The following is a 144,179-nucleotide window of genomic DNA, read 5'->3' as shown; positions in this document are numbered from 1 at the left end:
TCTTTGCAGACACTTTGTAGTAGATAGTTGGTTGTCCTTGTTACCTCAGGGCTGCTCCAAGACCTGTCTCACTGTCATCATGCTGTAAGGTTCCTTCATCATTGATGTCATAGTACTTCAGCACTGGCTTTGTCATCAGTAGTGGTTGTTTGATTTTAGTGAAAGTTGTTCCTTGGCCTTTTATAGATGTATAAAGAGAAAGAGGGTAGCTCGGTAAAGAGTAGCCCACTCAAGGACAAAGGAGGTAAGTTATGCGTGGAGTCAGAGGAAGTGGTTGAGATCCTTAATGAGTACTTTGCATCGGTATTCACCAAGGAGAGGGACATGACGGATGTTGAGGTTAGGGATGGATGTGTGAATACTCTAGGACATGTCAGCATTATGAAGGAGGAAGTGTTGAATTTCTTAAGATGCATTAAGGTCCCCTGGGTCAGATAGGATCTATCCCAGGTTACTGTGTGAGACAAGAGAGAAAATAGCTGGGGCCTTAACAGATACCTTTGCATCATCTTTTGGCCACAGGCGAGGTTCCTTTGTTTAAGAGGGGAAGCAGGGATAATTCAGGTAATTAAAGGTCGGTGAGCCTGATGTCAGGGAAGCTGTTGGAGAAGATACTGAGAGATAGGATTTATTCACATTTGGAAGCAAATGGACTTGTTTGTGATAGGCAACATGGATTTGTATGGGGAAGGTCATGCCTTACCAACTTGATTGAGTTTTTTGAGAAAGTGACAAAATTAATTGATGAGGGAAAGGCTGTGGATGTCGTCAACATGGTCTTTAGTAAGGCATTTGACAAGGTCCATCATGGCAGACTGGTACAAAAGGTAAAGTCTCATGGGATTCAGGATGTGGAAAAGAGTTTGTCAGAATGGAGATCTGTACCTAGTGGTGTTCCACAGGGTTCAGTGCTAGGACCACTCTTGTTTGTAATATAGATAAATGATCTGGAGGAAAATGCAGATGGTCTGATTAGCAAGTTTGTAGATGACAGTATGATAGGTGGAGTTTCAGATATTGAAGGGGACTGTCAGCGAATATAGCAGAATATAGATAGATTGGAGAGTTGGGCAGAGAAATGGCAGATGGCGTTCAATCCAGACAAATGCGAGGTGATGCATTTTGGAAGATCAAATTCAGGTATGAATTATACAGTAAATAGCAGAAGCCTTAGGAGCATTGACATACAGAGGGATCTGGGCATTCATAGTTTGCCGAAAGTGGCAGTGCAGGTGGATAAGATGGTCAAGAAGGCATACAGCATGCTTGCCTTCATCAGCTGGGGCATTGAGTACAAGAGTTGGCAGGTCATGTTACAGTTGTATAAAACTTTAGTTGGGCCATTTTGGAATATTGCATGCATTTCTGCTCACCACACTACCAGAAGGACGTGGATACTTTGGAGAGAGTGCAGAGAAGGTATACCAGGGTTTTGCCTGGTCTGGAGCATGTTAACAATGAGGAGAGGTTGAATAAACTCGAATTGTTTTCGGAAACATGGAGGCTGAGGGGAGACCTAATTGAGGTCTACAAAATCACGGGATGTATAGACAGGGTGATAGTCAGAAGTTTTTTCCCAGGGTGGAAAATTCAATTATAAGGGGGCACAGCTTCTAAGTGAGAGGGGGAATGTTTAGGGGAGATGTGCAGGGAACATTTTTCACCAGAGGGTAGAGGGTGCCTGGAACGCATTGCTTGTGGAGGTGGTGGAGGCACGATAGCAAGATGTATCCTGATAGACACATGGACGGGTAGGGAATGAAGGGATACAGATCGTTTGGGCAATAAGGCCCACATCAGACTTCCAGCAGCAGGAAAACTGCCCTGCATTTAGTGAGTGGCGCGAGGGCGCATCCTGGGAAATTTGCCTGCTGGTGGCGTGATGTCGATTAGGCTAATTAACAAGCCACTTGAGAGCAATTGTCCATGAGCTGATTGGAGTTAATAGTGGCTCAGGGATTTAACTGGCCTTGCACAGCGTACTCGATTTCCCCCAACCTCAAGAATTGTACCATTTCACTTAAGTTGAAACATCTAAAGTAAATCTGCCCTCAACCTCTCGTGATGAGTTTTATTCTTTGGGTTGAATTTGATGCGAGGGGCAAGAAACACTGTGGCAGCTCTCTGGTCCCAGCAACGCCATCATGAGCCGAGAGGTGGTGGCCATCGCTGGATACAACGGCAAGTGGGACAGAGGAATAGCGGTGCTATCATTGGGACCAGGTTCGGGATAAGGCAGGGAAAAATCACGACGGGGTTGAGGAGAAAATACATTGACCTTGGGTGGGGGGGGGGGGGGCAGTTCCATTGGGCACAATGGGCCCGTTAAAGAGATACCTCCCCCTTGCTGATCATGGGCCTGAGCAGTGAAAGCTGTCAGAGCTGTTGGGTTTCATATTTGGTGCTCATGTGCCCACCATGGGTATATACCCACTGGCAGCAGGAAGAGGCCCGTAAGTGACCCCAGTCGTCTACAGGTGGATGGGCCTCCAGCCGCCTCCCCCCGTCGCACATGACAGGTAGGCGCTGGGAACGGTGCCCAACTAATTAGCTGTCAGACAGACAGTCAAGGCAGGGTGACCCTTGGATTTTGATCCCATTGTCAGTACACCTGCCGTGCAGATAAAATTCCAAATCAATGTGTGGAACTCCAGATTTCATGGGGTGTGATAAACAGGACATGTTTTTGGTGAGAATTTATGATATTATAAATTGTACACAAAGCTTTAGAAAGAGCAGAAAATACCACTTTTCATCCTGTGTATTTTTACGTCAAATACTTTCAAGGATGCTCTCTGAATTTATGCATCAACTCGTTCCTTGCACACTTCCTGAGAGAAAATCAAACGTGACAGTAATAGAAGGGTGGGGATTGACTGAACTGCATCCTGATGTTCCTTCTTTAAGTGTGGGAAGACACAGCCTTGATTCTTTGCTCTGATTCTATGATGATATTGCTAAAAGCACTAACTTGGCTTCTGGGGAGTGTGGCTGTAAACCCACATCCTAACACTCCGTGTAACAGAGCTTTTGAACTTCAAACAAAACAAGCAAACTATATAGTTTTGTCTCCTGTTCCACACTTCTTATATTATTCTCCCCCAACAAATCTTCTTTTCCTTTAATTGCTCATTAAACCCCTCCTATGTTTTCTACTGCAGCCGCTCTTTGTTCCATTCACTTGCTTGGTAACAATTCTTACACCCTCAATAAGTTTTACTGCAATGTTTTTCAGGGTAATCTAGCTCAGCTCAAGCTCAGTTACACATTACAAAAAACACTAAGTTTATACGACTTGAACTGAAGCCAAGTACTTGTGCCAAAACAAACAAAATGGAGCGGGATTTTCCATCCCGCCGCGCGGCGCGTGCCCCGCCGGCAGGGAGTTCCTCCGTCCCGCCAGCCGGCCAATACGATTACCCATCGTGGGCACCCCCACGCCTTTCGGGAATTGCACGGGCGTGAGTGCGCTGCCAGCGAAATGGAAGATTCTGCTGATGAAGAATCCAGCCCATGGTTTCTGCTTAGATACATCTCGCTGCATTTGAGAACCGCGGTTTAGTGGCCACAGAGGAGTCCAGAAAGAGGCAAAGAAAAACTTATTTTATTACAAAGTGTACTATATACACGGTACACTCCAGGTCCCAGCCAGGACTACTCATGCTCAGCTCCCATTTGGGCCGGCTTTTATGCTAGAGTCCTGCAGAATCCAATGGAAGAGACGCAGGAATGCATGGTAGGATAGGAATAAATAAAGGTTTATTAAGGTGTACTCAAAATCACAATGCTACAACTGCTCTCCCCAAAGGGTCAGGGTTTTTATACTGAGAGGTTCCTCCTTGATAAGGGCACACCCACCCCCTCTTACAGGGGGAGTTTGTACTCTGAGGTGAAAGGAGGAATTGTATAGATCACAGTCCTTGGCCCCCAAGGGGGTTGTAACACATCTCCCCTTCCCCCAAGTCCGGAGAAACGTTCATGGCCGAGGTTCTCTTCTTCTCCTGACAGACCCAGAGTCCTCAAATGTTCCTTATATGACAAGTTCTTCATTCTGTAATGAAAAGGGTTTCCTTTACTCCACAACAGGCTGGTATTGGGTGTCACAGATAACTGTGGGTGTCTCTCTCCTGCAGGTGTTAAAACCCCGACCCGGAAGTGTCGCACTGGGACAACTTCGCAAGAGAGAGGGGGGGAAGTCTGGTTTATACCTAACCAGTGAGGTTGTCCTTATGCCACACCAGTTAACTTGACTGCCACCTATGCCTGTGTGAGTCTCTCTCCTGTGATGGTGAAATGTCACCCGGAAGCGCCCCACTAGCGCAACTTCACAAGAGAGAGAGCAAGAGGGACCACTGTTTATTCCTGACCAGTAGCCTCTCTTGAGTGAGCGTGTTCGAAGCGCTCAGATTCCCTTTTCCGGTCCTTGACTACGGGATTATGTCCTGGCAATTATTGTGACTTGACCAGAGCGGACAGTGAAAGGAAGGTGAGAACCACAAGAATAGTAGTTTTAAAATAATTGATTTATTCAAGAGAAATTAAGTCTTCTGCAACTCAGATTAACCCACACACACAAACACCGATTATGAAATACTATGTGTAAAACAAGAGACTAAACGGCACATCGAAAATTCTTACAGTTTGCACAGATTTACTTTAGCGACGCAAACACAGATACATTCACTCACCCACCCCAAACCTCGACAAGCTATACTAATTGGGAGTTTTCTGTGAACTAGAGGAATATACTCACCGCTTCAGGAACAGGATAGTTAAAAAAACGTTGACACAGATTTCTTTAGATTTTCTTCCAAACCGGCTGGTCCTTGCGGCTGTTGTTCCTTCAGTTCTCGTGGTCTCTTTTCAGCCAGGTGAAGCGTGTGTCAGGCAAGACAGTAGAGTTTCTTTCCAGAGAGTAGAGTTCTTGCAGGGCACAAGAGTTCCACAGACTTGCCTTTTCTAAGGGCAAAAACCCTGAATGGGTCAAACACTGACCCTCCCACAGGTGAGTTCCAGGACAAAGGAAGCCTTTCTGATTCTTGACAGAATGGAAGTGATCATGTTCCCCAATCACAAGGTGTCATAATGTAATTTGATTTTAATCAGTGCCCTTACAAAAAGCTTGCAATATCTCTGGTTTCTGCTGGTCTCTTGACAATGGTCACTTTAGACAACTTTAATCGTTATCTCATTAAGGTATTGTGCTTCCGTCTGGCCAGGACAAAAGTGATTTGCATTTCAACTGCCCCTGGTCTTTTGACAATGGTGGTTGGAGACAACTTTAATTGTTATCCCATTAAGGTATTTTGAGTCTTTCTGGCCAGGGCCGCAAGTGATTTGCATTTCAACTGCCCCGGGTCTCTGAATGAGATTGGGCTGTTTCATAACTCATGGCCTGTTTGTCTTGATTCCAACATGTCCAGTTTATTTTGGTCCTTTGATGAGTTTGCTACAACTTACAATTCCAGGGATCATTCTTGTGAACCTCCTCTGGACCCTTTCCAAGGCCAGCTCATCCTTCCATAGATACGGGGCCCACAACTGTTCACAATACTCCAAATGGGGTCTGACCAGAGCGTTATACAGCCTCAGAAGTACATCGCTCATCTTGTGTTCTAGCCCTCTTGACATGAATGCTAACATTGCATTTGCCTTCTTAACTGCCGACTGAACCTGCACATTAACCTTAAGAGAACCGTGAACAAGGACTCCCAAGTCCCTTTGTGCTTCTGCTTTCCGAAGCATTTCTCCATTTAGAAAATTGTCTATGCCTAGATTCCTCCTTCCAAAGAGCATAACCTCACACTTTTCCACATTGTATTTCATTTGCCACTTCATTGCCCACTCTCCTAGCTTGTCCAAGTCCTACTGCAGCCCCCTTACTTCCCCAATACTACCTGTCCCTCTACAGATCTTTGTATCATCTGCAAACTTAGCAACAGTGCCTTCAGTACCTTCTTCCAGATCATTAATGTATATTGTAAAACGTTGTGGTCCCAGCACAGACCCCTGAAGAACACCACTAGCCACCGGCTGCCATCCTGAAAAAGACCCCTTTATCCCCACTCTCTGCCTTCTGCCAGTCAGCCAATCCTCTATCCATGCCAGGATCTTACCCTGAACACCATGAGCTCTTAACTTATTTAACAGTCTCCTCTGCGGCACCTTGTCAAATGAAGGGGAGGGCCACTGTTACATCTACGCCCGAGGTGGGTGACGTCAGCCTTGTGGAGAGGTGCAGGTGGCTCAATGCGTCAGCATATGGGATCCGCATGCCTGGGCGGTGCTCCAGTATATACATGTACGCCATGGAGTAAAGTCCACCATGACCCTGGCGGACGTGATCGGGGGAATCACTCCATCCTCTTTGAAAAGCCCGAATTGAGGCTTGTGGTCCATATGGACTGTGAATGCATGGCCGTAGGCGTTCTGTGGGAACCTCCTCATGACAGCTAGACCCTCTTTTTCGATATGGACATAGTTTTGCTCGGTGTCGGCGAGTGTGCGAGTGCGAAAGCTATCGGCCGATCCGACTCGTCAGGCATCCACTGTGCAAGAATGGCCTCCACACCATAAGTGGAAGCATTGCACGTTAGGAGAAGTGTTTTTTTTTAATTTAGAGTACCCAATTTTTTTTTTCCAATTTAGGGGCAACTTAGCGTGGCCAATCCACCTAACCTGCACATCTTTGCGTTGTGGGAGTGAAACCCACGCAGACATGGGGAGAACATGCAAACTCCACATGGACAGTGATCCAGGGCCGGGATTCGAACCCGGGTCCTCAGCGCCGCAGTCCCAATGCTAACCACTGAGCCACATGCCGCCCCCAAAGTGGATTTTCTGGGTCGAGGTGTGTCAGCAGCTTCTGAGTGACAACCGCAGCTCGACCTCTTGGAACGCCTTCTGGTGCGGGGGGCCCATTTCCACTGGTGTCCTTTCTTCAACATTTCGTGGAGCGGGCTAAGCAGTGTGGCTAAGTTGGGGATGAATTTATGAGCCGTAAGAAGGAGCTGAGCTCAGTCAGACCTTGAGGGATGGGAGTCTGCCGGATGGCCTGCCCTTTGTCTTCCACCGACCGGATAGACGCCATACCTGTCTACTCGATACCCTAAATAGGGAACCTCGGGGGCGTTAAAAATGCACTTCTCTCTGCGGAGGCAGACACCGGCCTGTTCAAAATGCCGGAGGACTTCAGCCAGGTTCTCCAAATGTTCTTGGTCAGAGGCCCCGGTGATGAGTACGTAAACCAGGTATACAGCCACTCTGGGTAGGCCCCGGTTTCCATCATGCGTTGGAAAATCGCACAGGTCAATGAAACCCCGAACAGCAGCCGGTTGTATTTGTAGAGCCCTCTGTGCGTGTTGTCTGTGACGAACCTCCGAAAGCCTGGATATAGGACCAGGTGCAGATATGCATGGCTCATATTGGATTTTGTGAACGTTGTTCCCCCGCTGAGTTTGGCGTACAAGTCCTCGATGCGAGGGGCTGGGTAACGGTCAAGGCGAGAAACCAGGTTCACTGTCATCTTGTGGTCCCTGCACACCATACGGGCCAATCGGGTTTTAACACCGGGACCACTGGCACTGCCCAATAGGTGAAATAGACGAATGATGACAAGTGCTGCAAGCGATCTAGCTCAGCAATGACCTCAGGCCGTAGCGCGTATGGCACTGGGTAGGCGTGGAAATAACTGGGTTGGGTCTTTTCGCCCACACTAATTTTGGCCACTGCGCCTTTTAGAGACAACCCCAGTAACTATAGACCAGTGAGCCTTACTTCTGTTGTGGGCAAAATCTTGGAAAGGTTTATAAGAGATAGGGTGCATAATCATCTGGAAAGGAATAATTTGATTAGACATAGTCAACACGGTTTTGTGAAGGGTAGGTCGTGCCTCACAAACCTTATTGAGTTCTTTGAGAAGGTGACCAAACAGGTGGATGAGGATAAAGCAGTTGATGTGGTGTATATGGATTTCAGTAAAGCGTTTGATAAGGTCCCCCACGGTAGGGTACTGCAGAAAATATGGAAGCATGGGATTCAGGGAGATTTAGCAGTTTGGATCAGAAATTGGCTAGCTGGAAGAAGACAAAGGGTGGTGGTTGATGGGAAGTGTTCAGACTGGAGTCCAGTTACTAGTGGTGTACCACAAGGATCTGTTTTGGGGCCACTGCTGTTTGTCATTTTTATAAATGACCGACAGGAGGGCGTAGAAGGATGGGTGAGTAAATTTGCAGATGACACTAAAGTCGGTGGAGTTGTGGACAGTGCATATGATGATGTCGTCCACCTACACACGAACCCCTTCGATGCCCTCCATCATCTGCTCCATGATGATGAAATATCTCCGATGCCAAGACGATGCCGAACGGCATACGGTTATAGCAGTACCTGCCAAACGGTGTGTTGAAGATGCAGAGCGTTCTGCTGGACTCATCCAGCTGGATTTGCCAGAATCCATGTGATGCATCTAACTTTGTGAAAAACCTTGCATGTGCCATCTCACTGGTGAGTCCCTCCCGCTTCGGAATGGGGTAGTGTTCACGCTTCTATTCTGGTTGAGATCCTTGGGATCAATGCAGATGCGCAGGTCTCCAGAGAGGTTTTTAACCACCACCATCGAGCTGACCCAGTCAGTTGGTTCGGTTACCCTGGAAATGATCCCCTGCTGCTGCAGCTCCTTGAGCTGTTCCTTCAGGCGCTCCTTCAGCGGAGCCGGGACCCGGCGTGGTGCATGGATCACTGGCTTGGCATTAGGTCACAGTAGGATCTTGAACCGATATGGCAAAGTGTCCATCCCGTCAAACACATCTGGATACTGAGAGAGGATGTCGTCAATGCCAGCTTGAAGATCCATGTTGGAGGATGTCATTGAATAAACCCACTGCACCAGGTTTAGCTTTTTGCAGGCATGCGCGCCCAGTAGGGATGCCCTGTCCGGCTTGACAATTTCAAACCTTAGCCGTGCATGGGTACTCCGGTTGGGGATAAGTAGATGACAGGACCCCAGTGCCATGGATGGCATTACCGTTATAGTCTAGGAGCTGGCAGGCTGCTGGGATTCTTGATGCGTTTGAAATCTGCCTATGAGAGGATATTGGCCGAATCACCTGTGTCCAGCTTGAACTGGATGGAGCAGCGGCTGACCTGCATCACCGCACGCCATTCGTCCTCCGAATCCATAGCGAGGATGGACTGAATGCGAGATGAGTTAGGTGTGGCATGTTCACGTGTGGTAATGATGCCCTCTTGGTAGGCAGACTTCAGGCACTCGTCCTCTGGATCCGTTGTACTGCCAGGATCAGAATCCTATACTCGTCATTGCACATTCTGGACGCGCCGTCGTTGGAATTGGGAGCGCTGGCCTCTGACTGGTGGTGCAGACCTGCACAAGATTGCATAGTGTCCAGGCATCCCGCTGTTTAAACATCGTCTGCCTCTTGCCGGGCAGTGTCCCTTTAAGTGGGCGTTGCCACAGTTTGGGCACGTCATGACGTTGGCGTCGTGACGCGGTGTACGTCATCGCAAATGCACAGTGCGGTCAGCAGACGTCTGCACCTGCGCAGTATGGGTGTCAGCCGCTTCGTTATCCTGTTCGCATCGCGTATGCATGGGGCTCCGGGAAAAGCGCGCGAGATGGCCGCTGTCTTCAGTGCTGAGGCGCTGCATCCGGGTGATGGCCTGCATACTCACTGCCTCGTGGGAGGCAAGTTTCTCATTTTCAGCCGATTTGTATTGGGAATACCGATTTTTTGCGTGCTCAAGCACTGTACATGTTTCAATCACGGCTGGCAGGGTCATATGCTTGATTTTTAAGAGCTGGTCTCTCAGAGGATCAGAGTGAACTCCAAACACGATTTGGTCTCTGATCATGGAGTCAGCAATATCACCAAAGTTGCAGGTCAGCGCTCGCAGGCGGAGGTTAGTTAAGAAGGCACTGAAAGATTCATCTTTACCTTGAAGACGTTTGAATATGTAGCGCCCGAAGATTTCATTGGTGTCCACTTCACTGTGACTATCGAACTTGTCCAGGATGGTCTGAAACTTTGTCTTGTCCTGGCCTTCGGTGAAGTTAAACGAGTTGAAGAGTTTGATGGCTTGATCACCCGCTGTTGAGAGGAGAAGCGCGATCTTTCTTGCATCAGATGCACCCTCGAGGTCTGAGGCTTCGATGTACAGCAGAAACTTTTGATTGAATATCTGCCAGTTGGCACTGAGATTGCCGGAGGTCCTGAGCTGGTGAGGAGCCTGAATCTTCTCCTTGGTGCTGACATTTGCTGGTAGACACGGAACGGACTGAGGTAAGCCACCTTAAATTAGTAGTCTCCTGGTATCATGTCGTGTTAGGCACACTGGTCTAACACTGGCTGCAACTGGATGCAGCTTAGATCAGAAAGATACTCCAGACCTTGAAGTTAGTTCAATCAGGTTTATTGAACTAATAGCACAGTTAGCACAGTTCTCTGTGAGTTTGACTCTCTGCTAACTTAAGTGTGGTTACTCTGTCTGACTGAACCAGACTAGCTCTTAGCCACGTGGTGAAGGTGTGAGATTGTAACAATACCCTTGACTGACACTCTAGATGTTCATCAGTGGAAAGAAGCAGAGTGTGAGTGCCTCGTGTCTTTTATAGTCAGATCCCACCCCTGAGTGTCCTGCCTGCTTATTGGTCATGTCCTGGTCTCTGTGTCCATTAGCTGCTTGTCTGTATATCATTATGTGTGTGTCTGCATATCATGACAGGGGTATGGAGAGAAAGCGGGAGTGGAATACTGAATTTGCATGATCAGCCATGATCATATTGAATGAGGGCAGCACGGTGGCGCAGTGGTAAGCATTGCTGCCTCACGGCGCCGAGGTCCCATGTTCGATCCCGGCCCTGGGTCACTGTCCGTGTGGAATTTGCACATTCTCCCCGTGTTTGCGTGGGTTTCACCCCCACACCCAAAGGTGTGCAGGGTAGGTGGATTAGCCACGCTAAATTGCCCCTTAATTGGAAAAAATTAATTATGTACTCTAAATTTTTTTTTTTTAATGATCCTATTGAATGATGGTGCAGGCTTGAAGGGCTGAATGGCCTACTCCTGCACCGATTATCTATGTTTATAACTCACACAGGCATAGTAGGTCAATGGCCTCTTTCTGTGCTGCTTCTGATCTGTGTTGGCTAATGTCATAAATAGCTTCCTCTTAGGGGCCTTGCACACTAAAAACATTAATTAAAAGGTTACATTACTCATGCTTAAATCACAGATGCATCACCGTTAGTAAATAATTGATGGCAATTAAAAATATTGTTGCAACCAAATGCTAATAAAATAGTAGCTTTCTGTCCACAATAAAAATGAGCTCTTTTCCAATGTAAGTATCATTAGATGATTCATGGCCTCTAAATAATGCGCGATTTGAATCGTACTTGGCCTCAAGGAAATGTTTATCTCAGTTTTTGTTTTGCTATCACGAAGTTGAGGTTTGGCATTGCTAGATTTATGATTTCTTGACATCAGATTAGATAGCTATAACAAATAATCTTATACAGTGTAATACAGGCAGCCAGATTCTCCGCTCCTGAGGCTAGCGTTGACGCCGGTGCAGGATTCATGGACGTCTACCACAGCAAAACTAGGACCAATTCAACGACCGATATGGGGCTAGCGTTAGTGCCACGTGGAACACATTTGATTCCAATGAGAAACGGTGCCCGATTCGCTGGATCCGGGATTGACACTCACGAGGCTGGCAAGCTGCAGCCATATGTACACACTTCACTTCCTACACACATTCATCCCTGCCAACAAGATGGCAGCAAGGCACCGAGATTCTCCGACACTGAAGACTCAGCTGACCGCTGTGGAGAAGAGGTGGGCCACCCTGTACCCCAGGGTGGGAAGGAGGCTGCCAGCCGCCAACGTTTGCCAGGCCTGGGCACAGGTGGCAGAGGTCGTCAGCGCCGTGGGCAACACTATGCGGAATAAACTCACGACCTCCTCAGGACGGCCAGGGTGAGTAGGCAGCACTGTGCCCCTAGCACCAACCCCCATCCCACACACATGTAACACCCCCCCACACACAGAGGGCAGCTGAACCCCCCACCCTGCACCACATGCCAGCACGGTGCCCTGGCGCGCAATCACCGAGAGTGGGAGAAGACTGGAGGGGGACCGCCAAACCTGCGGAACCTCACCACAGCAGAACAGAGGGCACTGAACATGGTCAGAGGGCCTGAGGAAAGGGCACTCACTGGGGCGGAGGTCAACATCAGGCAAGAAAGTGAGACCTCGCTGAGATGCAGTTCCCCATGGCATGTGGGTCACCCACCCCCCACACCGCCCCCACACCCCCTCTCCACCACTACCCCTACGCCACCACCCCACACACCTTCACCACTCCACTCCCCCCCCCCCCCCCCCCCCCCCCCGGCCCACAATGTAATCATGCATCTTGTCTTGTGCCATGCAGGTGCTGCTGGTGATGGGGCGAGCCCTTCTCGTGTTCCCCACCCCGGACTCCAACCACAGCCAGAACCCCAGGTGTCGACCAGCGACAAGGGTGAGACCAACATGGACGGGAGCCATTGGCCCGTATCCCGAGAGACCCAGGAGCTGGAGTCTGGGGAAGACACTGACTTCCCATCGCAGCTGTCTCCAACACCCTCCACCATCCCAGAGACACTCATCTCGGTTGGGCACTTTAGTGATGGGGCTCCTGGGGCACTGTCTGGTTCGCACCACACAGCTGCCGGGTGGACAGTCAGAGGGCGACCTGACCCCAGGGAAGAGCTGCCGTTCAGATAGGTGTTGGGCTTCTGGAACGGACAGCCCCATTGATTGTGGAGATGCAGTCGCAGAGCCAGGGACTTCATGAGGGGTTGTCATCGAACATCCATCACCTGCAGGTGCAATTAGAGGAGTCCAACCGTGTGCAGCACCAGGAGGTGGTGTCGACCCAGACCACATGGGTGGCGTCCATGGTGGAGGCCTTGGAGACTAAGGTTGAGCCATGGGTCAAGATGTCCAAGGCCTGGGACACTCTGTGCAGGCAGTGGCCAAGTCCCAGGAGAGGGCTGTCCTATCACAGGCAGCTATGTCCCAAAACCACCTGGCCATTGCAGCGGCGCCCTGTCACAGCAGGCCATGGCTGAGAGCGCCACGGCGGCATTGCCCGGGTGCTGGCCAGCATGACCCAGAGGGAGGTGGTCTAGTCCCAGAGGGAGATGGCGCAGTCACTGGCTGAAGTGGCACAGACCCATAAGGTGGTGGCACGGTCACTGGGTGATGTGACACAGTCCCAGATGGAGGTAATCCCCTCTATGTGCTCCATGGTCGCGAGCGTGCAGACCTTGGTCGAGACGGTGGGTGGTCAGTGGGGTACGCAGCAAGATGGCTACCTTGCAGGCTACGACAATGGCGGTCTGTCCTTGTGCACCGCCACAATCCTGCAGGGGGGGTCATACCGACCCACGGCCCATTTTGCCATCATCCCCCCTCCCCGGCCCTGGCCAAATTTCTTTATTTTTTGCAACGGATGCAAAGAGATCTTAACTCATCAGCTGAAGTCATTATCAGAAATGTAATATTGAATAACAAAACAAGTGAGGTCGTGAGGACCAAGCAGGCTCATTGTCACATTAAAGGTAAGCGAAAGTGGTGGGTCGCGAAGTTCGGCTGACATGGGTCGCGAAGGTCGGTTGGCAGCACGGTAGCACAGTGGTTAGCATGGTTGTTTCACAGCTCCAGGGACCCAGGTTCGATTCCTGGCTTAGGTCACTGTCTGTGTGGCGTCTGCACGTTATCCCCGTGTCTGCTTGGGTTTCCTCCGGGTGCTCCGTTTTCCTCCCACAGTCCAAAGATGTGCAGGTTAGGTGGATTGGCCATGATAAATTGCCCTTAGTGTCCAAAAGGTTAGGTGGGGTTACTGGGTTACGGGGAGAGGGTGGAGGTGTGGGATTCAGTAGGGTGCTCTTTCCAAGAGCTGGTGCAGACTCGATGGGCCGAATAGCCACCTTCTGAAAAATGAAGTGAAGTGTGAAGGGAAGAATTGTCTGTAATTTTAGTGTGATTGTGCCCATGATGCCCGAAGAAGAAAAGGGAGGTCTGTTACCTTTCCTGTACCTATCAGATCATTTAATTTATTCTGCTAATAGAAATTCTTGCTGGGAGTCAAAAACATGTGAGGCTTTCAATCACAGGCTCTAGCAGTCTCTTGTGGTCCTTTGCTGTATCTCACCAAGGAAGTTGAGCTCATTAAAATATAGGTCTATTATTTTCTACCTCGCCCCAGTGCTGTTCTCCCTTTCTCATTTGCTGTGTAGAGCACTTTTGAAGTGTGGTCCCTGTTGTAATGTAAGAAATGCAACCGGCAATTATGCACAACAAGGACCCATAAATAGTAATGAACAAATATTTTCTTTAGATTTTAGTTGGGGAATAAGTAACATTTTCTTTTATGCCACCTTGAATGCTGACCCATGCCGGATAGGTTTCAGTAATTCATCATGGGGGCATAGCAATGTAGGTATCATGGCAAAACACAATATGCTCCTCACCTGAGCCCACCCAATGTGTATTTTACAGCAGGGGTGGACAGGAACTAAGAACTCGGCACAATGTTAAAGCTAATTACAGTGTATAGCCCAGATCACTAAACTCAGCACAGATCAGCAATAAAACCAGGAATATTCCTACATTTTACAGCATGTTCACACCATTGCAGTCACTTCAACTTCGAGCCTGTCAGCCAGGGCTGTAACACTGCACCTTGTGAAGGAGCCTTATCTCTGACTGTAACCTCTGGAATGCTGCATTTAACTGCATACTGCGCATACTTCAGAAGTTGCTGTCAAATTTCTTGATAGCCTAGCCATTAGTTTAAGTGCAAATCCCAGGTCACTGAGCTACTTATATGAAAGGGCATCCTAAAATGAGCTGTCTCGACAATAATGACCCTGGATGGAAGACGCACAGGCATCAGTAAAACTGAACTTTTGTTCAGACAAATACTGAACTTGGTTCAATTTAGAACCCTAATGTCTGCAGCAGCTTTGTAAGCTTAAAACTGTGTAAACACTGAATGCGTAGTTGACCAATGGTTACCTCAGTGCGAATAAATATAGTCACGCAAGAGGTTATTCAAGTTTGTAACCAAGATGTTGTAAACAGGAGGTTACTATGGTTTACGAAGAATGAAAAGGCACTCTGACCTACATTATAGCAAATTAAAAAGTCACAGAATGCAATCATATCTATCCACTTAGCTAACACATATTAAGGCAAAAGATTTATATATTATCAATGTAACACAGTCTACTCTGCTATCACTTCTTGTCACCCTTTTCCTCTATGTTATTTTCTAGTTACTACTCCCTTCTACATGTTTCCCACTTTCTGCATTCTCTCACACTCTCTCTCTCATTGTGTCAATCTTCTTTTTTATAAACTCTTCATTCTACTATTTTTACGTCCTCCTCTCATTTTTCTATGTTCAATCATTTCTACTTTTCCTTAGTTCCCCTGGCAATCTGGAGCAAGATTCTACGTTCTGATTCGAAAGAGAAATTTAGAAATCACCGACAGCAGTAGCAGTAGATTAATTCTGTTTAAATTACATTAATTTTTAGCAGACACACAAGCGCACAGTTGCACCTGGGAGTTGATAGAATCATAGAATTTACAGTGCAGAAGGAGGCCATTCGGCCCATCGAGTCTGCACCGGCTCTTGGAAAGAGCACCCTACCCAAGGTCCACACGTCCACCCTATCCCCATAACCCAGTAACCCCACCCAACACTAAGGGCAATTTTGGACACTATGGGCAATTTAGCATGACCAATCCACCTAACCCGCACATCTTTGGACTGTGGGAGGAAACCGGAGCACCCGGAGGAAACCCACGCACACACGGGGAGGATGTGCAGACTCCGCACAGACAGTGACCCAAGCCGGAATCGAAACTGGGACCCTGGAGCTGTGAAGCATTTGTGCTATCCACAATGCTACCGTGCTGCCCAGGATGTGACACAGGCATGTGAGAGAGAACTAGATGATGCAAGATCTGAACAACATTCAGGCTTGGGCTGATAAGAGACACGCAAGTGTCAGGCAATGACCATCAGAGGGAATCTAACCATCTCCCTTTGCTATTCAATGACATCACCGTCACTGAATCCGCAATTATCAACCTCTTGGGGTTACCATTGACCAGAAACTGAAAGCCATATAAATACTGGGGCCAACAGAGTAGGTCAAAGGTTAAGAATTCTGTAGCTCGTAGCTAACCTCCTGACTCCCCAAAGCCTGCCACCATCAGCAAGGCACAAGTCAGGAATGTGATGGAATACTCTCCCCTTGCCTAGATGAGTGCAGCTCCATCAGCGCTGGAAGATTGACATCATACAGAACAAAACAGCTCACTTGTTTGGCACCAACTTAAACATTCCCTCCACCACTGATAGACAGCAGCAGCAGTGTGTACCATCTGCAAGATGCAGTGTGCACAAACTAACCAAGGTTCCTTCAACAGCTCCTTCCAGAACCTCTATGACATATTAGGACAAGGGCAACAGATACATGGGAACACCACTACCTGCACGCTCACCTCCAAACCACTCACCATCTTGACTTGGAACTATATCGTCGCTCCTTCACTGTCACTGGGTCAAAGTCCTGGAACCTTCTTTCGATCAGCACTGGGGATATACCTACACCATATGGGACTGCAGCAGTTCAACAAGGCAACCCACCACCACCTTCTCAAGGGCAATTAAGGGTGGCATGTTGTAAATTACGCCAGCGTGGCATCATGCCGGCACATAAGAACATAAGAACTAAGAACAGAGGTAGGCCATCTGGCGCCTCGATCCTCCTCTGCCATTCAATAAGATCATGGCTGATCTTTTTGTGGACTCAGCTCCACTTACCCGCCGGCTCACCGTGACCTTTTATTCCTTTACTGTTCAAAAATGTATCTACCTTTGCCTTAAAAACATTTAACGAGATAGCCTCAACTGCTTCACTGGGCAGGATTCCACAGATTCACGACCCTATGGGTGAAGAGGTTCCTCATCAACTCAGTCCTAAATCTGATCCCCCTTACTTTGAGGCTGTGCCCCCTACTTCTTGTTTCACCCGGCAGTGGAAACAACCTCTCTGCTTCTATCCTATCTATTCGAAATGATTCCCTTCATAATTTTATGTTTCTATAAGATCCCCCCGCATTTTTCTAAATTCCAATGAGTACAGTCCCAGTCTATTTCGTCTGTCCTCATCAGCTAATTCTCCCAACTCCGGAATCAACCTAGTGAATCTCCTCTGCACACCTCGTGAATCTCCACTGCACGCCCAGTGAATATTAATTTTTTTGTAATCGTGCATGGGATGTGGGCGTCGCTGGCTGGGTCAGCATTTATTACCCATCCTTGGGGGCATTTCAGAGTCAACCACATTGATGAGGGTCCAGAGTAGCATGTAGACCAGACCAGGCAGGTATGACAGATTTCCTTCCCTAAAGGACTTCAGTGGACCAGTGGTCCAGTGGCAATACCACTACGCCATTGCCTCCCATAATTCCATGAAGTGGGAAGGTCTGGAGAGAGTGCTCGCTAATGACATTGTACTAAAATGAGGTTGCCGGACCCCTGCCATGCAATTCACAATACTCCACCAGGGAGGGTGGTGAAAATTCAAGAATCCAAACACGATGTAGAGATTCACGTTCTTCAATTCTCTCCGGATTTTGAGCCCATACGTGTTTCTCATGGGCGGACAGTGCACGCTCAAAATCGCCCCATCATCTCGTGTAGTAACCATTAATGTGACACCTTATTGAATACCTTTTTAAAATCCAAATACAGCACATCTACTGATTCCCCTTTGTCCACCTTACTTGTTATAAAGAGCTCCAATTAATTTGGCAAAATGGGACGCGATTTACCAGCCACTTCCTGCCAGAATCAGAAGGAGACGTGGCCGGTACATCACATGGCCGCTCCCGGGATTCCCGACGGTCTTTACCTTGGACGTCGCAATCAGTATGCCAATGGGTGGGACCCAGTCTCTGGCAGTGCCCCTGCCAGCTTGCTGTGCCACTTGGGCAACTTGGCAGTGCCAGGCTGGCACCCAGATGTCAGTGCCAGTGCCCAGGTGACACCAGCAGTGCCAGGGTACACCCTGCCCAAAGGGCATGCACCTTGGGTTGTCCGTTCCCCTCGGACACCATTTGTGGAGACTGTCGTGTTATGTATTCTGGGATAACACAGGCTGCACTGGATGCAGCTTTATCCAAAAGATACTCCAGACCTTGAAATTAGTGCAATCTGATTTATTGAACCAGTAGCACAGTTAGAACAGTTCTCTATGAGTTCGACTCTCTGCTAGTTCGACCAGCCACCATCCGGTATCGTGATCCTGACAGTGTCTGCCGGGGATAACACAAGCAAACTACCGGGCAGCGCGGTAGCATTGTGGATAGCACAATTGCTTCACAGCTCCAGGGTCCCAGGTTCGATTCCGGCTTGGGTCACTGTCTGTGCGGAGTCTGCACATCCTCCCCGTGTGTGCGTGGGTTTCCTCCGGGTGCTCCGGTTTCCTCCCACAGTCCAAAGATGTGCAGGTTAGGTGGATTGGCCATGATAAATTGCCCTTAGTGTTCAAAATTGCCCTTAGTGTTGGGTGGGGTTACTGGGTTATGGGGATAGGGTGGAGGTGTTAACCTTGGGTAGCGTGCTCTTTCCAAGAGCCGGTGCAGACTTGATGCGCCGAATGGCCTCCTTCTGCACTGTAAATTCTATGATAAAATTCTATGATAAATCGGTGGCATGAGTATCATAGCCCTGCTCTTGCTGGTTTCGGAGCCGCTGCACCTCCTGCAGCACCGGGAGGTGATCCAGGTTGGGCAAATGTATGACTGGAAGTGTCGTCCACAGGTCCCTGTTCATCAGGAGTTGAGCCGGCGACATGCCAGTGGACAGTGGGGTCACCCTGTACGCAAGCAGCGTGAGGTAGATGTCAGAAGCAGAATCCGCGGCCTTGCAGATGAGCGGTTTCACAATGTGCACCCCTTTTTCAACCTTCCCATTGGACTGCGGATAGTGTGGGCTGGAAGTGACATGTTTGAAATGGTATGACTTGGCAATAGACCACTCGTGGCTGTTGAAGCACGGGCCATTGTCACTCATGACAGTGAGTGGGAGGATACCATGCCTGGAGAACGTCTCCTTACAGGCCTTGATGACGGTCCGAGATGTGAGGTCTGAGAGCTTCACGACTTCAGGGTAATTGGAGAAATAATCAATAATCAACACGTAGTCACGACCATTCACACGAAAGAGGTCGATGCCAACCTTGGACCACGGGGAGGTCTCGATTTCATGCTGCTGGAGCGTCTCCTTGCTCTGTGCTGGCTGGAAGCGTTGACAGGTCGCACCGTTGAGGACCATGCCTGGCTCTGCGTCTGCACTTCTCGACGCCCAGGTGTTCCTCATGGATTTGGCGGAGCACCAAGCTCGAGACTGAGTGGAATGGCAATCCGGTCCAGCTTGAGGAGGATCCCATCAATCACCGTGAGGTCGTCCTTTACATTGTAAAATTGAAGGCACTGCACTTTCTGCCAGCCATTGGCGAGGTGGTGCATGACACGCTGCAAGAGGGGGTCTTTGGCTGTCTCCTCGATGATACAACCACCTTCTCATCAGACGCCGGGAGGGTGCTAGCACACAGCTGCACCTGTGATTCAACCGGCTGGATGATTTCCAGCGGTTCACTAGGCAATGTGATGGAGCGGGACAATGCATCAGTGATGATGAGCTCTTTGCCTGGCGCGTACACTAAGTCAAAGTCGTACCTTCCGAGTTTGAGGAGGATGCGCTGCAACCGAGGCGTCATGTCGTTCAGGTCCTTGTGGACCAGAGGCCTATGATCCGCCTCAACAGTGAATGTCGGCAGGCCGTAGACATAGTCGTGAAACTAGAGAATGCCAGTGAGAAGACCCAGGCATTCCTTCTCTATTTGCGCATACCTTCTTTCGGTGGGCGTCATGGCCCTCGATGCGAAGGCTACCGGTGCCCAGGATGCAGTGTCATCGCATTGCAGCAGGACCGCACCGATGCCATCCTGGCTCACATCTGTCGAGGTCTTCGTCTCCCTGTCTGGGTCGAAAAATGCCAAGACGGGTGCAGTGGTGAGCTTGGCTTTCAGCTCCAACCACTCTGCCTGATGTGCTGCCTTCCACTCAAAGGCAGTGGACTTTTTCACCAGGTTTTGTAGGGCCGTGGTGTGTGAGGCCAGGTTTGGGATGAACTTGCCCAGAAAATTGACCATGCCCAGGAAGCGCAACACCGCCTTCTTGTCTTCAGGGACCTTCATGGCTTTGATGTCCTTGCCCTTGTCTGTGTCGGGGCACACGCCCTGCTGAGAGATCTGGTCACCTAGGAACTTTAGTGTCGACATGCCAAAGCAACATTTGGACCTATTCAGCTTCAGGCCATTGACATGGACATGGTGGAATACCTGCTGGAGACGGGAAATGATGATGTCGTCCACGTACACACGAACCCCTTCAATGCCCTCCATCACCTGCTCCATGGTGCAATGGAAGATCTCCTATGCCGAGACAATGCCAAACGGCATGCGATTATAGCAGTATCTGTCAAACTGTGTGTTGAAGGTGCAGAGCCTTCTGCTGGACTCATCCAGCTGGATTTGCCAAAATCCATGTGACGCATCTAACTTGGTGAAAAAACGTGCATGTCCCATCTCACTGGTGAGTTCCTCCTGCTTCGGGATGGGGTTGTGTTCATGCATTATATTCTTATTGAGATCCTAGGGGTCAGTGCAGATGCGCAGGTCTCCCGAAGGCTTTCTAACACTTACCATCGAGCTGACCCAGTCAATCGGTTCGGTTACCTTGGAAATGATGCCCTGTTGCTGAAGATCCTTGAGCTGTGCCTTCAGGCGCTCCCTCAGCAGAGCCGGGACCTGGCGTGGTGCGTGGATCACTGGCTTGGCATCAGGTCATAGCAGAATCTTGTATCAATATGGCAGCGTGCCCATCCCGTCGAACACATCCAGATACTGAGCGAAGTTGTCGTCAATACCGGCCTGAAGATCCACATTGGAGGATGTCATTGTGTAAACGCGCTGCACGAGGTTCAGCTGCTTGCAGGCATGCGCGCCAAGTAGGGATGCCCTGTCTGGCTTGACAATTTCAAAACGTAACCGTGCATGGGTGCTCCGGTTGGAGACGAGTAGATGGCAGGATCCCAGTGCCGTGATGGCATTTCCGTTGTAGTCCAGGAGCCTGCAGGCTGCTGGAAGGACCTTGGGGGGCTTCTTGATACATTTGAAATCTGCCTGTGAGAGGAGGTTGGCAGAAGCACCTGTGTCCAGCTTAAACTGGATGGAGCAGTGGTTGACCTGCATCACCGCACGCCATTCGTCCGCAGAATCCACAGCGAGGATGGATTGACTTTGTGATGAGTTGGACGTGGCATATTCACATTTGGTAATGATGCCCACACAGTAGACGGAGTCCAGGCATTCTTCCTCTGGATCCGTTGTGCTGCCAGGATCAGAATCCTGTAATCGTTGTTGCACATTCTGAACGTGTCATCGTCGGAATTGGGAGCGCTGGCCCCTGACTGGTGGTGCAGACCTGCACAAGGCTGCATAGTGTCCAGGCTTCCCGCAGTTTAAACATTGCCTGCCTCTTGCAGGGCAGTGTTTCTTTAAGTGGGCGTTGCCGCAGTTCAAGCACGTCATGACATCGGCGTCCTGACGCTCCGCGCGTCTTCGCACATGCGCAGTGCGTGTGTCGGCCACTTCGTTATCCCATTCGCATCGCGCATGCGTGGGGCCCTGGGAAAAGCACGCAAAATGGCCGCTTTCATCAATGCTGAGGCGCTGCATCCGGGAGATGGCCTGCACACTCTCTGCCTCGTGGGGGGCAAGTTTCTCATTATCAGCCGATTTCTACTGGGCATAGCGATTTTTGGCGTGCTCATGCACTGTGCATGTTTCAATCGCAACTGGCAGGGTCATATGCTTGATTTTCAGCAGCTGCTCTCTCAGAGGATCAGAGTGAACTCCAAAAATGATTTAGTCTCTGATCATGGAGTCAGCAAGATCGCCAAAGTTGCAGGACAGCGCTAGCAGGCTGAGGTTAGTTCAGAAGGAGTTGAAAGATTCATCTTTACCTTGTAGACGCTGTTTGAATATGTAGCGCTCGAAGTGAACATTGGTGTTCACTTCACAGTGATTGTCAAACGTGTCCAGGATGGTCTGAAACTTTGTCTTGTCCTGGCCTTCAGTGAAGTGAAAAGAGTTGAAGAGTTTGATGGCTTGATCGCCATCTTCCTTGCATCAGACGCACCCACGAGGTCTGAAGCTTCAATTACAGCAGAAACTTTTGCTTGTATATCTGCCAGTTGGCACAGAGATTGCCGGAGGTCCTGAGCTGGTGAGGAGCCTAAATCTTCTCCATGGTGCCGGGATACATTCGCTGGTCGTCACGGAACAGACTGAGGTAAACCACCTAGATTAAGCAGTCTCCTGGTAGCATGTTGTGTTATGTATTCTGGGATAACACAGGCTGCAACTGCATGCAGCTTTAACCAAAAGATACTCCAGACCTTGAAGTTAGTTCAATCTGATTTATTGAACCAGTAGCACAGTTCGCACAGTTCTCTATGATTTCGACTCTCTGCTAACCTAAGTGTGGTTACTCTGTCTGACTGAAGCAGACTTAGCCACGTGCTGGAGGTGTGATACTGTAAATACACCCTGACCCACTCTGTAGATGTTCATCAGTGGAAAGAGGCGGAGTGTGAGCGCCACATGCCTTTTATAGTGAGATACCACCCCTGAGTGTCCTGCGTGCTCATTGGTCATGTCCTGTTCTCTGTGTTCATTAGCTGCCTGTCTATGCCTGCCTGTATATCATTATATGCATGTCTGCATATCATGACAGAGACCAGTACTGAATGGAGCTCGCCCAAGGTCTCTGAGGTGAAGGGGATAGATCCCAATGCCTATGGTACCTCATCGAAACTGCACATTAAAGCAAGACAGCTAGTCTCATCTTAATGTGCAGTTTCCCGAGGTACCCGATATGCAGATTTTCCTAAGAGTCATCCCGCCTACAATGGGAGGGATTTACATCGCAACATCTCGTGAGATCCCATTAGGTTTCACAAGGCATTGCGAGTCAGGTGGATCCCGGGAGCAGCGTCTCCCGGCTTCTATCGGTCACTGCGTCGTGGCGAGCTGATGTTCGAGCACACTGTGGCCATTCGATCATGCCCGAAGTGCGGGCTAGCCCAATGAGAAACTCCCAGGTCCCAAAAAAGTGACTAAGTGTGGTTAGATAGCGGTGGGGAACCCACCGGCAGAGCGGGTGAGAAACAACCAGCAAAAACTTCCTGGAATGACACTTGTAAACCTTTCCTTTAGATCACGCCCAATATTTACTTTAGCTACTTATGGAAACTTATTGTTTCTGGTTTCTAACATTTTCCCAATCTTCACAGAATTGCATGCCTTTTCTTTCAATTTCATACATTTCCTCATTAAGTGGGTTGCTTCATCCTTCTCATAGAGTATTTCTTTCTTCGTAGAATATAGCTTTGTTGAGCATTTCAAAATATCTTCTTAAATGTCTGTCACAGTTTTTTTATCATCTTACCTTTTAACCCATTTTCCCTTTCCGCTTTAGCCAACTCTGCTTATATACCCTTGTAACTTTCTTTATTTAAGTTTAAGACACTAGTTTCAGACCCAGGTGTCTTATCCTCAAACTGAATGTGGAATTCTATCATCGAGAGATGATCCTTTACTATGAATCATTAATCAATCCTATCTCATTACCAGGTCTAAAGTAGCCTAATCCTGGTGTATTTCAGAATGTAATGTCCTAAGAAGGGGGCATAATTTTAAGGTGATTGGAGGAAGGTATAGGGGAGATGTCAGAGGTAGGTTCTTTACACAGAGAGTGGTGGGTGTGTGGAATGCACTGCCAGCAGAGGTGGTGGAGTCAGAATCATTAGGGACATTTAAGCGACTCTTAGACAGGCACATGAAATGAAATGAAAATCGCATACAGCAGTAAATTGAAGGGGTGTAGGTTAGGTTGATTTTAGATTAGGATAAATGGTCAGCACAACATTGTGGGCTGAAGGGCCTGTGCTGTACTGTTCTATGTTCTATGTTCTATGAAACTGAACTGAACTATGAACTCAATTGGTCAAAGCTATGTGAAGATTAAAAACACCCACAATTGTTGCAATTCCTTTCTTACAAACCCCCTTTATATATTTTTTAATTCCTTCACTGGGCCAGCAATTATTGCCCTTAAACTGAGTGCTAAGCTTAAGAGGGTATTTGTCAACCACTGGAGTCACGTGTAGGTCAGACCAGGTAAGGACAGCAGATTTCCTTCCCTAAAGGACAGCAGCAAACCAGATGGATTTTTACGACAATCAATTCATGGTCATCATTAGACTTTTAATTCCGGATTTTTGATTGAATTCAAATTTCACCATCTGCCGTGGTGGGATTTCAACCTGGGACCCCAAAGCATTACCCTGCGCCTCTGCATTACTCGTCCAGTGACAATATCACCACCTCCCCATGTATCCGCTAGATGTATACTCTGGCCTGCAATGTAGCTACTGTTAGGGAGCTTTTAAATTACATCCACCAGTTACTTCTTTCCCTTTCTATTTCTTGTCTCCACTCAAATTGATTTTGGTCTTCCGATGTACAAGATACGATTGCACAGGAGAAAATAACTACAAAAATGGAGAATAAGGAGAATTCCAAAAATAGAAAGCTTGAAATAAAATTAGGGCATTAAAATAATGCCTATTTATTCTTGTGGGGATGTGATTGATCTCGATATTTGAAGGGACCAAAGTGTAACACTGCAGAATATGACCTCGAAAGTACAGATCTACACAGAACATTCAGTAGTAATTAAGGCTGCTCGTCAAACAATTTTGACAAATGTTCTTGAAAGATTATTTTAAATAGCTAACGTTCAGTTTAGGAAAGTTGTATTTATTCCCAAATAATATACTTAAGTGTACAGCAACTTAGAATGTTGCATTTCCTTCAGTAATTTGCTTATATTTTGCACAAAGTTTGTACAATGGAGTGGAAGCAACAACAGTGGTAGTAGGACACCTACTGGTAGAAGGAGGAACAACCTAAAACTATTCTCTCTACTGCTATGCAAAAATGTATATACATCCACCATCATTTTAAAAATATTGGGCTAAATTCTCCACCTCGCGACACCGCAAACGCGAACTGCGATTGGGCGGAGAATCGGACATTCCCCTGGTTCCACCCTCCCCAAATATTATTGCCCCTTAAACCCACCTTCCTGGTCTCTTGAAGCCAGTCCACCACCCCATAAACATCTTCGCTGAGACCCCTCTTACCCCAGACTGATATAGGTTTCTTGACATGGCAGGACTGCCTGTAGTCCAGAAGTGGCCTATTGATAATACTACAAGGCTGCGGGCCGATCCAATTTGTGGACATTACTCTTGAAAGCTGGATAAGGTATGCAGAACTGTCAAGTTATCAAGTTATTTAAATCTCCTGCCCTTTAAAAAATGAAAAATAAAACTTTGTCTGTGAGGGTAAAAATAACCTATTCCTGCAGTTTCAATTGGTGTTTGTTGACATAACCCTACTTGCTATCATTATAGCATTATTATTGCTTGATTCTTTCACAGATTATCGTTATCACAGTTGAGGGAGCTGTAAATTCAAAGATTGATGGACATCTAAAGGGGGTTGTTAAAGGATTAGTTGTCTTTCATGTGGGCTTATGAATACTTGTGTGTGTGTATAAGGGATGAAATACTTGAGATTTAAATGTATTGGCTTTCATGAGCAGGACATTTTTAATAAGGTGAACTCTGGAATAAATGTCTGGAACATTATTTTATTTCAACTCAGTATGACTCTCGAGGTCTGCCTATGGTGGTTACTAAGTGGTGGATGAGGGGGAATGAGTTGGAAATAAATTGGAATTGGGGCCATAAGGGACCATGAAGATAGATGGGAGGCCATAGGTTAGCATGGTGGGTGGCACAGTGGTTAGTACTGCTGCCTCACAGCGGCAGGGACCCGGGTACAATTCCAGCCTTGGGTGACTGTCTGCGTAAAGTTCACACATTCTCCCCGTGTCTGCATGAGTTTCCATCAGGTGCTCTGGTTTCTTCACACAGTCCAAAGATGTCCAGGTTAGGTGGATTGGCCAGGCTCAAATTGCTCCTTCGTGTCTAAAGTTGTGCAGGTTAGGCGGGGTTATGGAAAACGACAGTGAAGTGAGCCTAGTTAGGGTGCTCTTTTGGAGGGTTGGTGCAGATTCGATGGGCCAAATAGCCTCCCTCTGCACTGTAGGTATTCCATGTTCTACTGTAGGCCTGAGGGGCATGGTTTGAAATGAAATGAAATGAAAATCGCTTATTGTCACAAGTAGGCTTCAAATGAAGTTACTGTGAAAAGCCCCTAGTCGCCACATTCCGGCGCCTGTTTGGGGAGGCTGGTATGGGAATTGAACCGTGCTGCTGGCCTGCCTTGGTCTGCTTTCAAAGCCAGCGATTTAGCCCAGTGTGCTAAACCAGCCCCTCTGGGAAACTGCGATGGGGGATTGCCATGATTTGACACGGATGGGGTATGGAGAGTGGGTGGGGGTTGCGGGGGTACGAAGGATGATGTTTAGATGGCCTAATATTTAACAAAACAACAGTCAAAAAGCTCCAGAGGACCGAGGTAGATCATTCAACCAGTATCGCTCAGCATTCGGCAGCCTCTGTGGTTGCCATCAACCTGTGTCAGGGAGCAACAGACCCAATTCTATCTATGGGCATAACTCCAACCCACATCCCAAGCAAAAATTGCATAATTCAGGGCACATTTTAACAAAGTGGGTGCACTAAAGGCAATGGGGCAATGGTATTGTCGCTGGACTAGAATTCTAGAGACCCAGGGTAATGCTCTGAGGACACATGTTCGAATCCCACCATGGCAGATGATGAAAGTTGACTTCAATAAAAATCTGGAATTAAAAGGCCTAATGCTGACCATGAAACCATTGTCGATTGTTGTAAAAACCTATCTGGTTCACTAATGTCCTTTAGGGAAGGAAATCTGCCATCCTTACCTGGCCTGGTCTACATGTGACTCCAGATCCACAGCAATGTGGTTGACTCTTAACTGACCTCTGAAATGGGCAGGCATGTAAAATAGGCTGGTGTCCTTTCCACCCACTCCAAACTCACCCCAAGAATACTGGGGTGGGTGGGCACTGAAATTAGCAGGTGCCCAATATAGATAGATAAGTAATCAAGGATCAATTAATCAAGCATAGGGGAAAGTGATCGAAGGATTAATTTTTGACAAAGTGTTTTCCCCCATTCAACTTTGCACTGTAATGTTCATTGGTTCTACAAAGTGTACAATGGGCATGGAAATGCCAGAGCTTGGCATAGAGAGCATGAAGGGAAATAGGGATGGGTGAAAGGGCCGTGTTTAGCATGGGAGCAGGACGGGGTGAGTGGAAGGGCTGGGCCTGGCATAGGTGGAATGAAGGGACATGGGAGTGGGTGGAAGGACAGAATTTGGCATAGGCTGAGTGGAAGGTCAGAGACTGACTGAGAGGGAATGAGGTGCTTGAGAGGTTGGGTAGGGAGCATGATGGGCCTGGGGTGGCATGGATGGGACATGGAGGGTGTTTGGACAGTGAAGAGGATGTGAGGGGTGAAGGCTGAGGGTTCTTTGTGCATTTTCTTCTCACTGGGACAAGATACCATGGCATCAAGTTGTGCTTTTAAACAGCCCACCTCGGCATCCGGTAGCTCCTGTGATTGCCTCCACACTTATTCCTGAATTGGATGGCCCAACTCCAACTTGCAACCAACACCCAGAAATGAAGATCCCACCTCGGTGGACACTTTCTCCCAAGGTGGATGGGCTGAGTTGGGAATTTTCCCACCTCCCCCTACCTGCTTCAAGGATGAAAATCCAGGCCTGTGTGTAAGGTTGCGAAGTTGTTGGAAATGTTTGTGGCAGGTTTTCTTTTTATTCATTCAAAAGATGTGGGACGCGATTCTCCGGAAAAATTTACAAGCGGGAATTGCCGCGAATTTCTTTGTGTCGGCCCGGCAAGGCCGGCAACACCATGCAACTTTAAATGGTCCACTTAACGAGGCTTCATGGGCTTCCCGCCCCGAATGCCGGCTTGCCAGGTGATTCGCCGAGGCCGCGCTCACCAGCCCCCTGCTAACAACGGCGAGCAGCACTTAGGCTGCACTTGCTCAGCCAACCCCAGGCATCTCGCAACAATGGCATCAAGGAGACGGGCCCCAAGATTCGGGATTGCTGACCTGGGGAGTCTTCTGGACGCGGTGGAGGCCAGGAGGGATGTCCTGTTCCCCTGAGGGTCCCAGAGGGTGAGCCACAAGGCAGCCAGTGCTGCCTGGGATGAGGTGGCGGGAGTAGTCAGCTCAGGCAGTGTGACCAGGAGGACTGACCTCCAGTGTCGGAAGAAGGTTAACGACTGACACCGGACAGCCAGAGTGAGTAGACACCAAGGTCCCACCAGGGGACCCCCAACCTTCCCTCCATCCCCCTCTCCCTTCAGCATTCCCTCCACCCACCCTTTCAACCCTCCTTCCAGCCCAACCCTCCCTTCACCCCCCCCCCCCGCCCCCCACCACTGTGAACCACACGTGTGGCTAATGATGCCCTCTCTGTGCCCCCTCAGGAAAAACTCTCCCATAATTGGTGGGAGAGGGCCCAGACTGGCGGTGGGGTGTCGGACTTGAAAATCTCACCTCCTTCGAGTAGCGGACTCTGGTGATGACTGGTGTGGCCAAGGACAGGGCGATCACCAACGCGGAGGCTGGCGGACGCTGCAGAGGTGAGGGACCACTAGGCTCCACCCGGAGGACCTGTCAATATAAGTAATGATTCCCTTACTGACTGACCCATCCCTCCCACTGACCACAGGCCCATTCTCCTGAGGGTCCAGCAGCTGACGGCGATGGCCCATCCCAGGGGGACCCCTCCTTGACGCCGAGGAGAACACCTCGGAGGAGAGCTCCGAGGATGCCACCATAATAGTCGCGGCACAGTTGTCATCCACACCCTCCACCAGCACAGATACGCACACCTCGGTGGGAAATGTTAGTGGACAGGCTTCTGGGGCATAATCTGGTGAGCACCACACTGCTGCTGATGTACATCTGGTGGAGGCAGGAACCCCCACATGAGACAGCAGTGAGAAGTCTGCTGGATCCCAGGACCCAGCTGAGGCCCAGCCTGATGCTGAGCTTCTGGAACAGTTATCTGGAGCTGATGGAGATGATAGGGGGAGGCCCGGACCTTCAGAGGGAGATGTCAGTGTCTTTCCAGCAAGTCCATAGCCAATTGGAGAAGTCCCTGAGGCTACGGGTGCAGGAGATGGCGCTGGTAATAAGTGGCACCGAGGCCAACATTCTGGTATGACATCCACAGTGAAGAGCCTAGTGCAGGGTGTCGGCCATGAGTGAAGGTGTCCTAGGCGTCGCGCAGTGGTGACGGCCATGGCTGAGGATCTCAGCAGTATGTCTGCCTCACTGGGGAATGTCATCCAGTACCAGGCCAACCTTGATGGGGTTCTGCAGGACATGTCCCGCTCTCAGATGGGAATGGCCGAGGCGCTGCGGAGCTTGCCACAGTCACAGGTGGCCATGGCTGCGTCACTGCAGAGCATGGCCTGGTCACTGAATAACGTGTCCCAGTCACTGAGGAGCATCGCCGAGGGCATTGGCACGATGGTGCGGAACCACCAGGGCTAGCAGAGCCAGATGATGCAGGTGCAACCGGGGCCCAAACCAGCTGCCCCTCCATCCCCAGGGCCCTTTTGGCACCGACCGGGAGGAAGGGGCGCTGAGTGTCAACCCGGACTTGTCCCATCGGGGGACGATGATGGCCACCAGCACTCCTGAGTTCCATCCCCCAGATGAGGCCATGTCTCTGGGTCAGCACGCGGGACAGGGTGGCACAGCTGTGCATGTGCCGTCGACAAGAGAGCCAGGGCCCTCCAGCCCCAGAGCCCCCAGTGGATGCCCGCCAGGGGCATCAAAGGCCATGGGATGAGATAAGCAGCTGTCTGCCTCCACCTCAGATGTGCATCCTGGTGAAACACCTAGACGTAGTCGTAGAGCTAGTAGGGCCAGACATGTTGAGCATCACGGAGGGCTCTAGGATATGAGGCAGGAGTTAGGTAAGGGGTTGGTAGGGGGTGGGGTTGGGGGCCGGGGGGGGTTGGGTGGGTGGCACTCTCAGAAATGGGGTACTGTACAGCACATTAAACAACTTTTTGCACCACAAACATTATGATGCCTCTGTCACTTTCTTCCTCAATGCGAGCTGACCCCCAGACCCTTTGCCAGTCTCTCCAGGCATCCAGGTGTTCGGATGTTGGCTGCTGCATGTGTGGTGCTGACTCCCACACAGTGTCTCGGCACCAAGGTGTGATTGGGATGCTAGGCATTGCCTCCCACATGCTACATGGCCCCCCTACCCACGGGAACCCACTTGGCACGTGTCAAGTGCTCACTTAACCACGATTGCCAATTCCCTTTTAGTGATTGCCTTCAGCCACTCAGCCAGAGGCCTCACAGTCAGTGGGGGTTATGGATGATCGGTGGGGCAGATAGGCAGGGACAGGGGTTGCCCCCGGAATAGGGTTTGGATCTAAGGGTTGGTGCGATGCAGCCGCGAGCGATTGCCCTCCCAGCGCCCCCCAGTGCCCCCCCCCCCCACCACCACCACCCTCCCATGGCGGTCCACCCTTGCGGAGGATCCCCCACTCCCCACGGAGCACTCAGGAGGCAAGCCCAGCGACCTTGGACTCTTTGCCTGTGAGCAAAAATGGCTACTCACCTCTTTGGCTCCCCGCAGAAGCCCATCTGTCAGGTTCATGTTTTTCAAAAGGAGTATTAATCGGCGCCAGCGTGAGCACTTGCTGGGGGGGCCGCTGAATGAGAGCAAGCCGTTGGATGACAGGTGGCTCTTGTTAATTGTATAGAAATAGGGCTTAAATGGTGATAATTGGTTTCTCGCCACGCTACGGCGAGATTCTGAATTCGGCTACGGGAGAGGCCAGTTGCACCGCAAACTGTTTGGTGCCTGCCCCGGTTCTCGTTTTTGGCCTCGCCCGCTATTCACCGGCCTTGTTTCGCTTGAGTGCGAGTGTAACAAGGCCGGAAGGTCGTGCCTGTGGTCTTCGCTGACTAGGCCAGCATTCATTGCCCATCCCTAATTGCCCTTGAGAAGGTGGTGGCGAGCTGCCACTGCTGCAGTGCATGAGGCGTAGGCACACCCACAGGAATTTGACCCAACGACAGTGAAGGAACGGCGATATATTTCCAAGTCAGAATGGTGAGTGGCTTGGAGGGGAACCTCCAGGTGGTGGTGCTCCCATGTACTGGCTAGATTAGTATACAGCATCACCAAACTTATTCACAATTCCACTGGGAACAATAATCTTTTTGAAGACTGGAGCAATTTATCTGAAATGGTTGAAGTAAATGTTTGATCCCCAGATATACCTCAGCTATGTGTAACATTGTGCACAGAACATTACAATAATAAAAGGTATATCTTGAAGCAAATCCACACTGTAACTGAAATAACCAAAGTAGCTGAGGGAGCAGATCAAACGACACATAGAATAATATAAAATTGGCATTAGCAGCAGATTGGTGGGACTTGTGGATTGCATGTGGGGTCACAGGCTATAATTCTGACATGCCTTGTTGTAAAATCTACCTCTATAATGTTGAATGATACGGCAAAAAAGAGCAATGAATCTTTGGGGGCCAATAAAATGGTTTGTTTTGAATGATGAATGATGAATATTTGCTGGATGGAACTTTTTAAATGTTTTTGACATTTTTTGGATTCCAGTAATTTTCAATGATAATACATTTTTGTGTGCAACAATACATAGCAAAACACATACCGAATGTTGGATTTTACACTCAGCAGGTAGTAGGAGCATATTAGTCATGCCTTGGGTAAATTCAAGGAATTTTGCTGATGTGTGTATTTTTTTCTCTCTACGCAGGACTGTAATAAACTTCATTAATCAATCAATTTCTGCTCATGAGCCTGTCAGCTAATGATCTTAACTAGATAGTAATTAGTGTCACGACCTTAGAAATAAAAGTTGTGGTGCAAAATTGCTGTGAAAAATGCGACAGCAAATACAAGCTTCAGGGAGACAAAGATGGAGTTGCTGATTGATGAGTTGTGAAGTGTTGTCGAGCAAATTTCAGCTGCATGAAATATGACCTGCAGCTCAGGATTATCAATCAGCCTGGACTGAAATAGCTTTTAATGCTGTTTCAAAAGTTGAAAGTGTTGGAACAGCTAAACAATGTTAAATAGTCTACCGGTGGGCTGCATGAAATTACCATGATTTCTTTTACCTTTGAGGCCTTCAGTTTTGAATCTCGTCCAAATTGTTATTATGAAGGGGTAAAAGACTCTGAAGTGACATGCCGTGAATGTCTACAAATCGGGATTGTAGGGGGGGGGGGGATGTTGAGTCTGGAGAAGGGTGTGTAGATAGCCTGGATCACATTGAGATCTAAAAAGACGAGGTGTTGGGCGCCTTGAAAAATATTAAGGTAGATAAGTCCCCAGGGCCGGATGGGATCTACCCCAGAATACTGAAGGAGGCTAGAGAGGAAATTGCTGAGGCCTTGACAGAAATCTTTGGATCCTCACTGTCTTCAGGTGATGTCCCAGAGGACTGGAGAATAGTCAATGTTATTCCTTTGTTTAAGAAGGGTAGCAAGGATAATCCAAGGAACTACAGGCCAGTGAGCCTTACGTCAGTGATAGGGAAATTACTGGAGAGAATTCTTCGAGAAGAATCTACTCCCATTTGGAAGCAAATGGACGTATTAGTGCGAGGCAACATGGTTTTGTGAAGAGGAGGACGTGTCTCACTAACTTGATAGAGTTTTTTGAAGAGGTCACAAAGATGATTGATGCAGGTAGGGCAGTGGATGTTGTCTATCTGGACTTCAGTAAGGCCTTTGACAAAGTCCCTCATGGTAGACTGGTACAAAAGGTGAAGTCACACGGGATCAGGGGTGAGCTGGCAAGGTGGATACAGAACTGGCTAGGTCGTAGAAGGCAGAGAGTAGCAATGGAAGGGTGCTTTTCTAATTGGAGGGCTGTGACTAGTGGTGTTCCGCAGTGATCCGTGCTGGGACCTTTGCTGGTCGTAGAATATATAAATGATTTGAAGGAAAATGTAACTGGTCTGATTAATAAGTTTGCAGACGACACAAAGTTTGGTGGAATTGCGGATAGCGACGAGGACTGTCAGAGGATACAGGAGGATTTAGATCGTTTGGAGGCTTGGGCAGAGAGATGGCAGATGGAGTTTAATCCGGACAAATGTGAGGTAATGCTTTGGAAGGTCTAATGCAGGTAGGGAATATACAGTGAATGGTAGAACCCTCAAGAGTATTGAAAGTCAGAGAGATCTAGGTGTACAGATCCCCAGGTCACTGAAAGGGGCAACACAGGTGGAGAAGGTAGTCAAGAAGGCATACGGCATGCTTGCCTTCATTGGCCAGGGCATTGAGTATAAGAATTGGCAAGTCATGTTGCAAATGTATAGAACCTTAGTTAGGCCACACTTGGAGTATAGTGTTCAATTCTGGTCGCAACACTACCAGAAGGATGTGGAGGCTTTACAGAGGGTGCAGAAGAGATTTATCAGGATGTTGCCTGGTATGGAGGGCATTAGCTATGAGGAGCGGTTGAATAAACTCTGTTTGTTCTCACTGGAACGACGGAGGTTGAGGGGCGACCTGATAGAGGTCTACAAAATTATGAGGGGCATAGACAGAGTGGATAGTCAGAGGCTTTTCCCCAGGGTAGAGGGGTCAATTACTAGGGGGCATAGGTTTAAGGTGAGAGGGGCAAGGTTTAGAGGAGATGTACGAGGCAAATCTTTTACACCGAGGGTAGTGGGTGCCTGGAACTCGCTACCGGAGGAGGTGGTGGAAGCAGGGACGATAGTGACATTTAAGGGGCATCTTGACAAATACATGAATAGGATGGGAATAGAGGGATACGGACCCAGGAAGTGTAGAAGATTTTAGTTTAGATGGGCAGCATGGTCGGCACGGGCTTGGAGGGCCGAAGGGCCTGTTCCTGTGCTGTACTTTTCTTTGTTCTTTGTTCTAAGTCGAAGGTTGGAACAAGTAATACTGGCGGACTAGTAGGAAATACCAGTAATACTGGTGATTTGGCTGGCATTGATCCGAACTGGCTATTCTTCCAGTTGATCTGCCATTCTTTACATTGCACTCCTATTTATTGCTTATATGCATTTATTTATCACATTCATTGCTGGTGCAGACTCGAGGGTCAACCAATGTCAATAACCTCCCCCTTCCTATATGTTTTCTTTGAATAGAAATGCTCAAGGTTACTAAGTGTGATTCTGCAGATTGTCAGACAAAACATCCAGAATAAAGTATGCATGAAAACTGTGCAAGTTCTATTGTGAAAAATGGCAGACATACAAAATTAAAATTCTTCATTGATGACAAGAGGAAAAATTACCTCAGAATTAATATTTCAGTAAAACGTCAATAATTTCTGGGAAAAGTGAGACACCACAAGGTAGCTGCACACGCTATCGTATTGCTGATTGATTTCAAGATGAATTTTCTCTGGGTTCAGATCCATTATTTTCTTTGCACTTTCACTGATCAGCTTGATTTGCTCCTTTGAGACCTAACGCTCGCTCAACCCCTTTTGCTTCAAATGATGAGTGAAACATGCTGCAGCTGGGGAAGGAAAAGGGAAAACATAAATATTGACTCATTGAAGCCATTATGGTTTGTCCACTGGCCTGTCACACTCACCCACTGTCGTTCATTGAGCTCCAGACTGTCCTGCAACCGACTGGACTGCGTGCAAGGTCTGTAATACAGAATAAATTACAGTGCTTATCAGACTGCATGAATGCTCTGCGATATCCATCTCTTTTAAGGATGCTTTATGTGCGACGTGGCACAGGTTTCATCCATAACATTCAGAAAATCATACGTACCCATCTATTGGAGTGTAAAGCATCTCCGCACGCGCGCTTGCCCCAACTGTGCCAATAAATGTAGGTGCACCTTCAATCAGTGAAGGCCTGGTTGGGGTTTTGCTCCAAGATGCACGGCCATGGGCTGCAGCATCCTCACATGCGATTGCTGGGGTCCTCGGACTGCAACAGACAGCAAGAGAAAGAGTTAAGCTTACATGACTCCTCGGCACTACTATAACTGTTGCATAGGGGTTGCAGTTTCTAAATGTATATTATTCTGTTTTCTGGTGCTGGAAAATTAGTCCTGGAGCCGGCAGTTGAGTCTCGATAGCTCCTCCAATCTTTCCTGGGGGCCTGGAGTGATCCTAGAAAACGGCTTCAGCTTCTGCTGCGAGGCTGCTATCTCTATCTCCCTCTTCTGTTGGCCGAGAGCTGCCTTCTCTGCCTCCAGCCTCTGAACGGTCAGTAGCGCTTCCCGGCTATGGGCAGGTTCTGAGCAATCCTCCAGCTGAATTGCTACTCCGGAAGTACTAGCTTTATTACTCTTGGTCGCTAGATGTTGGGACATTATGCTTCCCAGCTTCTTCTGGTATATGTTCAGGTAATCTTACCCTCCTATCAGGAAAAAGATATGGGGCAGGATTCTCCGATGCCAAAATCGTGATCGGCGAACGGGCGGAGGAAGGGCTCAGACGTCGAAATCGGGGCCGGCAGAGGTTTGACGCTGGCCAACCATGCTCTGCCCCCTCTGAAATGGCACCATCGTGACACATGGCGCACACAGTCATATTGCCGTTTGCGCCTCATTGGCCGGCCCACTCACGATGCTCCACCCCCAATGGACGAGTTCCCGACGGCACAGGACACGTGTGCAACCCTGCATGGTGGCTGCGGACTATGTCCAGTGGCAAGACACTCGGCCGAGATCTGTGCCGCTGGTCGGGGTGGGGGGCTTCTGCGAGGGCCGGGGAGACTGGTGGGGGGTGGCCAGTGGGTGGCCATCGCGGATGGCGGGTTGGGTCCACACATGGCCAGCGCCATGTTGTACGGCGTGACCGCTGCAGGTCGTCAGCTGTGTGCAAGTGCGGCCCGGGACCTGCCTATTCTCTGCCCATTTTCGCCGCGAGAGGCAGGGATTTCGGTAGGCGCTGGTGCTAGCCCCTCACCAGTATCGGAATCGATGAGGGGTTTGCGCCAATTTTTTCCACGTAAACCTCCCACGGATTCTCCGTTCGAGCCGGCACTTAGCCATTGAAACAGAGAATCCAACCCATGAGATTTTAATAAGGTTGTTAGCATTATTGATGTGAGCAGGCATATAAGTTCCATGCATTCTTTGCATTTAAGTGCGTAATTGTTCATACATAGTCTGTGAGAGTGCAATATTAGCTAACACGGTGCTAAACAATGAGTAAAGAGCTGTGCATGTACCCTGGTCACAGTAACATCTTCCAATACCCACTTTACTTGTGAGGGGTACGTCATCACCACTGGTCTCACTGTTTACAGTTGTACAGCTTTGACTCAGGCTGGGTCTTGAGATCAAACCGTTGAATGTCCTCTTTAACTGACATAATCTTGCTGAGTTGCGTATCATCCAGGGATCAGACGTAAGTGAACTTTGCTGCACCGACCGTTCTTGTTCTTAGAGATATGGGTTGGATTGATTTGAAAAGTCAATGCTCAAAACAAGTTCTTTTCTCCAGAGTTACAAAATGCATGTCATCATTATCGTCACTCTATATCTTCCCTCAGTGAACCAATCTAACCCCCCAACTTTATTTGATTTGATTTATTGCCACATGTACCGAAGTACAGTGAAAAGTATTTTTCAGTGGTCGAGAGAATGTACACAGTACGTACATAGTAGACAAAAAGAATAATCAACAGAGAACACTGACAAATAGTACATCGACAGTGATTGGTTACAATGCGGAACAAGGGGCCAAACAAAGCAAATACATGAGCAACAGCAGCATAGGGCGTCGTGAATAGTGTCCTTACAGGGAAGGAGGGGAAGTCGTTGAGGAGTCTTGTAGCCGTTCCTATGCCTGGATGTGCGGGCTTGGCAGGCTCTCTGCCCCCTCTCACTCCAGCCATTAAACTCCCCCCCCCCTCTCCTTCCAACCTCTAAACCCTCCACCCCTCCCTCCCGCCTCCAAACACTCTCCCTCCAAACCTCCCCCCTCCCTCCAGCCTCCAAACCCTCCGTCTCTCCCTTCCTCCTCTAAACTCTCTCCCTCCCTCCCTCCTCCATACTCTCCCCCAAGCCCTCTCCCTCTTCTAAGGGGGTTGGTGTTGGGAGTGAGAGGGTGTTGGGATGTGAGATGGGGGTGGGTGAGGGTCTGGGTGGTTGAAGTTGAGTGGTGGATGAGTTTGGGTGGTGGGGTGTGGTGGAGAGAGAGGAAGGGGGAGATGAAGGGGGAAGAGAAGAAGGGGGAGGTGTGGTAAACCACTGAACATACATTACATGTATTACGGTAAACTGCCAGTGTACTCCAGTCATTACAGTAAATCCCGGCCTGCTGGCTCCACCCAGCAGGCTCTGTATAAAAGTTAATACTCTCCTGCACTGCCCCCATTCTTGGGTCCAGCTGCCGGAGGCTTTACATCTAGCACAATAAAGCCACAATAGTTCACCATTCGTCTCGTGGTCATTGATGGTACATCAGGAGGAAAATAGTTGCCTTCTCTGCCTCCATAACAAAAATCTTTAACTTAAACAAAGCCAATTACAAAGGCAGAAGGAAGAATTGGCTCAGGATTGGATAAATAGACTGAAAGGCCTAATGGTAAATGAAAAGTGGGAAATATTTAAAGAAACAATTTAAAGTGCTTAAAAAATATATATTCCATTAAGAAACAAAATCCCAGTAATACAGATTCACCCATGGCTTACTAGCGATGCTCAGGATAGTGTTAGTGTGGTGGCCTGAAGCAATACAGAGGAGGAGACCTGATAGAGGTATATAAAATTATGAGGGGCATAGACAGAGTGGATAGTCAGAGGCTTTTCCCCAGGGTCGAGGGGTCAATTACTAGGGGGCATAGGTTTAAGGTGAGAGGGGCAAGGTTTAGAGTAGATGTACGAGTCATGTTTTTTACGCAGAGGGTAGTGGGTGCCTGGAACTCGCTACCGGAGGAGGTAGTGGAAGCAGGGACGATAGGGACATTTAAGGGGCATCTTGACAAATATATGAATAGGATGGGAATAGAAGGATACGGACCCAGGAAGTGTAGAAGATTGTAGTTTAGTGGGGCAGCATGGTTGGCACGGGCTTGGAGGGCCGAAGGGCCTGTTCCTGTGCTGTACATTTCTTTGTTTGTTCTTTGAGGTTCTTTATGTAACCATATGGAGTTTATTGATAACAAGGCAAAATGGTCCAGAGGCCTGCTGGCCCTGGCTGCCCTGGAGCAGCAGCTCCAGGCTGCTCCAGTCCTTACATACTTACTCCAGATGACTTACTGCCTGAGAGCGGACTCCACCCTCTTGGTTGACCACCCGCTCTTGGTCCTCATCGGTTCCCCCAAGCCAGGTGACACCCCCCTCCCCCCACTCTGCCGTACTGTCTTAAAGAGACAAACACCACAATCCACTACTGTTAGATTAAAAGACAAGGCTTGTAATGTGGCAAGTAGCGAGCTTGAGGATTGAGAAGGTTTTAGAAACCATAAAAGGAGAACCAGAAAGTTGATAAAATGGAGAGAAAATATCGGAGTAAACCAGCAGGAATATGAAAACTGATTTTAAGAGTCCTCAAGTTGTGCAACATGCAGCAAACCACCATAAATCTTGAAAGGTGATCTGGGACTGCAGCAGGGCTCCTCCAGAGTGGTCCATCCAGCAGAGGTGTTACTCAAGCAGCCCAATGGTCTACTCTATCATATTACATGTGCCAGCACGGGTTTTGCACTATGCATGTTGCTCACGTGTGCCTGGGTTGTGCATTGGAGCCTTCAACCACATTGTCAGTGGTTAGCCCTTGCCACACTCGGGTAGTTATGGTGGCTTAAATACAGGTGACACAGTTGACTCCTGCAGACTGAAGGTGTAATGACACCAGGCATTGACCCACGTGATACATTGTGCCTGCTCGGACACCAACTGGATATTACAAAAGTGGAATCCCTCTCAGTTGTGCTACACCTCAAGAGTTGACGGGTGGTTCAAGATGTAGGCATTTTAAAATTACGAGTTACGAATATTTGGTCTAAAGCAAAGGGATCCTCAGATGTCCTTGATCTAACAAGGTACAAATGACTATTATTTATAAATTAAGCAGAATTTATTAAGTAAAATGAACTTAACAAGAAGCAGTGAAGACAGCTCGGAAATATGATGGGCGAGATTCTCTCGCCCCCGCAGCGTGTTTCTCGGCAGCATGAGGTGGCCCGCTGTTGGTCGGCAGCAGGATCTTCTGGTCTCGCCACTATCAATGAGATTTCCCATTGAATCCACCCCACCCTGCCAGGAATCCTACAGAATGGTTCCTCCATCGATGGGAGCGGAGGATCCCGCTGGCGAGAACAGACAGATGATCTCGCCTTTTATCCTTCAAGGGAGTAGGGTTTGTTGAATGTTGGCAGCACAATCAAAATCCGTTTTCTTCTGTCTCAGATGTAATGATTAACTATATCTCAGAAGAAGTACACCATTGAAGCGATGGTAAAGCTGTGCCAACAAGTACACTAATTTCACAACTTTTATCCCTGCTTTTCATGATTCCTCTTTGCTTATTTGGAAATATCCCAAATTACCCTTTTTCACTGGCTATAGCTGAGTTTCACCCCACCTTTGCAGCCCTTGCTTCATGGTTTGTACACTGAGACACAGCTCACAGCTCTATCTCTTACTTCATAGAATTTTTTACAGGCAGAAGGAGGCCATTCGGCCCATCGAGTCTGCACCAGCTCTTGGAAAGAGCACCCTACCCAAGCCCACACCCCCACCCTATCCCCATAACCCAGTAACCCCACCCAACACTAAGGGCAATTTTGGACACTAAGGGCAATTTAGCATGGCCAATCCACCTAACCTGCACGTCTTTGGACTGTGGGAGGAAACTGGAGCACCCGGAGGAAACTCACGCACACACAGGGAGAACATGCAGACTCCGCACAGACAGTGACCCAAGCCGGGATTCGAACCTGGGACCCTGGAGCTGAGAAGCAATTGTGCTAACCACTATGCTACCGTACTTCCTTTAACCCAGACGTTTATGGGGTATATTTTCTGAATTGTTGCAGGCAGGATGGAAACTGAGACGGACCATTAAAAGATCAGTTGACTTCAGGTGGGAATTTCCAGTCTCGGAGCAGGCGGGACCTGAAAATCCCAACCTATATGTCATTATGGAGAAATGCTGCATCTTTTAGGTACAGATTACTTAAGTATAAACAATGCTTCATGTCAATGGTGCACCTAGAACATAGAACATAGAAAATACAGCACAGAACAGGCCCTTCGGCCCACGATGTTGTGCCGAACCTTTGTCCTAGATTAATCATAGATTATCAATGAATTTACAGTGCAGAAGGAGGCCATTCGGCCCTTGAGTCTGCACCGGCTCTTGGAAAGAGCACCCTACCCAAACTCAACACCTCCACCCAACACCAAGGGCAATTTGGACATTAAGGGCAATTTATCATTGGCCAATTCACCTAACCCGCACATCTTTGGACTGTGGGAGGAAACCGGAGCACCCGGAGGAAACCCACGCAGACACGGGGAGGACGTGCAGACTCCGCACAGACAGTGACCCAAGCCGGAATCGAACCTGGGACCCTATCGCAAATATTCACATGAACATACTCCAAGCCAATCCTGCAAATATTAAAACCATGAAACCAAGGTTAAAAATACCTCCTAACATAACATCAAAAGTAAAGGTTTCCCTTGAGTACAGATCAATTAAAGCAGTACATGGTTTGTTTAAACATATGGGCGTTCGCCACAAGTGTGAACAGCAATGCCGGCGAGATCTTGTTTCCCGATTCTGCCCGCCCCTTACCAGTGGTTTTGGGAACCCACAAAGGGCCAGGAACCTCATTTAAATACATTTGAATAAATTTTAATATTTTTAATGAGCCTCCCCAGCACATGTTTCCCCCTCAATGAATATTCAAACCTTGACGATGTTACAGCACATCGGCGACATTTAGAACAGCTTCAGGAGAATGCGAATCAGTCAAGGGGATCCCACCGGTGCACCAAGATAAATATAGTCTCTGGGGGGAGGCGGGGGGAAGAGGGACATCCTCTAGCACTGCCCCCTAGCAGCAGTTGGCACTGCCAACCTCGCAGTGGCAGCCTGTGCCAGGGGGCAGTATCGGGGCAGGCCCCATTGGGGGTTGGTTCCTGTTCTATGTGATGGTGGGTAGGGGGGTGAAAGGGCCGATGCCATTGAAGGGGGAATTGACATTGAAGGGGAAAAGTGTCCGCGATACTGCCGCAGTGGTGAGGAGAATTAGGGGCTGGGGTAGAGCCCCCGATAGCTTTGTGTCTGGGTGCAGAAGGCTCCCAATAACTCCATGGTGGGGAGGGGGTCAACCCGATGTCTTTGTGGGGGGATCCTGAGTGTCTTTGGGGGTGTGGGGGTTTTATAACCCTTTAACGGTGATGCCCCAATCTCCGTGGAGGCGGCCTTACTGGCTCTATCAGGATCCCCTCCGCCAGACCGATGGTGTAAAACATGCTCTCAGATTTTGTTTTTGTCAGAGTGGCTGAAGGTCTGGAGTGAAAACTCAGCAGTGCATCTGGAGAGGTACAGGCCGGTTTTCAATCAGAGCCTGACACTGCCAAATTATGAGAAAATTCCACCCAAGTGTCATCATAAGTTCAAATAATTGAACTCAACACTTTTAACTATTCCTTCAAAACAGTCTACTCCTTGAGTCGACCTTAGGTATGGTTCCTTACAAGTAAGTTCCTTCCTGTTCCCCAATTACCCTGATTGTTAATTGTCTAACAGAAATTGTAAATGAACTATTTATAAAGTGGTTAACTTAAAAATTCATGAATATTAGTTGACTCTAGATAAAACCTTCGAAATACAGGCTGGATTCTCCGTTCTGGAGACTAAATTCTCAGGCAGGAGTAGAATTGGTCCTGGTCTGCACTGACGCTAGGGGTGGCAGCCAGGAGTGATTCCCTCTCCCTCACCATTATGAGTGGCGGTGGCCGAATACCGAACTCCGGTGGCAAGCCCCCCTGCCCCCCCACAACACAAATCCTGCCCCTCTCCCCCCGCCGACAAGTAGGGCATACTCCCTACCCCATCACCACAATAATTATGGGTCATTCTCCCCCACAACATGCACACATGAGCGTCACCATACCTCCACACCAAACCCCCCCATCAGACTCCCGCGTCAGAGACCCCCCCGATATCAGAGACCCCCCCGATATCAGAGACCCCCCACATCAGTGACCCGTCCTCCCATCATCAGAGATACCCAGATCCCCCCAATGAGAGACCTCATCCCATCATCAGCGGTCACCAGATCAGCGGTCCCCAGATCAGAGACCTCCTCCCATCATCAGCGATCCCCATATCAGCGAGCTCCCCGTACCAGAGCTCCCCATCATCAGAGCTCCCCCATCATCAGAGCTCCCCCATCATCAGGGGTCCCCCATCATCAGGGGTCCCCCATCATCAGGGGTCCCCCATCATCAGGGGTCCCCCATCATCAGGGGTCCCCCATCATCAGGGGTCCCCCATCATCCGGGGTCCCCCATCATCCGGGGTCCCCCGTATCAGAGATCCCCCATATCAGTGACCCACAAATCGGGGACCCCCAGATCAGGGACCCCCCCAAACAGAGATCATCTCCCCCCCCCCCAGTCACCCCTGCCTGGAAATTAGAGCAGTCCAGGCAGAAAGTGAAAAAGCACTGCTTTTTCACTTATCAGCCCTACACCTGCTGCTTCTGACAGAGGTGTTGAAAGCAGCAGCTGTTACTTCATAGAAGAGGAAGCTAACACAATGTTTAGAAACGTCAAGGAAATAAGTGCTTTCACTTTCTTTTTCTCAGCTGAAAGCACTTAACTTTTTTTGATGTGGTGAGGACCTGACAATCATAGCTAGATGTTTATTAACATTGTGGTTAGCTTAAAATCAGGGTACTTGAGATGCATTCAAGCATGAATAGAAATGAAAATAAACAATCCAGACACCTAGCTCTCTGAAAGCTCTTACCCTGTCAATTTCTCTTTGACAGTGAATAAAAGCCTTGCAGATCAAAGAATCTGGGGGGGGTGGGGGGTGGTGGTGTTAAAGCTTAGTGCTGTGTTTTGGCTTTCTAGGAAGTAACAGGGGTCTGTGCTGGGACCACAACTTTTCACAATATACATTAATGATCTGGAAGAAGGAACTGTGGGCACTGTTGATAAGTTTACAGATGATACAAAGATCTGTAGAAGGACAGGTAGTATTGAGGAAGCAAGGGAACTGCAGAAGGATTTGGACAGGCTAGGAGAGAGGGCAATGAAGTGGGAAATGAAATACAATGTGGAAAAGTGTGAGGTTATGCACTTTGGAAGGAGAAATTTAGGCACAGACTATTTTCAAAATGGGGAAATGCTTAGGAAATCAGAAGCACAAAGGGACTTGGGAGTCCTTGTTCATGATTCTCTTGAAGTTAACGTGCAGATTCAGTCGGCAGTTAAGAAGGCAAATGCAATGTTAGCATTCATGTCGAGAGGGCTAGAATACAGGAGCAGGGATGTACTTCTGAGGCTGTATCAGGCTCTGGTCAGACCCCATTTGGAGTATTGTGAGCAGTTTTGGGCCCCGTATCTAAGGAAGGATGTGCTGGCCTTGGAAAGGGTCTACAGGAATTTCAGAAGAATGATCCCTGGAATGAACAGCTTGTCGTATGAGGAACGGTTGAAGACGCTGGGTCTGTACTTGTTGGAGTTTAGAAGGATGAGGGGGGGTTCATATTGAAACTTACAGGATACTGCGTGGCCTGTATAGAGTGGACATGGAGACGATGTTTCCACTTGTAGGAAAAACTAGAACCAGAGGACACCATCTCAGACCAAAGGGACGATCCTTTAAAACAGAGATGAGGTGGAATTTCTTCAGCCAGAGAGTGGTGGATCTGTGGAACACTTTGCCTCAGAATACTGTGGAGGCCAAATCACTGAGTGTCTTTAAGACAGAGATAAATAGATTCTTGATTAATAAGGGGATCAGGGGTTATGGGGATAAGGCAGGAGAATGGGGATGAGAAAAATATCAGCCATGATTGAATGGCGGAGCAGACTCGATGGGCCGAGTGGCCTAATTCTGATCCTATGTCTTATAGTCTAACAGCTGCTGCTTTAAACACTTGTCTGAGGGGGCGGTCTCTGATATGGGAGTCTCTGAGATGGAGGTCTGCGATGGTGGGTCTGTGAAGGACTTCTCTGATGTGGGTGTCTCTGATATGCGGGTCTTTTATCACCCAAGACCAGAATTGAACCCGGGTCCGTGGCGTTGTGAGGCAGCGTGTGCCACCTCCCTCTAAATTCTCGGCAGCATAAGCACAATCTCTCCTCAAGATGACAAACCCCTCGTCCAGGGAGCCAGTGAATTTTTGTTACATTCCTTCTGAAAGGCAACTTTGTCCTTCTTCAGGTAAGAACAAAACTGTGCACAATGCTGGGCCTGTGAACCTGCCGCTTTGACAGGGTCATCAGACTCGAAACGTTAGCTCTTTTCTCTCCCTACAGATGCTGCCAGACCTGCTGAGATTTTCCAGCATTTAATAATAATAAGTCTCACAACACCAGGTTAAAGTCCAACCGGTTTGTTTCAAATCACTAGCTTTCGGAGCACTGCTCCTTCCTCAGGTGAATCCTGAGTGAATCAGGTGAATCCTCCACTCATTCACCTGAGGAAGGAGCCGTGCTCCGAAAGCTAGTGATTTGAAACAAACGTGTTGGACTTTAACCTGGTGATGTAAGACTTCATACTGTGCTCACCCCAGTCCAACGCCAGCATCTCCACATCAATAATAATCGCTTATTGTTACAAGTAGGCTTCAATGAAGTTACTGTGAAAAGCCCCTAGTCGCCACATTCTGTCGCCTGTTCGGGGAGACGTACGGGAATTGAACCCGCGCTGCTGGCATGGTTCTGTATTACAAGCCAACTGTTTAGCCCTCTGCTAAACCAGCCCCTAAATGCCCCAACATTGGAATTTTATTTCTAGGATCTTTTCCTTTCTATTTGTCTGCAAAAACACTTCACGAGTTCCTTAGAACACAAGTTCCCCCAGCGTACAAAGCCACATCACGCCCTGCAGAGAGGGCACAACGGGTCACGAGTGCATGTCCGACTTGCGTTGGCGGGACTGACGTTGAGGCAGCGCCTAGCGCCTGACGTCATCCCGTCGAGGGACGACAGTGCCTAGCGCCTGACGTCATCCCGTCGAGGGACGGCGGCGCCGAGCGCTTAACGTCACCCCGTCGAGAGACGGCGGCGACGTTCACGGCGACTAGACGCCAAGATGGCTGCGCTTGCTAAGTACAGCAGCTCTGCAGCAATTGTTTTTCAGTTTGACGGAACGCGAAATAAATTTTGCCGCGAGAAGGATGTAGTGGGTGCTGGGCAGTAATGTGATTTATTTGCTTTTTTAGGTCTGTCATGTGAGGCCAGGGTCAAATCTTGAGTTTGAGGCGCGGAGACTGGGAGCTGGGCCTGTTGTCGTTGATTTTCATGGTAAGCCAGAGGGAAGGGAGAGCGCCCGGGCTCCGGCTGCAAGCCCCCCCCCCCCCCCCCCCCCCATATAACGTGCATTGTACAGCAAACAGGAAGCAAAAACCGGGACTGGAGGTGCAGCTTGTCTGCCCGCCAGGGGACGGGGAAATGTTCCGGGTGTTGAGCTCCCCGGTTAGAATTGAGAGATTTTAACTGAGTTCACATCTACCGGAAATGTTAACCTGCCTTTCCCCCCCCCCCCCCCCCCCGATGGATTCTGTATGTTTCCAATATTTTCTATCCTGTGGCTGGCTATCTCCCTGTTTTTTTTTCTCTCCTGCCGTGCATTTCTGTTTTTTCAAATTCATAAGATTTGTCTAATATGCTGTGTGGAATACGAGGGCCTTTAAGAAGAATGCGTAAAAGTGTTGTAGGGGGAAATTGGAATTTATTTGTAAGGAATCGTGCAACAGACATAAAAGTGCCTTTCTGTCTGTTTCTTTAATAACGTCCAATTCTTCAGCATTCCCTTGGGATTGAGGATGATCCTGCTTGCACTCTGGTCTATGGGTTCTGAGATGGCTGATAAATCCAACTTGGTCCCCTGCTCTTCACTCATAGGTAGAAATCTGAATGAGATGGTGTTGAGAGGGACATTTTAACCCAACACTCAATTCATAGAATAACTATGATGCAGAAGGAGACCATTTGGCCTAATGCGTCTGCACTGATCCTTGGAAAGAACACCCTGCCTAAACCCCCATAATAACCCTGTAACTCCGTAACCTCACCTAGTCTGCGCATCTTTGGGCGGAAACCTATGCTGACACAGGGAGAATGCAAACCACACAGTCACTCAAGGGGAGAATCAAACCTGGGTTTCTGGCGCTGGAAGGCCGTAGCGCTACCACTGTGCCACCATGTTGCCATGGGACCTAAGCAGAAGTTTTGATTACGGAATGTTTTCTGATAGACAAAGCAAAAGATTTTTTCAGTCCATTGAAATCAGCATTTTGAGATGGAAGGAAGAAATAACTAATTTATGTTCACAACCCCAGGACGTCCTAGTGTTTCATGGTCAACAAAATACATTTGCAGTATAATCACTTTTTCATGTAGGGAAACATAGTAACCAACTAGTGAGTAGTCGGATTTCACAATCCTAATCACAAAAACTGTTTGTTTGATGTGTTGGTTGAGGGTGGAATGTTGGCCTGGACAATGAGAGACCTCTGTTCTTCCGTGGCAAAGTGCCAGCTGATGGTACAATTTGTTTCTCAGTTTAACCTTTTCCTCTGCGAGATGGCGCCTCCAGTAATGCAACACTCTCTGCAGTGAATTGTCAGCCTAGAACTTTACATGAGTCTCTGAATTGTGTTTTGCTCTCAAGGCAGGTGACATAACAGTGAAGGAAACCTTACTTACTTTCCATACATCAAATCCAAAATTGAATCGTTTTCACATGAAAATAAAGCTCATAATTCATAAATATGGCCTTTTCAAAAGATCAATACCAGTTTTCAGAAATCATCACCTAACCTTGCGAGGTCACCCTCATGTCTGATATAAAACTCTTATAAGAGTTTTAACTCTTATTTAAAAAATAACAATGGCATGATATGAATCTCTTTACAGCTCAATTCTTTTGATGCGACTTTTAAATGTCTTTAGCGTTAGCATTGCTAAGGTTTCTATTCAAAATTGTCAAAACATCAATTTGGTGTGGAAATTCTGGTATAGTAGTGTCAAACTGATATGGAGTGCTACTTATGTTGATATTTTGTGTCTCCATTATTGTCCTCATTTGCACAATGACATTGCAAGATAAGTACAAATTAAGGAGAGTGGCCTATCTTAATTCAGCCATCTAGATACACGCTGGAGTCTTTCAAAGTGGCCTCCTATTTGAAACATAGAAAAAAAATAGAAGCAGGAGGAGGCCATTCGGCCCTTCACGTCTGCTCCGCCATTCATTATGATCATGGATGATCATCCAGTTTAATAGCATAATCCCGCTTTCCCCCATATCCTTTGATACCCTTTGCCATAGGTGCTATATCTAACTTTCTTGAAACCACACAATGTTTTGGACTCAACTACTTCCTGTGTTAATTAATTCCACAGGTTCACCACTCTCTGGGTGAGGAAATTTCTCCTAATTTCTGCCCTAAATGGTCTACCCTGTATCCTCAGATTGTGACCCCCTGGTTCTGGACACACCCACCATCGGGAACATCCTTCCTGCATCTATCCTGTCTTGTGTTGTTAGAATTTTATAGGTTTCTATGAGATCCCCCCTCATTCTTCTGAACTCTAGTTTCTTAAATGATTCTAGGATTTTAAATTTCATACAATGCCTGGGAGTATTGCTCGCTCCTTGTGAATAACTTGTTAATCCTCATCCTCCTGTCACAAAATAATTTTCTAAATTTACTGTTTCTATACCTATTATATCATTTGGCTCATACCTATGCTTGCTGTTGGTAGAGCTATCTAATTAATCTCACTGACCTAGCCCTGTTAATTTCTTTCTTTCTGCGTATTTACTTTTAATTTATTATTTCACGAGTTGGGATGTGGACATCACTGGCAAGGCCAGCAATCCCGAATTGTCCTTGAGGCTATCTTTTGAATGTTTCTATTGAATCTACCATATAAAGTACAAGATCACCTCCCAGTTACCTCCTTTCAACTGAGAAGTTGGGGGAGATACTTTTAACCTAAAGAAAATCTGAGCTAAGCTCGGCAGCACGGTAGCATAGTGGTTAGCACAGTTGCTTCACAGCTCTCGGGTCCCAAGTTCGATTCCCGGCTTGGGTCACTGTCTGTGTGGAGTCTGCACGTTCTCCCCATGTGTGCGTGGGTTTCCTCCGGGTGCTCCGGTTTCCTCCCACAGTACAAAGATGTACGGGTTAGGTAGATTGGCCATGCTAAATTGCCCTTAGTGCCCAAAAAGCTTAAGTGGGGTTACTGGGTTACGGCGATAGGGTGGAGGTATGGGCTTGGGTAGGGTGCTCTTTCCAAGAGCCGGTGCAGACTCGATGGGCCGAATGGCGTCCTTCAGCACTGTAAATTCTATGATCTATGCATTATGTCTTTCAAGTGACCCACTTGTTCCAAAGCATTGTTGAATAAACTCCCTGATCAATTTCCTTAAGAGTTCTTTAATTTTTTTTCCAAAATAGCCCCTTTTTACTGTTCTATATTTGGCTTCTGATTAGTATTTCTGAAGGTTAAGTCATGGTGAACTTGCACATTGTGTATTTGCCAACAAGTGGGCAAAGAAAGAGGGAGGACTTCATAGGAAGCTTTCAATTCTAACAGGACTAGTTGGGGTAGATGCAAGAAGCATGTTCCTGATGGTGTGAGGGTGTCCAGAACCAGTCTGATGATCTGGGATAGGCCATTTAGGACAGAGATGAAGAGAAATGTCTTCATCCAGAGAGTGGTGAGCCTGTGGAATTCATTACCACATAAAGTAGTTGAGGCCAAAACATTGTATATTTTCAAGAAGCGGTTAGATATAGCACTTGGGGCGAAGGAGATCAAAGAATATGGGGGAAAGGCGGGACTAGGCTATTGAGTTGGATGATCAGCCATGATAATGAATGGCAGAGCAGGTTTGAAAGGCCGAATGGCCTACTGCTTCTATGTTTCTATGACTCCCACTACATTGTACCATTTATGAATACCAGAACAACACGAGCAATTGTGGCTCCTCTTACAAAGTAGGCCATGAAGCAGACATGCTTTACAATTACCAACTCTCATTGTAAATCAGTTGAAACAGTGTTATGTCAGGTAGCATTACAGCAAGTTTTTCCACTAAGCAGCCATCCGCAGGTTTCCTGTGCAGGCTTTGCACAAGTTCACCTCTTTAAGTTTGTTGTGTGTGTGTAGCTGATCAAAAAATATCAAAGGGGCCATGCCCTTAAACAAATCGCCAAAGCTTTCCAAAAATAAGGCTAATATTGATTCATCAGTATTGGAGGTACAACACTGCGAAGGAATGGGATTGTCAACAGTGCAACAATAGTTTGGGAAGAGGTCAGTATGTCTGGAAGCACTGTAAAATGGGGTTACTGGAGGGGTGGGTTTTAGAAACGCTGTGTATGAGGCAGTAGCAAGAGCCGAGATCAATGGAACAACCCTGGGGTAATACAGAAGACGAGAAAGCTATTTAGCCCCAAGAGCCTGGTCTGCTGTTTAATGGTATCATGGCTGTTCTGTGACCTTACCCAATATATCCTTGATACGTTTGGTTAGCAATCAAATTTTCAGCTTTAAAATCAACAATTGATCTAGTAGCAATTTTATTAATTCTTCATCTGCAACCATTCACTCCCTCCATCACCGCACACTAGGAGCAGTGCCATCAACAAGATGCACGGCAGGAACTCATCCAGACTCCTCAGATAACACCTTCCATGACTGCTACCATTAGAAGGAAATGGGAACACCAACACCTGCAAGCCATTCATCATTCCAACTTTGAACTGTATCACCTTTCCTTCATTGTTACTGGATCAAAATCCTGGAACTCCCTCCTTAATGGCACTGTGGGTGTACTTAACATGTTCAGGGCTGGTTTAGCACAGGGCTAAAGAGCTGGCTTTTAAAGCAGACCAAGGCAGGCCAGCAGATCAGTTCAATTCCCGCACCAGCCTCCCTGAACAGGTGCCGGAATGTGGCGACTAGGGGCTTTTCACAGTACCTTCATTTGAAGCCTACTTGTGACAAACAATTTTCATTTTATTTCATTTCATATGGACTGCAGCGACTCAAATAGGCAGCTCATTAACACCTTCTCAAGGACAATTAGGGATGGACAATAAATGCTGGCCTAGCCAGTGATGCCCATATCCCTTGAAAGAATAAAAGAAAAGAGAGAAACTACTATCTACCTTTGATTCCCCTTAATATCTTAAACTTTGACCAAATCACCCACAGCCATCTAGATTTCTCCTGCAATTTCTACTCCTAATTTAAGCCTTGGAATCCCGGTATTGTAGTAAATCTACTCTGCACTCCCTTCATGACCAGTATATCCTGCCAAAGGTGGCGTGCTGAGAACTGCTCATAGTATGCCAGGTGAGGTAAACTTGAGCTTTGAGTAGCTGAAGCATGGTATTTTACCCCCTTCTATTCTAATCTTCTAAATACAAAGGCCAGCATTTCATTAGCCTTTTCAAATTATTTCTGTACCTCAGCATGATCTTTTAATATGCTGTGTACCGTAACCCTAAAATCTCTTTCAACCACCACTTTCTAGCTTTTTGCTATTTAGAATGTACCCTGGTCTATCCTTTTTATGCCCAAATTGGATGATTGCTATATTTGGCTACATTGAAATCCATTTGCAAGGTGTACCCATTAATTTAGTCTCAGCATTTTTTTTTTCTGCTACCACATGCACTTCATGCAGTGCCACTTACCACTGTGTCATTGGCAAGTTTGGATAGTTGGCTTTCTCTCGATCATCTAAGTCATGAATAAGTATGTTGAATAGTTGGAACCCCAAGACAGTTTTTTACGGGACATGACAGGCCACATCCTGCCAATTAATAGATCTAACCATTATCTCTGCTTTATGTCTCCTGCCACTTGACCAATTTCCTAACCAGGTAAATTACCTTCCATTTTATGGGCTTCAATTTTACAAAATCTCTTATGAGAGGCATTATTAAGTGCTTCGTGGAAGTCCACATAAGTAACGCAATAGTCTTTCCCCCTGTCTGCTATTAAGACATCTCTTCAAAGAAATTCAGTCAGGTTCATTGGACATGTACCCATTCAAAATCTGTTGGCTCTCTAATTAGGTGAAAATTTTCAAGGTCTTCAGTCACCCTATTATAGCCTCTAGTAATTTCCCAACAACAGATGTTAGAATAACTGATCTATAACTGACAGGTCTTTTCTAAAAAAAAACTTACCGCCCCTACCACCTACTTTTGTTTTGGTGCAGCTTTTGCATGCTTTTTCTTTAACTTGATCATATTACGATTGTTCTTAAATAAATGTACACACTGTTAAATGTGTTCATACTTGATTATAATCTGATATGGAGCATTGAGAAAAGTGATTTAGATTTTTATGAGTACTCACTGGATCTGGAAGTAATTGAGAGGATGTCCTGAAGTACAACTGAACTGAAGAAACATTTTGCCACATTGAGAGGTCAGTTTCTGGGATTCTTATTGGTTGTGCAGTGGGGGGTGCCGGGGGGGGGGGGGGGGGGGGGGGGGATGCGGGGGATAGACCTAAATTGCAGTTGGGCCCCTTTTAAGCCATCAGGTTCCAATTACCCTGCCGCCACCATATTCTGACCCATCTGTATACATTTAGTGTCGTTAGGTGCGCCATCAGGTTCCCTAATGCCAGCTAGTTTCTGGACATGTTTCTGCTTGGAAACCTTTGACCATAAATCTGCTTAAAACTGATGGATTGGGTACAAACTTTCCTTAATCATTCCTCATCACCAGAATCAAAATATATAAAGCCATTTATACAGAATGGCTGGTGGAATACTGTCTTATATCTCGAAGTTGAATACAGAAGGTGAGAAGTCATGCTGCAGCAATTTCAAGTCCAGAGTGCTGTGTTCTCAGTTCAAGGTAGCACACCTTTCGGAAGGAATGTCACATATGATGATACCTGGACTCCAAAGGTTAAATTACAAGGTGAAATTACAGAAGCTAGGTTGTGTTCCCTGATATTTAGACAATGGATGATTTGAGTAGGTAAAAACTTATTTCTGCTGTTTGGAGCATCTAGGACAGCGACATACAAGAGCGAGAATGTGTACTTCTGAGGCTGTAATAAGGCTCTGGTCAAACCCCCATTTGAGTATTGTGAGCAGTTTTGGGCCCTGTATCTAAGGAAGGATGTTCTGGTCTTGAAAAGGGTCCAGAGGAGGTTCACAAAAATGATCCCTGGAATGAAGAGCTTGTCATGTGAGGACTATGGGTCTACTCATTGGAGTTTAGAAGATTGAGAGGGGGGGGAGTCTTATTGCAACTTACAGGATACTGAGAGGCCTAGATAGAGTGGACGTGGAGAAGATTTTTCCATCAATGGGAAAAACACACGGGCACAGCCTCACACTGAAGGGACGATGCTTTAAAACTGAGATGAGGAATTTTTTCAGCCAGAGGGAGGTGAATTTGTGGAACTCTTTGCCGCAGAAGGCTGTAGAGGCCAAATCACCGAGTGTTTTTAAGTCAGAGATAGATAGGTTCTTGATTAATAAAGGGATCAGGGGTTATGGGGGAAAAGGCAGGAGAATAAGGAGAAACATATAGTCATGATTGAATGGCGGAGCAGACTCAATGGGCCGAATGGCCTAATTCTGCTCTTATGATCTTATGGACATAGTCTAAAAAGTGCCAGACCTTTCAGGAGTATGGTTGGGAAACACTTCTACATGCAAAAAGTTGGTAGAAGTTTAGAACCGTTCCATAAATGGCAGTCTATTCTAGATCAATTGTTAATTTTGAGATGGAGACTGTTGGTTTCTGTTTACCAAAGGTATTACGTAAGGCATGTGGGGCAAAGGCATATGGAGTTGCGACACGGGTCAGCCATGACCTAATTGAATGTCAGAACAGGCTCAAGGGGCAAAATGGCCTCCTTCAGTCCCTCTTCTACTGGCCTAAGCTTTGCTGTGTGGTGCAGGAATGACACCCACTGTTCACCTCGCTGACATCTGTCCACAGGAGTTTCCATGGACTTGGCAGCAAAGGTTTCCTCTGATTTGCCATCTGTTTCTGCATAATGCCATCCACAGAGGAACTGGTGTCTGAGAACAGGATAGTCGCAACCAAATTGAAGAATCCTCCGACATGGAGTCAGAACCAGGAAGTACAAAGCAAAATGCATAAATTAAATTGTGGAGGAGCATGGATCTTTGATAGTAACTTTGGGAATTCTGCGTTTAACTGTAGATGTGTGTATTCCCGAGGTTGCAGTGAGATTTTCTCTTGAGTGAATGCTGTTGACCCCAGCTTTTCTCTTTGCAAATTCCAAGTTTTTACATAGAATGTACAGCAAAGAAACAGACCTTTCATTTTGATAGAAAAGACATATTTATTTGTTTTATAATTCATTTAAAAAAATCAAGTTAGAATAAGGATGAACACCACAAAAATCTTCAAGTTCAAAGTGGTTGGCAATAAGCCTTGCTGCAGATTTTAACCATTCAAATGTAGCAGGCAATTTGCCCTTGCAAAAATGGACTACATTGCAATTTGAGAGGACAGGAAAATGCCTGGTTCCTAGACTGAGTTGGCCCGCAGGTTGGACTTGCAGGGACAGAAGGCCAGTTCTGGAGTTGGGCCAAAAACTCCAGATCCCTCTGAGCCCACGAACTGTATGCTTGGCTTAACTGGTATCACTCTTACCTTTGAGTCAAAAAAGGCCAATTCCAAAGTTTAACATGGCAACTAGGCAGATATTTCAGTGCATTCCTGAAGAAGAACTCCAAGCTCAGTTATTTTGATAGGGCATTAACAAAGATCCAACTGCCTGCTGACATGAATATGAAAGATCACATTGAATTATTTTAAAAATGAGAAGGAAGTTTTGGTTTCCTTGGTCAACATTGTTCTCTCTATCAACACCACTGAAAACAGATTTCCTGGGCATTCATCTTTCTTGTTTGTGTGATTTGGTCATACATACATTACCTACAACTTCTGCCTGCAACAAAAGTGTCAGTTCTTCGAGCCTAATTAACTTTACAGCACTTGGGATGTCCTGAGTTGAGTTAAAACATTATGTAAGTGCAGCTTTGTTTGTTCTTACACTATTCACAACATCTTAACATTAATATAGCAGTCCCTTATAAAAAGCAACAGCTGCTTTACAAAGAACGGGAATACTGTGCAAGAGATGCAAAGAGAAGGAAAATGAGTTAGCACAGGGAGGCAGGAGCAGTCGTAGAGAAGGGTCTTAAGAGGCTTTTGAACATCAGGAGGGAGGGGAATGATTGCACAGGTTTTGAGACTAAATTCCAACGTCCAGGATGAAAGAACTACTGCCAGTGGTCAGGCAGTGAGATATGAATTAACTGATGTCCCAAGTTTCAGATGTGTGTGACTGGAGGATATTGCTGAGATAAAATGGGGTTAATCCAGGGATGGGCTTGAACATGTAGCTAAATCACAATAATGACTACAGTTCAAAAGCATCTTATTGGCAGTAAAGCACTTTAAAACATCGTGAGGTGGTCAAAAGTGCTGCATTAAGTTTGTGCTATATAATTGATCCATCTAGTATACACAGCAAATATAGATGCAAGGCGAGTATATGGATCTTTGAGACAAAGATTGGAAATAGATGTAGTTTTGTAACTTGCAAAGAAAAGGATGCTGTGATACTTATTGCCTCCCAGAACTTCGATCACCCTTGCAACATATTTACTCTTGAAAAATTGTAGCTGGTATTTCCACTGTTAGTGACTACCCTATTACTGATCAAGTTGACCTGTTGCTCCCTCCCTTGCATTTCAAAGAAATGTGAGATCCTAAGAAATAGGAACAGGAGTAACCCATTTGGCCCCTCGAGCCTGCTCCATCATTGAACAAGATCATAGCTGATCTGATTATGACGTTAACTCCACTTTCCTGCCTGTCCACCATAACTCTTGACTCACTGTTGTTTGGTAGTACAGAACTTGAGTATTGTTGAAAAAGAGACACATCGAGGATTTTCCTTTTGCGTGGGGCGGCAAAGTGGTTAGCACTGTTGCCTCACAGTGCCAGGAACCTGGGTTCAATTCCAGCCTTGGGTGACTGGAGTTTGTACGTTCTCTCCGTGTCTGCATGGGTTTCCACCGGGTGCTCCGGTTTCCTCCCATAATCCAAAGATGTGCATGTTGGGTGTATTGGCCATCTTAAATTGCTGCTTAGTGTTCAGAGATATGTAAGTTAGATGGAGTTGCGGTAATGGGAAGGGGGAGTGAGCCTAGGTAGGGTGTTCTTTCAGAGGGTTGTGCAGGCTCGATGGGCCAAATGACCTCCTACTGCACTTTAGGAATTCTATGGTTCTATACACTTGGCAAGAATACCAATATAAGGGGAAGGCAACTTATACTGAATGAGAAGAGAATGCTAATTGATTGGCAAGTGAACTCTGATTGGTAGAGGTGTTGTCATGGAGAATGCACCAGTTGATGGTTGCTGACAGTTAACTGCGAGCATTGTTTGAAATTTGAACTAGGCAGCTTGACCCTGATTGGTCAAGACAGTGCCCTGATGAATGAGTCAGCAAATGTCTGTCACCTATTTTGTTTAACTGAAACGCACAATTTTGAGCTTGTACTTTCTGTTTGCAAAGAACAGGATCATGTGTATTAATATATGTTGTTTCCAGTACACACACATGCACTGCACTGTGAGCCTGACTGACAATCTTAAATTGGTTGTCAGCGTAATTCTTAGCACACAGAATTATTTAGCAAATGTAGTCCAAACGCAAATCACGTTTTATATTTTTGTAAGCAAATCTCTTGACTCCCTAACAAATCAAAAATATGTCTAACTCAGACTCCACTGCTCTTCAGGGAAGCGAATGTCAAAAACTAACCATCCTCCGAGAAGAAATTCCTCTTCATCTCTGCCTTAACTGGGAGCCATCTTCTTTTTAAACTGTGTCCCCTAGTTCTAGACTCCCCTATGAGGGGTAACATCTTCTCAACATCTATCCTGTCAAGTCCCCTCAGAATGTTTCAATCAGAAAAATTAATGAAATGAAGCTTAACCCAGATGGTTAATGTAAACTTGCTTCTTACCTATATACCAGCTTCTGCTCCTCCATTTTGCTGGCTGTGTAATGTCAATTTCTCCCATGTAATATCATCCAATCTGTGATCCATCTGTTTGTCCCTGCATTCCTGTTGTCCTAAATTATCATATCCTAACCAGGCAATAATCCCAAGATGTGAACTTCTGGCAAGCGGTATTATTTTGGTTTGCAATGCAGTATGGTTGACTCAGCCAAGCAAGAGATGCCCATTTTACTTCTATGCCCAATATTCTTGTTTTAGAATGGATACTTGTTTTTTAAAATTCATTCATGGGATGTTGACATTTTGTGAAGGAGAGAGGTTAAAAAAAAAACAGGTTATTACCAGCTTGGAAATTGTAGGACATAAAAATAAATCTATTTTGTTTGCCAACCATTCAGATGCTGGCATGATACAGTAGTGAAATTGTTAACTAATTGCAATAAATGTATTTCAAATAGTCCACAACAGACTCCAGCATAGTGTGACGTAAACCGCAGTCATGAAGAGCTTAAAAGAACTACAGGTCCAAAACCTTTTTCTCCCAAATCTACTATATTCACCATAGTTTAAAATTAATGTTGGAATGAATGAGGTAAAGTAAGTCAGGTGAGCAGGAGATGGGATAGAGGGAATCAGAATTTTTTTCAAAATAGATTTAGAGTACCCAATTCATTTTTTCCAAGGGGCAACTTAGCATGGCCAATCCACCTATCCTGCACATCTTTTGGGTTGTGGGGGCAAAACCCATTCAAACACGGGGAGAATGTGCAAACTCCACACGGACAGTGACCCAGAGCCGGGATCGAACCTGGGACCTCAGCGCCGTGAGGCAGCAATGCTAACCCACTGTGCCACCGTGATGCCTTTTCGTGTTGTTTCACGATTTGCAGCGGCACGGCGCCAGGGACCGGATTCAATCCCGGCCTTGGGTGACTGTGGAGTTTGCAGGTGTCCTTTTTTTGTTTGTGATATTCTTCAGTTTCTGATACGTGGGCCTTGATTTTAACTCCCTTCACCTGGTGGAAACTGGTTAGGAGGTAGTTAACATGAGGGCAGTAATTCATCACCTATTATCCTGTTGCTTTCCCACTGTGTCCTGATAACCTGCACTTTTAGGTGAGTGGGACACGTGCAGGAAGGTAACAAGGACAAATCTGCAATTTTAGTTGAAAGCCTGAGTGGGGAGAGCAGTGATGCCATAAGACCAAGTCTCTCGGGAGATGGAACAGGACCAAAAGAAACTCTGGCAGGTAAATCTTAATATTTTTAGCTGTTTGCATGAGCTAAGAGGAGCTGGGGGGATTCACAAGAAAGCTTTGGACCTCCGTCATCGCAAGCTAACCCCACTCCCAAAAGTGATCCTTTCATCCCTATTTTGGACAGTTGTGCATCCATCCTCCCTGGCCTGTACTTGCTGTGTTCTTACGTCTGCCTGTGGTCAGGAAGCAGGTCTTAGCCATCTTTGTGCAGGTCAAATGAGGGCAGCTGTTCAGACCAACTTGGCCCTGACGTTGTGGGGCGCTCCATCTATTTTGAGGAATGTGTGCACTGTACCTACCCCTCCCTCAATTAATGTGTGAAAGATCTGGAAGAGTAACATGTTTCAATAAGCTCAGGTACCATTGGACAAATGCCATTAAGCATTTCTTTCATAATTAAAGTATTCATTCTTGATCCCTTGTTAATGTGCAAATTAGTGAGCTTCTTTATACTTGGTGATGGAATCCCCAAGAGAATGCAATTGGTACTGGTCTGCGGTCACCGCAAAAGTATGTTGTCCAAGATTGTCACTTAATAGCTAATTAGATATTATGGAAGGTATATGTTCAGAGGTTAAATTGAGATTACTCCATGTACTTTTGAAATCACCCTACAGTTTTTAATGTGGTGCCAGATTTGTTTGTTTGGAAATCAAGTTATTTTTGCAAGGATGATTGAACACTTGGTGCATAAAAAAGTCTTCCAGACACACTTGTTTCATGTACTAATCACCTTAGTTTATTATATTTAAGATTCCATTTTAATTCAAATTTAATAATTGTAAAACCTAGTGCTACCAGATCTATTGTGGAAAATAAATCAGTGTCGTGGCCTGGAGTGGTTCAAGGAGGTGCCTTGCCGCCGCCACCACCTCAAGGGCCTAGCCAGCGATACCCGCGCCCTGCAAAATAATAAAGACAATAAAATATCATGCATTGCTCTGAATATTAGGTGTTGCTCAATTGGTAGCATTCTCAACTCTGGCTCACAAGGTCACCGTCTTCAGGGTGTTGAATGCAAAAATCAAGGCTGATGCTCCAGTGCAGTAAGTACTAAGGGAGCACTGCACTGTCTGAGGAACTATCATGAGACATTAAACTGAGGACCCATCCAGCTGCTTTAAAGACCTTGTGGCACTATTTGAAAGAGGAACAGGAAGTGTTACCTCAGTATCCTAGCCAATATTTATCTCTCACTAAACATCTCGAACAAAAAACAGGTTATCTGGTCATTATTGTGCATTTGGCTGTCACATTTCCTACATTGTAGCAATGACCACACTTCAAAAAGTAATTAATTTGTTATAAAGTGTTTTGAGATGTCCAGTGATGGTGAGAAGTTCTACAACTGCAAGCCTTTCTTTTAAAAGAATGCTTTGCCTGATTTGGTGCAGGTTAAGGTTTTAAGATGGCGACCACAGATGGGGATCTGCACTTAGATCCTGATTCTGAGCTTCAGTATCTAAGGCAGAAGGTCAGAAATCTACAGGAAGAATTAACATCTTGCAAAAGTCAGATTCACACTTTACAGGAAGAACTAAATCGCACAGAAAGCTACAATGAAGATCTACATAAGCAGGTAAGCTCTAATATTGTCTGAAAACACAAACAGTGATATATGTTAGAGATTAAAAATTATGATATAATATTAAAAGTTTGAATGAAACATGCCAAACATTGCCTTTTATATCTGTAGCTGATATCGAATGGTTACAGCACAGGAGGAGATCATTTGGCCTGTTATGTCTATGTTGGCTCTCTGATTGAGCTACTCAAGTAGTGCCACTCTGCCTTTTCTCGGCAGCCCTGCAACTGTTTCCTTATCACAAAATGATCTATTTCCCTTTTGAAAGCCTTAATTCCCACCACATTCTCGATCCTGACCATTCACCGAGTGAAATTGTTATTCTTCATGTTGCCATTGCTTCTTTTACCAATTAGAGTCATAGAATCATGTCATCATGCAGCACCATTCTAATCCCATTTTACAGCACTTGGCCCATAGTCTTATATGCCCTGGGCAAGGGCACACCTAAATACTATTTAAATGTTATGAGGTCTCTACCTCCACCTCCCTATCAGGCAGGGAATTCCAAACACCCACCACCCACTGGGTAAAAAAGTTTTTCCTCGTATCCCCTCTAACCTCCTGCCCGTCACCTTAAATATATGCCCCCTGCTCATTGATCCCTGCATCAAGAGGAAAAGTTAGTTCCCCTTTATCTATGCCCCTCATAATTTTATTCATCTCAATCATGTCCCCCCTCAGTCCCCTCTGCTCCAAGGAAAATAATCCAAGTTTATCCGATCTCTACTCTCCAGCCCAGGCAACATCCTGGTAAAAAGAGGACTATCACATCCCTCTTGCAATGTGGTTTCTAGAACTGCACACAATACTCCAGCTGTGGCCTAACCAACAATTTATACAGTTCCAGCATAACCTCCCTGCTCTTAACCTCTATGCCTCGGCTAATAAAGGCAAGTGTACCATATGTCGTCTTCTATCAAATCTCCTCTCAACTTGCTCTTCAAGGAGAACAGTTCCAACTTGTCCAGTCTTTCTAAGTAATTAAAGTTCCTCATCCTTGGGACCATTCTTATGAATCTTTACTGTACCGTCTCTATTTCTTCACATCCTTCCTCAAATGTGGCACCCAGAACTGGACACAATGCTCCAGCTAAGGCTGAATCAGTGTTCTATACAAGTTAACATAACTTCCATGCATTTGTACTCTATGCCTTTATTGATAAAACTCAATGTCTTTTGCTTTATTAACTGCCCTCTCACCCTGTTCTGTCAGCTTCAATGAGTTATTATGCACACATGCACCTAGGTCCTCTCACTCCTGCACTGACTTTACAATTGTGCCCTTTATTTTATGTTATCTCTCTGCGTTCTTCCTACCAAAATTAATCACATCACACTTCTCTGCATTAAATTCCATCCTCCACTTGTCTGTGCATTCCACCAACCTACGTCCTTTTGAAGTACTTCACCATCCTCCTCATGGTCCACAGTATTTCCAAGTTTTGTATCATCCACAAATTTTGACATTGTGCACTCTACGCCAAGGTCTAGGTCATTGATGTGTATCAAGAAGAGCAGGGGTCCTAACACCGATCCCTTGGAACTCCACTATAAACCTTCCTCCAGTTTGAAAAATAACAGTTCACCGCTACTCTTTGTTTACTGTCACTCAGTCAGCTTTGTATCACATCAACAACATTACCTTCATCAACCCTCTCTGTTGAGGTTCAAGTTAGTTAAACAATCAATTCTGGTTGTCTGTAATTAACCTGCACTTTTCCCAGGTGATTATTAATATTGTCCAAAATTATTGTTTCTAAAAGCTTCCCCACCACTGAGGTTAAACTGACTGGTCTGTGTTTTCTGGGGTGATCTTTACAACAAGGACGTAGCATTTACAATTCTTCAATCTTCTGGCAGCACCTGAGTTCAAGGAAGATTAGAAAATTATGGCCAGTGCTCCTGCTTCTGCCATTTTCACTCTCACACCCTTCAGTATCCTTGAATGCATCTCATCCAATCCTGAAACACTATCAATTTTAAGTATAGACAGCCTGTGCACTACTATCACCTTATCAATGCTGTTAAGTAGAAAGCAGCAACGTGTTATACTCCTAATTGTCATCAATTCTGAATCTGATTCAATTTGCACTTTGTTGTGTTAATTATAGTAATTCAAATTTCGGAATAATTCATTCTTTTAGTGCAAAAAAATGACTAAATTATTACCAAGCCATAAATATTTTTAGCATTTTTATAAGCTGTTTTGTGCTATGTACCTATCTGATTTAGTGGTTGAATAGGAGACATTGAAAAGTTAATGTGAATGATAGTGGGTATTTGTGCTTACATTTAGTGATTTATGTTCACATGTTAATCCTAAAAGCATTACTTTAACAAGATGTTTGTTTATCTATGTACTCAGTTTTACATCGTGCCTCTTAAAATTCAGGATGTTCCAAGGGAGTAGAGACGGGCAGGTTTTAGGACGGCTTGGTAGAATTGAAGTGGAACCTGGGTGTGACAATTTTGGGGTAGTATGCTGGCAAGTTGCCGGAGCATTGAGGAGAAGAATTACTCCATTTATTTACTGGATTGGGGACTCCAGAGGATAGGAGGAGAGGGTTTATGCTATTTGAGGTACCAATAGTCTGATACTATTAGTGGTTTGAGCTGCAGGATGCAGCAGCAATAGGGTTAGTTACACGTGTGACGGTACTGGAGGAGGGATGTAAAGATTGGGGACAGTTGAAGGGAGAGATCTCCGAGCCTACCAGGATTGAGGAGCTAAGGCTGCAATGCTATTGGGGAAGGTTGGGAATATTCTAGTTTTAAGAGGATGGTTTATTTTTGAGGAGTGAGAAAATGAATTCATTGTGATATAGATCTTCACTTGTTTAGTGGGCTAGTTAAGCAAAAAACAGCAGCCAAAACAATTTTTTAAAAAAGCTTCTGTGGTTTGAATGTCTGCTTTTCAGTATTGGTAGTTTTTTCTCTCTGCTTATCGTCGTAGAGTTGAGTTTGTGGCTGTTTGGCAATATGAAACCTGGAATGATGAAGACGAACAATGCTAGAACATGTGCTCTGATTTTAATGGAGAAAACAATGCAAACACGTGATACCTGAAGAGCTGCAAGCATGTACTGTTTCCAATCATGTGATGAACGGTTACTGCCTTATCATCATGTAAGGTGATGTCCCCTTTAAGACAGGGCTTGGAACCCTGGGGACTCCGCCTCTGGCTCCGCCCATCTGGGAGCCACACATAAAGGCCTGCCTCATGGTCTGTGTAACAGTCAGCTCTCGTCTCTAGCTGTAGTATAGTTATTAGTCTAATAAAGCCTTCTTTACAGTTTAATCTCTAAGCATCATTATTGAGGGTACCTCAAATCATTTCCTTTTTTACTGTGTTTTACAACACAAAAAGAGATCCTTTGGCCCATTGTGTCTGTGTTGACCATTGAGCACCTATCCTAATCCCATTTTCCAGCACTTGGTCCGTAGCCTTGTATGGGATGGCGTTTGAATGCTCATCTAAATGCTTCTTAATTGTGAGGATTCCCACCCCTACCATCTTTTCAGGCAATGAGTTCCAGATTCCCACCCTCTGGGTGAAAACATTTTTCCTCATACCTCCTCTAAATCTCCTGCTCCATACCATAAATCTATGCCCTCTGGTTATTGACCTCTCTACACAGGGGGGAAATTTCCTTCCTATCTCCCATATCTGCCTCCCCTGTAATTTTGTACATGTTGACCAGGTTCTCCCCTCAGCTGCCTTTGCTCTAACGAAACAACGCAGAAGGTTATTTGTAGTTAGGGCATCATGGTCAGCACAGGCTTGGAGTGCCGAAGGGCCTGCTCCTGTGCTGTACGTTTCTTTGTTCTTTGAAACAACCCCAGACTAACCAGTCTTTCTTCATAGATGAAACACTGCAGCCCAGTCCTCTGCACCCTTTCTAGTGCAATCACATCCTTCCTACAGTGTGGTGACCAGAACTGAACTGCACACACTACACCAGCTATGGCCTAACAAGCCTTTTACACAGCTACATCAAAACCTCCCTGCTCTTATATTCTATAGCCTCGGCTGATAAAGGCAAGTATCCCATATGCCTCCTTGACCACCTCATCTACCTGCCCTGCTGCCTTCAGGGATCTATGGGCATGCACCCCACTTTCCCTTTGGTCCTCTATACTTCCTAGCGTCCCACCGTTCATTGTGCATTCCCTTGCCTTGTTCGTCGCCCCAAAAGGCATCACCTCACTCTTTTCAGGGTTCAATTCCATTTACACTGTTCTGCCTATCTGACCAGCTCGTCTATATCGTCCTGCAATGTCAGGTTTTCCTTCTCGCTATTTACCATACCACCACCCACGACATTCAATGGCATTACCATCGCTGAATCCCCCACAATCAACATCCTTGGGGTTATCATTGATCAGAAACTGAACTGGACTAACCATATTAATACGGTGGCTACCAGGGCAGGTCAAAGACCAGGAATCCTACAGCGAGTAACTCACATCCTGCTCCCCTTTGTCCACCATCTACAAGGCACAAGTCAGGAGTGTAATGGAATACTGTCTACTTGTCTGGATGAGTGCAGCTCCAACAACAGTCAAGAAGCTCAACACCATCCAGGACAAAGCAGCCCACTCGATTGCTCCTGCTTCCACAAAACATTCAAACCCTCCACCACCGACAAACAGTATACCATCTACAAGATGCACTGTAGTCACTCACCAAGGTTCCTTAGACAGCTCCTTCCAAATCATGACCACTACCATCTAGAAGGACAAGAGGAGAAGATGCCTGGGAACCCCACCACCTGGAGGTCCCCCTCCAAGTCACTCACCACCCTGACTTGGAAATATATCGCCATTCTTTCACTGTTGCTGGGGCAACATCTTGGAACTCCCTCCCTAACAGTACAGTGGGTGTACTTACACCTCAAGCAATGTTCAAGAAGGCAACTCACCACCACCTTCTGAAGGGCAACTAGGGATGGGCAATAAATGCTAGTCTAACCAGCGATGCCCACATCCCGTAAATTAATTTTTAAAAACCCACCAATTTGTGTGTCATTTGCAAACTTGCTGTTCATACCGCATAATACCAGATCATTAATGTGTACCACAAACAGCAAAGGACCCAGCACCGTTCCCTGCGGAACATCACTGTACACGGGCTTCCGGTCACAAAACCAACCTTCGACCATCACCCTCTGCCTCCTGCCATTAAGCCAATTTTGGAACCAAATAGCTAAATTGCCCTGGATCCCATAGGCTCTAACCTTCTTGGCCAGTCTCCCATGCGGGACCTTGCTGAAGTCCATGGAGACTACATCAACTGCACTGCCCTCATCTATACACCTAATCACCTCCTCGAAAAATTCAGTCAAATTTGTTAGGCATTCTCTTCCCCTGACAAATGCATGCTGACTATCTCTGATTAATCCTTGCCTCCCAAGTGGAGATTAATTACATCCCTCAGAACTTTTTCCAATAATCTCCCTACCACTGATGATAGACTTCACTGGCCTGTAATCAGCTAGTTTTTCCCCTACTTTCCTTCTTGAATATTGGTACCACATTAGCTGTCCTCCAGCCTCTGGCACCTCTCCTGTGGTCAGAGAGGATTTGAAGATTAGCGCCAGAGCCCCTGCGATGTCCTCCCTTGCCTCACACAGCAGCCTGGGATACATCTCATCTGGGCTTGGGGATTTATCCACTTTTAAGCCAACTGAAACTATTATTACCTCCTCCCTCACAATACTAATTTTTTCAAATATATCAGAGTCCCCCTCCCTGATTTATATATCTACATCGTCCTTTAGTAGAGATATCACTAAATAATAGTTTAGTGATATATATGTTTCATGCATTATTGATCATTATTGTCGACTGGTTGTAGAATGTTACCGCATAAAAGTAGTTGAGCCAATAACAAAAGCTGTATTTAAGTGAAGCCAGGTGACCTATGACATGAAGGTGAAAAGGATAGACGGATGCAGGTGAGAGAAGTTTTATGTGGAACATAATCACCCGCAGAGACCAGTTTAGCTGACTGGCCTGTCTTTGTGCTAGAAATTCTATGTAATGTTAATTCTTTAAAATAGCAATTAAATATATTACCAACTGATATTTTTTACCATGAGTAATTAAAAGCTAAGCAAAGAAGTGAAACTTTGTTCTATGTTTACAGGTTAAAGATCTCAATGAAAAAATCCATGAAAGAGAAAAGGGAGAAAATGACACAGTTGATACAGGAGTTCAGACGAATCTTTGCATTTCCCATCGCTGTAAAGGTAGAAGTTGAGATTTGTCTTGGGAAAATAAAACTTGACGACTAACAGAGTGGTGGGAGACAGTTTTCTATCTGCAACCTTTGTTTTATGAGAAATTGTTTCATTATTCATTTTCATCAGCTGGCAAAAAGTTGATCTATTTATAAAAAGGTGTAATTCCCTGGATTGGTTGATGTGTGCTTCTAGTAACTCCAGAAATGTTTGCAATATTAGCACTTTACTAAAGAAATTATAAGCATAAAATCCCTTTAAGAAAATATGTTAAAAAGATTTAAATAAACCAGATAGTATAGAAACGATAACGTGCCTAAATCTCATTACAATACTTTGTCATTCTGTTTCCTCGACTATTACTATAATGAAGCTCCAGATATTCACCACCACTTGAACAGTGATCAGAATGGCAGGAGCGATGTGTCAGGGCTTGAAATTCATGGAGCCTGTGGAAAAGACCAGGATGTAATTCAGGCTTCTACTCCGTTTCAAACACAAGCACAGATAGCCAACTACACAGAACAACAGACTCAGATGGGCAGCCATCGGTACACAGAGCAGGCTCAAACAGACAGCCATCAGCACAGAGAACAAGCTCAGAAGGACAGCCATCAGTCCACAGAACAGGCTCACACGTACAGCTATCAGCACAGAGAACAAGCTCAGAAGGACAGCCATCAGTCCACAGAACAGGCTCAGACGGACAGCTATCAATACACAGAAGAGGCTCAGATGGACAGCCATCAGTCCACAGAACAGGCTCAGGTGGACAGCCATCAGCAGAGAGAACAGGCTCAGACAGACAGCTATCAATACACAGAAGAGGCTCAGATGGACAGCCATCAGCAGAGAGAACAGGCTCAGACAGACAGCTATCAATACACAGAAGTGGCTCAGACGGACAGCTATCAATACACAGAACAGGCTCAGATGGACAACCATCAGTCCATAGAACAGGCTCAGGTGGACAGCTATCAATACACAGAAGAGGCCCAGACAGATGGCTATCAGTGCACAGGGTATCCTGAGAAACCAACGCTCCCAGATGAATGTGCAGACCATAACACTGAAAATGCAGAGGTAGGTATGATTCGTTATAATTGAAACCAGAGTTAAGATGAAAATATTTACCTAATTAACATTTTCTGACTCTTTGTTACGCTATCTTACTGAAGCATTAATACTTGACTAAAACGATACATAAAGCATGTGAAGGTATTATGCCTGAAAGCTGTGCATATCAGGCTACATAATTCTGTCACAGCTTCCTTCATGATGCGGGGTTCACCCAAGATCTGACTCAAATAGGTCTGCCAATGTCTGAAGTGAGTTGTTTCTGGGCTGGTTCTGAGGGACAGTAAATACCCGCGCAAGCACACCTGCCCGCCTTCTGCATGAACTTGTCTCCTCCAAATCCCTGACAGCAATTGGCAGAGCCAAGAGAAGTTCAATTCTAATCTGTGTAGTATGGCAGCTAGTGGCTGGAATAATGCTGTGGCTGGAGGTGTGTGTGAAAATTCATAGTAAAGAACAGTGATAAAACTTATCACAAAAGCAATAAATCAGTTACAACTGTATGATGCATCAATAAACCAATGCATCCCAACTTTCTAAAAAAGCTTTAAAATTGCACTTCATTGATCAAGGAAGCTGCCAAATACTGGGTTCAAATGAGAAAACTGTACATTTAAAGTTTGAAGATCATATCAGACGCAAAGTTCATTGTGAGATCTATTCAAGTTAACTGTTGGCAGTTTTGGGTTTTAAAGAGGCTTTCATATACTGTCATTCATGGACCTACCTGCCCATTCTCTTTTTTGCTACACATAAGGGCTGCTCCTCAAGTGAAATGCCAGAATTTCTACAATACACCTGCACTAAACACACAGCAGCACAGTGGTTGGCAGATTAGGTGGATTGGCCATGCTAAAATTGCCCTTAGTGTCCAAAACAAAAAAGGTTAGGTGGGGTTACTGGGTTACGGGGACAGGGTGGAGGTGGGCTTAAGTAGGGTGCTCTTTCTGAAGGTCGGTGCAGACTCGATGGACCGAATGACCTGCACTGTAAATTCTATGATTCTATTGCAATGATGCAAATGTCTTTGCCGAAATTGAAATCCTATGCCATCTCTAATACAGTTAAAATAAAATGAGAAATTCAGGAAACTTGGAGGTCCAAAAGGTGAAATGCTTCAGTACGTTTATTTGATATAAACCAATGTTATCTTGCCTTTCAAGGACTTGGAGAGTACATCAATAGCAGACAGTTTGCGTGCTACTGCAGAAGCTGCTATGTCACAGACGGGTTTCACCTATGATGAAAGCAGTGGATTGTATTATGATTACAGTACCGGCTTCTACTATGATTCGGTAATATTTATTGCTACATCGTATCCTTAAATGTTCTCTTTGTTTCATTATTAAACTCACTTTTCTAATGGACACATTTTTTTTTAAATAATTGAACTATTAATGAATGGGTTGTATTTATAATAAAGGTAAAAAGTGAAACTATGTTGATAAATTTGTACAAGATATTGGTTAGACATAGTTTGAGTAAAAGCAGAAAAGGCCGGACAATCTCCACAGGTCTGACAGCATCTGGGGAGAGAGAATAGAGCTAACGGTTTGACTGACAAAGCTTTGACAAAGAGTCACTCGGACTCCATATTAGCTCCATACTCTGCCCACAGATGCTGCCAGACCGGCTGCGATTGTCCAGCATTTTCTGTTTTTGTTTCAGATTCCAGCATTCGCAGTAAATTGCTTTTATCTTCGTTTGAGTGATGTGGGCAATTTTAGGCACATTTTTCTAAAAAAAAGAAGGTATTGGAACTAATGGGGATGCACTTTAGATTTGTCAGAAGGGAAGAGAAATTTCAGTTACATTTCAGTCTTACGTAAGAGAAAATTCAGTACTGAATAGATTAAAGTTGTATTCATTTTTCAGTTTTTCGAGGAGGTCATAAAGATGATTGATGCAGGTAGGGCAGTGGGTGTTGTCTATATGGACTTCAGTAAGGCCTTTGACAAGGTCCCTCATGGCAGACTAGTACAAAAGGTGAAATCACACGAGATCAGCAATGAGCTGGCAAGATGGATTCAGAACTGGCTAGGTCATAGAAGGGAGAGAGTAGCAATGGAAGGGTGCTTTTCTGATTGGAGGGCTGTGACTAGTGGTGTTCTGCAGGGATCAGTGCTGGGACTTTTGCTGGTCGTAGCATATATAAATGATTTGGAGGAAAATGTAATTTCTGATTAATAAGTTTGCGGACGACACAAAGGTTGGTGGAATTGCGGATAGCGATGAGGACTGTCAGAGGATACAGCAGGATTTAGATCGTTTGGAGGCTTGGGCGGCGAGATGGCAGATGGAGTTTAATCCGGACAAATGTGAGGTAATGCATTTTGGAAGGTCTAATAAAGGTAGGGAATATACAGTGAACCTTCAAGAGTATTGACAGTTAGAGAGATCTAGATGTACAGGTCCACAGGTCACTGAAAGGGGCAACACAGGTGGAGAAGGTAGTCAAGAAGGCGTACGGCATGCTTGCCTTCATTGGCCGGGGCATTGAGTATAAAAATTGGCAAGTCATGTTGCAGCTGTAAAGAACCTTAGTTAGGCCACACTTGAGTACAGTGTTCAATTCTGGTTGCCACACTACCAGAAGGATGTGGAGGTTTTTGAGAGGATGCAGAAGAGATTTACCAGGATGCTGCCTGGTATGGGGGGCATTAGCTACGAGGAGCGGTTGAATAAACTCTGTTTGTTCTCACTGGAACGACGGAGGTTGAGGGGCGACCTGATAGACGTCTACAAAATTATGAGGGGCATAGACAGAGTGGATAGTCAGAGGCTTTTCCCCAGGGTAGAGGGGTCAATTACTAGGGGGCATATGTTTAAGGTGCGAGGGGCGAGATTTAGAGGAGATGTACGAGGCAAATGTTTTACACCGAGGGTAGTGGGTGCCTGGAACTCGCTGCCGGAGGAGGTGGTGGAAGCAGGGACGATAGTGACATTTAAGGGGCAGCTTGACAAATAGATGAATAGGATGGGAATAGAGGGATACGGACCCCGGAAGTGTAGAAGATTTTAGTTTAGACGGGCAGCATGGTCGGCGCAGGCTTGGAGGGCTGACGGGCCTGTTCCTGTGCTGTACATTTCTTTGTTCTTTGTTTTGAGAGAAACTCTTGAAGAACACTTATATTGGGACCGGTTGTGGGGATGGTGGGACCAGTACTAACTGGAAGGGTTGCACGTGGGCAGGACCAGGACTGATGTACTGGGGTGAGTGATTACTAGTGTGGTTGGGGAGGGTTTAGAATGGCAGGAGGATGGGACCCTAAGCAGGATGACAAGGGAAAGAGAAACAAGGAAAGTAATAAAAGAAAGAACGGTAAAATGGAAAAAAAAAGGTAGACTGGGTAATCAAGGGCGAGAGGCAAATTGGGCCACAGTAAAAAGAAAGGTTAGGATGATTAAAAATGCCAGAAAGGCAAGACTAAACACTTTGTATATTAATGCACGAAACATTCAGAATAAGGTCGGCGAACTGACAGCAAAATAAGGTAAATGGATATGATTTTGTAGCCATCACGGAAACATGGTTACAAGGAGATCAAAACTGGGAACTTAATATTTAGGGATATTTGGCCTTTCGGAAAGATAGGAAGGAGGGAAGGAAAAGGTTTATAAGAGATGAAATGAGGATAGTTGTAAGGGACGATCTAGACTCAGATTATGTAGATTCCATTTGGGTGGAGGCAAAAAACAGCAAGGGAAAGAAGACATTGGTAGTGTATAGACCCCCAACAGCCACATTGTAGGAAAGGGTATAAATCAACAAATAATAGGAGCATGTAAAAAGAATAGAGTAATAATTATGGATGACTTTAATCTTCTTGTTGATTGGGTTAATCAAATTGAAAAGGATAGCTACGACAGCTAATTCATTGAGTATATTAGGGATAGTTTCCGAGGGGTATATGTCATGGAGCTAACCAGGGAACAAGCTATCTTGGGATCTGGGAATGGGCAATGAGACAGGTTTAAGAAATGACCTCACAGTAAAAGATTCCCTTGGAAGTAGCAATGATAGAATTCAATATTCAGTTTGAAAGTAAGAAACTTAGGCCAGGAACAATCATGTTTAACTTAAATAAAGGGAATTACAACAAAATGAGGATAGAGTTGGCTGGGGAACAAGGAAATGACAGAGGAACAAGGAAAAGCAGACATTTAACATCAGGGGCGGTACAGCCTATTCCTGATACTATTTCTTATAGTCTAAACAAAAATATTGAAAGACATGGGAAAGAGCAGGAAATTAGGTTAGCATACAATGGACAGCTCTGCTATGGTGCTGACACATTGTCTGTTTTTGTGCTGAACTTTCCATGATCTTCGTTCTATAAAGATGCTATCACTTATTTAAAAATTAAATATCGCATAATTATTAATTTCTGTAACAATATTTTATAGCTGCATATTTTGATATTTGGTTTTTATAATTTGCATATCAGTCCTTGAGTCAGCTTTTTAAAAATAAATATTTATTCAAATTTTTCAACAAATTTTCAACAAACCCCCCCCACCCCGAACAAGAAGAAACAAGAACACAACAATCAGAAATTATACATTGGATTTCCCCCATATACAATAACCCCCCATATAACATTTAAAAACACAAATAGGGAAACAACCCCCCTTCACCCAAACGCCACCCCAAAAGAACCCCCCCCTCCCCCCCGGCCCCCGCCCTTGGGCTGCTGCTGACCTCCTCCTAACGCTTCGCAAGATAGTCTAGGAACGGTTGCTGCCGCCTGAGGAACCCTTGCACAGACCCTTGCAAGGCAAACTTTATCCTCTCCAGCTTGATGAACCCTGCCATGTCATTGATCCAAGCTTCCACACTAGGGGGCTTTGCATCTTTCCATAGTAGCAAAATCCCCGCCGGGCTACCAGGGACGCAAAGGCCAGAATACCGGCCTCTTTTGCCTCCTGCATTCCCGGCTCGTCCGATACCCCAAATAATGATAATCCCCAGCTCGGCTTGACCCAGGCGTTCACCACCTTGGACACAGTCCTCGCAAAACCTCTCCAAAACCCATCCAGCGCCGGGCACGACCAGAACATATGGACAAGGTTTGCCGGGCTTCCCGAGCACCTCCCACATCTGTCCTCCACCCCAAAGAACCTACTCAACCTCGCCCCTGTCATATGCGCTCTGTGAGTAACTTTGAACTGTATTTGGCTGAGCCTGGCGCAAGAGGAGGAAGAATTAACCCTACTCAGGGCATCAGCCCACAGACCCTCATCTATCTCCTCCCCAAGCTCCTCCTCCCACTTGCCCTTTAACTCCTCCACCGAGGCCTCCTCCTCTTCCTTCAGCTCCTGGTAAATCGCCAAAACCTTGCCTTCTCCAACCCATACACCCGAAATCACCCTGTCCTGAATCCCACGTGCCGGAAGCAGCGGGAATTCCCTCACCTGCCGCCTCACAAACACCCTCACTTGCTTGTACCTGAAAGCGTTTCCCGGGGGTAGCCCAAACTTCTCCTCCAACGCCCCTAGGCTCGCAAACGTCCCATCGATGAACAGGTCCCCCATTCTTCTAATCCCTGCCCGATGCCAGCTCCGAACCCCCCCCCCTTCCATCCTTCCCAGGTCGAACCGATGATTCTCCCGAATCGGGGACCAAACCGAGGCTCCCACCTCGCCCCTGTGTAGCCTCCACTGCCCCCAGATCTTCAGCGTCGCCGCCACCACTGGACTCGTGATGTACCTTGTCGTCGAGAGCGGCAGCGGTGCCGTCACCAGCGCCTTCAGGCTCATGCCCACACAGGACGCCATCTCAAGCCGCCCCCTCTCCTTCCATTACCCACTTACGGATCATCGCCACATTGGCTGCCTAATAATAGCCCCACAAATTCGGCAGCGCCAGCCCCCCCCTGTCCCTACTACGCTCCAGAAACACACTCTTCACCCTCGGGGTCTTATTCGCCCACACAAACCCCATGATGCTCCTGCTTACCCGTTTGAAAAAGGCCTTGGGGATCAGAATGGGAAGGCACTGGAACACAAAGAGAAACCTTGGGAGGACCGTCATTTTGACTGACTGCACCCTACCCGCTAGTGAGAGTGGCAGCATATCCCATCTTTTAAAATCCTCCTACATCTGCTCCACCAACCGTGTCAAATTGTGCTTGTGCAGGGCCCCCCAACTCCTAGCTACTTGGATCCCTCGGTACCGAAAGCTCCTTTCCGCCCTCTTCTGCGGTAGCTCGTCTATCACCCTTCCATGGTCCCCTGAATGCACCACAAAGAGCTCACTCTTCCCTACATTGAGTTTATACCCCAAAAAGTCCCCAAACTCCCTAAGTATCCGCATGATCTTCGCCATCCCCTCCACTGGATCCGCAACATACAACAACAAGTCATCGGCATACAATGACACCCGGTGTTCCTCTTCCCCCCCCCCCGGACCAATCCCCTCCATTTCCTGGACTCCCTCAGTGCCATGGCCAGCGGCTTAGTTGCCAGTGCAAACAACAAGGGGGATAAGGGGCACCCCTGCCTCGTCCCCCGGTACAGCCGAACGTACTCCGACCTCCACCGGTTTGTAGCCACACTCGCCACCGGGGCTCTATATAGCAGCCAGACCCAACTGATGAACCCCTCCCCGAACCCAAACCTCCGCAACACTTCCCAAAGATACTCCCACTCCACCCGATCAAAGGCCTTCTCCGCGTCCATAGCTGCCACTACCTCCGCTTCCCCCTCCACCGAGGGCATCATAATCACATTGAGGAGCCTCCGCACATTTGTATTTAGCTGCCTACCCTACCCTTCACAAATCCCGTCTGGTCCTCATGAATCACCCCCGGGACACAGTCCTCAATTCTCATAGCCAGCACCTTCGCCAGCAACTTAGCGTCAACATTGAGGAGCGAGATCGGTCTATACGACCCACATTGCAGTGGATCCTTGTCCCGCTTCAAGATCATAAGAAATCAGCGCCCTGGACATTGTCGGGGGCAAGGTCCCTCCCTCCCTCGCCTTATTAAAAGTCCTCACTCGCAACGGGCCCAGCAGGTCCACATATTTCCTGTAAAATTCAACCGGGAACCCATCCGGCCCCGGGGCCTTCCCTGCCTGCATGCTCCCCAATCCTTTAACCAGCTCCTCCAGCCCAATCGGGGCCCCCAAACCAGCCACCTCCTCCTCCTCCACCCTAGGGAACCTCAGCTGATCTAGGAATCGTCGCATCCCCTCCTCCCCCGCTGGGGGCTCAGACCTGTACAGATCCCCATAGAAGTCCCTAAATACCTCATTTATTCTCACCGCACTCCGCACCGTATTCCCCCCTTTAACCTTAACTCCACCAATCTCCCTCGCTGCCTCCCTCTTACGAAGCTGATGTGCCAGCATCTGACTCGCCTTCTCTCCATACTCATACGCCGCACCCTGCGCTTTCCTCCACTGTGTCTCTACTTTCCCTGTGGTCAACAGGTCGAATTCCGTCTGGAGGTTCCGTTGCTCCCTAAGTAGTCCCTCCTCAGGGGCCTCTGCATACCTCCTGTCCTCCCTTAAAATCTCCCCCACTAACCTCTCCCTCTCCCTCCTCTCTCTCTTCTCCCTGTGGGCCCTAATGGAAATTAGCTCTCCCCTGCCACCGCCTTCAATGCCTCCCAGACTAACCCCACCTGCACCTCCCCGTTGTCGTTGGCCTCCAAGTATCTTTCAATACACCCACCCGCACACCCCCTCATCCGTCAACAGTACCCACATCAAGGCGCCACAGCGGGCGTTGGTTCCTCTCCTCCCCTAACTCGAGTTGCACCCAATGCAATGGTCTGAGATGGCTATGGCCGAATATTCCGTTCCCTCCACTTTCGGGATTAGCGCCCTATTCAAAATGAAAAAATCTATCCGGGAGTAGGCTCTATGGATGTGGGAAAAGAAGGAAAATTCCCTGGCCAGCGGCCTGGCAAACCTCCATGGATCCACTCCCCCCATCTGGTCCATAAACCCCCTGAGCGCCTTGGCCGCGGCCGGCCCCTTACCAGTCCTGGACCCAGTACCCCCCCCCCCCCCCCCCCCCCCCCCCCCCCCATTATCAAGCTTCCTACCTCCAGATCCGGAATCCGACCCAGCATGCGTGTCATAAATCCGGCATCATCCCAATTCGGGGCATATACGTTCACCAGTACCACCCACACCCCCTGCAACCTACCACTCACCATCACATATTGACCTCCATTATCCACTACAATCTTCAGTGCCTCGAACGACACCCACTTCCCCACCAGTATTGCAACCCCTCTGTTCTTTGCATCGCCTCCCGCACCCTCCAGCCCCCCAGGCGGCAGACTCCCGCCCCGACTACCTCTCCTACTTCCAGCTCCCCTTTGGCCAATGCAGCAGCAACCCAGTCCCCCCCCCCCCCACCTCCCCCACTAGATCCTCATCTAGCCATTTTGCTACCCCCATGACACTCCCGTAATTCAGCTGACCCCGGCCTCTCCTGCCATTCCATCGACCCCCCAGTGTAAGAATCCCCCCACCCCTTGGCAGTCAGTGTGTGCTCCTCTCCAGCACCGCCCTTCCCCCCCCCCCCCGCCCCGGCCCCGTCCCCATCCTTCCCTAACGTGGGAAAAAGCCCGCCCTTTCCTGACCTGGCCCCGCCCCCTCTGGAGTAGCTCCTTTTTGCGGCCTTACCCCAACTCCCCATCCCTAGGCCTCCACCCCCTCTCTTCCTCCGCGGGGCCCTGCCTCTCCAACACCGACGCCCACACTCTCCCACAGCCCCCACATCAAATCCATTCACCCATCCCCACCCAGCACCAAAACAAAAAGAACATTCCTCAAATACAGTGAACACAGTAAACATCCCCCCACGACAAACCCTCAGTTTGAGTCCAACTTTTCAGTCGGGATAAAGTTCCATGCCTCATCAGGCGTTTCAAAATAGTGGTGCCGATCTTGGAACGCGACCCACAATCACGCTGGCTGCAGCATCCCGAACTTCACCACCTTCCGATGGAGCACTGCCTTCGCCTGGTTAAAACCAGCCCTCTTCTTAACCACCTCCGCACTCCAGTCCTGGTAAATTTAGATCTCCGTGTTCTCCCACCTGCTGCTCCGCTCTTTTTTGGCCCATCTCAGGACACACTCTCCGTCCATAAAGCGGTGGAACCTCACCACTACAGCCCTTGGCGGCTCGTTGGCTTTGGGTCTCCTTGCCAGGACCCGATGTGCCCCATCCAGGGGCCTTGGGAAAGCTCCCGCGCCCATCAGCGAATTGAGCATCGTGCTCATATATGCCCCGGCATCGGGCCCCTCCACTCCTTCAGGGAGACCCAGAATCCGAAGATTCTTCCTCCTCGACCTATTCTCCATGTCCTCAAATTTTTCCGCCCACCTCTTGTGCAGTGCCTCGTGCGCCTCCACCTTCACCGCCAGGCCCAAGATCTCGTCCTCGTTCTCCGAGGCTTTTTGCCGCACCTCCCGGATCGCTGCCCCTTGGGTCTTCTGGGTCTCCACAAGCTTCTCAATCGCCGCCTTCATTGGCGCCAGCATTTCTGTCCTCAGCTCCTCAAAGCAGTGTTTAAGAAACTCCTGCTGCTCCTACGACCACAGCGCCCATGCTGCTTGGTCTCCACCCGTCGCCGTCTTGCTTTTCCTCCCTTGCACTTTCCGCTGCACCAGGATCACTTTTTTAACCGCTCCACTCCTGGTCCAATCCACATACTGTCGGGGGGACCTTGTCACCTTCCCACACTGGAAGCCGTCGAGCAATTGCCGTTGGGGCCCCTCTGAAGAGCCCAAAAGTCCGTTCCCGGCGGGAACTGCCGAGCGTGCGACCTACCTAGGCATAGCCGCAACCGGAAGTCATCCTTGAGTCAACTTGACCCACAAGCAAAATAGGTGCCCTTGCCTTGCAAAATTAATGTTCAAGTCTTACATAAACCTGTGTTATAGAATCATGGAGCGCAAGATGAGGCCATTTGGCCCATCTTGCCTGTTCTCTGAATTTGTTCAACTCCCCTGTGTTCCAGATCATAATTTGCTCAGTGAAAACATTTCTTCATATATCCTGTGGCTTTTTTGACAATTATTTTAATCATAGAACCCCTATAGTACAGAAAGAGGCCATTCGGCCCACCTAGTCTGCACCGATGCTTTTTAGAAATAAATTTAGAGTACCCAATTCATTTTTTCCAATTAAAGGGCAATTTAGAAAGGCCAATTCACCTACCCTACACATCTTTGGGTTGTGGGGGCAAAACCAGCACAAACACGGGGAGAATGTGCAAACTCCACATGGACAGTGACCCAGAGCCGGGATTGAACCTGGGACCTCGGCGCTGTGAGGCAACAGGGCTAACCCACTGCGCCACAGTGCTGCCCCTGCATCAACGCTTTAAAAGACCACCCTACCTAGGCCGTATCCCCACACTGTAACCTCACCCAAAGGAGCAATTTAGCATATCCAATCTACCTAACCTGCACATCTTTGGACTGTGGGAGGAAACCGGAGCACCCGGAGCAAACCCATGCAGTCACGGGGAGAAAGTGTAAATGCCACACTGACCCAAGGTGGGAATCGAACCCAGGTCCTTGACGTTTAGAGGCAGCAGTGCTAACCACTACACCACCGTGCCGCACCTATGTCCTTTGGTTACCAGTCTTCATGCCAGTGGAATGGTTGCTACCTATCTACTAAAATCTTCATAATTGTGAGCACTACTATTAAATGTGCCCGACCACTGAAAATTTACAATACCATTTGTAATTTAAAATTTGGACGCATTTGTCATTTTGATAAAAAAAGATACAATGGTAATTCTGGAAATGTTTAGTAATACATTGCTGCACTTCCCTGATAGTCCAGTGACCTTCCAATAATGAATAGCTGAGCCTTACAGACTAGAAAATTCCGAGGATTGATTGGCAGTTTGACCCATAGTCTGCTCACTAAGCTGTTAATTAGGGCAGAGGCACTACAGTTGGAATCAGTACTCGAGTTAGAAAGGAAGGAATTGGCTAGAGTCCTATTCCTGACCGATTTCAACCACACACTGTTGGAAGATGCTGGAAGATGCATGTCTCTGAATGTTACCTAAGGATAGAAGCAGGTAGCTGTTATACATCATATTCAAAATAGTTTGCTCGCTGTTTCACACAGAATAATGGTCAGCAAGAGCGGCACGGTGGCGCAGTGGTTGACACTGTTGCCTACGGCGCTGAGGACCAAGGTTTGATCCAGGCCCCGGGTCACTGTCTGTGTAGAGTTTGCACACTCTCCCCATATCTGCATGGGTCTCACCCCCACAACCCAAAGATGCGCAGAGTACGTGGATTGGTCACGCTAAATTGCCCCTTAATTGGTGAACGGCACGGTGGTGCAGTGGTTAGCACAGCTGCCTACAGCACTGAGGATCCAGGTTTGACCCCGGCCCCGTATCACTGTCTGTGTGGAGTTTGCACCTCCTCCCAGTGTCTGCCTGGGTTTCACCCTCACAACCCAAAGATGTGAGAGTAGGTGGATTGGCCATGCTAAATTGTCCCTTAATTGGAAAAAAATAATTGGGTATTCTAAATTTATTTAAAAAAAAAAAAAGAATAATTGTCATCATGAAAGTGTACTCGGCAATGGGTCAATACTTTCAGGACAGGTAGGGTGAGGGCATAAAGTAACTAAAAAACGGACGAATTGTTTATTAGTGTCACTTCTTTAAACATTCCCTTCATTTTTTTTCCTCTCTCTTACCACCTCTGGCCCCATTCCAACCAGAAAGAACAAGCAGTTGCTTGCTCTCGGCTAATCCCACTTGAGATGTGCTGGTGGCAGGTCTGCCCATTTGTTCAGCGCCAGTGAAAACTATCTGGCCCCTGTCTGATCCTTTTCCCCCCCACTGTAAACATAGTTGTCCGTTTAGAATCATTTCTCTAGATATAGACTTGCCTATTATCACTCTGGAGAAGCATGTTGACGCACCAGTATGTTACCAGAACTCGTAACCAAATTTGTTTTTATTGTTAAGGAAAATCAACTTTACTATGACCCAAGCACTGGAATTTACTATTATTATGATGCTGACAGTGGCCTGTATCAGTTTCATTCTCGAGTGGATCTACTGGCATACTGCACAACAGATACAGTGAAAAAGGTTAAGAAAAAACGTAAAGGAGTGGAAAACCTTTCATCAAAGGAAGAGAAGAAGGTATGTTACGTTTAGTTGTCCTTCCTGCAGCCGAGATCAAAATGAGTGTAATTCAGCCTGCAAACATGCACATTAGAGGAAGAAATTAATTATCTTTTTAAGAGTTCAAACTCATTAGTCTCGTAAGATCCACATAGTTTTCTGTACACACTTATGTTGTAAATGACTCCCATGCCTTTTCAGTAGCCTTATTCTGATATTCTGATTTCAGTGTTAATCTCCCTCATCAGTAGTGATGATCTGTGCACAGAAAATGTAATCGTTTTTAATATTTTCTGAATAGCTTAACAAAGCTACATTACCATGATTTGGTGAGATTTTTTCATTTTTCACACTTCAGCATCCACTTAGTTTAGAAGAATTGGAATTTGTCCTAAAATTCCATTTGAATCCCAGTTTTAATGAAGTATTTCCAGAGATTAGAATAGTTAGATGGTTGATTTTGACCAATGCAGGCATGATGGGTCGAAGGGCCTTGTCCTGCAGGCCTCTATGACTCTGAGATTTGTTAGAAACTTTCAAAATGGCCCAGCTTTGGGAACATCACGGTGTAACATTATAAACGTTTAGCAAGAAACCGTGCCACTTTTGGATTAGATAATGACTAAATATGTGCTCGACACTGCAGATATTGGGAAGTCCTTACGGGCAGCATGGTGAATAGTATGGCTTGTGATAAAATTCATAATTGCCAATATCCCCCTGATCACAGCATGATTGCACACCACACTCCCTTGAATAGTTGCATCAGCCTTTCCTTCTGTAACCCAATCATGGTTCACATCAAACAGTGAACAAAATAACCATGTTCTCAATCACGGGCTCCAGCTGGTGCCTTCTAGCAGCAGTTGTCCCAACCGTCAGCATTTCCTTGTCAGTTGTATGACAGGTGTGCTTATGGTGTGATGCAAGGACCTAAAAAGGACAGCTTAAAACCTGCTAGACATCTTGAAAGCTAAATCTCCAGGTCCAATTCCGTGTACCAGATTTATTCAACACCAGCTGATTTATTCCAGTCTTCATGTGAAGTTTTTGGCAAATAAATATGCTTGTTATGAGGCTGACTATTCTTACAGACTGCTCAGTGGCAGGATAATGTGAACAGGACCCCATGCTCTCTCTCGCCATCCCCTGTTTTTCCAACAAATTTAATCTCTTCGCTCGGTCCTAGATCTCACATGTGGACTGAAAGATGCTCCTCCATTACATGAATTCTGAACAGTGAAAAAGGACTGTTGGGGCACATGTCCGCTATTCCACATGCTTATAGTTTTCTATTTGAAGAAGAAAAAACAAAGCAGCCAAGTCGCAATATGAATCAACAATTTGAAATCACCATCTTTGAGACCTCCTTTTGAAACAAAGGGCTGGATTCTCGGCACTGCCCGCCGCAAGAACGCCATGGGTGAAACGCGGACAATGACCATTGTTCATTGACCTTGGGTGGGATTCTCCGGTCGCCATGCGGACGCGGCCGGAGAATCCCGCCCCATGTTGAGCCATGTTGCCAAACGATACCGAACATTGAATAGAAAGCATTCTAAAAAACGCAGAGTGATATTTTTCAGGACCATTATTAGTTTTCTTCATTCTCTTTCTATCCCTAGAGTAACTTTTTAAAAATAAATTTAGTATACCCAATTATTTTTTTCAAATTAAGGGGCAATTTAGCGTGGCCAGTCCACCTAACCTGCACATTTTTGGGTTGTGGGGGTGAAACCCACGCAGACATGGGGAGAATTCAAACTCCACACGGACAACCGTCGAGCAACTTTTAGGAGTCGAGCATGAATATGGTCTAGACCCATCACCCTGGTGTTTTGTAAATGGCACAATGTGTGCTCCGTTTTCTTCCATTGACATGATTCATTATAGCTGCCTCTCTTGCAACATTTTCTGCTGGCTTTTCCAAGTTTCTTGTAAATGTCAGATGACAGTTCACCACAATGCTATTTCCAGACCTGAGGATATGTTGTATTCTAAGTGAGAACGTAATTTGGTGAGCCAGAACAGTGTGTCCTGTCACATAATTAACTGCAACCGTCAAGTATTATCGTCCTTCAATCTCAATTGGAATAACGTTACAGTTCCATTTTGCAGAATGATTATTGGAACATGACAATATTACAGCCAGCAGAAACTTGTGAAAGATATATATCAGTTCTTCGTCTATTAGTCTTCATGATGGGACAACATTTTGGGTAAAATTTGTCAATGGCTTATACACATGATTTGTGCATGCCACCTAAAATTGTTAATTTCAAATGGACTTGAGTGGAAATGCGTTTTCATTTTTGTTTATAGATATGCATTTCCATTTTTTTCATAAATTTTTTCCATTTTCATGTTTTGCCTAATGTCGCATTTTTAAAAGATAATAAGAAATAGGAGCAGGCTTAGACCATTCAGTCCATTAAGCCTGCTCCCCCATTCAATATGATCATGGCTGATCATAGAATCAAGACAATGCAGAAAGAGGCCATTCGGCCCATCGAGTCTGCAGCAATCCTCCGAAAGAGTACCCCATCCAGGCCTATGCCCTCACCCCATCCCCGTAACCCATTAACCCCACCTAATTTTTGCACACTAAAGGGCAATTTATCATGGCCAGTCCACCTAACCTGCACATCTTAGGACTGTGGGAGGAAACGTGCGCAAATGCCACATAGTCACCAAGGGTCAGAATTGAAGCCGGCTCCGTGGTGCTGTGTCGCAGATGTTGTAGCCAGAATGCCACCATGCCGCCCATATCTCCACTTACTTGCCTGTACTCCATAACCATTGACTCACTTGTCGATCCAATAATCCTCTACAGGTAAGGACAGGTGTACAACAGGGCCATTGCCTGTACTTCCTGCAGCCAAGGGACAGAAGATGCCCAGATCCTGCTCAGATGTGACTTGGCCCTTCAATTGTTTTGAATCAAGTCGGATCAGGACCCATGTTGCACTGTCTCTGGTAATGAGCATTAACACACCAATGCTCTGCCAGGGCCTTTGGTTATTTTTAATGTCCAACTGCTCATTAGATTATGTTCCTCCTGTCCCCAGGTGCTGCATATGACAGAATCAATGGCTAAATTGAAGATTTCTTCTTTGGGATGGTCAAAATCAGCAACAGGTAGACTAATGACAAAAAAAATAGATATCTGCTGCACTGTCCTACAGTAGGCAATGAGGGAACTGAACCATTAATTATTCATGCCAAACAGAATGCAAATATAGTGAACCCGTAATATTACAATACTCAATCAACAGATGCCTTGCAGAGGTACGTAATACTACCTTTGAGGCATTAATCACCCCCTGCATTGTTGTTCTTTTGTTTACTAATTGTTTGCTTTCCATTATCTTGAATTCAGCATTGAAAACTTGATGTGGTACAAAAAAAACGAAGAAATCCTTTCATACAAGTAACATGGTCTCATGAAATGAGAAGGTTTTGTGATAGGGATACAGAATTAATAAAGACGTCTCCAGTCCAAATTTTGGAGCTTTCACTGAGAGTATTAAAAAAAAAGACTATAAATATGAAGCTCAATAGACCTTAAAAATTAATATTGTTCAGAACTCACTTTCAGAAGAGAGGAATGTTATCTTATACAGTGGAGTTTGGATAGTATTTATTTGACAACAGGTCTTTCAGAGAAGACAACCGCAAAGGGGGGGAACCACCCTGAGCTCACACTTAACGTAGAGGATAGGACCTGCCGAGTGTTTCCAGCTTTGTCATTTCAGGATTTCTGACCTCTGCAGTATTTTTGCTTCAGCATATTGCCTTGTAAAGTATTTATATGATGCTAACTAATCATCACTGAAGTTACTGGAGAAATTATGTTATCGAGGGAGGGAAGCATTTATTCAAGACTTGTACATTCCTCTGCATCCTTTCATTCTCACAGTAACCACATTCTCTGCAGCATATGTCCTGGTCCATCTTGAACAGTATGCTATTATCAAGTTGTTTGGCCATGATGGTGTTGTTTAATATTGTGAATCAGTGGGTTACCTAGATCTTAAAAGGCCAAATCAAGTTATCTTGTTTGTTACTTTTATAATAATCTTTATTAGTGTTAGTGTCACAAGTAGGCTTACATTAACACTGCAATGAAGTTACAGTGAAAATCCCTCGGTCGCCACACACGGGCACCTGTTCGGGTACACGGAGGGAGAATTCAGAATGTCCAATTCACCTAACAAGGTCGTCTTTGGGGACTTGTGGGCGTAAACCGGAGCCCCCAGAGGTATCTCCCACAGACATGGGGAGAACGTGCAGACTCCGCACACGCAGTGACCCAAACCGGGAATCGAATCTGGGTCCCTGGTGCTGTGAAGCAATAGTGCTAACCACTGTGCTACCCTGCCGCCCAAATTTACAGTAATGAAGGAGACCATTCAGCCCATTGTGTCCACGCCGGCTCCCAAAAGAGCTACCCAGCCAGTCCCATTCTCCAGCCCTATCTCCGCAGCCCTCTATAATCATAATAATAATCTTAATTATCTAAATTCAGCACTTTCAAATATGTATCCAGCTCTTTTGAAACCTCCTTTGGAATTCGCCTCCATCACTCTCCCAGGCAGCGCATTCCAAATCCGAACAACTCTGAATAAAGAAGGTTCTCCTCATCTCACTCCTCGCTGTCTTGCTGATCATCTTGAAATTGTGACCCATTAGTCACTGACATACCAACTGGTGGAAACATAATATCCTTCTTTACCCTGTCAAAATTGTTCATAATTGTGAACACCTCAATAAGGTCACCTCTTAATCTTCTCTGCTCCAAAGAGAACAAGCCCAATTTCTCCAATCTTTCCTTGTCCGAACATTCCTCCTTCCTGGTATCATTCTGGCAAATCTGCTCTGCACTCTCTCCAGGGCTTTAACATCCTTCCTTAAATAAGTTACCGAGAACTGAACACAATATTCCAAATGTGATCTGACCAATGATCTGTACAGATGTGGCTTCACTTCCTTGCTTTTATACTCTATGCCTCTATTTATAAACCCAAGGACCCTATTAGTCGTCTTAAAAACTGTTTCAACTTGCCTCTCCACATTCGGAGAATTATGCACTTGAACCCTGAGGTCCTCTGCTCCATTGAACCTATATTGTCTCCCCATGTTTTTTCTACCAAAATGCACATTTACCTCACATTGTTCTGCATTGAAGTTCATCTGCCAGGTGTCTGCCCATTTGGCCAACTTGTCAATGTCCCTCTGAAGTTGCTCAACTTCAGCCTCACAATTCACTGTTCTCCCTAGCCTAGTATCATCTGCAAATTTAATGATTTTGCCCTCAAGATCATTTATCAAGATCAACCTCTAAATCATTTATGTAAATCAGAAAAAGCAGAAGTCCCAACACTGAGCCATGGGGAACACCACTTTCACTTGTCTCCAGTCTGAGAACTACCCATCTATACCTGCCCTCTGCTTCCTTACATTAACACTAATTCCTTACTCTAGGGGCTTTTCACAGTAACTTCATTGAAGCCTACTTGTGCCAATAAGCGATTTTCATTTTTTTTTTCATTTTTTCATTTCATTTCTTTCATTTTTTCATTTCATTTCCTATCTTTTAGCAAACTTCTAATCCATGCTGTCAAGGACGCATCAATCCCAAACATTTTAATTTACTAACCAACCTGCCATGTCGCACCGTATCAAATGCTTTCTGAAAGTCCAAATATACAACATCCACGACATTACATTCAATCACTGCCTATGTCACCTCGTCAAAGAACTCAATTAAATTTGTTAGACATGACCTGTCCTTGACAAAGCCATGTTGCATTTCTAACTTATTTTTCTCTTAAGTGTATATTTATCTCATCCCATATCATGGCCTCCATCAGTTTTCCCTTTTGATGTCAAGCTGACAGGTCTATGGCTTTCTACGTTATCCTTTGCCCCTTATTAAAACAAAGGCGTGACATTTGCAGTCCCCCAGGACTAATCCTGTGTTCAGAGAGATACGGAAACTCTGTCAATGGTTTTGCACTATGCTCCCTTGCTTCTATCAGCAATCTAGGATGCATCCCATCGGGCCTGGCGACTTCTCTACCTGCAGTGCTGGCTGCCTTTTTAGCATCTTTTCCTTATCTATCATTATACTGTTCAGTTGCTCAACACCCACATTTTCAACTGTGCCATTGTCACCATCTTCTAATTTGGTAAAGACAAGCAAAGTACTCATTTAATACCACTGCCATACACTCCGCTTCAGTGAGCAGTTTACCCTGCTTGTCCCTTATGGGCACTACTCTATCCTCACTAATCTTTTGCCACTGATGTGTTTGAAGAACATTTTGCTATTTGTTTTAGCGCAGCCTGCCATCCTTTCCTCTTGCTTCCTCTTAGCCTTCCTTATTCCAGCCTTAACCTCTCTCCTGCATTTGAGATACTCTTCCTGATTTCTATTGCTACCATTATTCTGGCATGCATCTTTGTGCAGGTTAGGTGGATAAATTGCCCTTGGTGTCCAAAAAAGGGTGGGTGGGGTTACTGGGCTATGGGGATAGGGTGGAGGCAGGCATGGGCTTAATTAGGGTGCTCTTTCCAAGGGCCGGTGCAAACTCGATGGGCCGAATGGCCTCCTTCTGCACTGTAAATTCTATGTTCTAACTCCTGAAACTGGTCTTGAAACTGTCCCTCCCTATGTTGTTGGTTCTCACATGAATTACAATCTCTGGTTGTTCACCCATCCTTTCCAGAGGTTTGTCCAGCCAATCCATTATGTCCCGAACCCTTGCACCCAGGAGGCAACAGACCATAGGGACTCACGATCTTGGCTTCAAACTAGACTGTCTATCCCTAGAACTATTGAGTCACCCACTACTAACACCTTTTAATCTGCCTACCAGCCTCCCTCTCTTTTCCCAGAATAGCCTCAGGCACTATGGTACTGTGATTTTCCCTCAAGTCATCCACGCCTGATTCAGTTGTGTTTATCACCTCTTAGGCTTCTAAAATTTCACACCTGTTAGATCTGGTACAACTGTTCCAGAAACCTCTCTCCCTTTTCTGTGCTACGCAGTGAAGACTATCTGATCCAAATCAGCCACATGTTGTTCAAGGACTGCGACTCTCTGGCACTTCTTGCAGATATGGAATTTAACCCGATAAAATGCAAGGTGATGCATTTTGGTAGATCCAATTCAGGTGGGAGCTATAAAATAAATGGTGGAACCATCAGGAGCAGAGACACAGAGACCTGGGCGTGCAGGTCCACAGATCCTTAAAAGTGGCAGCACAGGTGGAAATGGTAGTAAAGAGCGCATAAGTCATGCTTGCCTTCCTAGGATGGGGTATCGAGTATAAAAGCTCAAAAATTATGTTACAGTTATATAGAACGTTGGTTATGCCACATTTGGAATACTGTGTCCAATTCTGGTCACCGCATTACAGAAGAACGTGGAGGCTTTGAGAGAGTACAGAAAAGGTTTACCAGGATGTTACCTGGTATGGATGATATGAGCTATGAGGAGAGATTGAATAAACTGGGATTGTTCTCCCTAGAGAGATGGGGCTGAGGGATGACCTGATAGAACTTCAAATAATTAGGGGTATAGATAGGATGAACAGTTGGAGGCTTTTTCCCAGGGCGGAATTGAAAATCACAAGGGGCAACAGGTTCAAGTAGGGGGAGGGTGGAGGGGGAGGGTGGGGGGGGTTAGGGGGAGGGGGAGGGTGGGGGGGGTTAGGGGGAGGGGGGAGGGGGAGGGTGGGGGGGGTTAGGAGGGGGAGGGTGGAGGGGGAGGGAGGGGGGGATGGGGAGGGGGGGCGGAGGCAGGTTCAGTGGAGATGTGCGGGGAAAGTTTTTTTTCCACAGAGGGTGGTGGTGGTCTGGAATGCATTTCCAAGTGAGGTGGTAGAGGCAGATACATTAGCGACCTTTAAGACTTATCTGGATAGGCAGGTGAACATAGGGGGCTACAGGCAATTGGTCTAGATGGGACTCGGATCGGCGCAGGTCTGGAGGGCCGAAGGTCATGTTCCTGTGCTGTATTTTGTTCTTTGTTCAAATCTTTACTGGTCAAGGTGATGCACACTGCTGAGGCTCTGCTGTTCCTAAGCCACAAACAATTATCTAACAGCCTCTCTTTTTGTTTGGTTTGAGGAAGAGGGAAGGATGAAAATACAACAGCAACATAATATGAGCTGAAGGGGTTGGATTACGAGGAGAAGTCGCGTAGACTGGGACTGTACTCATTGGAATTTAGAAGGATGAGGGGGGATCTTATAGAAACATCTAAAATTATGAAGGGAATAGATAGGATAGATGCGGGGCAGGTTGTTTCCACTGGCGGGTGAAAGCAGAACTAGGGGGCATAGCCTCAAAATAAGGGGAAGTAGATTTAGGACTGAGTTTAGGAGGAACTTCTTCACCCAAAGGGTTGTGAATCTATGGAATTCCTTGCCCAGTGAAGCAGTAGAGGCTCCTTCATTAAATGTTTTTAAGATAAAGATAGATCGCTTTTTGAAGAATAAAGGGATTAAGGTGTTCGGGCCGGAAAGTGGAGCTGAGTCCACAAAAGATCAGCCATGATCTCGTTGAATGACGGAGCAGGCCCGAGGGGCCAGATGGCCTACTCCTGCTCTATGTTCTTATGAAATGAAAGGGAGACCTACAGTAAGCCTGCACCGAGAACAGGGTTTTTCAAACTGCAGGTTGCGACTCGCGGGTGCATATTGGGAGGGTCACAGAGTAATCGGTCACCGCATTCCCGATCGTGGGAGTAGCGCTCAATGGCCGCAACTGGCCTTCAAGATTTCCAGCCACGACTGGCTTTCAATTTGAGAATGCTGCCACGACCAGCCTTTGACTAGGAACGATGGAGTTTTCCCGCCAGAAGTGGCTGCAAAGAACAGGTCACACGCCCAGCACGTACACTTGTGTCACACACCCTGTAGGCCCTAGCTTTGGGCGCACGGAGGAGAGATTCCTCCATTTTGTAGCTGCCAGCTAGCAAGGCATCAGTACTGAAAAGAACTGAAGGTGGATCAGTTTGTAATAAGGAAGAGAAGGCCAGAGACACAAACAGGCCAGGATCTCTCAATGGAGAGCCCACGGCAAGAGATAGCAGTGCTGGTGTGAGCTGTATCAGAGCTCCAGGGCCTCTAGCGAACTGCCCATTAAGAAGAAACTGAACTTGCGAACAAAGCAATATAAAGATGTTTTCCTGAGTTATGGCCTTGTTAATTGTGCCAATGCAAATCAGGATGCAAAGCCATGTGTGTTATATGCAGGGAAGTACTGGCAAGTGAGAGTTGGATGCTAACTATGTCTTACCTTGTAGACATCTTTTCAATTCTAAACGAACTGAAGCTCAAATTGCAAGGGAAGGATGATGATTGCTTTCGGCACTGTGAAGAAATTAGTGCTTTCCAAAAGTAATTGAAAGTTTGGCAAGTGCGAATACAAAGCCAAAACTACTACATGTTCCCCACACTGCTGCGACACATCAAAGAAAACAGTGTTAGTAAGAGAACTGTCAATAGACTGGCAAGCCTTATTCAGTCGCATCTAGCGGCACCGATCAACAGTCAATTATTAACTTACAGCTGACTCCAAATGAAGAAACTGAACTTCTCCGCTTCATCTGTGACAGCGCATTAAAAACACACCACAAGTCCATGAGGCTGTTAGCATTCTGCATTAGCATCTCCAAGGAGTATCCGGTGCTGAGTAAAACAAGCATTTTGTTGCTATTGCCCTTCACAACGACCTACATGTGCAAGGTTGGATTTTCCATCCTCACAAAGATGAAGACCGAACTCCATGTGATATGCACTTTACCCTCTCCTATGAACCTGATTGGAGTGAGATCGTGAGGATTAAGCAGGCTCATCTGCTACATTAAAGGTAAGTGGAAATGGTGTGTCGCGAAGATTGGCTGGCGTGGGCCGCAAAGGTCTGCTGGTTGGTAAAAGTGGGTCCCGGGAAAAAAGTTTGAAAAACACTGATCTAGAACATGCCTAAAAATAGAGAATGCTGGAACTGCACAGCAAGTTAGGCAGTGTCATCGAGGACAGATCTGTGCATTATTGTTTGTTTATGTATATGAATAGGAACATTTTCTGGGCTTGTTCAATGCACCCTGATATTTAACCATCCACTTTTCTTTCCATAAAACATAACAAATGCCTATTGTTCCTGGAATACGTCTAAAGTAGTCAAACAAACGGATAGGGTCATCTAATGAGTTAATTTGTCGTACTATACTTACCACTTGAAATCACAGCGCAAACATTAAGACTAAAAAGGGTCAGCTGTACCTGTTATGAAAGCCTCTGATTAACGCAGAAAAATGCAGTAAATCTCAAACATAATTAATCTTTATTTTTTCCGAAGTGACTTTTACTATGAAAATTTCTTCTGTGTTCTCTATCACACTGTCAATCATGTGGTGTTCTTTTCAGCTCATTTGGTGTGAGCATTGCTGGAAAGTCAGCATTTATTGCCCATCTAATAGCCCTTGAGGTGGTGACAAGTTGCTTTCTTGAACTGCTGCAGTCTATGGTGTAGGTACACCCACAGTGCTGTTAGTTAGGGAATTCCAAAATTTTGAACCAGCAACATTGAAGGAATGATATACTTCCAAGTCGAAATGGTGTGTGAATTGGAAGGAAATCTGCAGGTGGGGTTCCATTGTGCCAATGGCCCTTCTCCTTCTCGGTGTTCGCGTTTGAGGGTTTGGAAGGTGCTGTTGAAGGAGTATCTTGTAAATGGCACACACTGCTTCCATTTTACACTAGTGGTGGAGGGAGTGAATGTGTGATGCCAGTATTATTTAGTGTGCATCATCCTTTATCGATGAAATCTTATCACACTTCATCTCTTAATCCAAATAGCAGAAGTTGACTATATGCAAGAATTGGACTGCTGATACCGACCTGAGATTTTCTTTACATTGTACACAAACATGTTACATCGCATGCCTGCTATTTTCACTGCTGCATGTAAATGTGTTCAAAGATCAAAGGCTATTGAAAGTTTTAACGTTCCATTTATCATTGGCAAATAGATTAAAACACTTTCAAATCAGGCCCGTGAAGTTTGATATTTCTATTATTTCCTCTAAGGATACTGAAGCTGATATGCTGAAAGCTTCAAGCACTTGCAAGTCCTGTGACTCAGAAGAGAGTGAGATATTGGCAGACGAACCAACAAACAAACGAAAAAAAACACAAGTGGAGAATATTGATCAGGATTCAGCCCATGAACCTAGTCCGAATGTAGAATGTGTCCATGATGAAAAGGATGTTGAAATTAAATTGGAAGAGACTGGATTTGGAAGTGAACCAGAAGAAGGAGAAATTACAGATTCAGACAAAGATGATGATTGTACAGATGAACTATCTGAAGAAGAGTCCAGTGAAGTTGAAGACGATGAAAGTGAGAGAGAAGAAGGTGAGTGACAGTGATTGTGTTCATTGATACCATTTGAATTTATATAAAATCAGATGCAAAAAGTAAACCATTCTACAGATTTAGGTTCATGCTGTGGCCATCTGGGTCTCTTAGTCACACAGTAATAAGAAAATTAAATGTTAAATACAAGATCATCGACTTGGCAGATGCAGCTCTATGCTAGTCTGCTCCTTAATCTCTACTGTGGATCCCCTAAATTAGTATAAATTATTATTTAAATAACCTATCATTTGTCTGTCTTTATCTGAAACAATATTTAAACACCATTATGCTGCTTTAAAATCTGTTTCCGGTGTTCCAAAATTTATAATATTCTTAAACGCATTATTCACATTGCTGTTCTTTGCCTAACAACTAATGTTGTTCGTTCTTCTATCGGGGGGCAGATACAAAATTCTGAGAACGTGCACTAACAGATTCAAAAACAATTTCTTTCCTGTTGTTCTAAGACTCCTAAATGACACTCTTATGGACTGATCTGATCTCTTTACACATCTTCTCTACTGAGTAGCACTGTACTCCTGTATGCTTCACCCGATGCCTGTGTCTGTGTATTTACATTGTGTATTTACGTATGCCCAATTTTTTTCCTGTATGGAATGATCTGTCTGGACTGTACGCAGAACAGTACTTTTCACTGTACCTTAGTACACGTGGCAATAAACAAATCCAATCCAATCCTACAACCTTACATGATTACTAAATATGCATAATTGCAGATAAGTCTGTGTAGTAATTTGTTTTTAGCTTGGAAATGATTCAGCCATGTAGGTTGTTCAAGCAGTTTCAGAACAAGGTGTACATATCTTCAACCACATACACTTAGGGTGGCTGCATTCTGATGACCTGTTCATCTCGCTGCCCTTTTGAAAGGAGTGTTGGCTTCTAATAGTCGGATTCTGTCACAAGCACAAAACACTTCTTCTGTTTCATTGTGCCTCAATGATTAATGTTAAGGAAGTCTTGTATGTCACTGCACTCTGTGCTGTTCACAGTTGATATTGCCTCTTGCTCTAATGAATTGTAGTCTCAAATTTGACATGTCTTTTATGCTTTTTCCCTTTCTCTGAAACTTGCTTGGTGCGACCATGCAAAGTTGAGATTTTTTTGAAAGTACTGGTGGAGTCATTCTTAACTGCATACCTATTAACTATTCTGCAGTACTGCATCTCTTTGTCGACGTGACAGGTGTGGTATGCTTTTCCAAAAAGACAATATTTGAGTCAACTTTCTGAGGAGGTTTTTTGTCATTTACAATGTGACACGGTAGCACAGTGGTTAGCACTATTGCTTCACGGCGCCACGGTCCCAAGTTTGATTTCTGGCTTGTCTCCGTCTGTGTGGAGTCTGCACCTTCTCCTCGTGTCTGCGTGGGTTTCCTCCGGGTGCTCCGGTTTCCTCCCACAAGTCCCGAAAGACAGGCTGTTAGGTGGATTGGACATTCTGAATTCTCCCTCAGTGCACCCGTACAGGCGCCGGAGTGTGGTGACTAGGGGCTTTTCACAGTAACTTCACTGCAGTGTTAATGTAAGCCTACTTGTGACAATAATAAAGATTATTTATTTATTAATATTTATTTATCCTCTACCTTCTGTTGCTGGCCATGTGAAAAAAATAATATTGCTTTGGAAACATAAAATTCAAACTAGAAAATTGTGGTCTGATATTCCATAATAATGCAAGTATTGATTTTAGGTGTTCCACAATTAATGCTGTCGCACCCCAGAAATTGTTCTGGAGTCTCCAGAAATTAAAGGTTTATCTGCTGATGACTAAAACGGGAGAAAAATCATTGGGGCGCCACAAAAATGTTATGTTTTCATTCTCTTCAAGCATATTTGTTAGTTATAAAAATGCGAGATGGAGAAAAGGGCTATTTTTCACTGGGTGGAGCTGCAGGAGGTCAGAGGGAAGCAGAGCGAAATCAGGGAATTATGGACCAGTAAACCTGACATCGGTAGTGGGGAAAATTCTACAATCCATTATCAAAGATTTTATACTGAGCACTTCGAAAACAGGTGGCAGGAACAGACAGAGTTGGCATGAATTTATGAAGGGGAAATCATGTTTGACAAATCTACTTAAACTCTTCAACGATAAGACTAGTAGAGCTGATGAGGGGGATGCTCAAATTGGTGGTGGAGGCAAAGACCCTCAACTCTTTTTTTAAAAAAAAAGTATCTGGATCTGCACATAAATCCTGTGAGCAAAAGGCTATAGGCCGGGTACAGGAAGGTGGAATTAGAAAGGGAACCTGGGTGTCCTCTGGCTGGCATAGAAAAGATGGGCCAAATGGTGGCCTCCTGTGCTGTAACTTTTCTATAGTTCTATGGGATGTGGTTTATTTGGACTTTCAGAAGGCTTTTGACAAAGTCCCACATAAGAGATTAGCATGGAAAATTAAAGCGCATTGGCTTGGGGGCAGTGTATTGAGATGGATAGAAAACTGTTTGGCAGACAGGAAACAGAGCAGAAATGATTTTTCAAATTAGCAGGCAGTGATTAGTGGGGTACCACGGATCGTGCTCGAACTTCAAATATTCACACCATATATAAATGATTTAGATGAGGGAACAAAATATATCTCCAAATTTGCAGATGAAAATGAAATGAAAATCGCTTATTGTCACAAGTAGGCTTCAAATGAAGTTACTGTGCAAAGCCCCTAGTCTCCACATTCCGGCGCCTGCTCAGGGAGGCTGGCACGGGAATTGAATCCACGCTGCTGGCCTTGTTCTGCTTTACAAGCCAGCTGTTTGGCCCACTGTGCTAAACCAGCCCCTTGACATCGTTGGGTGGGAGGGTGAGCTGTGAGGAGGATGCAGAGATCCTTCAGTGTGATTTGGATAAGTTGAGTGACTGGGCAAATGAATGGCAGATGCAGTATAATTTGGAGAAATGCAAGGTTATCCACTTTGCCAGCAAAAATGGGAAGGCAGACTATTGTCTGAATGGCCATAAATTAGGAAGAGGGAATGTGCAACGAGATCTGGCTGTACTCGTACACCAGTCACTGAAGCATGCAAGTGCAGCAGGAGACAAAGAATGCGAATACATTGGAGGGAATCTATGTTTGGAACCAGAAGAAATATGAGAGATACTAAATGAATACTTTGCCTCAGTATTCACCAAAGAGAAGGTCTTGATGGATGAGGAGTATAGGGTGGAGTGTGTAGATATTCTGAGTCATGTTGATATTAATAAAAAGGAGGTGTTGGGCATCTTAAAAAGCATTAAAGTAGATAAATCCCAGGGCCTGTTGGGATCTACCCCAGAATACTGAGGAGTCAAAGGAGGAAATTGCTGGACCTTGACAGTAATTTTTGTATCCTCATTGGCTACAGGTGACATTCCAGAGGACTGGAGAGTAGCCAATGTTCTTCCATTGTTTAAGAAGGGCAGCAGGGATAATCCAGGAAATTATAGGCTGTTGAGCCTTACGTCAGTGGTAGGAAACTATTGGAAAAGATTCTTAAGAGATAGGATTTACTCACATTTGGAAACAAATGGACTTTTTAGTGATGGACAGCATGGTTTTGTGAAGGGGAGGTCGTTCCTCACTAATGTGATCGAGTTTTTCGAGGAAGTGATAGATGAGGGAAAGGCCGTAGATGTTGTATACATGGCATCTCATGGTAGACTGATACAAAAGGTGAAGTCACATGGGATCAGAGGAGAGCTGGCAAGTTGGATACAGAACTGGCTTGGGCACAGAAGACAGAGGGTAGCAGTAGAAGGGTGCTTTTCTGAAGCAAAGGCTGTGACTAGCGGCATTCCACATGGATCAGTTCTGGGGCCTTTGTTGTTCATGGGGTATATAAATGATTTGGAAGAAAATGTAGCTGGTCTGATTTGTAAGTTTGCAGACAACACAAAAATTGGTGGAGTTGTGGATAGTGAAGAGCATTGTCAGAGGATACAGCAGGATATAAACTGGTTGGAGTCTTGGGTGGAGAAATGGCAGATGAAGTTTAATCCGGACAAGTGTGAGGTAATGCATTTTAGAAGGTCCCATGCATGTAGGAATTACACAAATGGTACAACTCTTGCGAGTACTGACAGGCAGGGAGATCTGGGCATGCATGTCCACCGATCACAAAGTGGCAACGTATGTACATAAGGTGGTCAAGAAGGCATGCTGGCCTTAATCGGTCGGGGCGTTGAATATAAAAATTGGCAAGTCATGTTGCAGCTGTACAGGACCTTAGACCTCATTTGGAATATTGTGTACAATTTTGGTCGCCACACTGCCAGAAGGATGTGGATGCTCTGGAGAGGGTACAGAAGCGGTTTACTAGGATGTTGCCTGGTATGGAGGGCATTAGTTATGAGGCGAGGTTAGATAAACCCGGTCTGTTCTCACTGGAACAACGGAAATTGAGCAGTGACCTGACAGAGGTCTGCAAGATTGAGTGGCATGGACAGAGTGGATAGTCAGATGCTCTTTCCTAGCTCAGGACAGTTAAGTATTAGGGGACATAGTTTTAAAGTGCATAGGGAAAAGTTTAGAACAGATGTGCGAGGCGACATAGTTTTGAAAATGAAATGAAAATCGCTTATTGTCACAAGTAGGCTTCAAATGAAGTTACTGTGAAAAGCCCCTAGTCGCCACATTCCAGCGCCTGTTCGGAAGGCTGTAAGTGCATGGGGAAAAGTTTAGAACAGATGTGCGAGGCAAGTTTTTTTACACAGAGGGTGGTAAATGGATGTCACGCGCTGCCTGGGGAGGTGGTGAGAGCAGGTACGATAGTGGCATTTGAGGGTCATGTAGACAAATATATGAATAGGGTTGGAATGGAAGGATATGGACCCCGTAAGTGCAGACGTTTTTAGTTTAGGCAGGCACCATGGTCGGTGCAGGCTTGGAGGGCTGTAGGGCCTGTTCCTGTGCTATATTGTTCTTTGTTCTTTGGTATGCTGGCCTTCGTAGCGAGAGGATTCAAGTACAGGAGCAGAGATGTCTTGCTGCAATTATTCAGGGTCTTGGTGAGGAATATCATGTGAAGTTTTGGTCTCCTTATCTGAGGAAGGATATTCTTGCTATAGAGGGAGTGCAGCGAAGGCTTACCAGACTGATTCCTGGGGTGGTGGGACTGACGAATGAGGAGAGATTGAGTTGGTTAGAGATTTCATAGATTTCATAGAATTTACAGTGCAGAAGGAGGCCATTCGGCCCATCGAGTCTGCACTGGCTCTTGGCACCCTACCCAAGGTCCACACCTCCACCCTATCCCCACAACCCAGTAACTCCACCCAACACTAAGGGCAATTTTGGACACTAAGGGCAATTTATCATGGCCAATCCACCTAACCTGCACATCTTTGGACTGTGGGAGGAAACCGGAGCACCCGGAGGAAACCCATGCACACACAGGGAGGATGTGCAGACTCCGCACAGACAGTGACCCAGCAGGGAATTGAACCTGGGACCCTGGAGCTGTGAAGCAATTGTACTATCCACAATGCTATCGTGCTGCCCTTAAAACTTGCCTTGTACATCTCCTCTAAACCTTGCCCTTCAAACCTATGCCTCCTAATAATTGACCCCTCTACCCTGGGAAAAAGCCTCTGACTATCCACTCTGTCTGTGCCCCTCATACTTTTATAGACCCAGGCTGGGATTCGAACCCAGGTCCTCAGCACCGCAGTCCCAGTGCTATCCACTCCACCCACGCTCTGACATCACTGCAGTAGTAAACACCCATTTCTCAAAGGTACTCTCACTACAGACATTTATATACACACCCATTTATAAACACCTATTTCTTAAAGGTACTCTCACATGACACCTCCCCCCAAGAAACCCCCCCCCCCATCAACTTCAAGATGGTTTCATTTTTCACCTTTTCACTATCCTTTAAGAAATGCACACAGTAAATATACTTTTTTGTTTAAAAAAAAAACAACACACACAAACAGGTACAAAAATATAGTCCATTTTTTGTTTTTCCTCCAACTGGAATCCTTCTCGATTGACAGTCTCTTTGAACAAGAAGGTCTCTGCACGGTCCGTCCATTTCTCTACGCGTCGGCATGTCTCTTTAAAGTCAGATACTTTAGTTCAATCTGATCACAGCGTCCCTTGTAATTCTCCAACACAGGAGCATTGGTTATCACAGCTTTCAGGCAGTCAAATGCCTGTTGAAAGTCTGCTGTCCACTGAAATTTTCGACGTTTCTTCAAGTCCATCAGTGGACCAATCACGCTACAAAACATTTGCAGAAATGTTCGATCAAATCCACTTATGCCAAGAAATCACATTATCTCCCTTTGTGTCAAGGGTATCGGAAACTCTTCAAGGAAAGTGACTTGGGATTTTCCAAATTCACTTTTGGCTAGGTTTATCACCAAACCCGCCTCCTGAAGTCGATCAAATAACTCCATCAGATGTTTTAAATGTTCTTTCCATGTCTGGCTGAAAATTACCAGATCGTCGATGTTATACCGCACAATTGGGTAATCCTGAACCAACTTTGTCAGTTAACCGTTGAAATGTGGCTGGGGCGTTTTTCATGCCAAATGGCATAACTTTGAATTGGTATATACCATCTGGAGTCACAAAAGCTGAAATCTCCTTCGCCCTTTCGGATATAGGTACCTGCCAGTAACCTTTAAGTAAACCCAGTTTAAAAATAAAAGCTGATTGTCCCACTTTCTCAATGCAATCCTCCAAACGTGGGATAGGATAAGAGTCCGTTCTTGTAACTGCATTAATCTTTCTATAGCCCACACAACCATTGGGTACCATCTGGTTTTGGTCCCATCACTATGGGTGAGCTCCATTGGCGGCAACCCACTTCAATTATGCCATTTTTAAGCATACTCTCAATCTCTTTGTTAACCTGTGCCAATTTTAAAGGGTTAAGTCTGTATGGATGTTGTTTGATCGGAAGAGCCTTTCCCACATCTACATCATGTATAGCCATTTTAATACTTCCCAATTTATCTCCACAAACCTGCCCATGTGATATCAATAACTCTTTCAGGTCAGTTTGTTTTTCCTCTGGAAGGTAACTTAACAATTCATCCCAATTTTTAAGAACATCCTCATTTTCCAATTTAATTTGAGGTATGTCAAATTCACAGTCATCTGGATTTGGTTCGTCACTTTGAGTTAGAATCATTAAAACCTCTTTTTTTCTCTCCTTCCCTTTCAAAGTACCTTTTAAGCATATTCACATGACACACTCGGTGAGTTTTCCTGCTATCTGGCGTTCTTACCACATAATTCACCTCACTTAATTTACTTTCAAGCTGATAAGGTCCACAAAACCTTGCTTTTAAAGGTTCACCTACCACTGGTAACAACGCTAAAACTTTATCTCCAATGGCAAAACAACGAACTCTGGATTTCTTGTCCGCTACCCGTTTCATCACATTTTGTGCAACTTTTAAATGTTGTTTAGCCAATTCACCTGCTCTATTAAATCGTTCCCTAAAATTTGACACATAATCCAATAATGTAATTTCCGATTTCTCACTCACCAATTTTTCCTTAATCAATTTAAGTGATCCGCTTATCTCATGACCAAAAATTAGTTCAAAAGGACTAAATCTGGTTGACTCATTAGGTGCATCCCTAATTGCAAACAGTACGAATGGAATTCCTCTATCCCAATCCTCTGGATAATCGTGACAATAAGTCCTCAACATTGTCTTTGATGTCTGATGCCAACTTTCTAATGCTCCCTGCGATTCTGGATAGTACACAGTTGATTTAAATTGTTTTATTCCTAAGCTATTCATAACTTCTTTGAATAACCTCGAGGTAAAATTTGATCCTTGATCCGATTGTATTTCTGTGGGTAGTCCATATCTAATAAAGAATTTGAGTAACTCCTCCACAATCTTTTTAGCTGTAATATTACATACTGAAATGGCCTCTGGAAACCTAGTAGACACATCCATTATAGTCAAAAGATATTGATTCCCATTTTTTGTTTTAGGAAGCGGTCCTACGCAATCAATTAGGACCCTTGTAAAAGGCTCCTCAAATGCTGGAATGGAACTTCCGGTTGCGGCTATGCGGAGCTAATTCGCACATTCGGTGGCTCCCGCAAAAACGGACTTTTGGGCTCTTTTCAGGGCTCCCAATGGCACATTTTCGACGTTTCCCGGTGTGGGAAGGAGTCTACAACAGCTCCCCGTCAGTACATGGCTTCAGCTAGGAGCGGCGCGACAAAAAAGGTGGTGGTGGACCCGAAGAAGGTGCGAGGGAAGAAGGACAAAATGGCGGCGGGCGCAGACCAGGCAGCGTGGATGCAGTGGGGGGGGAAGAGCAGCAGGAGGGTATCCAGCGCTGCTTCAGAGAGATTAAAACAGACCTGCTAGAGCCGATGAAGGCGTCTATTGATAAGCTGCTGGAGACACAGACGGCCCAGGGAGTGGCGATCCGCAATGCTCGACAAAAGATCTCTGATAATGAGGACGAGATCTTAGGCCTGGCGGTAAAGGTGGAGGCGCTCCACAAGAAATGGCAGGAGCGGTTCGAGGAGATGGAGAATCGGTCGAGGTGGAAGAATCTGCGGATTCTGGGCCTCCCGGAGGGGCTGGAGGGGCCGGATGTGGGGGCCTATGTGGTCACCATGTTGAACTCGCTGATGGGAGCGGGGTCCTTCCAGGGGCCCCTGGAGCTGGAAGGGGCCCATAGAGTGCTGGCGAGGAGGCCCAAGGCTAACGAGCCTCCGCAGGCGGTGCTGGTGAGGTTCCATCGGTTCGTCGATCGGGAGTGTGCGCTCAGGTGGGCCCAGAAGGAGAGGAGCAGCAGGTGGGAGAACGCGGAGGTTCGGATATATCAGGACTGGAGTGTGGAGGTGGCGAAGAGGAGGGCCGGGTACAATCGAGCGAAGGCGGTGCTGCACAGGAAGGGGGTGAAGTTTGGCATGATGCAGCCGGCGCGATTGTGGGTTACCTACAAAGACCGGCACCATTATTTTGAGTCTCCGGAGGAGGCGTGGGCCTTTGTTCAGGCCGAGAAGTTGGACACAGATTGAGGGTCGGGACGGGCGATTGGGGACTGCGGTTGATATGCTATGTTTATTTTTGTTTCGCAGGGGGGGCCTTTGTATTGCTCCGGGTTTCTTTTTCTTTGTGTTTTTTCTCTTTTAGGTCGGTGAGGGTGGCTGGGGCAGGTTGGGCACTGTTTTGGTTGGGTTGGTCGGGGGGGCCCTTGGAGGTGAGATGGGGTCCCGCGGGGGAGGGGGGCCCGAGTCAGGGGTCCGGGGACCGGGCCTGTAAAAGGAGCTGCGTCAGAGGTGGCGGGGCCTGGTAAGTGGAAAGCGGGGCTTTTTCCCGCGCTGAAGACTGGAGGGGGCGGGGCCAGGGCAGGGAAGCGAGGGTTGTTTCCCGCGCTTAGAACTGAAGGGGGAGGGGAGAGCCTATTGATGGGGCCGGAGAGGAGGGTGTGCCACACAATGGGAGGAGTCGAAGGGGAGGCGGGAGTGGCCGGGGTCAGCAGGAGTCCGCTGACTTGCGGAAGTGCAATGGGTGGAGTAAATCAGCTAGGATGGGTCCTAGCCGGGGGGGGGGGGGGGGGGGGGAATTGAGTTGCTGCTGCTGTGGTCAAGGAGGAGCTGGAGCGAGTGGGGGGGGTCGAGACGGGGGTATGCCGCTGTGGGGAACGCGCCGGGTGTGGGGTGCGGGCGTGTGGCTGGCCGAGGAGGGGTCATGGCTAGTCAGCGGGGCAGGGGGGCGGGTAGCCCCCTGATCCGGCTGATGACCTGGAATGTAAGGGGACTGAATGGGCCGGTTAAGCGGGCCCGTGTGTTCGCGCACCTGAAGGGGCTCAAGACGGATGTGGTTATGCTTCAGGAGACACACCTGAAGGTGGCAGACCAGGTAAGATTGAGGAAAGGGTGGGTAGGTCAGGTGTTTCACATGGGGCTGGATGCCAAAAATCGAGGGGTGGCGATCTTGGTGGGAAAGAAGGTGTCATTTGAGGCGTCGAGCATTGTGGCAGATAATGGCGGCAGGTACATAATGGTAAGTGGTAAGTTGCAGGGAGAGAGGGTGGTACTGGTCAATGTGTGTGCCCCGAACTGGGACGATGCGGGTTTTATGCGGCGTATGCTGGGTCAGATCCCAGACTTCGAAGTGGGGGGCCTGATAATGGGGGGAGACTTTAACATGGTCGGCGGCGGCTAAAGTGCTGAGGGGGTTAATGGACCAGATGGGAGGGGTGGACCCTTGGAGATTTGCAAGGCCGGGGGCTGTGGAATTTTCATTCTTCTCACATGTTCATAAGGCTCATTCCCGAATCGACTTTTTCATCTTGAGTAGGGTGTTGATAGCGAGAGTAGAGGATACTGAGTATTCGGCAATAGCCATTTCGGACCACGCCCCGCATTGGGTGGACTTGGAGATGGGGGAGGAGAGGGACCAGCGCCTGCTGTGGCGCTTGGAGGTGGGGCTGTTGGCGGACAAGGAGATGAGCGAACGGGTCCGAGGAAGTATAGAGAGGTACCTGGAGACCAACGACAACGGGGAGGTCCGAGTGGGGATGGTATGGGAGGCACTGAAGGTGGTGTTGAGGGGAGAGCTGATCTCCATTAGGGCCCACAAGGAGCGGAGGGAGTGGGGGGAGAGGGAGAGGCTGGTGGGGGAGATGGTGAGGGTAGACAGGAGGTATGCGGAGGAGCCCGAGGAAGGATTGTTGAGGAAGAGGCGTAGCCTCCAGGCCGAATTTGACCTGGTGACCACCAGGAAGGCGGAGGTGCAGTGGAGGAAGGCCCAGGGGGCGATTTACGAGTATGGGGAAAAGGCAAGCCGGATGCTGGCGCATCAGCTTCGAAAGCGGGACGCAGCTACGGTGATCGGGGCAATTAAGGACAGGGGAGGGAGTGTGGTGCGGAGTGGAGCTGGCATCAATGGGGTCTTCAGGGACTTCTACGAGGAATTGTACCGATCCGAGCCCTCACGGGAGGAGGGAGGGATGGGCCGCTTCCTGGACCAATTGAGGTTTCCAAAGGTGGAAGAGGGATTGGTGGCGGGATTGGGGGCCCCGATTGGGCTGGAGGTGCTGATCAAAGGGATAGGAAGCATGCAGGATGGGAAGGCACCGGGTCCGGATGGTTTCCCGGTCGAATTCTATAAAAAAAGTATATGGACCTGTTGGGCCTGCTGTTAGTTAGGACCTTCAATGAGGCAAGGGAGGGGGGGGCTTTGCCCCCGACGATGTCCCGGGCACTGATCTCCTTGATCCTGAAGCGGGACAAGGATCCCCTGCAATGTGGGTCTTACAGACCGATTTCCTTGCTAAATGTAGATGCCAAGGTGCTGGCGAAGGTCTCAGCCTTGAGGATTGTGTGCCGCAGATCATCCATGAAGACTAGATGGGGTTTGTGAAGGGGAGGCAGTTGAACGCGAATGTGTGGAGGCTTTTCAACGTTATCATGATGCCGGCGAGGGATGGGGAGGCGGAGATAGTGGTGGCGATGGACGCTGAGAAAGCCTTCGATAGGGTAGAGTGGGAGTACCTGTGGGAGGTGCTGAAGAGGTTCGGGTTTGGGGAGGGGTTTGTCAGGTGGGTTAGGCTGTTGTAGGAGGTCCCGATGGCGAGTGTGGCCACAAACAGGAGGAGGTCCGAGTACTTTTGGTTGCACCGAGGGACGAGACGGGTGTCCCTTATCCCCCCTGCTCTTCGCACTGGTGATTGAACCTCTGGCTATGGCACTGAGGGAGTCAAGGAACTGGAGGGGGTTGGTGCATGGTGGGGAGGAGCATAGGGTGTCACTTTATGCGGATGACCTGCTGCTGTATGTGGCGGACCCGGTGGGAGGAATGCCGGAGGTAATGAGGATTCTTAGGGAATTCGGGGACTTTTCGGGGTACAAGCTCAACATGGGGAAGAGCGAGCTGTTCGTAGTTCATCCAGGGGACCAGGAGAGGGGGATTGGCGAGCTCTCACTAAAAAAGGCGGCGAGGAGCTTCAGGTATCTGGGAGTCCAGGTGGCCAGGAGCTGGGGGGCCCTGCATAGGCTTAATTTTACAAGGCTGGTGGAGCAAATGGAGGAGGAGTTCAAGAGGTGGGATGCGTTGCCGCTGTCCTTGGCAGGTAGGGTGCAGTCAATCAAAATGACAGTGCGCCCAAGGTTTTTGTTCCTGTTCCAGTGCCTCCCCGTGTTTATCCCGAATGCTTTTTTCAGGCGGGTTAACAGGAGTATAATGGGGTTTGTGTGGGCGTGAGGGACTCAGAGGGTGAGAAGGGTGTTCCTGGAGCGGAGTAGAGATAGGTGGGGACTGGCGCTGCCCAACCTCTGTGGATACTACTGGGCCGCCAATGCGACGATGGTGCGCAAGTGGGTGATGGAGAGGGCGGGGGCTGCATGGAAGAGGCTGGAGACGGCGTCTTGTGTGGATAAGAGTCTGGGGGTGCTGGCAACGGCGCCGCTTCCGCTCCCTCCAAGGAGGTAGACCTCGAGCCCGGTGGCTGCCCTCAAACTTTGGGGGCAGTGGAGGCGGAACAGGGGGGAAGTGGGGACCTCGGCGGGGTCCCCATTACGGGGGAACCACCGGTTCGCCCCAGGAAGAACAGGTGGAGGGTTTGCGGGGTGGCACAGGGCAGGGATACGAAAGCTGGGGGACCTGTTTGTGGACGGGAAGTTCGCGAGCCTGGGTGAGCTGGAGGAGAAGTACGGGCTCCCCCCGGGGAACACCTTCAGGTACTTACAGGTAAGGGAGTTCGCCAGACGGCAGGTGGTGGAATTCCTGCGGCTTCGGCCACACACAGTACAGGACAGGGTGCTCTCGGGGGGGGGGGGGGGGGGGGGGGGGGGGGGGGGAAGATCTTGGAAACTTACCAGGTGATGCAGGAGGAGGAGGTGGCCTCGGTGGTGGAGGTAAAAGGTAAGTGGGAGGAGGAGTTGGGAGAGGAAATTGAAGAACGGACGTGGGCAGATGCCGTGGGGAGGGTGAACTCTTCCTCATCGTGCGCGAGGCTCAGCCTCATACAATTTAAGGTGCTGCACAGGGCACACATGACCGGGACAAGGATGAGTCGGTTTTTTGGGGGTGAGGACAGGTGTGTTCGGTGCTCAGGGAGCCCAGCAAACCACACCCATATGTTCTGGGCATGCCCAGCGCTGGAGGAATTTTGGAAGGGCGTAGCGAGGACGGTGTCAAGAGTGGTAGGATCCAGGGTCAAGCCAGGCTGGGGGCTCTCAATATTTGGGGTGGCAGAGGAGCCGGGAGTGCAGGAGGCGAAAGAGGCTGGAATTCTGGCCTTTGCGTCCCTGGTAGCCCGGCGAAGGATTCTTCAGTGGAAGGATACGAGGCCCCCAAGCGTGGAATCCTGGGGCAGCGATATGGCAGGGTTTATTAAGTTGGAGAGGGTGAAAGTCGCCTTGAGAGGGTCGGTACAAGGGTTCTTTAGGCGGTGGCAACCGTTCTTAGACTTCCTGGCAGAGCGGTAGACATTGGTCAAAGGCAGCAACAACTCTGGGGGTGGATGTGGGGGGTTCACTTTATTTTATTTATTTTTTGTTATTTACACTGGAGGGTCTGAGGGGGTGTATATACTTCTTGTATTAATTCGGAGGGTTAATGTTAATTTATTATTTATGTACAGGGGGGAGGGGGTATGGAGGGTTGTTTTTCTGGACTGTGTTTTGTACTTAACCCTGTTGGGTTTCTTTTTCATTTTGTTATTGATATTTTATGAAAACCTTTAATAAAAATAAAAAATAAATTAAAAAATGCTGGAATGGGTATTAAGGGTGCTGGTTTTATCACTGCTTGAAGTTTCCCTATCACTTGACATGTGTGACATGATTGACAAAATTTAACTACATTTTTATGTCGTCCAGGCCAATAAAAATGTTTCTGGATTTTAGCTTGAGTTTTCCTTATCCCCAAATGACCTCCCACTGGTACCTCATGTGCAACTCGCAACACCTTCTTTCTATACCCTACCGGCAATACTACTTGTTGAACTTCTGCCCACTTTTCATCCGTCTGCATATATAAAGGTCTCCATTTTCTCATCAAGACATCATTTTTACGGTAATAACACTCTGGTATACAACAGATTCCTCTTCCGTATATGCTTTCTGATACATCCGTTTTATTTCTATATCTTTTTTTGTTGTAACTCCGCCGATTTTCCTGAACTAAAAATATCCGCCTCATCCTCCACCTGTTCCTGTTCTTCTTTTTCAACCATCTGACCAAAAATCGTTTCTGATAATTGCACTTCAACTTCTTCTTCACTCTTTGATTTCTCCTCTTGTCTTAACCTGTGACTTTGCGACCTTGTTACTACAGAATCCGGAAAAATCCCAGGATATTTGTCCTTCAACACTTCAGTTGTCTGATTTTCCACTGGCTTATCAACCACAGTAGGCATCACTCCCACCTGTGATCCAGCTATATCATTACCCAAGATAAACTGTATTCATGGACAAGATAGTTTCTCTATTACTCCTACTACCACTTCACCACTCTTCACTGGACTTTCCAATCTTACTTTATATAATTGGACACTACTCCTCTCACCCTGAATTCCACATAATACCACCTTTTCTGGCAACATTCTTCCCAAACTACATAACTCCTCATCTCTTATCATTAAAGTTTGACTAACTCCCGTATCTCTTAATATTGTGACTTATTTGCCTGCTCCTCCTGATACACATGAGTAAACTTTATCCACACAAGTAAATTCTTTAAAGAGATCTGGCACCTTCTTTTCAATCACCTCTTGATCAGGCTGTACAATATTCTGCACCTCCTTCGCTTCACTTGGGCTTTCCTTTACCACTTTAACAAACCCCACTGTCTTATCCTGTTTTACCACATCAGCCTTCCCAGTACTTTTCTTCAACCACCAACACTGTGACTTTACATGGCCTAGTTTATTACAGTGAAAACATTTGAAACTTTTCTTTTTTTTCCCACTCTCCAGGATTTCTTTTTTAATCTGAGGTACACTCTCCTTATCTCCCATCAGATCACCTTTACCGTTATCACTTGAGTATTTCTCATGTCCCCAGTTTCTATCCTTCACAGGCTGAAACTGATGTCGGAAACCAAACATATGAACTAATTCATAATCAACTGCCATTTCTGCTGCTAACCACGCAGTTTTAACTCTCTGCTCTTCCACATGAGTTCTACATCAGGAATTCCTCCAAAAGCATAATTTCTCTGAGAGCTTCATACGTTTGGCCTATTTTCAAAGCCCTTATCCACCTATCAAAATTAATCTGTTTGAGTCTTTCAAACTCCATGTATGTTTGACCAAATTCTTTCCTTAAATTTCTAAACCTTTGTCTGTAAGCTTCAGGCACCATTTCAGATGCACCTAAGTTGGATTTTTCACCACCTCATACATCCCAGACACCGCCTCTGGTAGTGATGCAAACACTTCACTAGCTCTACCTACCAGCTTTGTTTGAATCAGTAATACCCACATGCCCTGTGGCCATTTCATTTGTTTAGCCACCTTCTCAAATGAAATGAAAAAGGTCAAAATGGCTGCGCCTGCGGGTCGCACATGGGGCGCTGGGGGGGTTGGGGAGCGTTCGAAACGCGCAGGACTCCTTCTTCTCCGGGGACAGCGGCGACCCCCCGGGACCGGCACACAGCCGCGAAATGGCCCTTTTTCCCGCAGCTCTTGCAAATCGCTGCGCGGGCCGGGCAGCGCTGCCGGGGGTGTTTCGCCTGGCCGCAGAAATAGCAGCGGGCTCCCCCGGGACGACTTGGCGTCTGAACCGCGCAAGCCTGTGGGGTGGGGGGGGGGGGGGTTTGTCGCGACGGGGGTCCACGGAGCCCATGGGGCTGCTGCGCGGTCGGGGCCGTACACGCGGGCGTTTCGCGCGGCCACATCTAGTGAGGCTGCAAGGGCCCGTGCCTCTGAGAGTCCTAGCGACTCTTTTTCTAAAAGTCTTTGGCGGATTTGGGGAGAGTTCATACCAGCCACGAACGCATCGGGAACTAACATGTCCGTGTGTTCAATCGCGTTTACCGGTGGGCAGCTGCAGGCCCGTCCGAAAATTAGCAGCGCGGCGTAGAATTCGTCTAGCGATTCTCCGGGACTTTGCCGTCTCGTTGCGAGTTGGTAGCATGCGTAGATCTGGTTCACTGGGCGAACATAGATGCTCTTTAGTGCTGCGAACGCCGTCTGGAAATCCTCTGCGTCTTCTATGAGAGGGAAAATTTCCTGGCTTACCCTCGAGTGCAGGACCTGTAGTTTCTGGTCTTCTGTGACCCGGCCGGGGGCCGTTCGGAGGTATGCTTCGAAACAAGTCTGCCAGTGTTTAAAAACTGCTGCTGAGTTCACGGCGTGGGGGCTGATCCTCAGGCATTCCGGGATGATCCTGAGCTCCATAGTCCTTTAGTCACGCTTAATAAATTGTAGCGCACAAAGACTCACGAGAGACGAATAGAGATGAAATCGATGAGGCTTTATTAAGCGTGACTTGTTCCCCGCAGTTCAGTAACAGACTGGCCTGCGGGGGAGAACTCCTGGTTCTTATACTCCGCCTTCAGGGCGGAGCTAGAGATCAACAGCCAACCAGGACCCGGGATCTGTCAGCCAATGACATCACGGCTTCACAGTCCCACGTGACCCCTAATGCATACTACCACAAAAGGTTTCTACTTTCTTCTCATCAAACCTTGGCAATGCTTTGACATATTTAAATAGATCCCCACCAAGCCTTCGACTATGACGCTCTTTCTCACTATCCTCATCACTATCATCCAAATGCACATTTCCCTTTACGTCTGCCAATTTTAACTGACTGTCATGTTTCATGGCCATTTACTGAAGTTCAAAATCTCTCTCTTTATCTTTTTCCCTCATCTGTATCTCCCTTTCTCTTTCTTTTTGTTCTGCTAGGGCTAGTCTTTCTTTTCTTCTTTCTTCTCTCTCTTTCTTTTTCCTCTCCCTCTTTCGTATTCAAGCTGCTTTAATTCTTTCTCATGTTCCATTTGTTTAATTTGCAAACAGTGTCCTCGCTGTTAATGTTGCAGTGAAGCAGTCTGGGAACGGTGTCTTCGCAGTCAGCGTCACATTGAAGCAGTCTGGAAACAGTGTCTTCACAGTGAACGTTGCAGTGAAGCAGTCTGGGAACAGTGTCCTCACTGTTGTCATGTGAGAGTACCCTGTAAGAATTGGGTGTTTAAGAAATGTACCTTCAAGAAATGGAGCTGCTCATGTTACTGGAGTGACGTCAGAGTGTGGGTGGAGCTGAGCTCTACTTTTTTTTTTTAGTTTCACTTTGAGAAGAGTTTGGGTGTGTCTGTGTTTTTCAGTGAGCTGAATCTGAAGTTAAAAGTTAGCTGCACTGCTGTTGATCTCTGCCACGCAAAGACTATCTATGGATCATTTGGCAAACTCAGAATTGTAAAAAGGTCTCGGTATTAAATGTATCCCTAATGTGTTCCAGTTTGAAGATTTGTTAAGTCTTTTGGATGATAACAGGACAGCATACAGGTTATTTAGTGTTGTATCCTTTGGGGGGTGTATCTGATATACTGGTTGCTAAGATATTCACTGTTTGTTTTAAAAAGGTTAACTTGAGTTCATAGAATAAACATTGTTTTGTTTTAAAAAAAGAACACTGGTCCATTTTCTGCTGCTCCCCATACCACAATCTATTAAAAGTTGTGGGTCAGGTGAACTCCATGATACACTTTGGGGTTTCTCGAAACCGTGGCCCATAACACTGTTAACATTGCAGTGAAGCAGTCTGGGAACAGTGTCCTCACTGTTAACGTCACAGTGAAACAGTCTGGGAATGATGTCATCGCTGTCAGCGTCGCAGTGAAACAGTATGGGAACAGCGTCCTCGCAGACAGCGTCACAGTGAAACAGTCTGGGAATGGTGTCATCGCTGTCAACGTCGCAGTGAAACAGTATGGGAACAGCGTCGTCGCAGGCAGCGTCACAGTGAAACATCTGGGAATGGTGTCATCGCTGTCAGCGTCGCAGTGAAGCAGTCTGGGAACAGCGTCCTCACAGTCAGAATCAGAATGAAGCAGTCTGGGAACAGTGTCTTCACTTTTGATGTTGCAGTGAAGCAGTCTGGGAATGGTGTCCTTACAGTCAGCGTCACAGTGAAAGTTTGGGAATTGTGTCATCGCTGTCAGCGTCACAGTGAAGCAGTCTTGGAACAACGTCCTTGCAGTCAGCGTCACAGTGAAACATCTGGGAACGGTGTCATCGCTATCAGGGTTGCAGTGAAGCAGTCTGGGAACGGTGTCCTTAAAGTCAATGGTCTGGGAATGGTGTCCTCGCTGTCAGCGTCACAGTGAAGCAGTCTTGGAACAACGTCCTTGCAGTCAGCGTCACAGTGAAACATCTGGGAACGGTGTCATCGCTATCAGGGTTGCAGTGAAGCAGTCTGGGAACGGTGTCCTTAAAGTCAATGGTCTGGGAATGGTGTCCTCGCTGTCAGTGTCACAGTGAAGCAGTCTAGGTGTTCTCACTGTCAGAGTCACAGTGAAGTGGTCTGGGAACTGTGTACTTGCAGTCATTGGCACAGTGAAACAGTCTAGGAATGGCGTCCTCGCTGTCAGCGTCACAGTGAAGCAGTCTAGGTGTTCTCACTGTCAGAGTCACACTGAAGCGGTCTGGGAACTGTCCTTACAGTCATTGGCACAGTGAAACAGTCTAGGAATGGCGTCCTCGCTGTCAACGTCACAGTGAAGCGGTCTGGGAACTGTGTACTTGCAGTCATTGGCACAGTGAAACAGTCTAGGAATGGCGTCCTCGCTGTCAGCGTCACAGTGAAGCAGTCTAGGTGTTCTCACTGTCAGAGTCACAGTGAAGCGGTCTGAGAACTGTGTCCTCGCTGTCAGTGTTGCAGTGAAGTAGTCTGGGAGTGGTGTCCTCACAGTCAGCGTCACAAACAGTCTGGGAACAGTGTCCTCGCAGTCAGCCAGTCTGGGAATGATGTCCTCGCTGTCAGCATCACAGTGAAGTGTACTAGGAAAGATCTCCTCGCAGTTAGTGTAGCAGTGAAGCAGTCTGGGAACAGTGTCCTCGCTGTCAGCATTGCAGTGAAGCAGTCTGGGAATGGTTCCTCACAGTCAGCGTCACAGTGAAGCAGTCTGGCAACAGTGTTTTCACTGTTAGCATTGCAGCCAAGCAGTTGTGATTTTAAAAGTTTTTTTTTTTTGGAAGAAGTGTTTAACTGGCAAGCAACAGAAATAAATGAAAGTAAGGGTCATTATAATAAAGTAGTATAAGTGAAAAGAGTAGGTAAGGGGGTTATGTTAATAGTATTCTTATATAAGCATAATATTTTGTTAAGGGGAGTAAATATGGGGCTTAAAGGTAGTCATGGCAGGAGAGCTTGCACCATGATATGCTTCTCCTGTGCTATGTGGCAAATCATTGAAGCTTCATTTGTCTCTGGTGACCATGTGTGCAGGAAGTATGTCCAACTGCAGCTACTGGTTAACCGCATTTCGAGCTGGAGCTGAGTGTGGATCCATTGTAAAGCATCCACAATGCTGAATAAGTCGTGGATAGCACATTCCGTGAGTTGGTCACACAGGTGAAGATTGAATGTGCAGAAAGGCATGGACCACCAGGCAGAGTAGAGGAAGGCAGGTAGTGCAGGACTCCCCTGTGGCCATCCTCTTTCCAACAGGTGTACTGTTTTGGATACTGTTGGGGGAGATGACTGTCTAGGGGAAAGCATCAGCAGCCACTTCATGGCACCATGGATGGATCTGCTGCACAAAAGGGGAGGAGGAATGTTACCTCCCTGGTGCCAGGGTCAGGGATGTCACTGAACGGCTGCAGGGCATTCTGAAGGGGGAGAGCAAACAGACCGATATTGTGGTGCACATTGGTAGCAGCGATATAGGCAAAAAAACGGATGCGGTCCTGCAGGCAGAATTTAGGAACCTAGGAAGTAGATTAAAAAACAGGATCCAGAAGGAAGTAATCTCTCACTTAATTCTGGTGCCACATGCAAGTGAGTATAGAAATAAGAAGTTTGCCTGGATGAATGCATGGCTGACAAGATGGTCGAGGAAGGAGGGCTTCAAATATCTGGGACATTGGGACCGTTCTTGGGGATGGGGGTACCTGTACAAACCAGATGGGTTGTACCAGAACCGAAGTGGGACCAGCACCCTTGCAGGGAGGTTGCTCGTAAGAACATAAGACACAGGAGCAGAGTGAGCGATATCTACCCTTCAGTTCTCTATGGATCCCCTCCTAACCTCCCTACTTGGTGCCAGGCCCGATATATGTGTCCGGTCCTTAAGTTGAGTTAGGAAAACAGATTTGTTAACTTTTTATGCTGACTGCTGTAGATTGTATCTTTAGAACAAGCTGTTATGGTCACAGGAACTGAAACATGTTGCTTGACCCTTCTACACACTGTAGTAGGTGGTGCCACGTCAGCTTTTAGCTGACATCTTTATGAAAATTGCGTTAGTACACTGTACTGCACTATTTAGATTCAAAAATCCTTTAGAATAAGTGCTAACTGTCCTAGTAGTTATTGCTAATAAATTCTAATCATTTGTCTTCCCATAAGAGCACCCATCCGCAACCTTAACATTCATTATTTACACCACTAAAGCACCATGGCTGCAGCATGTACCCTCGATAAGATGGCACTATAGCAACCAGCCAAGGCTTCAACAGCATCTCCCAAATCCATGATTGCTTCCACCTACAATTAGTTGGCATCCTGCTGATCCAGAGCCAAATGCAGATCATTAGAGACTTGGCGGCTTGGTCGATCAACCCCATTATGAAATTAAATAGCTTGTTCTATTTCTTGACTTTGAATAACATTATACTTTTGAGAAAGTACCATAATTAATTTTTTTGTATAAACCTTTAAAGTGTAGTTGAAATGTGTCTTTATTCTGATTTGATTATTGGCTTTTGAGTAACAACATTGTTGCTCTTAAGGTTTGCAATTTTTATTGAATTCAAAATCTGGCTCTTATTGTTAAGTTTGAAGACCCGTGACCTAGGAAGACAAGGACAGCAGTTACAAGGAGCCACCATCAACTGCAGGTTCTTGTCCAAATCATTCACCATCCTAACTTGGAAATGTATCACCCTTCAATGTTACTGGGTTAAAATCCTGAAACTACACACCTAACCACACTTTGGGAGAATCCATACCACACGGACTGTGGTGATTCAAGAAGGTGGCTCACCACCAGCCTCTCTAAGAGCTATTAGTTATAGGTAATAAAAGTTGGCTTTGCCAGCGATGTTCACATCCTATGGCTGATAAAATCTTTTGGTACAAAAACCTGCTGTTTACGATCATAAAGTTTCAGTGGAGATTAGCTGACTTTTGTTTGTAATTGCTCAAAAGTTTGCTCTTGGAACTATTCTGAATTTAGGCCATTTTCGTATGACAGATGATTACGTGGTTTTGTTTTCCTTGTTAGATGTAGTTGCATTTCCTTAGCAGGTCCATGCAAGGGGAGGTGGTGGCATAGTGGTATTGTCACTGGACTAGTAATCCAGAGACCCAGGCTTGTGCTCAGAGAACCCGGGTTCAAATACCTCCAGGGCAGATAGTGACATTTGAATTCAATAAAAATCTGTAATTAAAAAAAGTCTAATGATGACCATGAAACCAATCAATATTTCAAACCATGCTTATGTTTAAAAGGTGAGGCCAAATGAGTTTTTGTTACGATTTCTGTGAGTAGACAATTAGAGGCCCTGTGTTTAAACTTAAGTAGTTAAGTCATGGGATTTGAGTTGGATAAAGATGATGCAGTAATTGGAATAACCAGGGCTGAAGCAGTCAGTTTTGAGTTCAGTTTTTGGCTGGGAGCTGAACAGTAGCTTCTGCAAAAGGCTGTCAGGTTGAGCAGTATTCTGACACAGACCAGAATCTGCAGGCCGTTTCCTGGTGGGATCTCTCTCTCTCTCCAAGCAATCTTTTAAAGGAATTCTTTACCTAGAGACTGGCAAGTAATCATGTGATTGCTAACTTTATTTACACGTGGGATTTGACCTGTGATGGATATTGCTTGATTGGAGATAAAGAAGATAGGTGGAGTTAGTGGTTCATTTTATTGTTAGGCATCGTTTAACTAGCTATTTTAAGCGATATTTCTGAGCAGTTAAAGGTGGTTTAGTACTTCATTATTAATAAAGTTTGTTCTAATACACCATAACCCTATCTGTGGATAGAATCATGCCTGGAGTGAAGTATCCATTCCTCACTGTTTTACAAATCTAAAAAAGTAATTTGGGCTCCTGTCTGGTATCCTAGCAAATGTTGGCGTCTGGTCCAGGATTGTAGTAATGTGGCATCTTATTGAATGCCATTTGGAAATCCAAAGGATACCTCTTTATTCTTGTCAATTCCAAATATGACGCAACACTGCTAATCTTGCCATTACTTTAACTAGTTGCAGACTAACACACGGGTTTTTGTTTTTTGAAAGCTTAAATATTCTTCAGTGTTGACCATGCACTAGTCTTTAAATCAGTGGTTAGCACTGCTGCCTCAGTGCCAGAGACCTGGGTTCAATTCCGGCCTTGGGTGACTGAGTGAAATTTACACTTTCTCCCAGTGTCTGCGTGGATTTCCTCTGGTGCTCCGGTTTCCTCCCACAGTCCAAAGATGTGCAGCTTAGGTGGATTGGCCATGATAAATTATCCCTTAGTGTCCAAGGATATGCAGGTAAGGTGGGGTTACAGGGATAGGACGGAGTAGTAGACCTAGGTAGAATGCTCTTTCAGAGAGTCAGTGTAGACTCGATGTGCCAATGGCCTTCTTCGGCACTGTAGGAATTCTATGGTTCTATTGTAAAGAACCTATAACCAGCACTTCAGAATGCGCTTTATTTGATGCTGGCGGTGAATACAATGGCAGTGCAAGTGGTCAGTATAACTGGCTCCGCTCACATCACTACAGGATATTCATTTGTATGAAGGAAGATACAATAGCATTGTTAGAATACTGGGCAAGAGTTCAAACCCCACCACGTAAGTTGTGAAACTTAATGCAATAAATTTGTAAAATCCTAACTCATACCCCAGTCTGGCCTGCAAGTGACTCCAAATTACTTATTTATTCTTACTTATTTTATTCTTCATGCCTCAGGCCAAGTACAATGAATGGTGAATACCTCGTCCCATCCCAAGAACAAATGTATTTTTTAAGAAGTGCGAAGTGATAAATCACTAATTAACACACAAGATTGTAGATTGCAGCCCTTTTACAGGCACAGTAGAGCCCAGTTTTCAAATCTTGTAAATACTTTAAAAATCTCTTGTTAATGTACTGCAGTCATGAAACTAAAAGTTTTCAGTACAATACAACACTTATCCAGTGTTAAATCTGATGTTAGTAGCGCCAATATTTTCACCTGATTCAATGTTTCTAATACTGGAACTTTCCCAAGTGTCCCAAGGAGAGTGAAACACTGTCTCTTTGCTCTGCAGTATAACAAAGGACCCCCATTATAAGTTATAAGACCCCATTGTAAGACTCAGTAGAGCAGGAAATATATTTGTGGATTCTGCCTTTTGCTTGCAGGTTGAATAAATTGAATACCTGGTAAAGAACTGTGAAATGCCATCTTTATTCCATGACTAATGTACTTGAGATTTGTCTGTTGAATGATATCCCCCTTGTTAATCATGGGCCTCTATTACCACCACAATGGGTCGGAAATGGGTATTTAAGAACAAAATATATCCAGAACACGCTACATGCGTATCCTCACCACAAATGCTACCTGATCTGTGTGTTTCTCGTGTTTTCTGTTCAGATTTTTGGTATTTCCAGTATTTTGTTGTAGTTTAATATTCAATCAGCTTTGTCTTGCTAGATATGCATGATCTTCACATAATTAGCACAACAAAAATTACAAACTGTCTTAAAGTAAATATGTATGTGTTGCACTTTCATAAAGCTTATCTTAAAGGTCTTGATTTTGATTGCCCTATCAATACCAATTAAAATTAATGTCTGCCCTGTTCCAAATTACTTTCCAATGTATAGATCAGCCCTGGCCTCCATGCATTCGAGTGATAGTGGTGCGATCACCAGTTCTGGAACCTGGTACACTCTTCATCATCACAGCAGTGAAGTCAGCTACAATTGGAAGGTAATGCACAGAGCATTATAGATCGTACTGCTATGCCAGCTAAGCAAGATTAGTCAGTAGAAGATCAGTTGTTAGGTTAGACGGTAAAGGATTTCACCTGGTGCTGTTCTGCATTGGTCCTGCAATTTTTTATTATAGAGCTGGGAATGTTCCTTTCAGTTTAATTGTTATCCTGTTCTGCTATCTTGCGATTAAATTGAAAAACACATTCTTGGCTTTGTTTCTTCAAATTATAACAATAAGATTAATCAAAATTGTCAGCACTTCTCAGAATTATTACAGTACAGAAGGAGGCTTATCATGTCTGTTTTGGAAGATATTGATGTCCTGAGAATAGTTATTTTGGGAAAAAAGTAGATATTGTTTCTGTTCTCTAAACTCGCTTTTTAGACTCTACCTCTGGAACATTTGCTTCAGAACAGGTTGTATCTGACAGGTCCCTGTCGGACCACAAATATTCTGATACTACCGCTTGCTTGTTTTCCACGTGTAACAGGAGAAACAGAAAGACTTGGATTTATATACTACCTTTCATGACCTTGGATGTCCCAAAACGCTTTACAGCCAAATAAATACTTTTTAAGAGTTGTCACTGTTGTAATGAGACCGTATCTGGAACTCCTAGTGACATGGTAATCAGCAATGCTTTTATTTGTATCTTTTTCGGATGCAACTTTTTATCCAGCACTGAATAAAGTTAATTCAGCCACTTTTTTAAATATGTTACGATTGCTGTCTGCAAAGCTTCCTACCTCTGCTATTACAGTATGCTGGTATTTTATGAACAAATGAGGAAGAACATTATGTCCTTTGTTCATTTTCTTCCTCATAAGTTCGACAAAGCTACTGTTCTTCGGTCTTTTCTGATTTCGAGCACCCAGTGCACATCAATTTCTGTGCATACCTACTTAGTTTTTAATCACTTCAGCTCCCATCAAGAGAATTGAATTGCACCTTCAGGATAAGACCTTAAACATATCATGAATAAATTAGATCTCGTGGCTGTAGCCATCTGGGATGGCCACTTCCAGAATACAAAATGGACATTTGCAAAGATCGCAAGGAAAAATGGACAATGTTAAGAAAGCAAGCAGGCACAGAGCATGCCTGCATATTGGAGCCGCAGCTCCCAGACAAGACTGAAACTGTAGGTCCATTAGCATATGGATGGCCCATCTCCGGGAACAAAGGAAGATACTTAAGTAACCGATCTGGCCCCAGACCTCGCGGCGCCAGTTCCCCAAACCGAAAGCAGAAAACAAAGTAGGCCAATGGTCACCTAGGACACGCCCAGCCATCAGGGCACCCACCCCTTTATTGGTCAAGATCAATACGAGTGATCAAGATACGGTCTAATTGATCGGGGCCAAGTTCAAGGCCCGCCCAAAAGCGCGCAAAGCCCCTTCGGGTATAAGAAGAAGGTCCCAAGAGAGAATCGCTCTCTTGGAATCGGCTCTCACAGCGGAGAGACCCGCCCACAACTGCACCAGAAGCAAGTAAGTCCAAGGTCAACGCTCGCTACCAGACGGACGACCTTAGCTGTTTCCCCTCTACCACTTAGATCCCAGCCTCAGAACCGAACAATGGCCATTGTTCCTCTGACTGAGTGGGCGCCCGAAGCTAAGTATAGGGTTTAGCAGTAGTGATAGTTTAGTCTGTAGTATTTTGTGCATGAGTAGATATTGCTGTGTATGTAAATAAATAGTATTGACTTTGAACTAACTAACTGGTGTACCGACTCTTTGATCAGTATTCGGGTTTGAACCTTGTGGCGGTATCGAAAGATACCTGCCGACTCTAGAGCAAACATAATTAAGATTAAGGAAGGCGACCATATTGACCGCCATATTCAGAGCCAACCAAAGAGAGCAACATGGCTTAGATGCCCAGCATAAGAATGTAAAGGTAACAAATTCAGTAGTTTTCCTTCCTTCAAGAAAGGTTTCTGGCCTATTAGTCTGCGTTCCTTCCAGTGATCAATTCTTCAAGGGAATAGATCCCATAGCTTTTATGTACCTCTAAACAATTGGAGACTTTTACAAACATCACTTGATGTTTAATGATTCTAATCGGATTGAAATGCCTTCAATCGGAAGAACATGTCTTCCTCACCACAATCTACACAGCCTCAAAAGGAAGCCTTTGGACACTTTGACATTATTGGACCAAAGTGCCCCATCTTGACACCTGTTGTGGGATAAGGAAAGGAAGTGTTGTAATGATCCATATCTAGGAACTGTACATGAGTCTATTCTTTCAGGATATCCTGATGAAGGCAGGCATTGAATAATTCTTACACCTCATTACCGCAGCCAAAGACCAGGACACTACTGTTTCACAGCTACTTCGGTCTCCCACTGACACAAAAATATATCAGTGACGTCCACTGACTGGACAATTTGAAGTATCTGCAAGAGCCCACAGATTTTTGAATGCTCCCAATTTAACCAAACATGGTAGCTATCATTTTACATATATAAGTAGTTGGGCTTTTTTTTTACCATATAAGATTAGAATTAGGAGCTTCTCAATTGAATTTTAAGGCCAAAAAGAGCCCAGGTGAGCAGCAGTATCGGTGCACTCGTTTGAGCTTTTACTATAAAGCCTGAACGGTAATCCGCATTGTAACCAGTGTGCTGCATGCAACAGTAGTCAGTGAATAATGAGCACTATACTTAAATCTGCTTCATTCAGGACAGTGTTGGAAGGCATAATCCTCATTCTATTTCTTAATGTTGTCACATAATATTGATCATTTATCATTCTTGATCAAGTTCAGTAAATTTGTGTTTAGCAATTAAAATTCCAATTTGAAAAACAATAGTATTAAAGCTGCATATTATTGTGGGTGTCGACATTTGGATTAATGAGTTGATATTGCAAAAAAATAGTAATATTCTGCTCTAAAATGACAAAGGATTGCTAAAGGTCCTCTGCATATTTACCGGTTAAAGAGCATTCTCTTTCAGAATTGCCTAATTTTAATTTTCCACGGCCACAGCCTCCACTATGGGTGGGACGTGAAAGCTGATTGTCACAGTGAGATGCAGGCTGGGTTTTTCTGGTCCTGTCAACGGGTGGGGAAATTTGATGGACCAGCCAAAGGTGCGTTGACTTCAGGTGGGAATTTCTGATTCCATGATGGGTAGGACTGGAAAACCGGCAGTAGTGTTTTTTGAGAGCAAGCCGGGAATGCGGTGCTCCCTTAAATGATTTTGTCAACACTGCATGAAATCGTCTTTGAATTATGTTAATGGAACTCCAGAAAATGAAAACAAATGTAGCATGGTATATGTGTTTTCAAATCACAAATGTAGCATGGTACATGTGTTTTCAAATCACTAGCAAAAATAAAGAAAATGCTAAGTGCATTCTGTTTTATTTTGTTAAATGTGATTCTTTTTATTTAACAGAGAGAAAGATATGGGCCACGCAATCAGAATAGCTGAAATTGGAGTTAGTAAGGTTAGTTATGTAATTACATTACATTATAAAACGTGAAAATAGAATGGCATTAAATTGATTGAGACTGGAGACTTGTGAATGATTTAACTAATTTCATGATAAAAACAAATACCTTGTTCTCTGTAGCAAAATGTAATAATTCCAGAACTTCCTTTTCAGTGGGTTATCAAATTGCCTACCACTTGATATATTGAATAGCATCCATGTTTAGTACATATGTATATATGGTATAATTGTCAGAATGTGAAACTTTTTAAGCCCCAAAGCAGGAGTATGTTTATTTCCTAATCTCTTAATTCCTCATCCCTACTGCATCTATTTCTCCCTTCTTAATAGCACTGTGATTATATGTCATGGACTGCAGCAGTGCAAGAAGATGGCTCACCACCACATTCTCAAGGGCAATCAGGGATGGGAAATAAATGGTGGCCTAGCTAGCGATGCCTGGATCCATTAATTTTAAAAAAATCTAAAATTGATTTTCTTGATCTGAATGATTAATGTGGGCATAGATAAGAGAGCCTTGGGAATCTCACCCGTAAATTCTTGTATTGTGTCATAATGGGGGAATGTTTTGCCACCAGTCTCCCCAGTGTTCCTTCACAGTTAGTGATGAGGTCAAAATCCTGGAACTCCCTTCCCTCCTAAGAGCTCTGTGGGTGTACCTACACAAGGACTGCAGCGGTTCAAGAGGTCAGCTCACCACCACCTTCTCAAGGGCAGTTAGGGATGGGCAATAAATTCTGGCCTAGCTATCCTCGGGACAAATAAATAAAAAAACATTTAAGATTCTTTTCACCCCCATGGGGGGTGGAGAGAGAGAGAGAGAGAGGGGTGATATAGCCTAATAGTGTTGGGAATTACAGATGTAACTTTGCATCCTCCCATTCTATTGCATTATAAAGTAATTCTTTATATTTTGCGTATGTTGACATATTGGTCTTTGGTCTGTTTTCTCTTTCTCACATCCTGGTTTCCTTTTTGTTTAGTTCCACGCTGAGGTATACTTTGACAAAGATCTAGAGGAATACATGCTGGTCGACCAGGGGAGCCAGAATGGAACTGTGGTCAATGGGAACAGAATCCTCATGGTATGATTGTTACAGGATGATTGTTACTGTAATCAGTGAGTAAGATCTTTTCCTGGCCTTCCACAACATTGGGTGCAGGAGTACGAACGTTTCTCATGCTACCAGAAAACAAGAATTAAGTTAGTTTTGTTCTGAGAAAGCTGTTCTATGCAGAACCCTAATATTGTTTTCTGTTCAGAGAGCTCTTCACTATCACTGCATTTTCATATATTTTTTACTTCATTCATGGGATGTGGGCAATTATTGCCCATTTCTAAGCTTGCTAGGGCATTTACGAGTCAACCACATTGCTGTAGATCTGGAGTCACATGGAGGCAAGACCTAAAGCACATCAGTGAACCAGATGGGGTTTTACAGCAATCGACAATAATTTCATGGTCATTATTAGACTTATAATTGCAAATTTTTATTGAATTCAAATTTCACTATCTACCGTGACAGGTTGGAACCCGGGTGTCCAGAGCATTACCCTGGTTTTTCTTTTTGGTCAGATTGGAATTCCCAAGTACATTGTTACACAATTAGAACTCTTAACTCAGTGTCTCAAAATCTCCTCAGCTAATGCTCAGAAGAGTCCTTCTCATTGTATAGATCTCTGTTCTAGTGACCACAATGACAGTAACTGGATTCAGCTTTATTGTGTGAACAGAATATTGAGTTCACTTCAGGGGATGTATTGCGGAAAATGATCTGTCTCTAATATTGTAGGTCAATAATCAAAGGCAAAGAAAAAATGCACTCATTTTCCAAAGTCAGCAGAGTCTAAAGTTCTGACTTATATGGGGCGATTTTGAGCCCACACTTAGCAATGCGTGGGATCAGGGACACGGGCTCAAAATCCCGCCAGAGTTGGGAAACTCTATTCTCGCCTGAGAGATTGTGTTTCCTGATTTTCCTCGTCCCTCGCCAGTGATATCATAAGGTTCACACCTACAAAGGGCGTGGACCTCATTTGAATAGATTTCCCTGAATTTAAATGTTATTAACGGGCCCACGCCAAATGATCACACGGCTGGTTCTGATGTTCAGAAAGGAGGGTCAAAGCGCAGAAGAGCAATAGTAATAGGGGACTCTATAGTCAGGGGCACAGATAGGCGCTTCTGTGGACATGAAAGAGATGCCAGGATGGTATGTTGCCTCCCTGGTGCCAGGGTCCAGGATGTCTCCGAACGGGTAGAGGGCATCCTGAAGGAGGAGGGCAAACAGCTGGATGTCGTTGTACATATTGGTACTAACGACATAGGCAGGAAGGGGCATGAGGTCCTGCAACAGGAGTTCAGGGATGCTAGGCAGAAAGTTAAAAGACAGGACCTCTAGGGTTGTAATCTCGGGATTACTCCCTGTGCCACGTGCCAGTGAGGCTAGAAATAGGAAGATAGAGCAGCTAAACACGTGGCTAAACAGCTGGTGTAGGAGGGAGGGTTTCTGTTATCTGGACCTCTGGGAGCTCTTCCGGGGCAGGTGTGACCTATATAAGAAGGACAGGTTGCATCTAAACTGGAGAGGCATAAATATCCTGGCCGCGGGGTTTGCTGGTGTCACACGGGAGGGTTTAAACTAGTATGGCAGGGGGGTGGGCACGGGAGCAATAGGTCAGAAGGTGAGAGCATTGAGGGAGAACTAGGGAATAGGGACAGTATGGCTCTGAGGCAGAGCAGACAGGGAGAAGTTGCTGAACACAGCGGGTCTGGTGGCCTGAAGTGCATATGTTTTATGTGCAAGAAGTATTACGGGTAAGGCAGATGAACTTAGAGCTTGGATTAGTACTTCGAACTATGATGTTGTTGCCATTACAGAGACCTGGTTGAGGAAAGGGCAGGATTGGCAGCTAAACGTTCCAGGATTTGGATGTTTCAGGCGGGATAGAGGGGGATGTAAAAGGGGTGGCGGAGTTGCGCTACTGGTTAGGGAGAATATCACAGCTGTACTACGGGAGGACACCTCCGAGGGCAGTGAGGCTATGTGGGTAGACATCAGGAATAAGAAGGGTGCAGTCACAATGTTGGGGGTTTACTACAGGCCTCCCAACAGCCAGCGGGAGATAGAGGAGCAGATAGGTAGACAGATTTTGGAAAAGAGTAAAAACAACAGGGTTGTGGTGATGGGAGACTTCAACTTCCCCAATATTGACTGGGACTCACTTAGTGCCAGGGGCTTAGACGGTGCAGAGTTTGTAAGGAGCATCCAGGAAGGCTTCTTAAAACAATATGTAGACAGTCCAACTAGGGAAGGGGCGGTACTGGACCTGGTATTGGGGAATGAGCCCGGCCAGGTGGTAGAGGTTTCAGTAGGGGAGCATTTCGGGAACAGTGACCACAATTCAGTAAGTTTTAAAGTGCTGGTGGACAAGGATAAGAGTGGTCCTAGGATGAATGTGCTAAATTGGGGGAAGGCTAATTATAACAATATTAGGCAGGAACTGAAGAACCTAGATTGGGGGCGGATGTTTGAGGGCAAATCAACATCTGACATGTGGGAGGCTTTCAAGTGGCAGTTGAAAGGAATTCAGGACCGGCATGTTCCTGTGAGGAAGAAGGATAAATACGGCAATTTTCGGGAACCTTGGATAACGAGAGATATTGTAGGCCTCGTCAAAAAGAAAAAGGAGGCATTTGTCAGGGGTAAAAGGCTGGGAACAGATGAAACCTGTGTGGAATATAAGGAAAGTAGGAAGGAACTTAAGCAAGGAGTCAGGAGGGCTAGAAGGGGCCACGAAAAGTCATTGGCAAATAGGGTTAAGGAAAATCCCAAGGCTTTTTACACGTACATAAAAAGCAAGAGGGTAGCCAGGGAAAGGGTTGGCCCACTGAAGGATAGGCAAGGGAATCTATGTGTGGAGCCAGAGGAAATGGTCGAGGTACTAAATTAATACTTTGCATCAGTATTCACCAAAGAGAAGGAATTGTTAGATGTTGAGTCTGGAGAAGGGTGTGTAGATAGCCTGGGTCACATTGAGATCCAAAAAGTCGAGGTGTTGGGCGTCTTAAAAAATATTAAGGTAGATAAGTCCCCAGGGCCTGATGGGATCTACCCCAGACTACTGAAGGAGGCTGGAGAGGAAATTGCGGAGGCCTTGACAGAAATCTTTGGATCCTCACTGTCTTCAGGTGATGTCCTGGAGGACTGGAGATTAGATAACGTTGTTCCTCTGTTTAAGAAGGGTAGCAAGGATAATCCAGGGAACTACAGGCCGGTGAGCCTTACTTCAGTGGTAGGGAAATTACTGGAGAGAATTCTTCGAGACAGGATCTACTCCCATTTGGAAGCAAATGGACGTATTAGTGAGAGACAGCATGGTTTTGTGAAGGGGAGGTCGTGTCTCACTAACTTGATAGAGTTTTTCGAGTAGGTCACAAAGATGATTGATGCAGGTAGGGCAGTGGATGTTGTCTATATGGACTTCAGTAAGGCCTTTGACAAGGTCCCTATGGTAGACTAGTACAAAAGGTGAAGTCACACGGGATCAGGGGTGAGCTGGCAAGGTGGATACAGAACTGGCTAGGTTATAGAAGGCAGAGAGTAGCAATGGAAGGATGCTTTTCTAATTGGAGGGCTGTGACCAGTGGTGTTCCGCTGGGACCTTTGCTGTTTGTAGTATATATAAATGATTTGGAGGAAAATGTAACTGGTCTGATTACTAAGTTTGCAGATGACACAAAGGTGGAATTGCGGATAGCGATGAGGACTGTCAGAGGATACAGCAGGATTTAGATTATTTGGAGACTTGGGCGGAGAGATGGCAGATGGAGTTTCATCCGGACAAATGTGAGGTCATGCATTTTGGAAGGTCTAATGCAGGCAGGGAATATACAGTGAATGGTAGGACCCTCAAGAGTATTGATAAGTCAGAGAGATCTAGGAGTCCAGGTCCCCAGGTCACTGAAAGGGGCAACACACGTGGAGAAGGTAGTCAAGAAGGCATACGGCATGCTTGCCTTCATTGGACGGGGCATTGAGTATACGAATTGGCAAGTCATGTTGCAGCTGTATAGAACCTTAATTAGGCCACACTTGGAGTAGTGTTCAATTCTGGTCGCCACACTACTAGAAGGATGTGGAGGCTTTAGAGAGGGTGCAGAAGAGATTTACCAGAATGTTGCCTGGTATGGAGGGCATTAGTTATGAGGAGCGGTTGAATAAACTCGGTTTGTTCTCACTGGAACGACGGAGGTTGAGGGGCGATCTGATAGAGGTCTACAAAATTATGAGGGGCATAGACAGAGTGGATAGTCAGAGGCTTTTCCCCAGGGTAGAGGGGTCAATTACTAGGGGGCATAGGTTTAAGGTGAGAGGGGCAAGGTTTAGAGTAGATGTACGAGGCAAGCTTTTTACGCAGAGGGTAGTGGGTGTCTGGAACTCGCTACTGGAGGAGGTGGTGGAAGCAGGGACGATAGTGACATTTAAGGGGCATCCTGACAAATACATGAATAGGATAGGAATAGAGGGATACGGACCCAGGAAGTGTAGAAGATTGTAGTTTAGTCGGGCAGCATGGTCGGCACGGGCTTGGAGGACCGAAGGGCCTGTTCCTGTGCTGTACATTTCTTTGTTCTTTGTTCTTTGATCCCCTCACTAAATATTCAACAGGTTTGGCCGAACAAGAATGGAGGTTAATGTGCCTGGGCAGTGCCCTGGCACAGTGGGAGCCCATGGGGATTGGGGCATTCATAGATGTGTGGAGGGGAGAAAGCAGGCAATGGGGAGGGGGGGGTTGAATGCTGATGATGATTGTCGGGGGGGGTGGGGGGGGGCGGGTATATGAGAAGGAATGCCAGCAATAATTGTCAGGGGTGGGGGAGAGCCCCCTGATACCTCCGTGATGGGGCTGGGGCCGTTATACTGCAGATTGGGGTGTCCTTAAAGATGATGCCCTGATATCTGTGGAGCCAGTTGCCAGCCCTATCAGAACCCCCCGGCTAGAGTGTTGAAACCACAACCACTCTTTTTTTCTCTCATAGGCTCAGGATCTGGAGAGAAAACCGGTCTGTGCAGCTGGAGAGTTACACACCAGTTTTCAGTCTGAGCCTGACACTTTGCCAAATTCTGGAAAGATTCCACCCCGTGGGGTTGACCTGGGAATTCTTAACTTCCTTGAAGCTGCACAACCACAGATTCTAATATTACTGAATAACATCAGTCATGCGCTATGGTTCTCCAAGTCTTGGGAAGCTGATGCTTCATCAAGTTAAACCTACCACTGTTTCAATGTTTGTTGACCCTGAGTGTACAGAATGGCATCAGTAGGTAAGGTTATTCTGGGGCTGTTTAGCACAGGGCTAAATCGCTGGCTTTGAAAGCAGACCAAGGCAGGCCAGCAGCACGGTTCGATTCCCGTAACAGCCTCCCCGAATAGGCACTGGAATGTGGCGACTAGGGGCTTTTCACAGTAACTTCATTTGAAGCCTACTTGTGACAATAAGCGATTTTCATTTCATTTCATTTCAAGATATGTGATAAAAATGTGATGTGGTAGACTCCGACATTGCTCACTCGGTGAAGGGATGTTGCGTTGAGGCCAGTACAACACAAAAACACTTAATTTAACTAACATTTAGATCTTTGGAAATATTTCTTGATTTTAGCCTGTAAATTAATGCAATGATTGCAGGAGAATAGTTTGCTGCTAAGTGCCTTGTTTGATCATACAAAAACGCACATGTCATCGCTTGGTTTATTTCTGGTCTGTGGAAATTATTCAAAAGTACACCATTTTCAATTAAATCTGCATTTAGTAGTATCTGTTTAATTCAAGTACTCTAAATCTCCACTTCTGTGATGTTTTAATTGCAACAAAAAAAATTAATATCTGCTTAGCCATTAATTTAATGTTTGTAATTTTTTTCAGCCAAAAAATAAATGTGATCCTCATAGGTTGGAGCATGGTGATGAAGTGAAATTTGGGGAGACAGTACTGTCTTTCCATATCCATCCAGGAACTGATACGTGCAATGGCTGTGAACCAGGCCAGGTTAAAGCACACATGCGCCTCAATAAAAAAGAAGTATTCACAGGTATTTAAATATGGTTTAAAAAAAAATACTTCTGTTATAGCACTATATATCTACTCTTGTTCTAAAACTAATGAATCATAAATAGTAATACACAATGAAGCCCTGATTCCATTCTGTAATGTTATCCATGTTTGCCTGTCAACTGAACTGGCAGAAATGAATGTTTCAGGTTGCATTAACTCTTCAAGTCAGATTTATCTTAAGCTGTCTTCTACTGTATATGTTTTAAAAATGAAACATGCAATTGGACAGTAAGGTAGAAATGAACAACTTTTCTGGTCCTCTGCTGGTATGATCAGTTGTAGCTGGAGGATACATGCTGAATGCTCAAGTACAGATAATGACATGTCACACGTTTAAAGTGACATGGACATACTGCTCAGACTAATGGTTCATATCATCTCAATACTTCTCTGTTAATACTTGTTGTGCAAAATTCATCATAAAAGTCTGTATTTACCTGTAATACCCTTTGTACCTGTAAATGGTATTGCAATTGGAATTTAAATTGTTAAAAAAAAACTTGTCGCATAACCGCTACAAAACTCTTCTGGCACTGTATTTTTGTCCTGAGAGTTAAAATGTGTTTAATCGTGCAGTTGCACAACAAAACCAGTGGGTGGTAGTCCAAGAATGTGCTTCCTTTTAGTAGCAGAATCTCAAGGTGAGGAGGAATAATGCCAATAAATTATAAATACACTAAGCTATTGGCACCAGGCCCGTACCTCAGACATCCTCTGCCAACTTCCTGAAGAATCTCTAAACCTAAGTCTCAACAGAGAAGCAGCAAATATTCAAGGTGAACAGTTGAGAAACCTGAATGATGGCAAAGTATATCCTTGGTTGTACTTTCTAGCTCCTGCAATGTCTTCATATGACCATCTCATTGGTTGTGAAAATGTAAATCCTGCTGTTGAACTAAAGGCTTGCCGCCCCAGTGGATAATTTGCCATACTGCCTTACCACGGTTTGGACAGAATTGTTCTGGCTTTTGTTTTTGATCCTTATGCAGCCAGTTGCGTTTTCCTTGAAACTTCTGCATTTGAAAAATTACCTGAAGCATGTGGAGAAATATGACAAAGTAGATTGTAGCATTTTGATGTTTTTATGGTATTGTTTTATTCTTTAAAGTTAACTTCCCAATACCAAGGTTTCTCTAGCTACAGGTCATGGTTAATATATTTCCCTAGTGCATTATCCTACCTGTGATGTGAGTTATTATCTGATTTGATTCACAAATAATTTAGTTGCAATGTCTTCCCTTGTTTGCATTATAAAAGTAGTCAAAAAGGAGGAAGGAAGACACCGTGTAAATTTGTCTACTTTTTGATTTTCTATCCAAACTGCTAGATGGTGAAATTCTGAATGGTGCAAAGCAAAATTATTTATGGTACTAGTTAAAATGATATTTCCTGTAGTTGAAGGTGGCATGTAGATCAAGGGGGCATGGATACAAAACCATATGAAAGAGATTTTGAGCAAAGCATAGGAGAAGCTTGTATGCGGAGTTATGAAGCTGTGCAATTCACTTCAGTGGTTAACAGTTGCGCTAAAAACAGTCAACGTTTAAGTGTAGTTTGGTAAAAGTATTTGCAGTGCAGAAACTGGCCATTTAGCCCAACTGTCCATGCAATATTTATGCTCCATGCAAGCCTCCTCTCACCCCATTCTCTATCTTACCCCATCAACATATCCTTCTATTCCTTTCCTCCACATGCTTATCTAGTTTCCATTTAAATGCAGTTCAGCTCAACTATATATTGTCTTTGTTGGCATTCTCTCTGCTGTTTGCCAAAATGATTTGGCCAAATGCCTAGTTTCCATGTTGCAACGTTCAAGTTTACCTCTGCCACTGAAGGTGGACGGAAGTAATATTTTTGCCCCATTTGTTTGTATGGCTCAAACACTAATGGATAGATTTCACCAAATCTTGGTACACATAGGGTATGGCCCAAGGTAAAGCTCATTCATTTTGGGGGAAGATGTAGATCCAGATCTTGGATTTTTTTAAGGGATCCCTTAACATTGGGAGGTAGGACAAAATTGACTTTTCTTTTAGAATGATGTTTATTGTTTTATTTTGAATGTTGTTGAATTTTTCACAATGTTGTGGACTGTCTCTGCGGCTGTGATGGAATTTGTCACAGCTGTCAACATTTGAGCAGTGTTTTCTGAGCAAGTTTCTGGATGTCGATTGACCTGAAGCCACCTCAGTGAGAGTCTGCTGAGTGCCTGCTTCGTACTTGTTCCTGATTATAACAGCTTTAGTGCAGAATCTATTGCTTTTGTCATCTTGTCGTATTCCAATCAGTTGTGTTGCTTATTAAATTGCTACTTTTTTTTGGTTTTCATCCGCAGTTCCGGTGCTGAGTAAACAGGACAAAGATAAATTACGACGTCAAGAGTTAAAACAGATTCAGGTCAAGTATGGATTGCAGGTGCGTTTTTGCTAAGTTGTTCCCATCGTCTCTTTGTAAAACTTTGCAGTCACATAATGACTTTCTGGCAAAATAATGTATTGGAAAGTGCCTTTAAAATGAGAGATCTCGACTTAAAAGAAACTGTATCCATTCATGGGGTGGGGGTGTTGCTGGCTAGGCCAACATTTATTGGTCATCTTTAATGCCTTTAAGAAAGTGATGGTGAGCTGCATTCTTGTACTGCTGCAGTCTGTGTGCTGTTACAAAGGGAGATCCAAGACTTTGACCTCGTGCTAGTGAAGGAACGGCAATATACTTCCAGGTGGTGCGTTCCCATGCATCTGCTGCCCTTGTCTTTCTAGGTGTTCAAGGTCGCAGTTTGGAAGGTGCCATCGAAGGAGCCTTTGCGAGTTGCTGCAGTGCATCTTGTGGATGGTACACACTGCTACTGTGTATCGGTAGTTGAGAGAGTGAATGTTTAAGGTGGTGGGTGAAGTGCCAATCAATCGGGCTAGACGTTGTTGAGATCTTTGAATGTTGTTGGAGCCGCACCCATCCAGACAAGTGTAGAGTATTTTGTCACATTCCTGACTTGTGCTTTGCAGATGGTGGACAGGTTTTGGGGAGTCAGGATCTGTGTATATCTTGCTTCTGCACAGCTCCGAAGAAAGTATTCTGATTTTTGTCTTTCTTGAATCCGGTGGATGACCTCACACTTGTTCCATATCTAAGTCCAGCTGTCAGTTTGCCCCACTCACTTAATCTGTCTTTGCCCCTTTGTAGCTTCCAGCTGCCATTTATTGTGCTTAATTCACGTTCTTCCTTGCCCTTCCTGATCTTCCTATCCTTTCCACCCTTTTGTTAACGTCATGTCAATTACATTATTCAGGTTTCTTAACATCATGTCAATTACATTAAGATTAAAAGAAACACGTGATTGTTTTTCAGCACATAACCGGGAGATCCTGAGTTTAAATTTCAATGGTGCCTTTGGCTGTTCATTCAATGTAATGGTTTTAAATTGGGGGAGACGGTGGCATACTGGTAATATCACTCGATAATAATGCAGAGACCCAGGCTAATATTCTAGGGACATAGGTTCAGATCCCAGCACGATAGCTGGTGGGATATAACTTAATAGAGGTTGTCTTGTGGCAGAGTGGGTATCACGCCTGTCTCTGAGCCAGAAGCTCCAGGTTCAACTTCCACTCTGGGAATTAATGGTCAAGGAAGGGACTTTCATAATGTGGTCATCCAGGTAGAGTATCGACCTGAAAATCCTACCAAAACACAGCAATAGCAGGCAGTAAGAGCAGGAGAGATTCCTGGTCAGCCATGTGATTACTGATATGTGATGGAAAGAAAGTTGGAGCTTCTACCATCACTATCCAATCCATAGCTCTAGGCTGCAATATGCGTATAAAAAGTGCATGTTTCCACAACAACTTGGACTCACAGAGATTTGCAACACATCATCCCCACAAGATATATATAAATACGGGATAGCTGGGACACTGGATTGTGTGGGACGAGGTCTGTGTGACTGAACAAGTCAATGAACTCTCAAGGAAAAAAAGCTCTGTCTTGGAGTATAGTGTTCAATTCAGTTCAATTCTGGTCGCCACACTACCAGAAGGATGTGGAGGCTTTAGAGAGGGTGCAGAAGAGATTTACCAGAATGTTGCCTGGTATGGAGGGCATAAGCTATGAGGAGCGATTGAATAAACTCGGTTTGTTTTCACTGGAACGAAGGAGGTTGAGGGGCGACCTGATAGAGGTATACAAAATTATGAGGGGCATAGACAGAGTGGATAGTCAGAGGCTTTTCCCCAGGGTAGAGGGGTCAATTACTAGGGGGCATAGGTTTAAGGTGAGAGGGGCAAGGTTTAGAGTAGATGTACGAGGCAAGTTTTTTACGCAGAGGGTAGTGGGTACCTGGAACTCGCTACCGGAGGAGGTAGTGGAAGCAGGGACGATAGGGACATTTAAGGGGCATCTTGACAAATATATGAATAGGATGGGAATAGAAGGATACGGACCTAGGAAGTGTAGAAGATTGTAGTTTAGTCGGGCAGTATGGTCGGCACGGGCTTGGAGGGCCGAAGGGCCTGTTCCTGTGCTGTACATTTCTTTGTTCTTTGTCTTTGTTGGTTCCAGCTTGACCAATTAGCCTGGCTCGTATTAACACCTCTGCCCTCATCTTTACCAACTGCCTATCACCTTCTACCATCCTCTCTGTCTATCATCTCTTGCTCATCTGCCTTCCCGTCTAAACTCCTCTTGCATTCTTTGGCCTCTCCCATTGTTTCAGTTATCTCCTTGGCTACTATCCTGCAAAGTCTGATTAATGCCCTTGGTTTGGACTTCCTGGGACACCAAGAATTTTTATAAAATAAACCCTATGAAGTAAATCAAAACTGATCCAGCAGTTCACAATTCACATTAGTGTAAAAGACATTGATTATCTCAGTTTAGTTCTCTAAAATATACTGAGTATTTATAGGTAACTACACAAATAGAGAATCTTTCTGAAATGTTATAGTGTTCATTTTCAAACTTCGTAAAACTGCCATTTATTTAGAATAGCGCATATGAAGGAGAAGAAATATTGAAAAACTCCATGTACAAGGATCGAGCTGCAAAACGCAGACAGGTGGTTGGAAGTGATGGCATCTACAGAAGAGATGATGCTCCAGCTTCAGTCAATACGTAAGTACATAAATGTGCTCAATTAGGAATCTACATTGGAAATTGATGGAATTTTCAGAAATTTCCAAGTAAGTACATGTTCATTTGTATCAGAGAATGCAAGTTGCCTACCAAGAATGATCTTTTCCATTTCTTAGAAAGACCAATCTTCAGATAGAATATTGTCATAATGCTGTAGGATAAAAAGTTACTTAAGGTTATTATCCATTTAAGAGGTTCACACTCTTTTATTTGGTCACGTGGCCTTTCACCATTGTGTCAATTGTCAGGCATTGTTCTAGATTGCACTGTTTTCTGTTTGCAAGTGGCAGCAAAACGAGAGCACTGTAACAACTACTGAATACGCAATTCAGCAGCTTTACGGCATACACCTGAAACAGAAGTGAGTTGATTAGAAAGCAGATATATGTTTGGATTTCATAGTAATGGGCTTGAAAGTTGCAACTATAAAGAAGGTTTGGATAGGCTAGGGTTGTTTTCCTTAGAACAGAGGAGATTGAGGGGTGACCAAATTGAAGTGTACGAAATTATGAGGGGCATAGACAGGGTAGACCAGTTTTGCCTAGCTGTGTTTTTCAAACTTTTTTGCCCTGGACAAATTTTTACCAGCCGGCCAACTTTCACGACCCACGTTTCCTGAACCTTGCGACTGACCTTTTTGCTTACCTTTATTGTGATAGGTGAACCTGCTTGATCCTCACGATCTCACTTGCTTTGTCATTCAATGTTACATTTCTGCTAAGGGCTTCAGCTGATTTAAGTTCTCGCTGCATCCTTTGAAAAAAATCAAGCGGTTTGTCCTTGAACCTGCCATGCTGTCTTCAAATGCTTTTGAAATTTTGAGGGTTTAATCTTCTCTCTCTCCATCAGATTCAGTTGTGAGATCCTGGCCTGTTTGTGTCTCTGTCCCCCTCTTCCTTATTACAAACTGATCCATCTTCAGTTCTTCACACGTTTCTGTTGCTTGCTTGCTGGCAACTACAAAATGGAGGAATCTCTCCTCCAGGATTTTGCGCCCAAAGCACAGATCACATGGCATCAGTGTAAGTGCCGGGTACGTGACCTGGTCTCTTTCACCACTTCTGGTGCAAAGACTGTTGTTTTCAATAAGAAATTTAGTCCTGTGACAGCACGCTGACGTCAGGAGGAGGCTGTATTGGATCAGCGCACTGACATTAGGACGAGACAGTACAGGGATTCCACACTAACGTGACTAGGTGGCATTCTGTCCTGCTGGGCACCGGGACACTGCACTGCCAGATCTGCCTCAGGGGCATGCATGTGGACGGCATTCTTTTTTTAAAACATCACATGGTGTCCCATGAGTTTTATTTTTATTTGGGAAGACTGATAACTTATAATATACCATTACAGTGACACGTTTGCAGAAGTTTCAAACATTCACACAGATTTCATATGCTGGTCCTTAAATTCCACTTGCCCTGTCCCAGAGGATAACCACAGATTGCTGCTGGTACCTTCTTCTTGGATCTCAGTTTGAAGAACAAACAAATTGCTGCATTCCCTGTATATGTAGCTATCACATAATTCCTCCTCCCTTTGATGGTGTAGGCATTGAAGTACTTCGGGAAGCCAGTGAACTGGTGCTGACTGCCAGCATCATGACTCGTCATTCTTAACCCTCACAAACTTCACTCGGCTGCTCTCCGTGTCCTTCACAGGCCCCGAGCTCCAAAAGTCCCCCGCCAGAAGTACCGCCCCCGCCTCCTCCTATTGGCCAGCGGAATAATTAGACTTCGGAAGTAGCGTTAGGAAAGCTAATCATCCATTGGATAATTGGGTGCCAACCGGATGGAGCAAGGCAAAATGCTGCGGCTGCTGGCAGACTCGGCCGGCATTCTCAGCCTAAAAGCCGGTCGAGGCTGTTGAGTGCTTCTCTTGCGATCGGGAGCGCCACGACTGATCGATCGTGACCCTCCTGCCACCCGGTCACGACCCTGGGTTTGAAAAACCCTGCCGTAGCTGAGTGGGCAATTACCAGAGGGCATAGGTTTAAGGTGATTGGTTGAAGGATTAGAGAGCACATGATAAACATTTTCACCCAGACCAGTGCCTCTGCAAGGACATTGGTCTTGGCTTGTTGAGGTGCAGCCCATTTGGCTTGTACAGATCCCACCTTTCCTAGAAGTGGTTCCAATGCCACAGGAGTCTAAAACCCTCATTCCTGCACCATAGAATTCCCCTTTACTATTGCGTTCCCAATCTTCTGGCTGTACTCCTCAGAGGAACCATCACCCTCGCCAAACTGGAATCGAATACCAATTGGAGAATAAAATGCACTCTGGGAACTCCTACACCACCTGCCCGGTCCTCCTTTATTGCCTGGTGGTCAATCAAGGCCATTCTGGCCAGACACCCTTAAGCTGCAAGTAGAAACATGTTTCTGTAGAAACATGCTATCCACTGCACTGCAGTGATTCAAGCTGCAAAACCTGGAGCTCAAGCTCCCACGCTGATGGCATTTCCTGTGAATGATGGTCCAGAACATGAGAGAATGAGGATGGCTATCAAAGGCCGATCTCTTCATTTGTTGACAGTGAGATTTAGCCAAATCTAGCTGATGGATCAATAGAAACAGAAACCATCTCATCATAGTAAGAAAATAACTTGCATTTATCTAGCAGCTTTCACACCCTTAGGATGTTTTAAAGTGTAGTCATTGTTGTAATGTAGAGAAATATGCAAGCAAGTGTCCAACAAACAGCAATGAAATGATGAACAGAGAATCGGTTTTAGCAATGATGTTCAAAGAGTAACTGGCTGGAAATTATTTTTTTAAATCGTGCGTAAAAAAATTTTTTGATGTCTATCTGCTTCCATTTTTCTTGGGTATTTCACAGTCCCGTGACTTAATATGAGTAAACTTTGTGAACTGATGGAATGCATTTGTAGATGTACAGTCAGTGTTGCAGTTGTAATAGGACACCAAACAAGCAGAATATTTTGTCCAGGATAATATTGAGGCAAGGGCTGATTATTCCATCACACTTCTTCTTTGAGATTTGCAAAAGGTGGAGTCTTTGAAAGATCAGAAAGAAGACATTTATCAGAGAGTGCCCAACCTCTGCCCTGTTCTTGTACCCTCATTGTTGACCCAGTTATCTTTTGGCAGATGCGACACTTAAGGTGTCGAAGGTGGTGGAACCAGCCATTGGGGTGCTGTTCAGGTCCACAGGAGTTAGTTTTTTACCATTTGTCAGTCCAAACCTTGATGTCTAGGCCCTCCATTATCTGGAGCACAGTGGTTAGCACTGCTGGCTCACAGAGCCAGGACCCAGGTTCAATTCTGGCCTTGAGTGACTGTGTGGGGTTTGCACATTCTCCCCAAGTCTGTGTGGGTTTCCTCCCACAGTCCAAAGATGTGCAAGTTAGGTGGGATCACAGAGATAGGGTGGTGGAGTGGGCCAAGGAAGGGTGCTCTTTTGGGGAATAGGTGCAGACTCGATGGGCCGAATGGCCTCCTTCTGCACTGTAGGTATTCTATGGTTCTGATAGAGCCAAACACCATGGAATTGTCAGTCAACACATGAGAACAGGAAGTTGAAGCAGTTTAAAAATGGATGGGTTGAGGATGCTGTCTTTAGCTTAATGTTCTGGGTCAGCATGATTGGCCTTGGCAACTTTCTACATGCCAAGCATGACTCTAGTCACTAGAGCTTTGATGGGGCTCTTAGGTGCTAGATACATGCTTTATATCAAGAGTCGCCACTCTCATCTGTGGCATTTCTCTATTAGGAAGTTCTGTAGCTTAATATTGCTAGCAGCTCTATACATTATGTCTGTACTTACCTGTTTTGACATGTTCAAATTTATATTTGAGTTGCTGTCTAAAGATAAAATAGAAACCACCAAAGCAGTAATATTGCATTTAGCCTTTTGTGATTTGTTGATTTTAGGGAAATCTGTGACAGCAACAAAGGGCGAAAGATGTTGGAGAAGATGGGCTGGAAGAAAGGAGAAGGACTTGGCAAAGAGAGTTGTGGAATTAAAGAGCCTGTAAGTTGTCCCTGCCTTTTTACAAAAAAACTATTAGAAATAACTTCTATGGATCAAGAAAATAGGTGGGATGCAAATGGAGACTAACCAAGGTAGAATTTGATTTATAATTTCAAATATACCTATAATAATTTGTTCTTTAATTGAAACTTGATTGGAAATAGCTGGGTTTTTTAAAACTCCTATGCAAATTGTGAATGTCCTTTTATTGCCAAATATGCTTTAAAATCAACTTGCATCCTTTCTTACCCAAATACTGTGAATTTTGTGTTTAACACCGATTTAAGCACTGCCTAGAACAATCTATTTACCAAATCAGGGGCCATTGCAAGCTCCCTTTGATTGTTCAGCAGGACAAACATACCTGTGGTGATACAAACTAGGAAAATTCCATGTTCTGCACTTTTAGAAGATCTGAAGTGATTGGCACTAGTGCCCCTTGAACAGGTGGGAGAGAAAATACACCAATCGGCGTTCTTTACTTGAATGATCAAAGCTACATGCACATCAGGTGACCGCATCCACTGTCTAGACTTGCTAATGAAATTGGTTGTAGGGCTGCTTGCACCTTTGCAACAGAGAGAAAGCTGCGGTGGGTGTAAGATAAAGCTCCAAAATACATAGCGACAAACATTTCAGAATTGCGGTCTAGTGCAAAACCTTTTGAGGGCAGTCAACATGTAAAAAGCCAGCCTCTTGGCAAACATTCATCCTTTTTTTAAAAAATGCCAATATTTTACAGCTTTTCAAAGGTAATTGGAATAAATGTATTGAATACTATTGTGCCAATTATTATTTTGTATCCATTTCTCAGATTCAAATTCAACTTCATCAGTCACAAGCTGGCTTGGGAGCTACTGCACCACTTTCCATTGAAGACGTGCAAATGTCCAGATCTAAAAAACAGAAGAATTGGGCCAAAGCTAGAGAGAGATTTTCTGAAACTTTTCAACAAACAAGTGAAAAGGCAGCAGAAGTAATATGGGTTAAAGGTGAATGTGTAAAGGAGCAGACTAAAGACTCTGCCACAGGCTGACTTGTAAATAGATGTTCTGTCACCTGGTGTTTCATTTTATGTATTAATTAATATTCTGAAGGATTAAGTTTTTTTTATTTGTAAAATAAAAAGCAAATATGTATATTCAGTTTTTGTTTTTAAACTGGATCCTTTAGCTTCTAACATTACAGGCATCTTATAAAAATATCCAGTCTGCTTTGCTTTACACTCTTCCCATAATTGAGGGAGAAATTATTTGACTTCTGCGAATAATTTCAAGTCAGCAAAATCTCGTCAGATAACATTTTCTTGGACTTCCGGTGGCGGCCATGGAGTGGTCGCACATTTATGTGGCTCCCACTCAATGTGGATTTTGTTGGTCCTTCCCCGCCCGTATGGGGGGATTAAAAAAAAAAAAAAAATTTAAAATAATTTTTATTAAAGGTTTTCATAAAATATGAATAACAAAATGAGAAAGAAAAAAGAACCCAACAGGGTTAAGTACAAAACACAATCTAAAAAAGCAACTCCCCAAACCCCTCCTCCCCTGTACCTAAATAATAAATTAACATTAACACCCCGACTTAATACAACAGGTGTATACACCCCCTCAGACCCTTCCAGTGTAAGTAACATAAACAAAAATAAAGTAAACACCCCCCCCCCCCCCGAGCTGCTGCTGCCATTGACCAATGTCTAGCGTTCTGCCAGAAAGTCTAAGAACGGTTGCCACCGCCTAAAGAACCCTTGTACCGACCCTCTCAAGGCGAATTTCACCCTCTCCAATTTAATGAACCCTGCCATATCGCTGATCCAGGATTCCACGCTTGGGGGCCTCGTATCTTTCCACTGAAGGAGAATCCTTCGCCGGGCTACCAGGGACGCAAAGGCCAGAATTCCGGCCTCTTTCGCCTCCTGCACTCCCGGCTCCTCTGCCACCCTAAATATTGCGAGCCCCCAGCCCGGTTTGACCCTGGATCCTACCACCCTCGACACCGTCCTCGCTACGCCCTTCCAAAATTCCTCCAGCGCTGGGCATGCCCAGAACATATAGGTGTGATTTGCTGGGCTCCCTGAGCACCTAACACACCTGTCCTCACCCCTAAAGAACCTGCTCATCCTTGTCCCAGTCATGTGTGCCCTGTGCAGCACCTTAAACTGTATGAGGCTGAGCCTCGCGCATGAAGAGGAAGAGTTCACCCTCCCTATGGCATCTGCCCACGTCCCCTCTTCGATCTCCTCTCCCAACTCTTTCCAAGAGCCGGTACAGACTCGATGGGCCGAATGGCCTCCTTCTGCACTGTAAATTCTATGAACACCTCCTCCCACTTACCTTTCAACTCCACCACCGAGGCCTCCTCCTCCTCCTGCATCACCTGGTAGGTTTCCGAGATCTTCCCCACTCCCACCCACCCCCCCGAGAGCACCCTGTCCTGTACTGTGTGTGGCAGTAGCCGTGGGAATTCCAGCACCTGCCGTCTGGCAAACGCCCTTACCTGTAAGTACCTGAAGGTGTTCCCCAGGGGGAGCCCGTACTTCTCCTCCAGCTCACCCAAGCTCGTGAACTTCCCGTCCACAAACAGGTCCCCCAACTTTCGTATCCCTGCCCTGTGCCACCCCGAAAACCCTCCACCTGTTCTTCCTGGGGCGAACCGGTGGTTCCCCCGTAATGGGGTCCATGCCGAGGCCCTAACTTCCCCCCTATGCCACCTCCACTGCCCCCAGATTTTGAGGGCCGCCACCACCACCGGGCTCGTGGTATACCTCCTTGGAGGGAGCGACAGTGGCGCCGTTGCCAGCGCCCCCAGACTCGTACCCACACAGGATGCCGTCTCCAGCCTCTTCCATGCAGCCCCCTCCCCCTCCATCACCCACTTGCGCACCATTGTCGCATTGGCGGCCCAGTAGTACCCACAGAGGTTGGGCAGCGCCAGCCCCCCCTATCTCTACTCCGCCCCAGGAACACCCTTCTCACCCTCGGAGTCCCTCGCGCCCACACAAACCCCATTATACTCCTGTTAACCCGCCTGAAAAAAGCCTTCGGGATAAACACGGGGAGGCACTGGAACAGGAACAAAAACCTTGGGAGCACCGTCATTTTGATTGACTGCACCCTACCCGCCAGGGACAGTGGCAACGCGTCCCACCTCTTGAACTCCTCCTCCATTTGCTCCACCAGCCTTGTAAAGTTAAGCCTATGCAGGGCCCCCCAGTTCCTGGCCACCTGGACCCCCAAATATCTTAAACTCCTCTCCGCCCTTTTTAGTGGGAGCTCGCCAATCCCTTTCCTGGTCCCCTAGCTGAATTACGAACAGCTCGCTCTTCCCCATATTGAGCTTGTACCCCGAAAAGTCCTCAAATTCCCTAAGCATCCTCATTACGTCTGGCATTCCTCCCACCGGGTCCGCCACATACAGCAGCAGGTCGTCCGCATAAGGCGACACCCTATGCTCCTCCCCACCCCGCACCAAGCCCCTCCAGTTCCTCGACTCTCTCAGTGCCATAGCCAGGGGTTCAATCACCAGTGCGAAGAGCAGGGGGGACAGGGGACACCCCTGTCTCGTTCCTCGGTGCAATCGAAAGTACTCAGACCTCCTCCTATTTGTGGCCACACTCGCCATCAGGACCTCATACAACAGCCTAACCCACCTGACAAACCCCTCCCCAAACCCGAACCTCTTCAGCACTTCCCACAGGTACCCCCATTCTACCCTATCGAAGGCTTTCTCAGCGTCCATCGCCACCACTATCTCCGCCTACCCCTCCCTCGCCGGCATCATGATAACGTTCAAAAGCCTCCGCACATTCGCGTTCAACTGTCTCCCCTTCACAAACCCCGTCTTGTCTTCATGGATGATCTGCGGCACACAATCCTCAATCCTCGTGGCTAAGACCTTCGCCAGCACCTTGGCATCGACATTTAGCAAGGAAATCGGTCTGTATGACCCACATTGCAGGGGATCCTTGTCCCGCTTCAGGATCAAAGAGATCAGTGCCCGGGACATCGTCGGGGGTAAAGCCCCCCCCTCCCTTGCCTCATTGAAGGTCCTAACTAACAGCGGGCCCAACAGGTCCATATATTTTTTATAGAACTCGACCGGGAAACCATCCGGCCCCGGTGCCTTCCCCGCCTGCATGCTTCCTATCCCTTTGATCAGCTCCTCCAGCCCAATCGGGGCCCCCAGTCCCGCCACCAGTCCCTCTTCCACCTTTGGAAACCTTAATTGGTCCAGGAAACGGACCATCCCTCCCTCCTCCCGTGGGGGCTCGGATCGGTACAATACCTCGTAGAAGTCCCTGAAGACCCCAGTGATGCCAACCCCACTCCGCACCACGCTCCCTCCCCTGTCCTTAACACCCCCAAGCTCCCTAGCTGCGTCCTGCTTCAGAAGCTGATGCACCAGCATCCGGCTTGCCTTTCCCCATACTCGTAGACCGCCCCCTGGGCCTTCCTCCACTGCACCTCCGCCTTCCTGGTGGTCACCAGGTCGAATTCGGCCTGGAGGCTGCGCCTCTTCCTCAACATTCCTTCCTCAGGTTCTTCCGCATACCTCCTGTCTACCCTCACCATCTCCCCCACCAGCCTCTCCCTCTCCCTCCGCTCCTTGTGGGCCCTGATGGAGATCAGCTCTCCCCTCACCACCGCCTTCAGTGCCTCCCATACCATCCCCACTCGGACCTCCCCGTTGTCCTTGGTCTCCAAGTACCTCTCTATACTTCCTCGGACCCGCTCGCTCACCTCCTCGTCCGCCAACAGCCCCACCTCCAAGCGCCACAGCTCCTCCCCCATCTCCAAGTCCACCCAATGCGGGGCGTGGTCCGAAATGGCTATTGCCGAATACTCGGTATCCTCTACTCTCGCTATCAGCGCCCGACTCAAAATGAAAAAGTCGATTCGAGAATAAGCCTTATGGACATGTGAGACGAATGAAAATTCCCTAGCCCCCGGCCTTGCAAATATCCAAGGGTCCACCCCTCCCATTTGGTCCATAAATCCCCTCAACACTCTAGCCGCCGCTGGCTTCCTACCCGTCCTAGACCTGGTGCGATCCCGTGCAGGATCCAACACCGTGTTAAAGTCTCCCCCCATTATCAGGCCCCCCACTTCCAAGTCTGGGATCCGACCCAACATACGCCGCATAAAACCCGCATCGTCCCAGTTCGGAGCATACACATTGACCAGTACCACCCTCTCTCCCTGCAACTTATCACTTACCATTATGTACCTACCGCCATTATCTGCCACAATGCTCGACGCCTCGAATAACACCTTTCCCACCAAGATCGCCACGCCTCGATTTTTGGCATCTAGCCCCGAGTGAAACACCTGACCTACCCACCCTTTCCTCAGTCTTACCTGGTCTGCCACGTACAGCTGTGTCTCCTGGAGCATAACCACATCCGTCTTGAGCCCCTTCAGGTGCGCGAACACGCGGGCCCGCTTAACCGGCCCATTCAGTCCCCTTACATTCCAGGTTATCAGCCGGATCAGGGGGCTACCCACCCCCCTCCCCCGCCGACTAGCCATGACCCCTCCTCGGCCAGCCACGCGCCCACACCCGGCCCGTTCCCCACAGCGGCATACCCCAGTCTCGACCCACCCCACTCGCTCCAGCTCCTCCTTGATCTTAGCAGCAGCAACTTGATTCCCCCCCGCCCAGGACCCATCCTAGCTGGTTTACTCCCCCCATTGCACTTCCGCAAGTCAGCTGACTCCTGCTGACCCCGGCCACTCCCGCCTCCCCTTCGACTCCTCCCATTGTGTGGCACACCCTCCTCTCCCGCTCCCCATTCACAGGCTCTCCCCCTCAGTTCTAAGCGCGGGAAATAATCCTCGCTTCCCCGCCCCGGTCTCCCCCCCCCCCCCCCCCCCCCCCCCCGTCTTCGGCGCGGGAAAAAATCCCGCGCTCTCCACCTATCAGGCCCCGCCACCAACCAAAACAGTGCCCAACCCACCCCATCCACCCTCCCCAACCCGAAAGAGAAAAACACAGAGAAAAAGAAACCCAAAACAATGCAAAGGCCCCCCCCCAACCAAAAATAGGCATAACATATCCACCGCAGTCCCCAATCGCCCATCCCAACCCTCCGTCTGTGTCCAGCTTCTCGGCCTGAACAAAGGCCCACGCCTCCTCCGGAGACTCAAAATAATGGTGCCGGTCCTTGTAGGTAACCCACAATTGCGCCGGCTGCAACCTGCCAAACTTCACCCCCTTCCTGTGCAGCACCGCCTTCGCTCGATTGTACCCGGCCCTCCTCTTCGCCACCTCCGCACTCCAGTCCTGATATATCCGAACCTCCGCATTCTCCCACCTGCTGCTCCTCTCCTTCTTGGCCCACCTGAGCACACACTCCCGATCGACGAACCGATGGAACCGCACCGCCCGCGGAGGCTCGTTAGCCTTGGGCCTCCTCCCCAACACTCTATGGGCCCCTTCCAGCTCCAGGGGCCCCTGGAAGGACCCCGCTCCCATCAGCGAGTTTAACATGGTGACTACATAGGCTCCCACGTCCAGCCCCTCCGGGAGGCCCAGAATCCGCAGATTCTGCCACCTCGACCGATTCTCCATCTCCTCAAACCGCTCCTGCCATTTCTTGTGGAGCGCCTCCATCTTTACTGCCAGGACTAAGATCTCGTCCTCATTGGCAGAGATCTTTTGTTGAGCCTCTCGGATCGCCACCCCCTGTGTCTCCAGCAGCTTATCAATAGAAGCCTTCATCGGCTCTAGCAGGCCCGTTTAAACCTCTCTGAGGCAGCGCTGGATACCCTCCTGTTGCTCCTCTGCCCACTGCCTCCACGCTGCCTGGTCTCCGCCCGCTGCCATTTTGTCCTTCCCTCCCTTCTTCTGGTCCACCACCACCTTTTTTGTCACCCCCCTCCTAGTTAAAGCCATATACTGACGGGAAGCTATTATTAACTCCTTCCCACACCGGGAAACGTTGAAAAAGTGCCCTTGGGGGCCCTGAAAAGAGCCCAAAAGTCTCGAGAGGGAATCCTTTTGGCAGTGTTCGCTTCACCAATCTGCCCCAAAATGTCTGTGGAAACTCCTGAAAAAGGCCTAAGAGTCCGTTCCAGACGGGAGCTGCCGAATGCGTGACCTACTCCTCCATGGCCGCCACAGAAAGCCTCGTCCCCGCTTCTGCAGTGGCCCTGGTGAGATCTTTTCACAGTTGTTCCCTCTGCTGTTAGAATTCACTTTTGATAAAGGCCCTCAGGTCAGTTTGCAGCTTTAAGCTTGCCCTTCCCCCGCCTGCATGCTGGAAGAGGCCATGTTTATCCTGTTGCAGCCAAATCTTTTACTGTTTCTGCCGGGTCTGGTAGCCAAAAGACATAACATTCCTGGGGGACACTGCAGGGGAATGTTGCAGTCTTCTTGCCACACCGGGAAATGACAAACAAATGCCGTGGGGGCCCTGTAAAAGAGCCCAAAAGTCCGTTCCAAGCGGGAGCTACCGAATATGCGACCTAGCTCTGCATAGCCGCACCCGGAAGTCGTATGGGGGGATTTTTGAGTGCAAAAGGTTTGAGAGTGCCCAGGCAAAGTAATACTCTGGTGAGATCGGCGTATGAATCAGAGGACGAGGAATGCCACGAGAAAGAGAGCACAGCTGGAGCAGGATAGTTTTTGTGGTATGCCATGGGTTAAGATGACAGAGGGCTGCACTATCCGCCCAGTGTCAACGAAGCAGCTGGTGGAGTTTTGAAAAGGAAAATTCCAGCAGCAGAGGAAGGAGGCTTCAGAGGCCCTGGCTAAGATGGTGGAGCCGCTCAGAGCTGCAATTTGAGAGAGTGAGGCAGAGACTTGAGACTCGGGGCCTGGCGATTCACAAGGTGGGTGAGCACAAGGAGCAGATGGCCTCTTTGGGGTTGTGCGACAGCCAGAAGAGGCAGAGAGAGAAATTAGAGGACCTGGAGATCTGCTCCAGGAGACACAACTTGGGGATCATCAGGATGCCTGAGGGCATTGAGAGAGCAGAGGCTGTCAGGTATGTGGCGAGGATGCTAATAACGTTGATGGGGAGGGGGCCTTCAACCGGCCCCTCGAGGTGGGTCGGGGGCACGGTGCGGAGGAGGTGGCCGCAGGTGGGGGAGCTGCCAAGTGTGATAGTGGTGCGGCTGCATCAATTCTTGGGACAAAGATAAAATCTTGGAATAGGCAAGACAGACCAGGAAGTACACCTAGGAAGGGACTGAGCTAAGTCTACCAAGACCTGGGTGCGGAGTTGGCGAAGAGAACCGGGATAAACCAGATAAAGACTGCCTCTTCAAGGGGGTGGAGTTTGGGATGTTGTACCCTGCCCCCTTGTGGGTGACACATCAGAAAGTTTATTTTGATTCGCCAGAGGCAATGGACTTGAACATAGAACAATACAGCGCAGTACAGGCCCTTCGGCCCACGATGTTGCACCGAAACAAAAGCCATCTAACCTACACTATGCCATTAGTGTTCCAACTTGAGTTGGAAAGTGGGGTGAGTTTCAATGGTGGTGCGATGATGGTGAGTGTGCCTTTTCTTCTTTATTGGTGATTGGTAGGAGTGGAGGGGGAGGGGGCGAGAAGAAGTCAGGCCTTGGGTGGGGGCCACCATGCTAGCTGGGCAGGCAGCGGACATCCAAGGGCAGGCCTTGAGGGATGCGTGATGCAGGCCAGGGGCTAGCTCAAAGAGGGGTATGACTGATTGATTTGGGGGGCGGGGGGGGGGGGGGGGGGGGGGGGAGGGGGAGGGCGGAAAGAAAGAGCCCCCCCCAGGCTGGTCATGTGGAACGTGACAGGGTTGAATGGGCCAGTTAAACAGTCGAGTATGTTCACGCATTTGAGAGGTCTGAAGGCAAATGTGGTGTTTTTATAGGAGACACACCTGAAATTGCGGGGTCCGACGAGACTCAGAAAGGGATGGGTGGGGCAGGTGTTCCATCGGGGCTGGATATGAAGACAAGGGGGTTGGCGTTTGAGTTAGGGAGCATTGTGGCCGATCCAGGGGATAGACATGTGATGGTAAGTGAGAAACTGGAGGGGATAATAATCTTTATATTAGTGCCACAAGTAGGTTTACATTACACTGCAATGAAGTTAATGTGAAATGCCAGTGCACCTGGTAAATGTTTATGCCCCAAATTGGGATGATGTGGGTGTTGGAGAACTTTCCAGACCTGGACAAGTATCGGTTGATTATGGAGGGTGACTTCAATACATCCCTGTACCTAGGTCTGGATCGGTTGAGTGTCATCAGTGGCTAGGGAGCTGAGGGGATTCATGGAGCCCATTTGGGGGGGGAAGAAGAAAGAGGAGTATACCCATGCCGGTTTGGGAGGCCGACAGAATTTTCATACTTCTCCCGGGTGTATTCCCGGATCGATTTCTGCGTGATGGACAAGGCGCTGCTGGCGGGGGTGGCTGACTCGGAGTATTCGCCGATTGTGGTTTCTGATCAAGCGCCGCATTGAGTAGATTTGTGGGTGGTTCAGGGGGAGGCCCAACGGCCGCTGTGGAGGTTAGATGTTGAGCGCTGCTATTTGGGGCTATGTGGAGTTGAACTGACATGGGGAGGGCACAGGCACCACATTTTTGGAGGCACTTAAGGCTAGAGGGAGTTTATTTTGATTCAGGCGCACAGGACAGGGATGAGAGAGCAAGGCAGGTTGAAATTTTGGAGTGGACAGGAGGTACTATGTGGTGCCATGAGGGGTGCTGAAGTCGAGACAGGCTCCAGATGGATTTTGGGTTACCCATACCAGCCTCCCCGAACAGGCACCGGAATGTGGCAACTAGAGCTTTCACAGTAACTTCATTTGAAGCCTACTTGTGACAATAAGTGATTTTCATTTCCAAGATTTGAGGGGGGTTCTGGGATGTGATGGCTGATGTGCTAGGTGTGTTCAGAGGCTGGAGATGGTGATATTTGTTGAGGTTAGAAAAGTTAAGCTTGCTCTGCGGGGGTGGGTGGGGGAGTTCGCCCAGAGGTGGAAACCATTCATCAATCTCTTCAAGGGGGGGGGGGGGGGGGTGTTAGAAATGGGGAAGTGGAATGTGGCTGTTCTTCTGAGATTGTGTAATTTGTTAAAT

General features: G+C 46.4%; 1 protein-coding gene across 4 annotated transcripts; it reads left to right on the top strand.

The window, feature by feature from the left end:
• The first annotated feature begins 45,583 nt into the window (after positions 1 to 45,583).
• Positions 45,584 to 135,263, top strand: LOC140429254 (angiogenic factor with G patch and FHA domains 1-like). 4 transcript variants are annotated; one of them, XM_072516028.1, is made up of 17 exons: positions 45,586 to 45,630; positions 45,744 to 45,825; positions 57,707 to 57,840; positions 59,244 to 59,428; positions 65,586 to 65,688; positions 66,053 to 66,762; positions 67,920 to 68,051; positions 78,732 to 78,911; positions 89,997 to 90,324; positions 114,300 to 114,405; positions 117,819 to 117,870; positions 118,860 to 118,961; positions 124,807 to 124,972; positions 127,331 to 127,410; positions 129,974 to 130,101; positions 134,019 to 134,118; positions 134,933 to 135,263. In XM_072516028.1, exons 4-17 carry the CDS (start codon positions 59,258 to 59,260, stop codon positions 135,152 to 135,154), a joined length of 2,580 nt encoding a protein of 859 aa, XP_072372129.1. In that variant the 5' UTR covers positions 45,586 to 45,630; positions 45,744 to 45,825; positions 57,707 to 57,840; positions 59,244 to 59,257; the 3' UTR covers positions 135,155 to 135,263. The 4 variants fall into 4 exon arrangements, with proteins under 4 accessions (XP_072372128.1, XP_072372129.1, XP_072372130.1 ...); XM_072516027.1 differs by lacking the exon at positions 57,707 to 57,840 and having other exon boundaries at positions 45,584 to 45,630; XM_072516029.1 differs by lacking the exons at positions 57,707 to 57,840; positions 89,997 to 90,324 and adding an exon at positions 81,962 to 82,031 and having other exon boundaries at positions 45,594 to 45,825.
• Positions 135,264 to 144,179: the final 8,916 nt, after the last annotated feature.

Source organism: Scyliorhinus torazame, chromosome 9, assembly GCF_047496885.1.
Source record: "Scyliorhinus torazame isolate Kashiwa2021f chromosome 9, sScyTor2.1, whole genome shotgun sequence".
Classification (NCBI taxonomy): Eukaryota; Metazoa; Chordata; class Chondrichthyes; order Carcharhiniformes; family Scyliorhinidae; genus Scyliorhinus; species Scyliorhinus torazame.
The sequence above is the reverse complement of the archived record's forward strand: the minus strand, read 5'-3'. Positions and strand labels throughout refer to the sequence as shown.

Bases quoted from the DNA above. Each gene is read 5' to 3' on its own strand.
- LOC140429254 (XM_072516027.1), top strand. From the start codon at position 59,258: ATGGCGACCACAGATGGGGATCTGCACTTAGATCCTGATTCTGAGCTT. The intron at 59,429-65,585 runs GTAAGCTCTAAT...CTATGTTTACAG, and splicing joins ATGAAGATCTACATAAGCAG to GTTAAAGATCTCAATGAAAA. The intron at 118,962-124,806 runs GTATGATTGTTA...AATTTTTTTCAG, and splicing joins ATGGGAACAGAATCCTCATG to CCAAAAAATAAATGTGATCC.